This window comes from Nipponia nippon, unplaced genomic scaffold (genome assembly GCF_047370975.1).
Source record: "Nipponia nippon isolate SJK-2023a ecotype South Korea unplaced genomic scaffold, ASM4737097v1 scaffold_9, whole genome shotgun sequence".
NCBI lineage: Eukaryota > Metazoa > Chordata > Aves > Pelecaniformes > Threskiornithidae > Nipponia > Nipponia nippon.
This window is the reverse complement of record NW_028262413.1, coordinates 37,553,949-37,698,127: the sequence shown is the minus strand read 5'-3', so window position 1 is coordinate 37,698,127 and position 144,179 is coordinate 37,553,949. Positions and strand designations below refer to the sequence as shown.

Sequence of the window (144,179 nt, the reverse complement as noted above, 5' to 3'; positions counted from 1 at the left end):
AAACTATCAATGGAGGTCTTTAAAATGTTTTTGTTGATACTATTTTTTGCATAAGCTGTCATCCCTTTAGACTGTTTATGTCCACAGTTTATCACCCTCTTCCATATTGTCTATATTTTGCCACCTGTACTAGATATGGGGTTATTTGACCAGGTGCACCTCTATTTGATGTTTAAAATACAAGTAGTAATTTGACAATAACAACATTGTGACAGGTGTGAAAGTGGTCCCAGCATCAGGTGACAAGCCTTTAAAGAGGCTTCTTAAGGATTCCTATTTTTTTGATTGCTTTCACTGTACTATCCATAGCTTAAGCAATGAATTATCTAGGAGCTGGGGATTTATGGGTAATGTTTTTTGCTGACACTATAACTTTCTTGCTCTGATTCCTGCTATCCTGAGAGTGTGATGAGTGGATATAGTACAGAAATTACTGGAGATCTCTTTGGCAGAACAATGTGTTTGAGATGTAGAGGGTGAAAGACCATCTCACCTGCTAGTGCTAAACACAATCAAGTATAAAGAAGACATAGTAGTCAAGGATATTTTTCTTTGTTCATATTTAAAGACATAGACTAATAATATCAAGCTCAATAAGATCTGCTTATGCTTTTTCTTATCAAGAGGGCTATGGGAAACATATCTGGAAGGAATATGTGCGTCAGTAACTCACATTTGTCATCAGGGTTATTGAGGACCATGCATAATAACACCAGTCGATTTGATAATTTACTTAAGGGAACAACAGAGACAGAAGTTTTAATAGTGACAGAAATCTGAAACTTTGGGTCTAACAGGAAAAACATTTTTTTTTCTAAGCTTCAACTATTTACTGAAGTTATTGCTGTATCTTCACACTGTTTGCTATTTTGACAGCACTGGGCTCAGCATTAGTTTGCAAAAGACTGGGATCAGGTGACTAACCATCTACTTTTTTGAGGCATGTTCAGTAGTACTGTGAACATGGTTATTCCAGAGGCTACTCTTTAATTTTATTTCTGTGAAAGTAATTTACCTCAGTAAAATAACATACATTGCTCGTTAAAGAGGTGAAGCATTGAATGGATAATTTTCCATTTTAAAAGATGAAAGCGGTATTCATATATTTGTATTAGATATCTAACCTGAGATCTTTATTTAATTCTGTATATAATTACATTCAATAGAGACATTCATTTGCATTCAAATGCATTGTTAGGACAAATTGAAATTTAATTATTATTTTGCATTATTAGAAAATGCATATATGGATTAAAGTCTTCAACATGTTTAAAAATTTAAGTCAACTGTTTTCAAAAGGTACTGCGTTTTTAAGGACAAAATTTATAGGTACTGGTGATATATTTTGTTAAATTAGCGTAGCTGCAAAGTGAATTTTAGGGTACACAAACCCTTTCTCAGGATTTGAGTTTGCATTCTGAAAATTTTTTCTCCCCAAAATATATCAGATAATCTCTGCATGTAATTCAGTAATCATCTGTTATCAATGGTTCATCTAAAGTGCTTGTCTATATTAAATTAACAACATAATAGTACTATGAAGTTGAGCTTTTATACACTAGTTCTCACTTAGACTTTCAAAAAATTTTTTCAAAGCTGAGGTATATTGGAGGGAAAGAAGCAATCTAAGCTGCACATGTAAGTATGTACCAATAGTTTTGCAGAGCATGCTGCAATTTTATCTTGAAGTGCTTCTGAACCAAACATCTGAGTGTCAATTTTTTCCACCAAAGAACATTCATCAATATCCTTTTTTGACACTTATTCTTTTGGTCTAATAAATTCCTGTTTCTTGGTTATTAACGGAGACATTTTCATTTAAGGGAGACCAAAAGGTGCCCTTGATAATGTTCAGTTGTGCCTCTGAGACACTTTTCCTGTTCTGTTCCATGGATGTGTGCCATTGTGCCTTTGCAGTTTGCTTTCTCATAGCCCTCAAAGACTGTTTTATATTTGCTTCATTCACATGAGTTTGTTTTCTAATGCACTGCCTTAAATAGTGGCCTTTTAAGAAGAGACACAGTAATGTATCTGGTACATTATTTGATTCAATTAGGTGATTTATTAATCTGTTTTGGATCTATTAATATTTTTTGAATGATTACATTGCAATACTATTGACCTTTGCAATATGAGACTTAGATAAATAACATCTCATGCATAACCTTTTCTGCTGAGATGCTGTTTGGAAGTTTCTAAATCCACAACTTTAAGCTTTGCAGCTCATTTTCAGGACATTGTAATTTATTTTACAAATTTGCATTTGTAAAACATAATATTGCATATTCTTTCACGGTAAGGATTAATACATCTAATGTAATCAATCTGTGCTGAACAAGATACATTGCTTCATCTAGCAGCTGCCTTTTAGTGGCTGTATTCTTTCTCTAAAGTTCTAAGTTGGATGTCCTACTCCCTTATTTAGCATATTTTCTGAACATGCTGTCTAATAAAATCAGAATTTCAACTGGACTTTTCAATGTCAAACAATAGTTAATAATTCCTAAATAGGGTTATATGGGGGATACAGCTATCTTCTGTAGCTGTCGTAATTATGTATTAGTAACCTTATCCTGTATAGCTCACAACTTAGGTTCCTTCTGCACTATTTGAAGCCTTGTTAGACTTAATGCTGTACAGCTTCAGTTGTCCATGTTCCATGAGAAATGAAGTCAGATAAATAATTCGGCACTTTCTGCAGTTTAAATTTTTCATCAAAATTAATGTGACTGTCGGAAAAGAATTCAAGCATTTCGTAAAGCTTTTGTTAGATTATACATTTGCTTATTAATTGGCTACTTGCACTTCTAAAATGGCTCTCCATAACAAATTCCTTTTGTTGTATAAAGCAGCTGCTCAGGATTAATGTCACATCAATGTTTCAGGCTCCAGCAAAAGGATAGATGAGTAAAGCTCAACCTCAAATGTCAGTGAGCTCTTCATTTTACAGCAAATCTTTTCTAAGTGATCAAAAGGCTAGGTGAAAAAGAAAATCAATGACTTGAATACTATAGTGCTTTACCAGTGGCTTCTTTTTTTTTTAAATATAACTCAGTTAATGTTAATGTGTCATTATAATGAATAAGAACTACTTGCAGTTGATTGCGATAGCAAGAATTGATCATTTTCTGCATTATATGCTGAGCACCTTTTTCTGACACAATCCAGCTTGTTGACAGTCAATTTAATTTTTTTTACTCTAGGCTGCCATATGCAAGAGACGTGCAAGCAATCCATTCGACAGCAAAATAACACACCCAATGTATCTGTATTGAAGTTTTATATTACTGCCTGTTAATGACTTATTCAGGACTTCCACATTATCCGTTGGAATTTTTTTAGAAGGCTAGTTAAAGCATTGAAAGAATGCAGGAAGGAAAAATCAGTGCCCGTCTTTGAGAAGGGAGAGAAATCAGGTACAATATTATACACAAGTCCAACTTTGGTTTGGTTCCCATAAAAAGAAATGTTATCACAAATGACTGAAGCATTTGTAAAAACCTGAAAAATGAGATGATTAACAGAACAAATTTGTCATGGGGAAATTGTACCAAACTAGATTAATTTCTGTCTGCCAGAGCATTAGCAGGCCTTGTGGCTAGAGGAGAAGGAGGTTGACATGTATCTTGACTTTGAGGTTCTTGTTGCATTCTTATAAGCAGAAAATAAAATTTAGTCTTGATGCATCTACTGTAAGGTGGGTACTGGTCTGTTTTGTGGAAGTATTTGGAGTTAGGTATCAATGCTTTTCTCACAAAATGGAAAGTTAAATGTTGAGTAGGGTTTGGCAGGAATCAGTCTTGGGTCAGATGGTACTTAATATTTTCATTAATGATCTGAATGGTGGAATAGAAGACTTATTCATTGAATTAGCATTTAAGATGAAGCTGGAGGGCACTGAGGTTTTATTCTAGGACAGGATTTAAATTGAAAATTATCTTTGCAAGCTGGGAGGTACTCTGAGGAGGAAAAAAAAAGTAGTTAGAATTTAGGAGAGATTTGTTGCCTAAATACCATGATGGCAACAACTGGATAAGTAACAGTTTTGTAAAAAAGATTTTAATGTTATAGTATGCAAAGATTCAATGTGAGTTGACAGTGCTACAAAGCTATAAGAGAGCGAGCTATCTTACAGGGTGCATAATGAGATTGACAGCCTGCATGCCATGTGAAGTAATCAGTCTGGTCTGTTTAGGATTGGTATGGCGTCAACTTCAGCATGACAGATTTTGGTTGTCACATGTAAGGGAAGATGCAGACCAGTTGAAGAGAGTACCAAGGTGAAGAATAAGAATGATTAAGTGTTTAGGAAACACGACTTACAAGGAAAGAGAAGTTGAATTGGGCTTTCTTTGCTTAGAAAGGTGAGCTTTTATATTGGCCCCTGGATATGTAAAAAGCTGTTGCAAAACCAAAATTGATTTATGTCTCTTATAAATAAGATGTATAAATATAGCTAAATTAAACTAGATACTTGGTAAATTAAGATAGTAGGGAACAGAATACATTTCCTGAGGTGGTGGAATATCCATAATGCTTGATACTTCCAGCAACTTCTTAGGTAGGCTTCATACTATTTGGAGGCAGAAGGTGGTTTAGATGTCTTGAGTCCTTTCAGGTCCTAAGATTCCATGAAATCAGTTTTATTTATTTAGTTATTGATTTTATTGGTTAACATTTAGTTTCAATCTTGAGTGCGATTTTGTTGGAAAAGCTGTTTCATGTGGAAATGTTTCATTTTTCCATATCTTGGGGCAAGAACCACCTGTAGCAATGATGACTTAAAGCAACTTAGCTCACCAGGTCAGTGAAAGTATATTTAAATTGGAGTGGTATACACACATAGCTGTATGATGTTGTAGTATATACCTGGATAAGATGTGGAGTGCCTGCTAAAATGAAATAAAGATGAACTGTCATGTTATTCACTACTTCCAGATAATAAAATATTTGCATCAAAAGCTGGAAATACTGCAAATAAACTGAGAATGAGGGAAAAAATAATGTTACTTAGAGAAATATGGAGAAGTAGAGCTTCTTAATGTATTACCATTCATAATCCTGTAATCTTGCTATATCTCAAACTGCTTCTGGGTGTTGAGATAAACAGCTTTTTGCTAAAGATGTTACAGATCAGGGTACTTTAAAAAATAATTGTAATCTGTGTCATTTGCATACTGGATCAAATAATGCATTGGAAGATAATTAATCTTATGCACTACTTTGTCATTTTGATTTATATTAAAATTCTTTGTTGAATTTGTAATGGGTAAGAAAGCAAGTTAATATTTTTGGGTTTAGCATAGCTGTTTCATCCCACTACTGACAGGAAACGTGACACTAACTTTACCATTTGCTATGAAGTCTGTATACTTTAATTTGTATACATAATCTGTGTACTTAGAATATTTTGAAAGGCTAAATTATTCATGGAATAAACAAAACTAAATTTCTACAGTTAATTTTCATGAAATACATGAATGACAACTCAAAAGTTAGATTGTACAATAACATACAGGATGTGGTGATGTTGTAATAAGGTATTATTCATTTGTCTTGGGAAAGTCTGAGAACAAGTCTTACTCAATGTAATAATTTTTTAAAGAAACCCAAACCCAAAACACAACCCTGTCTTCTACTTCATAGGTCAAGAGTTCCATTTTTTTGCTGCGAAGCAGATTGATTTCAGTAGATTTCATTTTTAAATGCCTGAGTAATGTTCTGTAAGGATGAATGCTTAAGAATTTCCCCTCAGAATCATTCCGTTCATGTGGTTTTTGTAGTCCTTATGAAAAGATATTGTTCTATAAAGCAATTGCTTTCACAATACTGTTGATATGCTCATATTTTTTTTGGGGGGGTGGGAAACAAGGGTGCACTAAGGATGCCATGTTAACATTTCAAAAAGTTATGATATTACATCTTTAATGTCTGGACATTTGTATTATAATGGTATTGTATTTGCATATTTGTTCTTTCAAATGAACAATGCTCATAGAATACTGTGTTCTCTCCTGTTCAGTGTGCAGTTCCCTTTTTTGCAGACATTTATTCTCACTGTGTCCTTCCAGATGATAATTGACCTCTTACTTAAAAAAAAGTCTGAGACAGGGCAACTGAAACACCTTGTGAAAATGTTTCTTCCTGACTCTGAAGGAAGTGATTGAACTAGTTCAGGCTACATATCTAAAAGTTAGATGTCCAGAATTAGTTAAAATAAATCCCAGTCTTGAGTGCCTCAGGCTGGGCACCTAGAAAATGAGAAACTTGTACACTGTGAGAAGGTAATTCTTTTCAGTCTTTAATGTAAGTAAATGATTTAATAGTAATAAAATGGGGAGATAATTTGCCTCCTGACTAATGATGCAGACTTACAAACAGGCCAAAGAGCTGCTGCAGCAGTAGTAGTAACATGATGGTAAGACAATTTGACAGAACACTCCTAACCAGAAATATGACACTTAAAGCATGCGTGAAAGGGCAAGGATAGCACTGATGTTAGAAAGGAAATAGTACCAGCAATGCAGAAAAGTTTTTCTTTGCTTAACTTTGTCTATAACTTTCATGTAACTTAGAGTAATAGCATAAAAATAATTCTTCCAGTATGAGGACCCAGCCAAATCTTGGTGTAAGTAGTTCATGATACTGGCTGAATTTTGTTTGTCTAGATTGTCTTATTTGTTGCCTAAAATCTGAATGAAAGGAGGAAATCAGTCTTATAGGTTTTGTAATCAGCCTGTAAAGGTCTTTGCTCTTTAACTTTATTTGAAGGGTGCTGCCTATATAAAAATTTGGTAGTGTCTGGCTGTGCTACAAAGAAAATTCACAAGTGTGCTGAAAGAACTCAGGCTATTTGTGCATCTCTTCAGAAGGAAAATGTGGGTAGGGTTTAGGTGAAAGCTGCTGCTTGTTTCACTAGACCAGTTAGGAGAGAAATTGGCTGATAACATATGATCACAGTTTTCAGGAAAAAAAGGGTTACATAAGCTTATTTAAAAGTACCGTAGAACTGTGCATTCAGAGAATGAGTTAAAGGCTTCTAGTATAAGGGAGCTCAATCCAAAGGAAAAGAAAACAATTAGCTGCATTTTTGACAGAGAACACTCTTACGATTTCTGTAGGTTGTCAGCCCTGAAGCTCGTTCAGATGGTATGGTATGCAATGGAACACACAATAAATAGCAAAACTGACATAAAAGGAAAAATTAATAAGAGTGTAGGAAATTTGTGATCAATTTTTTCCACTATCAGTTAATATACCAGTAGTGGTTAAGAAACTACCTGAAGAAACAAAGATGACATTTCAGAGTAAATTCTGTTAAAGCTCCAGGCAAATGTAGACAGCAGGCAGAACTGTAAGGATTTGGTGCCACAGTTGAGTTGGTGTTTTGTGACAAACATAAGATGAATACATTGTGTGCTATTCTGTAAGCATTTATAAGAGCTTATTTGTTTACTTAAAGCCCAGTTGGATTGGATGCTTATTGTATGTCAGCTCCTAATAAGGACAAGATGAGGTCATGAATCTCTCTGATAAACATGGGTATATACATATGCTTTGAAGGAACACTGCTGATGTACAGAGCCTTTTTTCTTGGCTAATGAATCATAGAATGGTTTGGATTGGAAGGGATCTTTAGAGATCATCTAGTCCAACCCCCTGCCATGGGCAGGGACATCTTTCACTAGATCAGTTTATTCAAAGCCTTATCCAGTTTGGCCTTGAACACTTCTAATGCTAGGGCCATCCATAGCTTCTCTGGGCAACCTGTTCCAGTGACTCACCACCCTCATTGTAAAAAAATTTCTTGTTTATATACAATGTAAATCTACTCCCTTTCAGTTTAAAACTGTTGCCCCTTGTCCTGTCACTACAGGCCCTGGTAAAAGTCTCTCTCCATCTTTCTTAGAAGCCTCTTTAAACATTGAAAGGTCTCCCCAGAGCCTTCTCTTCCCCAGGCTAAACCCTAACTCTTGGTCTGTCTTCATAGGAGAGGTGTTCCAGCCCTGATCACTTTTGTGACCCTCCTCTGGACCTGCTCTAACAGGTCTGTGTCTGTCTTGTGCTGGGAACCCCAGAGCTGGATACAGTACTCCAGGTGGAGTCTCAGAAGAGCACAGTAGAGGGGGCAGAATTACCTCCCTTGGACTGCTGGCTACACTACTTTTTATGCAGCCCAAAATATAAAATTGGCTTTCCAGGCTGCAAGCATACATTGCCAGCTCAGATCTAATTTTTCATCCATGAGTATCCCCAAGTCCTTTTCCACAGAGGTGCTCTCAATCAATTAATTCCCTAGCCTGTATTGATATTGGGGTTTGCACCAATGTGGTGCAGGACCTTGTGCTTGGTCTTGTTGAATTTCAGGAGGTTCATATGGGCCCACTCCTCAAGCCTGTCAAGGTCCCTCTGGATGGCATCGCTTCTCTCAAGAAATCAATAACACCATTGAACTTTGTCATATGCAAACCTGCTGAGGGTGCACTCAATCCCACTGTCTGTGATTGATGAAGATATTAAATAGTATTGGTCCCAGTATGGACCCTTGAGGAACACCACTCATTACTGGTTTCTATGTGGACATTGACCTGTTGCATGTAAGTCTTCATATGTGGCCATTGAGCGAACTCCTTATCTAACAGTCCATCCATCAAGTCCGTATCTCCAACTTAAAGACAATACTGTTGTGGGGGACTCTCAAAAAAGTCCAGGGAGATGACATCAGTTGCTCTTCCCTTGGCCACAGATGCAGTTGCTCCATCATAGAAGGTCACTAGATTAGTCAGGCATGATTTGCCCTTGGTGAACCCATGTTGGCTGTCTCTAATCACCTCCCTGTGTTCCATATACTTCAACATAACTTCCAGGAGTATCTGTTCCATGATCTTACTGGGCACTGAGGTGAGACTGACTAGTTGGTAGTTCCCAGGGCCCTCATTATCCTTTTTTTAAAAATGGGCATGATATTCCCATTTTTTTCAGTCACTGGGGACTTTGCCTGACTGCTATGACTTTTCAAATATGATGGAGAATGGCTTGGCAACTACATCAGCCAATTCCTTCAGGACCCTGGGTTGCATCTCATCAGGTCTGATAGACTTGTTTGTGTAGTGAAATTGTCAGCTGAATGAATTGAGATGCATGGTCATTCATGCAGTTTTATATAGAACAAAAATTTTAGAGGATATCCCTTCTCAGCCTGTCTTCATCAGTCCCGTCTTCTTGCCTGCCTTCTGGTTTCATGTGGAGCCTTTCAATGTCTATAAATAGGAATGCCAATAGATATACTGTTCTTGAAATTTTTTTAAGGAAACAGAACCCCACAATCTTTCCCCGAAATCTACCTGTGATAGCAAGGGTTTACTTTATGTGGTGCTGAACAACTTATAGCTCCTGGGCTGCACTCTTCCAGTGGTCTGAGACTGATTTACCTGTATCTAATTCTATGAACATAGGGGTCTGAATTCTAAAGTGACTAGACCCTACTTTGTACATTAATAGTGATGCAGGCTGCCTTTAAGACTTGTGTATGTGGTTCCAGAAGATCATCTTAAGGTATGTTGGGCTGAAATAATGATTCTGATGCTGCAATGCCAATAACGAGAGGATAAGAGCATGAATGTCTGTTTCCCAAATGTCATACTACCTCCTGCGGTATAAGGGTCTGGATATAAGTTAAAACAGCCATTTGGCCACTGTAATAGTTGTATCTGGGAAACAATCTTGTGCATAATAAGACCAAGATCAAGAATCCTCTACAGTGATATTACACTACCTTTTTACATCCTTTCTTCTATTGCATTATTTACTTTTTGGCTAAAGCTTTTTTCTGCATTACGTAGTTATCACTGTGATATTGTGATAATTTTCCCTGCGCTGTGAACAGCGTGATTGGGTATTTCTCAACTACAAATGCATCATTACAAAGTTCCAAGCAATGTTTTTTTGTAATTAAATTGTTTCCAGTTTACTTTGCTTACATTATCTGGTTAGGCAATTGTCTGGAACATAATAAAATAATCTAAACTACTGTTCTTGTAAGGATAAACCAAATAATAATTACTATGCTATTGTTTCCTTAGGGACATTCTTCAAACATTCCAATAAAAGTTGAGTAAAATATGAACAGAAACCAATAGAATATGGAAATCATGTTGCCATAAAAGAGTATTTGAGCAGTATATTTCATTCAAAGTGCTTAGAGAATGTTAAAGAATTAAATAAAATGTAAACCCTAAAATTTCCTATGGCAGGAAGCCTTAAAGGTGTAACTTAAAAGTGTAACAAATCATGTGAGGAATATTGCTCAAGTGCAGTTCCTGTTCTTAAAATCAAATGAGCTAGACCTTTACAAAATTGTGGTATTAAGGGTGTGTGCTTCTGTGTACACATATGTGTGTGCAACTCTTTTATTCAGTCTGTTGTAGGTGTAGTTAAACTAGATTAACATACAAATGTACTGCAAACAATGTAACAGCAGCATCTTTTTTACTGTAACCAGTGGTAGACTTTTGAAAGGCAGAGTAAATACACAAACAAGATGGCTGCAATAAGGCTCATTGCCACAGATAGAAATCCACTACTAGCTGATTGGGAGCTAGCTGCTTTAAAGCTAATTGTGTGAGCAGCTGAAATTAAACTTCTAAATGTTTTTCATAATGTCTATTGCATTAATTTCTGTTCCCAAGTGAGGCCTTTAATCTCTCACCATACAAATAATGACAACTCCCGCTCAAACCAAATAAAAAAAAAAACCAAACCCACAACAGCAAGAGATATGCTAACCCTTCTCTAAAGCAGACTGAAAAAAGCATTTCATACTATTAATGCTTCTGTGTTTAGAATAGACTTCATAGATTAAGTCATGGTTGAAAAGACGGTACTTTCTCTTGCTGGATAGTCTACCTGTATGCAAATAAGTTATAAATGTTTTGTGCCTTACTATATATACCTTAAATATATTTGCCTTCCCACTGAAAGTCTTTGGGGTTTTGCCATTGCTATCTTGGTAAATTGTTGGGTGTCACTGTTCAGCTAGAATGAAAATATGTTTTAAAAATACTTTTTTTTTCCTTCACAAATATTTAATTAATTGACTTTCCTGTTTTTTTGACTATGAACTTCTCAATGAAGGGCTACTTTCCCCTGAATTCCTGGAAAACTTAGTATATTCTGTGAACAGCTATGGACAAATAACACAATAAGTGGCTAACCCTGAATAGCCGCTATTTTTCAGCAGATCTTAAAGCATATTGCAAAAAAATATTGCTTTACCCAATCAGCTTGGGCCTGGAGTGGGGTATGTGTGTATTATATAATTTATTTTTTGCCCTAAACTAAGATGTTAGAGTTTCTTTAGAATGTAAGATGACATAAGGATGTGGTTTAGGTTGCTGCCAACTATATCCAGACTGAGAAGCGCTGCAGAAAATTTTAATTTTCTGGAGGAGGTTTGACTTGGATGCACCAAATGCTTGTTGCAAAGGGATTTTAAACCTTTGTGTCTGACAGATGAATTATGTCAGAAAGAACGAACTATAAATGATCAGAATTAATGCATGATCTATGTGGAATGAAATAAAACTCATGATCTTATTACCAGGAGAATGAATGCAAATGTAGAAAGCAAAATCTACCAAAAAAAAAAAAAAGTCCAAGGTCAACAGTGTGTTGAATTATATAGGAGGCCTACTACATACGAGACAGCTAAAGAAGATTTTAAAACAAAAGAATTGCACAAATGATTTTCAGTAACTTACAATTATCTGTCTTTTCTTTCCAATGGAAGGATGTAACACTTGGGTGTACAGCAAAGATACACGACTGATGAATTTACTGACCTGCAGAAAGGAGCATGATTGTAACTAATATTGTACATGTACACTGGCTCATAGTCTTAATGAGGCTGTAAATTTGCTTTAGGGCATCTCATGCATGATTATTCAAAACTATTTACATTACTAGAAGGTCCCAGGAGCATGAAATTCAGAAATATTCCCGTGGTTTTGCTTATGGCACCTAAAAAAAAATAATTCATTAACCAACTTCATATGCATCCTAGTTAAAATGATAAAATAAAGGAAATTACCTGAATTCTTCAAATGCAGTGGTGAAGTTTCCCGTAATTATTCTTTCTGCTGTACAAGTGGAGGACTTAAAGTTTACCCTATGCTAATATTAATTATTCTTAGGCAAGCATTCTATATTAGTGCGTGTTATTTTCTATAAGCTCATTCATTGATGCCCTGTCTGTAGTAATACACAACGTACCTTGGGCCATTTGGTAAAATGTGCTCTGAGGAGGGTCAGGCCTGAAATAGGTATGATTTGCAAGTGAAGACATTATTCGTTTGAGCTCGTGCAGCTCCAGATTTATGACAGTGCTGTGTTTCATTAGCACAAATTGGAAATGAATCACCAGCTTGGCAAAAGAAATGAAGTAGTATATAAGGGAAAGGAGGAACACTCAGCTCCAGGTCCCATTCTAGCTTGATTACAGCCTGTCCTTAGTATTAGAACTATGCGGTCTGGTTGTTTTTGTTGTTGGTTCATGGTGCTGAAGAACTTTTTTTTTTCCCTTTGGGGGACAGTTACAGTAGTGAGCTTTGAAATGTATAAAAGTTCAGGCTGAGAATACAGGTGTTCCAATGACTACCAGAGGGGAGAAGTATGAGCCTGAACATATCTGCTTTACAGGCTCGCTCTCAAGCTAAACTCTGCCAATTTTCAGAAAAATCTTAGAGATTTGGATCCTGTTGATTCTAGGGCTGCCAGAGCTTTTACTGCTTTTGCATATATAGAGATAACAAAAAGATGACTTTTTCTTTCCACCAAAAGTGGCTATGGGAAGAATTGTATTAACAGAAAGAGCAGGTTTAGAACACTTTTTATCAATGCAGTCTGTACTGCACAAACTTTTAGAACAGTATTTCACTTTAAGGTAATAGTCGTAGTTGCTTGCATGATACTGAAGCAGTGATAGGTCATGCAAGAGATTTGAGGCTTCAGGCTCTTCAAATTTTGTGTATAACTGAAAATACCATTTCCAATATAAAACTCAAATCTAAATCTCAAAGACCAGATGCTGGTCTGTAGTGCTGTCACAACATCAAAGAATGGAAGTTGATATAGATGACCTATAGAATTGACTACAGGTTGAAGGCTAGTGCTGAAAACCAATTTCTCCTATATTGTGCAACCAGTTTGCAAAGTATTGGAATCTTCTTACAGATAAAAAAAATTAATTCTGTGCTTATTTCCTTTCTTCCTAGAGTGGATGGACAGGGATTAGAGGGAGATTTTGCTTTACTTTACCTGCTACTCATTAACCAAGCAACGGAGATACTGCAAGTGCATTGTGTATAGTAATTGCTGACTAGTGATGAATTACTGTCTTCCTCCCAAAGGACAGGGAAGAGCTATTAATTTGAGGAGTGTATCTGGACCATGTTTTCTTTCTTTAACAGTTGGTTGCGTGTCTTCCCAGGATTGTAACAAAAAGCTTCTATTTTCTGTAGCGCTTTACGTGTAAAAGTTTTCCTTTCTAATAAAGTATTTTGTTTTAGTTTTATCTTAATGGCCTGAAAATATCATGCACACATGTGCAGGATGGAACTGAGATTTTTCCAGTTAACTTGTTATGACACTTTTCTTTGTAGAATTATAAATACTGGTGGTTATTTCCTTAGTGTCAATTCAAGTTCTTATAGTTGTTCCCAGCTTTGCTCTAATGCCATGTGTATATCTTTTAAGCAAAATGTGCTCTGTACTAAATGGCTTTGTTTAAAGTGTTTCTAATAGAAATGTCCCTGCCACATGTATCTGCTTGGTCTGTGTAATCTCTTGTAGAATGTTTTCTGGCATTGAACTGACAGTGTATGTTTAAGCAAGCATGCTTTAGTTTTTGTATCTGTGCTAGTAATTAATGTATAGCTTAGGGTACCCCAGTTAATTGTGGGGACAACCAAGTTTTAATGAGGTGTATGCAATCAGGCATTTGATTGTGTGTAATATTAAAGAAAAATAGTATTTGCAGAAAAAAAACCTTCTGTGAAATGGTGTGGGTATAGGTGTGGTGAGACATTTGGTTCCCTCTTTTAACTGGTCCATTCTGGGGCTAAATATCAGGGTTCCTGTTGAATTGGACAGGAACAGTACTTGGATGAAACTGATTCATCTTTCAAGGCATCTCCCTGGTTCCCTGTGCATACTACTTTAACAGACAGCATTGGGTTTTGACAGTGTTCTGGAGGATCAAGCCATAAAGGTAAATCTAAATAGTTCAGGGAAGCAGTATATAGTCTTTCTATTGCTTAAAATCTGTTTTAAAAGCAAAGGCAGGATTTGGGTGATATGTAGCCCTCGAACCAGTGCTCAGCACAGGGGGAGCATAATGCTTAAAAATCCAGCTTCCCTGAAGTTAGTGAAAATCTTCCACTGTCTGCAAGGTATAGTGAGCGAGGAGAATAATAATCTAGGACTTCATCCTTCTGTGGATCATCATATTTAGCATGGATATATGTGTACAATCAGGCATATATATTGATTTATTTCTTTTATGAAAATGTTTATACGCATATATGTACTAAGGGGGAAGAGAGATGTTCCTTAGTCTGCTTCACAAAATGACTTCATTTCTTTATTAACAAAACATGGCTTACTCACACATAAGCCAGGAAAAAAGTGTCCTTTCCTGATCCTGCAGTTTTGTTATTGGTTTTCCCACCTCATGTGTGAGTGGAATTGAGGTTGTCACCTCATTGTGGTCAGTTCCACACCTTTTTCAGGGGAAACAGCATGCAGACTTGTATAAGCAGCATCTGAGCCAAGGCACTTTTATAAACCAAACTTTAATTTGTTATTGTTTTGGCATCTATGAATGTGTGTGTGAGACCATGTGGGCTGGCTGTGGAAGACACTATAAAAACTAACAGTGGAATGTTCATCTGGAGATGTTCTGTGTTATTTATGAAAACTTGGGGCCCAATCCTGCCACCTTCTCTCACGCTAACCATCCCACTAAGGTCAGCCAGTGATTATACTTATTTAAGGATGACTTACGCACATAAAAATTTACTGGATTTGATATATGGATGGAATTTTCAAACTTCATGAGGGAATTAGATAAACTGTGTCTGCAGACATCCATTGGATGTTGAAATGCAATCTGTAACTTTGGAATTAAATAAAAACTAAGTTGATATGAACTAGGGGGGAAAGTCTTTGCATTTAGTTGTATCTTTTATTTTATAGGTGTTCACTATAAGGACCTGGTTGTGGGAGTTAAAGAAATGTAGAAGGTGAGAAGTGAATTGCAGACTCTCCTACTGGTGTCCAGTCCTTGGTAAAACAAGGACTAAAAGCGTAAGTGGAACATAAAGCTGGCAAAGAAGAAAAATTCTCTGCTGAGCAACACAAAGAAGCCAGAGCAGTAATTAATGTAGTGAAAACTATATTTGGTTCAGATATTGTTTCAAAGGTAAGTTTGTCATTTGATGTGAATAATGTAACCGTATTTATTCTGAAGACCTGAAGTTTCTTTTCATATTTGTACCACATTAGTTGAATTATCTATAGTATGAAATCATTCAGCAAGCAGATGTATCTTCATATATTTGCAGTAAATGAATGGATATTTTGTGTGCCAGCACTGTAGACTTCTATTAAATTTCTTTCGCATTAGAGATCTTGTTTTATGTATGTCCCAGACCATTCTGTTAGTGATCTCTTAGCTTGTGTAACCTTTAGCCAGATAAGTCACCTGCCCGACTGGTGGAACTCTGGTCACTTAATGCAAATGAATTTAGTCTACTTTTGTTTACTATTGCTGGTCCTAGAGCCTCAATCCTGTACCAGGCCCTGTTACATCTATACTTAGTATAGTGAACATATTGAGAGCATAGTAGAGGGCAGCACAAGGGGAAAGATTCTATATGATTATTTAAAGCTAAATCTTAAATTAGACAATAGTAGCTTAAATTATTATTTTTATTATGTTAAATTAGACAAGCATGATGTGTTTTGTGTCTGAGGTTAAATGAGGATCTAGGAGTGCACGAAGCAACTTTTGCTCAAGGAAAATGCAACACTTGTCAGCCTTATCTATCTACCTCAGAACCCAATCCTCCGGACAAACTTACTGAATGCAAAGCTACAGTTCTAGCAATGGACCAAGTTGCTCAAGGATATGATGCCTTTAGCATGATAGCCAACATCTGCAGAGTACTACCAGACAATAGCATTAGTGCACTACTGTTATTCTTGCATGCCAGATCATACTGGATTATTGTTTGTCCTGCTGTGGGCTTTACCACACAGGTAGAACTATCTCAGAAGGGAAGCTAGAGTAATGCTGGCAGTTTCCAGAACTTGCTTTCCAGATGGGCACTGGGAGAGGAGGAGCCAGCTGAAATATTGTGTGCATGAAGCAAAACCAGAGCTAGCAAAGGATGGTTTTCCTCACCAGTCGGGGCACCCAGCACAACCCAAAGGAGGGAGTGAAAAAACCTGAATTAACCTCATCTGTCTCAGCTAAATGTGATCGTCAGTTTAGAAACTAGAGCAATCTAAGCTTTAGGAATACTCCAGAATACTCCATGTTTTCTGGCTTCTGCTTTACATAAGCAGTCCAAAAGAAATGCTTTTGACCGCTTTACCAAAAGGTTCAATTTTTTTTAGGGCTCATGTATCATGTTGTTTTTTTTTTCTGCTGCTTAAGCATCACTCTTTCTTTTTGTAAAATGTTATAAATGCCCTTTCTAAGAATGATAGCTATTATAGGTATAAAACAAAACTGATTTTAGTAAATCCATTGAGACATATGGTAAGAAATTCCATCGACAGCATGATAAACATGTCTTTTACTTGGCATAGCTTTAACATACCACTTTTTATTATTTTTCCATGATAATCTCTCACATAAGTAGGAGTGTGATATAAGATTGTTTGCAAAAGAAAGTGTGAACTAATCACAACATGCAAACAGGATTGTCTTCAGGTTGGAGTGGAACCTATAATACTGTCTTTGAAGTTGCTGTGGTTATTTTGAGGCCTGGTCCTGGGACAGTATGAGCTGGTTAAAAGAATTTGTTGCCCTTCTTAAACTTGCAGCCTCTGACAACTAAAGGTGCTAAATTCTCCCTGCTAGTTTTGAGCTCTGGTTCCCCATGCAATATCACATTGCATTACTGGCAAAACAGTCAAGACCAGTTGTCATTCAGTATAAGACACATTTTGAAACAATTCAGATCTGGAGCTGATTTCAAAGCCATTTAGATTTCTATAAGGAACTCGTTTAAAAAACCCCCCACAAACAAGTATTTTAAATACTGAACCAATTATTTATGTACATAGGCTGCATATTGAAATGGTTTAAAATTTGAACTAGTTCATCTCAAGCAGAATCAATTTGGTAAAGATATCACAAGTGCTTCATTGAACAAGGCATTTTCCCTGCCACTTGCTGCCTTGCCACTGGTGTTTTATTCAGAAATCATCTGAAAACAGTTTTTCGTATCACTGCTTATGATATTATTGCATTCCACTGTGGAGGTACAGAGTGAATGTAGCCCTCTGTTTTCCGTATCATGCTTAACATGCTGTAGCAAAGTAATTTTATGTTTCTTTTCTGCTCTCTGTATATCCAAAAAAGTTAAGTGCTCTTTCACAGCAAGAAGGGTGTTCGGGCCCATCCCTGGGCCACTCCTGCTTAGCTGTTAACATCCTATATGCAAAAGAAACAACTCTTTCCTGGGATTTTTATTTCCCCCAAACCTGTCCAGGACTCAGATATCTAAGTGTCTTGAGAATTAGTAAACAATAAGGTTAACTTTTAGTGTTAAATTGTAAAAAAATCTATATTTTTATGCAAGACTTTTTGTTTAAATCTTGAGTAACTTTAAGAATAAGGTACAGCTGGCCTGATGTACTCAGAGGCTAATGCTTTTATCATAGTATGTCTAACAAAACAGCAATGGGACATGTAGGGAGTTAAGCTGTATCAAACTGTAAGTAGTTTGCTTTCTTTACACCTGAAGAACAGTTCAAACCAAAATTCATGTTGCTTTGTAGGAGACCTGTTTAGCAAAAAGACTTGGCGCTTAGTGCAGTTTGCAGAACAGCAATTTGTTGTCCCTTCTTTTCCCTACTAGAAGTGAACACTAAGCTGCTATTGAAGGGAGAGAACTGGTTCACTCTTGGATACCTGTATTCTCATGCTGTTACTCCTTGGAGTGCCCTGTAAGTGCTTGAGGTCACATCAGCTTTCACCCAAACCCTGCCTCAATTCTATTATAACTCTGTGTCATCATGTGCGTGTTTATGCTCTGTGCTATGTACATGCAGGCTTAGATTTGCCAAGGAGAAAGGAGCCAAGAGAAATTCAGTCCTCTTCACCGTATTCTCCTATTTCCCACTTTACTGTCACAGCGCTGTTGCCACTGGTTTCCAGTGAACTTCAGTTTCCAGCATTTCTCTCGATCTTCAGCCTCACATCCTACACTGAGGGAGCTGGAACTATATTGGGATGCTGTTTTAAGAATGTGGCAGCTAAGAAAAGAAAGGGTTAATATCTTGTGTTTTAAGTTTCCGATGTCAAGGTTTCTCACATCATTCCAGTGAGAAACCTCACTCTGGTTCTGATGGAACTAGCTCTAGACAGATGGTGACACCTTTGTGCAAGTACCAACCCTGACTCTGGTTGGCAGGGTCAGCACAATGATGCAAAGCAGTTGTTTTCTGTGACCCCTGTCTACTTGCAGGTGGATGGAAAGAGGTTGCTTTATCATGTGTCCCTCCTGGTTTGGCCCTCAATGCTTTCAGGAAATCATCTACCAATAATTTTTCCCTCTTGGAATAAGACTGACGCAGTAGAGAGATCAATTTCCTAGTATTTCTTATTTCCATATCTTCTGAATCCATACAGTCTATGGACCTTTTAATACACTATTAAATATCTTATAAAATACCAGTGTTCAAATTTCTTCGTCTTCCCTTCTGGCAAGAGTAGTGAGTGGGTCTAGGATGAATTAACTGATCAGTATGGTGGGAGCAAGTGAAAATTAAATGAATGAGAAACTCCTGTTTATGATTAAAAAAAAGGCAGATTCTGCTACTGCTTTAGTCCTTCCAGACCCCTTGGACTAAAACTTTATTATTCTTGCAAGATATAAATTATCAAGGTCTTTTATGTCTTTGAGAGAAAACACAAAGAAGTGCCTAATGAACAAAACTGTTCAGAAGTAAGCAGTTAATTTCAGTATGATCTGAATTAGTGTCTGGCTATCTAAACCAAGATAGTCGGAGATGAATAAACTATCCATTAGCAAACATCATAGCACAGGAAAAGGGTAAGCTTATGGCCCTGTTACTCTCTCAATAGCAAAGAATCCACAGAATAGGATTCAGTAATGATTACTAAAGAAGGAAAAGAGAACTAAAAACTCATATATCTTGGTATCTGGAGAGCTTTGATGTGGCATTTTCATTCCCTGGTGTTTTCAAACCAGACTTTTGTAGTCAGACTAAACTGAAGCATAGTATACAAGCCAGAAATTATTTTTTCATTTTCTGTTTGTATTTGAGAATGAAAAAAGCAAGGTGAGATAAGTTGGTGAGCAGTAAGGTGTGTTGATGAAGATAAGCTGGGAGTTAGCTTGACAGCAAGTGGGGATTAGCAATTTTTTTTTCCCCAGAGGAAAGTGATGTTAGTTCAGTGCCATCAGGAGTAACAGTATTGGAGAGCTAGAAAAATCCTTTAACTGTATCACATCTGGGCTGAAGAACAAAATAAAACTTCTAGAGATCTAATAGATGTCTGATGCATTTCTATGCAAACAATAACCTAAATGACAGGATTTCTTGTGATGAATATATCTATATCTAATATATATATCTATAGCCTTCCCACATCTCTAGGGACACAAAACAAGACCTTGTCCTGTATCTGTGGGGAAAAAAAAAAATAAATGGTCTGCTTTTCTTTCCAATTTGGTGCAGTTTTTTTTATATGACTTCAGTAAGGTTTGAATTGGATCAGATATGAAGAAAGGCCTTCCTCCACAGCATAACAGTTTGGTTCAGTAGATTTGCTCCTTCATTTGTATCTCTGTAAGGAAATTGTGACTATGACCTCATGCTTCAAATTGTCTTTAATAGGAAACATTTCCTACTTACCTATTTCCAAAGCCAAATTATGTTTATGATGGGGATTATGTGTGGTGTTTGCAATTGAAGGAGACTGGACCTCATGGCTTAGACTGGCCCCTTCAGTTGCATCTTATCTTAATAAAAGGGGTATTTTTCTCTTTTGTTGCAGAAGGAGATGAAGCTAAACAAATCACTTTTCATGTAGTCAGCCACAGTGAAGTTAAGGGGGAAAAAATTACAAGCCATGATAATGTCAGCAGTCAATATTGCTTCTCTTCACAGAACCATAAACAAAATCATGAAACTAGACTCTGAAAGGTCTTGATGACAGTGCTGGTAAACTTAAGCAATCTGGCTACAAAGATGAATGGTATTTTCCTGTTGCACATTCTCTTTCTCTCTGAAGCTATTTAAATCTAATTAACCTCGTGTCAAACTCTCTGATTTCCCTCCAATGTTCTAACACAGGGCCCTAAATGTTGATTATTTTTTTATACCAATGCTTCTTGAAATATTTGTTTTTAACCTTTATCCTTTTATTTGCCTGTAGACCAAAATAAATAAATAAATTATAACCTCAGGATTGTGTGGCTATGATAATGAAGCAGATCATACCCACAGAAAAAAACAGTTTTTTTGAGTAATACAGAAAGCATGTGTATACAATGACTATCTTGCCCTGGCTCAACTTAGGTATTAGCAATTCTCATTTTTGCCAGTCTCTCATTTCCTTCCACTGGGTGAAATTTCACTTCAGTGAAGCCAATAGAAATTTTTCCATTAACTCCAGTAGGAAAAATTATCACTCACCATTAGCTACAAAATACTAATATTGTGGAGTTGTATAGGACTTCCCAAAGTAACTGCCTATCTTAACCTGCAGTACTGACAACGGAGCAACTTCTCTATCTGTATCCAAGGAATCAGGAGAGTTGCACTGGATGCACCCTGCTTCAACACTTAGATCACTGATGTTAAACTGGTTTTATATCTGTTACCCTTTTAGGATAAGGAGGATTTTACTCCATGCCCAGCTTAGTTTTATTTTAAACTTTGAAAGACAGAGCAAAAGGTTGTAAGTGAGAAAGTGATAATGATGGAAAAAGTTTTCCAAGTGTTCATTTTTTCTAAGCAAAATCTTGAAGTTGCTTGGCCTTTTGGCCAAATACTATAAAGCACTAAGAAACCCATAGTTAACTGGCCTGAAAAATCTTTCTTTAACAAAACAAGCCCAAAACAACAGCAACCCCCTTTCAAATTGTGACCTACCTGCAGCACTTTTGAAGAAATGGGTGATTCTTTCCTTAATTTCCCAATAAGTAAAAAAACAAAAAACAAACCCCAAAACCAAACAAACAAAAACAAAACCCCAAAACCCAAATCACTCATCCACGAAAAACTCCCCAAGTAGAAGTATTAATGTTGCTAACAAAAAAGCCTGCTGTAACAAAGATATATTCTTTATTCTAGTGTGGTCCCTATAGCTACAAAATGTTGACACAGGACAGCATTTTAGTGAATATTTTCTGGGCCACCTCCTGTTCTCTGAACAAAGAACAATAAACTGAAAAGACTTTTGGGCAATAGCTTATTGGGAGAGATAAATTGTACAGGAATGCTTAAGCAGCACATAGCTATGAATGCAGCTTATGGTTTAAACATACTTCCTTTTGAAGGTAACTGAAAGGCTTGCCCTATTTTCCAGTTCAAAGTTTGTATAATCAACTTGTTACTTTAGCAGGGAATCTGTGCTGTAAATTCCTAGAATAGCTATGAGCAGCCCTGTGTACTGTCCACGTTCTGTGCAAGCGGGATGACAGTCAAGTATAGGCATGTCAGCTGATCCACAGAATTAAAAATAAAGAATTCAAATATTGCAGTTGCAAGAAGCACTTTACGCTGTGAGTCACCACCTCTGGTACGCATTCTTTTCCCAGCATTTGTCCTCCATCAAACATTTAATTTTCAAGCCACTGGTATAAATTGGAATGACATTTCAATATATTATTTCAAAATTTATTGCTTTAGGATGTCAGTTATGCTATTGTTGTTATAAGGCTTCTATTAATTATCTAATTAATATGTCTTGAGGTTTCGGCTCCGCTTCTGTAATTTATATACTGACATCTGGACTCTAGGGAGTGTAATATTGCATGGTGCAGTTTTGGTGTGAATACTTGAATGTTTTCTCATCTGAGGGTGTCACTATCTATGTACAATGTTATCTGTTTACATGTTACAGGTATGAATCGGTAGCGCTGGCATCTAATCCTTTTGGCAGGGATTTTACTGGTCAGATAATGGCAGCAGGACAAGATTCCCCTGTGAAGGTACAGTTGCTACCACTGATATTTACAGAGTAAAATTTTGCACTGGAAAGCTAGACTACTGGTGTAACAAGGCAGTTCAGCTCTCCCACATGACCCTTCTAAGAGATAACTGATAGTGTTTGATTTCTTGTGATTTTGTTTGGGTTTGCTGGATGGTACTGGCTTAAGACATTTAAGCCACCCTGTAAAAGTTGATTTAACTGCATTTGAACATTTCTGAATGCAGAATTTTCTTGATCAGAACCTTTTAAGATTTCTCCAGGGAGTCAGGATAGGATTGTTCACAGGATGGTCCCAGAAAGGATGTTGTACTAGGTCTGCTTCTGCTTGGCAGGACACTAACATCAAGGACTCCTCCTGTCTGTTCTCACCTGCCTTAATGCAGTACAGCTAAGGGCAATTGAAGTTTGTAGGTGAATGTATTACATATGTTTTAGTTCTGCCTTGGGTTTTTCATTTATTTTTGGCAAATGCTCAATCAACTGCAATTACTTTAAGTGTAAAAGTACCTTAAATCATGTCATACCTCAGAAGGACACTCGCTGTTTTTTTCTAACGATCTTAGAACAGCCTATTTTCTCATTCCGAGACTCAGCTCTGCCTTCAAATACCCATTTCAGCATACCTGTCAGAATTCATATCTGAGAAGAGCTATAGTAAAGGAAAACATTTGCATAGCTGGACAAATAGGGTTAGCATCCTTTGTTATCAAAGTTTGAGTTAAGGTATATGTCCTGCAGAATGGAAAAAGTGGCCCTAGTCATGTTTTGTTTAACTTAATGTTTTTTGAACTTATTTCTATCTTATTTTCTACATATGGCACCTTCTGTACAGATGACCACCTGCTCTTATAGCCTAAACCAGCTGTTTAACTATGTTGTATTGTCGAGAAAACATTTTTTTCTTCTTCCCTGAAGTACTTGTAGGTTTTAGCCTCTGATGCTCTTTAAAGTTCAAGTGCTTTTGAAGATAAGGCATACTGCAGACACAGCATGTGACGGAATAAGCAAACATAGAATGCACTTTACTATCTTTTTGATCTCTCTAGATGCTGATAATTGGTGGTGGTGTTGCTGGGCTGGCTGCAGCAGGAGCTGCCAAAGCAATGGGAGTTACTGTCAGGGGATTTGATGCCAGGTAGATAAGAAAATATGGCTTAGAATCTAGAATGCTGCTTAACACTTTATAAAATGTTCTGGTTGAAGTTCCACTTTCCTTTGTGCTGAAGGATGTTCTTCAAAAAACAATCTGCCAGGTTTCTCTGTGTCACAGAGAAAAAAAAAAAGAGTCTTAACTTGCAGAATTTTTACTTAATTTATTGCTAATTAACACAAACTTCAAATTACTGCTTTGAGTATTCAGAAAAAGAGAACATAATTTAAAAAAAAAAAAAAAACAACAAATATGCTTCTTCCCTGCTTCCTAGGCCCAACTTAAGCCAAGCATCATCATCTTCCTTCCCTCTTCCTAGTCTCAATTTTCCTCATTTTCCCTGCTTGTTACACTCAGTCCACCCCAATTCCTTTGTGTGGGGTTGTGTGCAACTGTTTCTGACCCACCCCTCACGGCTGCCCCTACCCCAGCATGGGTCATTCCTGGGACGTGACCCCTCAGGTTTGGAATTACTTTTGGTATGGAATGCTTGCTTCCAAGAGTGTCTCACCAGGTGTCTGTCTCCTTAGCACTCCATGTGTCTTTACATATATCTTCACATCTCCTACCCTAGCAGATACTACTCACATGTGTAAGCAGGGGTGCCATGTGCTGCTCTTGCAGCTTTTGGTGTGTGAGAGGGTGTTTACATGGGTTTCAGAGCCAGCTGGAACTGGATGGCACAGGACAGTTCATGGCTGCCTCCTGCTCAGGTCACCTCTGCAGCCCCTGCCACCAAACATTGCAATCTATGCCCACTGCAGCACTCACACGTGAACTGATTAGGCACTTGTGCATGTAACAATTTGGTGTTCAAGGATAACTTAATTGTGTGCTCATGCGTTAACACTGCAATTTATGGCCAGGATGCTGGTGGCTTTCTTTGCGACAAGGGCACATTGCTGGTTCATGGTCAACATGGTGTGCACAAAGACTCCAGGTCTTTTTCTACAAAGCTGCTTTCCAGTCATTAGTCCCAAGCCTGTATTGGTACATGATGTTATTCCTCCCCAGGTTTTTAGCTGATGTTCTGCTATAGATCCTGTACTCCTGCCAGTCAAATTGCTTCATATTCAAATTTTCAAAAACTGAAAAACCAATAATAATAATTTTGGATAGAAAACCCTGTTATGTCATTCAGTCCATTCCTCTGCCAGTGTAATCCATTAATTACAGTCCCTTTTTATTTGCATAGTCAAGTTTGTGTCCCAAGCAACTGAACTTCTGCGGTTCCTCTCACATCCTTTGGGAATCTGTTTACTTGTAGTCAGGAAATGCCTTTTTTCCATTTTATTCAGACAGTTCTGTAGAAGTGATTGGGCTCTGATTCTATATTGAAGTCCGGGACTGTTCACCTGGCCACCAGCAAAATGAAATGGGAACCTGCACAAGAACAGCTGTTCCTCTGCATGTATGAGACTGAGTTGGCACCTTGGTATTGTAGCAGTGATGAGCAGTACTGCAATTCTAAACATAGGTCAGTAATGAATGTAATAGAATTATTATGGACTAACTGCCTCAATATCTACAGCAAAAAATGAAAGCAATACAAAACCACTTAGTAACCCATATAGATTAAATATACTTTAACCCACAACAGAGAAAATGTGCCATTTAACTGCTGCGGAACTTACTGTAAGTGGTTTATCCAAGAGAACAGCAACTCTCATTACTTAAGAAGGCAGGTAGGTTTTTTCTAATGAAGTTATTAAATCGTGTGCTTAAACATGTGTTAGGCACAGACTCTTTGAGCAGTGACTACTTAGCAAAACCAGCCTTTTTTTAGTTTGGACAAAGTAACTTCAGTTTTTCTTTAGGAAAATAAACACCCAGGTAAGTATTTTCGCATGTATGAAACTAATTTTAGTGATGAGTTGTTTTTTTTTTTTTAATTTTTGTTTGAAATAAAGTTCAGAAGCTGCTGAGGTAAAGCTGATAAATAAGTTAGCACAGCCTGATTTGCCTAGTGCTTATTAAAAGCTGACTCTTGTCCCTTTTCTTTTAACATCTAGTTATGGTGAGAGAGTCTGTTGACTACTGCTGTCTTGCCTCTGTTAACAAAGCAATGATTGTTTTTATAAAAATAGAAAAAAATATAATCCTGTATCTGCCATCTCCATTATTTTTGCTTGGGCCTCCAGCACTGGAACAGCTTAAATTCCTTGGAGCAGAATCTCTAGAAGGAGATAACTGCTGAAAAAGGAAAGGGTGTTAGAGGCTATGCAAAAGAAATGTCCTAAGAATATATTGAAACAAACCTGATATTATTTGCCAAACAGAGTGAAGTGGATATTGATATTAGTACAGCTCTTATTCCAGGTAAGCTACTACTCATAACTATTGCAGAGCCTAAACATATGGCCTTATTAGTATAACATGCTTAGTGAAATATGCTTCTATCTAGATATGTAGTAAAAACTATTAATGAGTAAAGGCTTCAGGATTAGGTTTTATTTCATTTTTATTCAGTGGTTTACGGTATTTCCTTCTCTTTGCTAATGATTTCCTAGTCATTTTCAATTCAGACTCAATGTGAATTAATATTTTATATTTACTTCTGAAAGCACTCACGTGTATTACATACCTCCCCATTTACCCTCTTTATTTCTAGTAAGAATTATTAAACTTGTTGGTTTGCTTTCTTAAACATGAAATTGGGGAAGAAAGCTACAATTCTAATCACTAAGAATATGATGGAGTCAATGAAAGAATGATCAGCAATTATGGAGCTGAGCCTGGAGGTAAAGTAGAAATCACTCATCCTGCAGAACTTTACATTTGTAAGGTGTGTAGATTATACATCAGCATTTAGAAATAATTGATGTGTGGAGAAAATAGAAATAATGTCAGTGTTGCTCTAACAAATGAAAAAGTAATAGATGTTATAGTAATAAAGACTGTCTTTCCTTGAAGCCACTGCAAGTCTGTCATGGAATTCTTACCAATGTGTTGTGGGGTAATAAAGCAGAGTCTTTCATAAGTAATGAAACCGCAAATTGGAATACTATCCAGACACCAATCCATCTTTGAATGTTTTATGCGTAGTGACTTTTATAAGTGTGGTAACATGATTTTTAACAATGATATCCATAAATGCCCTTAAAATCATTCCTAGAGCTTTATTAACAAGTATTTTGAGTGTCCAATTCCAAATATAGAAAGAGAGAAAAAATCAATTTAGATATTTGTTTAATTTCAATATTATAAAAGTATTCTGTGTCACTATTTTACAATATGAATGGTAGATTTTAACAGATTGCCATTCAGAGGATTACTATTTTTAGATGAAGACTAAGTTCAGGTGTGATCTGGAAAAGAAAAGTCATGTAGTATATAATGGTAAAATGATATAAAGGTGCAATTATTTGTCTGCTGCCAGAACACATAGAATTGTAGAATGGTTTGGGTTGGGAAGGGACCTTAAAGATCATCTGGTTCCAACCCCTCTGCCATGGGCAGAGACACCTGCCACTAGACCAGGTTGCTCAAAGCCCCATCCAACCTGGCCTTGAAAACTTCCAGGGAGGGGGCATCCACAACTTCTCTGGGCAACCTGTTCCAGTGCCTCACCACCCTCATGGTAAAGAACTTCTTCCTCATATCTAATCTACATCTTCCCTCTTTCAGTTTAGAACCATTACCCCTTGTACTATCACTATGCTCCCTTGTAAAAAGTCCATCTCCAGCTTTCTTGTAGGCCCCCTTCAGGTACTGGAAGGCTGCTATAAGGTCTCCCTGGAGCCTACTCTTCTCCAGGCTGAACAACTCCAACTCTCTCAGCCTGTCCTCACAGGAGAGATGCTCCAGCCCACTGATCATCTTTGTGGCCCTCCTCTAGACTTGCTCCAACAGGTCCATGTCTTTCTTATGTTGGGGGCCCCAGAGCTGAACACAGTACTTCAGGTGGGGCGTCACAGAGCAGAGTAGAGGGGGAGAATCACCTCCCTCGACCTGCTGGTCATGCTTCTTTTGATGCAGCCCAGGATACGGTTGGCTTTCTGGGCTGCAAGCGCACATTGCTGGGTCATGTTGAGTTTCTCCATCAACCAACACCCCGAAGTTCTCAGGGCTGCTCTCAATCCATTCTCCACCCAGCCTGTATTTGTGCTTGGGATTGCCCCGACCTGTGTGTAGGACACTTAGCTTTGTTGAACTTCATGAGGTTTGCATGGGCCCACCTCTCCAGCCTGTCAACGTCCCTCTAGATGGCATCCCTTCCCTCCAGCGTGTTGACCTTGCCACACAGCTTGGTGTCATCAGCAAACTTGCTGAGGGTGCACTCAATCCCACTGTCCATGTCGCTGACAAAGACGTTAAACAGCGCTGGTCCCAATACCAACCCATGAGGAACGCCACTTGTCACAGGTCTCCACTTGGACATCACACTGTTGACCACAACTCTTTGAGTGTGACCATATGTTAGAGTATTGTCTAAACAGTTTAAGTTTTACCATTTTTTTTTTTTTTCGGAACAGTGCAGTCCAAAGTGGTGATATACCTAAGAAGATGGGAGACGGTCTTCAAAATGTGTGAAGATGTAATCAATCTTAAACTTTTTCTTTCATTATCTCTTCAGGGGTCCCATTTCCAACTTATTTCTTTAGTTACAAGGATGTTTTTCTTTTTGAATGGAAGATTATCTTTCTGTAATGATCTGGTTCTAGCAGTTAAAACTTGAAGAATGACAAAGATCATAAAACTGATGATATCAAGTGTTCATAGACTTGCTGGCCTACGCTGATGTTCTAGGAGGGCCTAGCTTTGTCTCTTGTGTGGTTTTTGGTTTTTTTTTTTCCTTTCCAGCTTTGTGCTAAATTGGTTGTCAAAACTATTTTAAATTTGTAATATTGAGGCCTGATTAAAGATAGCCAAGTTTGCATAATTCCCAACTCTACATTTAGCAGAGCTGAGAAGAAATTTGCTATCATCTTCTCTTAATGGGAAAAGTCCAGTTCTGTCCTTTTCTCTGAGGAGGAAGAAATATTTCTTCTAATTTTATCTTGAAAATTTGAATTTAAATATTTAGATTTTATGTAGATCTTGCAAATTTAAATACTCCTATTATTGAACCATTTCCAAGTATTTTGTTATGGGTCCAGTTGTATGTGCCTGAGCTGATCTAACATCACACAGTTTGGATATTGATTGCCTCTTCTCCACACGTGTGCTACCTAGACTGCATGTCCCATGTTGTGCTATGTTTGTGTTGGTGTAGTGGTGGGCTTTAGGCACATAGGAGGCATGCATGTATGCTGTGGGGCTCAAAGGTTTGTTCAATCTATTAATTTAAAAGCCCAGCTTACATAGTGAAAAACTTACTCAAGTTGTGAGAGTCCTGTAGCATGAAAACACTTCAAATACTCTTGTGCATGAGAAAAATCATCTATGCACCTACTGTTCTCTACCTTACTCTCTTCAGTAATAACTATAATGCTAATTAGAGCACAAGTCTTACGAGGAGGGGCTGAGGGAGCTGGGGTTGTTTAGTTTGGAGAGGAGGAGGCTCAGGGAAGACGTTATCACTCTCTACAACTACCTGAAAGGAGGCTGTAGCGAGGTGGGGGTCGGTCTCTTCTCCCAAGTAACAAGTGATAGGACAAGAGGAAATGGTTTCAAGCTGCACCAGGGGAAGTTTAGGTTGGATATTAGGAAAAAGTTCTTCACCGAAAGGGTGGTCAGGCACTGGAAAAGGCTGCCTAGGGAAGTGGTTGAGTCTCCATTCCTGGAGGTATTTAAAAGAAGGGCAGACGTGGTGCTTAGGGACATGGTTTAGTGGTGGACTTGGCAGTGTTAGGTTAACGGTTGGACTCGATGATCTTAAGGGTCTTTTCCAACCTTAACAATTCTATGATTCTATGAATTTTTCCCCTCTTTCTGTATCATTTGTTTTCCTTTGTGAAGACGGATTATTTGAAGCAATTAAAAATGCTATAATTTCAGTATGTGGGAATTTACCTGAGGAGGAAAAGTCTTTCATCAGGAACCAACTTGGGAAGTGGACTATAAAGCAATAGCAGAATACTTGCAGCCTTCACTGTCCTCCAGGTAGTAGATGCATGCATTGGCCTGTTCTGGAAAGCTAGGTGAATGGTCCAGCTAAAAGTATTTCAATTTTACCTTGTATTGACTACTTCTGTGGCTGCCATAGTTGACTATCATGTCATGACTTACTCCAGGATGCGTATTGAAGCAAACAAACGTGTGGCTGCATATGGGATGAACTGGCAACTGCAATGTCCAGATGGCTATCCTGGAATGATGCAATGAAAGAAAGAAACAATAATTTAGGGTACAGTGTTCAAGATCAGAATTCAATATAAGTTGTTTTCTGAGCATGGCATTAGAATTCTTTTGTGGTTTTTTGAATGTTCTGCATTCATAATAATATGAAGGGATGTTAAAGAAACATGATCTTAATCCAGATGTACTTGCAAAGAATTTAAGTTTTGAAGGCATCTCTATCTTCTTCCTTGGGACTGACTAGAGTGCAATTAATCTGTGAAACACATTGTGCAATGTGATTCTTATCAGACAATCATGAGGTGTTTTCGAATTTGAAGAAGTAGTTGATTTCTTACTCTCAAAAATAAGCACCATATGGTTTTGTAACCAGTTCCCTGACTGGCCTCCCGGCTCATTTAGTCTCTGGCTTCCTGACAAAATTGCTGACTTTCTTTGGTCATGCATCAGAGTAAGCTATTAGTTTTAAACAGAATCCTTAACTTGTAAAAGAAAGCTTTAGTAACTCATGTCTGCAGTAATATGCAAATTTGATTTACTAGCATGTATAAAACAGGCATCGGATCTGCAGAGAACATGTGAAAAGTTTCCAATACAAGAAAGCTTTGACAACTATTTATTTTTCTTTCTCATCAGGGTGTGGTGAACACTGGTTACAAGGACTTGCCAAGCAGAATGGCTACTCAAGCCAGTAGCCTTTATTCCAATAACATCTTGAAATTATTAAAGCTGTTTCTCCTGAGAAAGAATATTTTCACTTTGAACAAAAGGACGATTTAGATTATGCGGCTATTGATCATGTCATTAGAAGAATTTTGGTAATGAAAGGTGAGTTTCAACACCACTTAAACATTTTTGATAAAAATATATAAAATATGTTGTATGAAAGCAGTGATTTTGTTAGTGAGTTTAGTCATTCCAAGAAAACATTATCATTCAATGTCTACATGATAACATGGTGAAGGGAATTTCTTGCGTGTTTCAAGCCCTAAAATACAGGGCAAAAAGATTTATAAATTTTGATACTGTAAAATTACTGTTGTACTTTAAAAAACATGTTTTTAAAGAATTTGTTACTGAGAATTGGCCCATCTCCTGAGCTACTGAACTGTGCCTTAAGCAATATGACTTCAAGTGCAAGATAGTTTATGGACTCAAATCAGTATGTATTGAACAAAGGTGCTGACAAGTAGGAATAGGTGAGCTGTGTGTGATACTGAAAAGGACTTCAAGTAGTGCAAGTACTTCAAAGGCCAAATGGTTTGATAACACTTACTACATCTTTGTGCCAAGGTCAGGAGAGGTAGAGCATTGTTGCTTATAAAGATACAGTGGTTTTCTATTGAACTAAGCAGGGGTTTAGCCTCAGAATATGACATGTATTTCAACCCTGATATGACATCATTAGGCTATATCCTGCGTAGTCTCTGTTGTAATAGCAGTAGCCCTCATACATTCCTACATCCTTTGGCCTCTTACTCTGGGAGGAGAAATGGAACTAGATATACAGTTAAATCAGGAGGCAGCCTTAAGATCTGTGAAAACTGGTATTACTTCTATATTGGATGCAATTTTCTGTATGCAAGATGTTTCTTGAGATAGACTGATTCTTTTTCAGTTAAGTTTATTTTGGATATAGTAAAGAGGAAGGCTTAATTTCTGTAGTCACAGTGAGTTGAAGATTGATAGGAATCCATATTTGCCTGCAGGTAGCATTAAACCAAAGTACAGTCATGCTAAACATTTAAATATTGGCAGACTGGAATTACTGTTTGGCTAAGAAAGTGTTTGTAAAGAGAAGCATATTCATGTTCAGCTTTTAAGGAATGTAGTCTAGGATTTAGGTAGGTTTTCTTGTTTAATGTCTGTTTTCTGGGCTTTTTGTGTGTGTGTTTTTTTGAGTTTTTTGCTTCTTTTTTTTCCCTTCCAGTGTCATGTGTATTACATCTGAAATACATCAGGCCAAATTTGGTGCAGTAAGAACACAAAGACAGTTTTTACAACTGACTGAATTCAACGATTGGTGCTATTTTACAGACCAAGGGTTATCATAATCTGTAGAAGGTAAAAGCCAAATCCTGTTCTATTTACTCATGTGAGTAATCCCACTAATTTCAGGACAAATAAGTAACCATGACAGGACTTTGCCTGAAGGGTCACTCCATGATATAATGAAAGGCAAGATACAGTAGGAATCCATCATAATGATTGTTTTGTTCTGCAACAGGAAAGTGTAAAGTGTTATTTCAGTAACCTTTCCCAAGAACAGCACCCCTTTGTATTTAAAAAAAAAAAAAGCACAAAACAGGAAGAGCCATACTCTTATAATCTAGGAAAATGATGACCACAGCTGGAATTTATATAAAAGGTACAAGGGAATTAATTTATCTATATTTCTTGTTGCCATTTTGCATTTAAATGATGAGCCATGCTAGGAATAATTATGTAAAAATAAAATGAGCTCTTGAAAGGTAGTGTGGATTAATATTGAAAAGCAGCAGGCAGTGGTAAGTCAGGGTTGCTAACATAAGTTGCTTTCCAATTGAATAAAAGGCTAAAAATTTAACTTTTCAGGATCCTTGGTGAATCACTGTATACCTTCTGTTACCAAGAAACTTCTTCTGATATTAATTATGTATGAAATAGAGCCAATACGGTATAGGTTAGGGACCCAATCCAGGGCCAATTAAAATTAACATAGACTGTTCTCAAAAGCTTTTGGATCAGGGCCTGTATATACTGCATAACTCCAGATGTCATTATCTGTGTTGAAATATATGTATGAAATGGAAAATGAATCATATAGCAAGGTTTTGATTATGTTGAATAATATTTTCCTCATAAACAAGATTGTTATGCTCTTTGCATTAACTGCCTTTAAAAATAATGAGAGAATGAAAAAAAGAATAATGCAAATGATAACAGAAAAGGATACATATAGCGCACCTTTTCGATGGTTCACTACCTTCAAAGCTCCTGTTCAAGGTAAATGAGTAACAGTAGAAATATCTATTAGTTCAAGGAAAGCAATTTTTGGTGGTACAGAAAGTTGATTTTAAAGGAAGAAAAAAGAGAAGGAAGTCTGTTTCACTTAGTGAACCATTCTATAACCAAGCTTTGTACAGCATCTGAAAGACCTTTCTTACTGCCTCCTCCCAGGGTCACTGACTTAAAATGTTTTGTCCAAAGTATCATCCTTGTTTGAAGATCTCTTTTCTTTCATTAATGTTGGGCAATTTGTATACAACTTTTAAAGTTTTTAATAAAAACTTCCTAAAATGATAATCCAACTGAAAAATAAACTCCTGTGATGTCCGATAGTGAGACTGTGATATCTTTCTACATTGGGCTTTGAATGGATTGGAGAAATTCGTACTGTACATTGACTTGCTCAGACCCTACTTAGGTATATTTAACAAAACATTGTGCAAGTGATGACAAAATATGTCTCCAAGTAAAAAAAAAAATCTTATTATCTTGGATTAATGAAATGATTTAGTCTTTTCCTAAAGAGGGAAAAACATTTCCTTAAACCACCAACACATATGGTCAAAGAGACTAGTACTGGGAGCAATAATATTTTCTCCCATGGAAGTATTGTTGAACTCTTTGTGTGGTCTGCATCTTTTAACAATGTTCAGATGCTACACTGTGGTCTGTATTCCTACTAAAGCAGTAAAGGTTGTGAGAAGTCACTGGGGAATTTATGACATTTAATTTTGGGTTTTTTTGTAAACTATTTCTCCATATTTGCCCAAGTGGAATATTTGTTGTTTAAGAAATTTAGTTTGGCAGTCCCACATGCATCTGCTGGATCCTGGGGTCCCCACTTCATCCTCAGGTTGACAAAGATTCTATTATTCCAAAATTAGCTTTCTAGCAAAACCAATGTATACAATTCATGCATGTAAAAATATGCAGGAAATGCATTCTGCTGCCATGGGTGTCAGTGACACAACTGCAGTAGAAGTAGGGTTTGGGTTCTATGCCTGTTTTTATTTTATGATTAATAAAGAAAAGTGCTTTTTTATTCTTCTGAGTGCATAGTTTTTTCTTTATAGATTTGGCAGGTATTTTGGAACTGACGCTTGTTTCTCCTAATCTTCTTTTACTCAAATGGTGGCCAGATTTGTTCTTGCTTGGAATAGTGGTTATGACACCACCCAGGGAGTCACCTGGCCTCCATTTGCCTCTCATACCAGAAATTGTATTTATTATTGCTAAGTGTACTGTCTGTTGCTTTCTTCTCTTGTATGCTTCATTATGTCAGATTTGAGTTCAATTTCACTAGGAGGGGCCTACACAAAGTCAAAGCAAGGTTAATGACTTACCCAAAGTGAATTACAAATGAGATTAGAATTTATGAGTTCCTGCCTCAAAACTTTTACTCCAGGCACTAAACAATACCGTTTTCATCTTTACTTAGATCCATGATGCATATTCATGCACAGAAATTTTACTGGCAACCAAAGGATTGTATAATGATCATTGCTTGTAAATATAGGCATGCCAATATAAGCATTGGCTTTATGTTTATACCCATTGTCTCTATAGTAAATATACATATTTCTGTGATAAGATGACCAGAGCAGAAAATGTTTAACAGACTTAATGGGAATAGTGAGAAGATGCGATGAGAAAACTTTGATGTCACCTCAGGTATGTGTGTCTATATCCTTGCTTTTTCATCTGCGTAGGACCAACTTCTTTCTGCAAGGTCTTGTCCAAAAAGCAGAATGTTTCTTCCGTTGATGAAATTGTTAGGTTAAATTTTCAAAGATCATTGATACACTGGTAGTTAGGTTACTTTGCCTAATTGAGATGCTACATGCATTTGCCATGATGTAGAAGTACAAAGCTGCATGTGCGAATTTTCAATCTGAGCAGCATCCTTACGGAGTCAACTGTCAATTTCTTGGAGTAGAGCATTTTGCAGAGCAGACTTTTCCTGATGTTTTCAGCTTTAAATTTCCCTTTATGATGGAAAAAGTATTTAAAAATTGGATTCTGTTCTAAGCAAAGCTGAATGCAAGTGGACCTCAGTTTGGCTTCAGAAGCATTTTAATTCCAATTTAATTTTTTATAGAACTTTAGACAGAAGAACCTACTCTTTTAATACAACTGTTTATGTAAGTTTTGTGTGAGTAGTCTAATTGTTTTGGTAGTAGAAGTCAGTTGTCACTATTCAAGACCTTTGCTCTGAAAAAGCATTTTCCAGGATAACTGGCTAATTTTTTTCCATATAGCATACCTATCTCTGATGTTCATTATGTCTGATGTTAGGTTTCTATGTTACTAATGGGATGTCAAAATCAATAACCTGTTTTTTTTTTTTTTAAGTATTAAACCCCTATGACAGCCCCTGAAATCTCTCAATGCTCACCAGTTTTGTGAAAGAGGTGAAAAAGTTATGGACTTTTGGTCCATGTGATTGAGTACTCAGGTGTGCAAAACGAGATTACAAAATATCTGTGTCAGCAACTGAATGTCCAGAAGGAAACCTGTAACAAAAATGTTTGCACAGACATGCACAATGGAGAGGGATAAAGCTAATTGATTCAAAGGGCTCATTGTAAATAGCCACAATCAAAACATACTTTCATATTTTAGTTTGATCACACTCGCACTGAGACTACCCCTCCACACACAGGATTTCCTGCTGGAAACTTCTCTTAAATCACAGAATGGTTTGGGTTGGAAGGGACCTTTAAAGGCCATCTAGTCCGACCCCCCCCTGCAGTAAGCAGGGATATCTTCAACCAGATCAGGTTGCTAAGAGCCCAGTCCAGCCTGATCTTGAGTGCTTCCAGGGATGGGGCATCTACCACCTCTCTGGACAACCTATTCCAGTGTTTTACCACCCTCATCATAAAAAAATTTCTTCCTTATATCTAGTCTGAATCTATCCTCTTTTAGTTTAAAACCATTACCCCTTGTCCTATCACTACAGGCCCTACTAAAAAGTCTGTCCCCATCTTTTGTATAAGCCCCGTTTAAGTACTGAAAGGACGCAATACTGTCTCCCTGCAGCCTTCTCTTCTCCAGGCTGAACAACCCCAACTCTCTCAGCCTTTCTTCATAGCAGAGGTGTTCCATCCCTCTGATCATTTTTGTGGCCCTCCTCTGGACCCGCTCCAACAGGTCCATGTGTCTCCTGCGCTGAGGGCCCCAGAGCTGGACGCAGTGCTCCAGGTGGGGTCTCACCAAAGCAGAGCAGAGGGGCAGAATCACCTCGCTTGACCTGCTGGCCACGTGTCTCTTGATGCAGCCCAGGATATGGTTGGCTTTCTGGGCTGCGAGTGCACACTGCCAGCTCATGTCCCGTTTTTCATCCACCCGTACCTCCAAGCCCTTCTCTGCAGGGCTGCTCCCAATCCCTTCATCCCCCAGCCTGTATTGATACCAGGGGTTGCACCGACCCAGGTGCAGGACCTTGTGCTGGGGCATTTGTTTAGCAGATGTTTCAATCAGTGGGATTGTCATGCTAATTAGAACCTCATAGTAATTTGCCTGTGGGTGCAGATGTAGCAGATCTCATAAGCTATCTAGCCAGATTCTGAGTTCTGAGTAGTAATCTGTGGTCAACCAGTGGTGTGATAAAGGTGGAAAAGAGACACTAGAAACACAATTCAATTTCTTCAGTGATTAAAGACAAGAACCTTCATGCTAGCATTTTTCTAAAATGCTCACCAAAACCACATATAGAGACAAAGTCTGCATTAATAGGAAAGAAAGATGTGTTTAGATTTTTTTTTAGGAACTGGGAAACCTATGGAATGGGTAGCGCTTACAACAGAAGGATGGGTTCTATCTAATGGAAGATGAAAGGCTATTGGCAGTTATTAAAAAGATTATAGGGTAGTTTTTAAAACTCAAGACAGGGAAAAGCAGACAAATAAGATAACATAATGTAGAATGAAGTTCTGTAACTCTCAAGGAAAAACAAAGGTAGAATTTGATAAACTTAATTTCAAAAAATAGCATAAACAGTCAATACAAAGTCCCTCCTAAGTAGAAAATGAAAAAACTAAGCAAACATACCATATATAGTACTATAGCCATGCTAGAATTTTAGGAAATAAGATGGATCAGGAAGGCCTGACTCCGAGAGAGAGAGAAAAAAGAATTCATTTAAAAAGAGCACAAATAGTTAATAAAATTGAAAATGCTCCTACTAAAAGGAAAACACAGTAAAGTCCAACACCATATGGGAGCTGAATTTGCAACTGAAATAAGCTGCAGGATACAAAATGACAGTTACACCAGTTTTAACATTAAGGGATGCGCAGAGAAAGAAAGTGTACTCATGGGAGTTTTTACTTGCTAACTATTACAGGTAAAATTTATATTTCTGAACAGGTGGTTGCTTAATTACACAGAATGCTGGATATGTTCAAATGACCTACTCCAGAATATGATTATCTCTGTCTTCTCCCTAAAGCAGTGTTTATAGGAGGATATGGTGCCTCTCTATGCCATCAGACATAACATTGAACAGGTTACTCAATGTTAAATTTTCTTCTGTTCAAAGTTAAGTAATTCAAAACTAGGAGGGTGGTCTTGGCTAGCAAAGCTAGTCATAGGAGAAAGCAAAGAGCCTGATTCTGCCTGAAATATCAATGCTACAAGCAGCGAGGAATGAGGGGTATGTGCAGAATCAGGCCCTCCAGGAAAACTATTCACTTATATGGGCAAATATTTGCCATCCCTCTTCATTAGATCATGGAATCTGTTATCCCTAGGGCCAGGGAAACAATTTTATAGCCTTTTTGTTTTCTACTGTCCTTATTTGAGCATATTGCTTTGACTGGTCTATGTTTCATTCAAGAGAAAACAGCTTTGCATTTCCAGTTCCATAATATTCCGTTACAAAGCAGCAACACATTCATCAAAGAACTTAATTCATTTGCAGGAGTACCAATTTGTATCTAGTTTAGAGTGTAAGTACATCAGGAGAGATACCATATTTACTTTTATTTGCTATTTTTTAATCCACCTTCAGATGCATATGTTGTTCAAAACTTATTAAAACTAAGCTATTTCTTATTAGAGGTAGAATCTAATTGGCAGTTATCTTTACTAAAGACAGAGAAAGGAAGCATTTTGGGAAGAGAACAATCTAATAGTAATCAGACCTGAACTGGTTCTCTTACCTGCCCTTAAGGCTTCCTACACCCTAGAAAAGTGTTCAGCACTAAATCTGGAATAAATGAGGTATCAGATTTCATTAATTCTTTAAAGGTGTTTTGTTGCTGGTTTTTTTGGTGGTTGGTGTTGGTGTTGTTGTTGTTTTTTAAAAAACAATACCATCACTGGAGAGAAATCTGATGGATGTCCTGGAACTTATGAGAAGGTCGCATGGCAGTCAATATACATAGTAACAAAGCTTATTTTCCAAACGGTTGTTTCACAGTTAGTTTTACATTGGAACCCCATTCTTTGAAATGATGTTGTGTTACCAGACTAGAATAACTCATATGTGTATTAAAAGAATAAAGTAAAACATTTCCCTCTGTGCTACAATACGTGGAAGGAATGGATCAATAAAATCTTACACGTAATAAACGCCTGAAAGACTGAGAGGGATCAGACTGAACTGGAAGCAGTAGCAGATATTTTCAGTTTACATTCTGCATACAAATAAAGGAGACTATAATTCTTACACTTAGATTTTGACCTGATTCATTGTGAGGATGAGGTTAATAATTAGATAAATACTGGATAAAAATTATATGCTGCATTGTTGCTTCTTAAAGATAGGTGTAAAATCACTGAAGCCAATATTTTTTTCTAGTTGTCTTACACATGAGTACTTGAATATTTGAGATGTGTTCTGGGAAGCTTGTTATGTTGCATCTTTTCCACAGATCATAGTGCAAGCCATATCAATGCAGTCATACAGCTATTTTGTTTAACGCCAAATCTCAGGATACAGTATCTATAAATTCGCTCCATCTCAGCATTGTTAATACCCTCATATGACAGTTTCCCTTCTGTTAGACTTAACGCTTTGGACATAGACTTCTGAAAAGCCAATAAATATTTCTTGAAGATACCAGCCAACACATGGTCCTTGGCCTTTCCAAATGTTCTAAGAATGTTGTCGAATGGCTATATGTGTTTGTTATGATTTGAGTATCATGGATTTTATTGACTGTATTATTTTGGGTCATACTTTCAACTCATTCAGTGATGCAGGTTAAAAGACAATTTATTATTTAAAATGAAGTCACCATGTCCTCTTTAAATATCAGAAGGCAGACTAGATGTTTAGTAAATCAGGTCATTAGGAATTTCAGAGCATTTTTTATATCAAAACATCTAAAATAAAAATGAGAGAATCAGACCTTTATATTTAGCTTGATAAAATACACTACTTTTACCTATAAAGACTATAATGGCTAAAACAGTTCTAAATTTGTCTAGTGCAGGGCAAATCTAACAAAGGTGTAATGTCTTTCAGCTTGAACTAATGCGATAAGTATTTTTCTTTTGGGACAGAGCATTAAGAAATAAGCCTGAAAACAATAAAGAATAAGGCAGTAATTGAGGCATTGTAGACTAATATTAGGAAACAATACGTCAGTGTTGATGATAATTGAAAACATGTACTCAAATATATGTCAATGGATCTTGGAACTGAGTTGCTGGGATGCTAATGAGTTTCATGGATGCTTGGTAGGTTGGTGTCATAAAGAAATACAGAAACCAGGAAATGTGAAGGGAGGAATATGCAGAAGTCTTATAATCAGAAATGGATATTCATTTACATTAATAAACAGAAGAAATCTTTCTCATCTTTAAAGATAAACTATTGGTTCTCAGTCCTCCTGGAGATTTTAAAAGCCTTCCAATGCCTTTATATTCCTTTACAAAGAGTAAAGCTTGAAGTACAGCGATGCTACATGTTCATTTTTTTTTTTGTATTTCAGATAATGTATTTCGGCTCAGTTGTGTGCTGTGCAGGAGTGCTGGCAGGGTTGTCTAGTCAGAACACTTCTGGATTTGGGAATGCCCTTGGTATGATTGAGGTGTCAGAGATTTAGGAGCAAGCAGCAGTAGGAGCACAGAAATCTTCACAAGAAGTGCTTGTGCAGATATCTGTAGCCATGGATCTGGGTGGCACAATGGGTATATACACTTCTACACACTATATGTGCTCAATTCACAGCATCCTTGTTAAGTGTTATTAATTAATTTACTATTCTTTGAGAGGATAGGAAAATATATTATGAAAGTATATGAATTCCTAAAGGTGGCACTCTTAACTAAGGGGGGGGGAGTATAAGTTGGGATGAAAGATCTTAATTGCTAATACAAAGCTTAAGTTTTGTCAAAGTCGAATGTTGTTCTGAAATGAAAACAATTGATGTTTCAAAAAGCACTGAAATCATTAGACAGTTTTTGGAACTTTCCATTTATTTTCTGAACTGAAACAATTTTCTTGTTATGAATCTAGCAACTGCCTCAGTTGATTGGAATTAGAATTTATTAATTTGTGGGAAAAGAAATATTTGAAAAATTTAGTTTTAATGCTGATTCTCTAAGGAGGATTTTGTATCTGATACTATGGAGGCCAATAGAAATTCTCAAAGGTTGAGGTTGAAACTTGGTAAGAGAGAAGAGGGGAAGGTACTACTTCTTTGCCAGTTTGTCACTTAGATTGTGGTAGTCTTCTAATGCACCCAGAGGCATTTGGCCTGTCTTGATTCTCTGTAGGCAAAATGTGTTTGGAAAGTCTGGCGGGTGCATTCACATTACTCTCTCCCATACATAAGAAACAGTGGCTTCAAAAGAGCTGTTCTGGCTCTGTTTCTTACAAGCTGTCATCCCAAAATGTTCTAGCAATGTATTTTTGGAAAAAACTTAAATTAGGTTAAAATTTCCTATAACTATTATATTTCTATTTCATTGTACGAAAAGGAAAACATTAAAAAGTAAACAGTCCTTTCTTGCTCAACGGTCTGTTTATGCTTTGAGTATGAAACACAGTGTAATATTTTATTTTGGATCTAAATAATTTAATTTTGCAGGTCTTACCATTGCAGAAAGAATTGAAATCTCTGACTTTCCTCAGCTTGTAGCTGCATTTCACAGTCTGGTTGGTTTGGTAGCAGCAGCTCTTACATGTATTGCCGAGTACATGGTGGAATATCCACACCTTGATGTTCACCCTTCTGCCAAGGTTCTCAAAATTATGGCATATCTGGGCACTATATTGGGGTGTAGCTTTCAGTGCTTCTTTAGTGGCTTATGGAAAAATGCTGGGTATTCTTTACTTTAGTCTGTCATATGAAATTTAGGATGAAGTTCACTAGAGGCCCCCTCCCCCCCCTTTTTTTTTTTTCCTCAAAATACAGTTGAATCCTAGGAGGAGCTGGGGGCTACTGCTCTTAGCTCTTTTGTGAGGGGAGGGAAGTACCCTTATACAACTTAGCTTAACAAATTCAATAGGACTGGAACATGAGGAGGAGGTTAGTGGCTTTGGCTTGTCTGTTCATTAGGAGAGATGTTGATGTTGGTCTCAAGGATTTCTTTTGCTGGATTTGCTAGAGAATGTTTAATTAGGAGTCTGACTTAGATTCCATAAAGCATTACTCCTAAGATTCTGATGTGAACAACTAGTGGCTAAAGGAATTTTAGTAAGAGATCTTTTAGGTCCCTATGTATCAATTATTTCCTACTGCAATGATATACAGCTATTGAAGCTTTGTGTTCTGAATAATTAGTGTCCTATTTGCTACTACAAAGCAATCATATATCAAACTGCTTTTGTTTTCCCATAATTAACAAGGCTGAAATAGAAGGAGTCATGGAGTACGACAGGAGCTGGAGCACTTCCATTTCTGAGAATTCCTTCCAAAAAAATTCTAAAGTTTTTGTCTTGTATCTGCAATAGGTGGACCTTTCTTCCAGCTAAACTAATTTCCAAGGAGACCAGTGCCTTGGTATTTTTATTCTGTATCTGTAGCCTGTCTTAATTTCTAGTGCTTTAGCATTAAGAATATTTTAGCGCGGAAGTCAATGCAGTGTTAGAGCAACATGCTTGCTTCCAGATTTGCTGGACTCGGCACCATTTCTACTTGGGTACCACTAGTTGAATGCTGGCTTGCTGACAGCATCCATGGCTAGTATGATAACTTTTTATATTGGACCCTAGCTACACCCCTAGATTAGTGTGCATTCTTGGTGTTACGGGACTCTCTTCAATTACGGTAATAGTATCAAGAGAGCAATTCTTGAACCTCTTCATTGCAAATAAATGTAAGGTTTTTGCACGCACATCCAGCACTTGCTGGTTGCTAGCCACAATGCAGTCTTGTATGTTAGCTGAAAAATTTGGCATAAATTATGAGGAATCAACAAAGTGCTCTGCAGAATGTTTATCTAGCCCTATAGAAATTGCATAACAAGTCTGCAAGACCCTGCAGGATCCCACAAACCACAGTGCAGAGATCCAAAACTTTTTTAGCCAGCAGCAGTGCTGTAGAATAAGCTGTGGATGTTTATCTAGTCAGATGTATATGTAATCCTAGCCATTGCTGTAACTATGGACCAGTTTTGGAAAGAAATAAGAGAGTAAGGGTCTTGTTCTACAAACAACAAATGATTTCAGCTCCTATTATGCCTGTATAATCTTTCAGCAAAAATTCTAAAGGCATATCTGCTTACACGACCAATCCCAATAATGATCGTAGGTAACAATCTTCTGCTAACTGGGTGCTTGAATGAACTTTTATTTGCTTTTGTTTCACTTATTTAATATTTTAGGAATTATATAATTTCTTGAACTATGAATTTAATTTTTCTTTCCCTTATGTGGTATTTACTAAATTGCAGGGACTGACACTGACAGCTGTAGGTGGAGCAGATATGCCTGTTACTAAAATACCAAACAGTTACTCTGGCTGAGCCTTGTATGCAGAAGGATTTCTTTTTGACAACAGTCTTGACAATTGTGGGTGCCTTGATTGTTTGCTCTGGATGGAGCTATCCTGTCATGCGTTGTGTGTGTGGTAAGGAAATACCACTAGTTTGTCCCCTTTTCTGTGTGAAATAAGACTAGGCCGTCTACTTTGGTAACTTTTAGAAATAAGATGTTGCAGGAGATTGGATGACTGCACTGGCTCCCTGACAGAATTTTGCTTATAATGGTAGTAAATAATGAAAAGTTACAGCAATTGGATAGATGTCTGGTGGGTTTCCTAGAATTAGGATTTGGCAAATGAACTCCTTAAATGCCAAGGACAGCAAAGAAATCAGAATATGTCTGGGTTGCATGATGCAGAGCTGTATAGAGATATCCAGCCAACTCAAACAGTGTATATATGCTAGGAGAGCCCTTCCTCATTTTTACCTCGCTTTTTAGTAGCTCCTTTACCCATAGTTCAAGCACTTCCATGTGGCACTTCACTGAACGGTGTAAACATACTAAAAATTTATTTCCTGTTGGTTACAGGCATGATGGACTGGGCATCGACTGGCACTCACACGTCGGCAGGGGGATTAAACTACTGGCCTTGAGAGAGTTGATTCCTTCAGGTCAGAGTGGTGGTCTTATACCATAAGAGAACTTGCATAGCTTTGCCTGAGTTCTAGCTATTCAGTATGGAAACAGTTCCTAGTGTGCTAAATCTGGCAACTGAACTTTAAAAACAACTAGGAAAAGTAATAACAGCAATGTGATTTACTCGTAAAACCAACAATGTAAGTTAATATTTTATAAAACGCTGAATGGCCTTTACTGAGGGATCTCACCCAGCAACTGACTTTGAGGAAATGGGAAATGTGCTGTTTCATAACAAGCAAGAGGGGAGATATTATTTAAACAAAGAACATCTTTGTTTTGCTAGGGAAAAATGTTAAGGTAGTTTAGGGAGAAGAAAAATGTTTAAAAATGGCTGAAAAACAAGTTTTTCTCAAAGGCGTATCTGAAAATCTGTTTGAAATGTGTGATTTTTATGCCAAGTGGGATGCTGAAGCTTTCAAAAAAAAAACCAAAACCAAAACAAAACAACAAATCAACAATGCAATACTGAACTGTTGAACCATTGCTGTATCAGCTTCACAGCTTGTTAAAGTTAACTTTAATGAGCTGAAGAATAATGCAGTCTGCCTTCCCAAACAAACTACATGGGAATTTACAGCAAATGAACTATTTATTTTGGGATTCTTTTAATGGACTTGGAACTGTTGTTTTGACCAGTATACTCATTTCATGTGTTCACGTTTAGGCCGTGATCAGATCTTTGCCAAATGTCAGTTTTGGGTGGATATGGCACAGCATCTACAGCAGGAAGGAAACCTATGGAAATTGTTGGAACTTGCACTGAAGCTGGATTAGACCAAACTATTTGAAATGATAAAGGAGCCTAATTCTGCTGTTACCCCAGGTGAGAGTTCAGATGTTTGTTCAATTACTCAATAATAGGCTTTTCAAGCTACCTGGGGTCTTGCATTACATTCTGCATATTTCACCGTTCACTGTCACTTTAATCATGTCAGACTCTTGTTTCCACTTCCTTTAAATCTATCCAATTCATGCTTGTTATTCAAATATTAAAATTGTTAAATACCTCTTCTCTCCTTATATGCCACCTGTGTCTCATCTGATTTTAGCAGTCATTCTTCCCTGGGCTTTGCATGTAAATACAGACCTCTACAATCATTAGTCAACTTCATCCCTAATCATCTCTGTTCCTATGTATATGCTAAGCTTCCTCAGAAGCTGGAGTGTCCCAAGCTTTCCAACAGAGTACCATTTTTCTTTATCTTGAAATCTGTTTTGAAAGCCTAAGCCTGCTGACTCATTTACTTGCAGACTCCCTGAGTGCACACTATTAAAGCGTTGCCTAGCTTCACCTTGACAAGTCTACTCTTCTGTCTTTGCTAACTTTTATCCTTGATTTTTAAGTGTTTCAGGGCACAGGTTTTGCTTTCTTGTCTGTTACAGACTAGTGCTAAGTATTAACTGTTATTTTAGTGATGTACAAATATGCAAGAGACTTGAAAATCTGCATTAGAAATATTAAAAATACAGTATAAACTAAGAAGGGAGTTATAACAAATGTTTGGTCACAAACTACAAGGCTGTATTTCTTCTTTCCTATGTTTGCAGTGAAACCTTTTGTTCAGATGTATTCAAAAAGTATAACATTTTTGGGACTTGGTGCCTGCTTGTCACCAGTAAACCCATTTAATACAGTGTCCTGGATGTAGGTGACATTAGTGAAAGCTGAATGCTTCCTGATGTAGTGAATTAAATGTTATAGTTCTAATGAAAAATGTTGGTTAACTAGAAGTATCACACTTGATAATACACATACATCTTGGTAGTACTATAGTCCGCATCCTTTTGTAATGATACAGCATAGGGTAAAAGGGTTCATCGAGGCCCTAGATCTAAGACTACGCTAATCTTAATTTCATCAGGTTTATGCTATTTGTCATATCCTGGAATTCTGAGGTTTTACTGTTGATATGTATTCCAGCTACGATGGAAGTCAGACCTGTTCTTTATGGTTAGACCTTAATGAACAATGCCTCACTTTACATTTGTGAACTCTGGGAGTTTTTCTCATCTTACAAAATAATGAAGGCCTTCAGCGTAGAGCTGGACATAGTGGAAATACAAAGAATTTGGGCACAAACCTTAAATGGATTTTTTTTTTTTTAACCTTTGAATGGTACTGGTTTATAGCGAAGAAATATGAGATGAAGTTACTGAAGTTACTTCATTGGGCCTCCCTCTTTGTGTTAATTCTCATAAAATAAAAAATCACTGCCAAGATTTATGCAGGGTAATCAGCTGTTCAGTCTGAGACTTCTCAAAGAATGGCAAGCTTTGGCCAACATTCATTTTCAATTTGCAACAATAACAAAAAAGTTTGTGTCATGATATTCAAGGAGAGTTTCATTTCTGTAGGATAACTATACATGGAAAATATTAACGGAGATCGGGAAACATTCAGTTTTCATACGTCTCATCTACAGGACAGCATAGCCACTGAGTTGAAATGTGCCAGTTAATCATTCTTCTTTCATTATAACAAATCGCAAAAAGTTATAGTATTTTATGAATGCATGTGAACAAAAGACTATAGTTCCAAATATGTAGGAGAAAATCCTTAAATAAAATATTTTAGGCACTGGATTGCCTGAAGCTATTAAGCACTTGCTATGTAGCTGGCTGATCTGTTTTGCACCTCCGCTGAAACCTGAGGTGAGGCCTAGGTCTTCTCTCCCCTAAGTTACAGGCATTAGAAGCACTGTACATACCTACAGTTGTAATCACGCCAGCTTCTCCAGCTGACCCAAGAATAAAGTTGGCTTCTTTCGGATGCAGCTGCATGTAGCCCTTAGCCAAATGGATGGGTCATCATGATGAGGGGCCTCTGAAAGGAGAGGGATGTGGAAAAAAAGGAAGAGAACTGCCAAAGTGCCTCCCCCAGCAAAGCAGGCTGCTGTAGAGAGTAATGTTAAGTGCTGTTGTTTTTGTATAGACACATTAAAAAATCCAACAGAAAACACTCAAAGCCCTAGAAATTTGTTATTAGCCAAGATGTTTATATACTCTTCCCCTGAAGATTAAAGAAATTATTTTTAAAAGGGTCAGAGGCTTTATTTGCAATAAAATAGTGAATTCCAAATGGAATGCTGCAGTGTTAAAAACACACACACAAAAAATCAATGTTCAGGGTGTTAATGATTTGTGGGTTTAATTTTCATTCACTTAATTGTCTCTTTTGGATTTTTTTTCTAAGTCCTAAGTTTGTGAGGATGGCAAATCTTTCCTAATGTATTCCACACTGCATAAGTAAGGAAGGCCATAACAGCTGCAATCATTTCTCTGGAGATGCATATGATCTGTAGCATCAGGAAGGAACGCAAAAATGGCTCAAAAATGGCTCTATACTGCCTCTAGGCCTTCCCCCTCCTTTTGAGGCTGCCAACTATTAAACCAGAGACTACGTAGGCCACTGATGACAGGTGGAGATCTGGTAATTTCAGCAGCACCTTTTCAGATCTTTGTATCACCTTGCACTGGCCATATTTCCTTCACATAAGAATTCGTCACTGCTTTATCTGTTTTAGAGCTGCTTTGCATCACTGGACCCAGCTTAATGGGTGGGAGTCAAACTATATGATTTTGTTCCAAGCAAATATGCAGGTGATAGCTTATAAAGGAAGGTTTACGAGCTAAATTTAGTACCATGGAATCTTGAATTTACTGCCTCTGAGAAGACTCCACATCAAATCTTTTCAGCTGACAATCTTAAAATGTTTCTGACTCTGTCCATCCTATAAACTCAGTCTGGAAAGGCAAGATGATGTATCTACTTTTCACAAACGTCTGAAATAGGTGTAGCTTTATTGCTGTAAATGAGGCTAATCTACTTCCATTCTTGTATCTGATGTTGTTAAGTTTGTTGACATATATTTGCATGCATTTTAAGAACTTAGAAAGAGCAGGGAAAACAGACATTTCTGTATTAGACTGCTTTTCTTCCCATCTTTGCTCAAAGTAGACCTATGGTTGTCTTACACCTGGAGGCTGTTCTCCATGTAACAGTACGCTAAATTCCTTTGGCTCGTGCATCTCAGTCACTTGGAGGGCTGTTGCAGAAGGTATAAAAATGGTACATCCAGAACATCCTTGCTGTCTCTGGTTGCCAGGCTTCTGGGAGGCCTAGCCAGCCCTATGGCTAAAAAGGTTAAGAGGAATGGAAGCTGGAATGTGATGCTGATTTTAATAAGGACTCTAGGAGACTGAACAGATGTACAGACTATTAAGCTTGACTTTACTGGGCAAACTGTGAACAACTTTAAAAAAAAAAAAAAAAAAGAAAGAAAGAATTGGTGGGCACATGGGTAAGTATGTTTGGCGGAGGAATCACTGCTTTTGCAGATGTCACATTTCACAAACCCATTAAGAGTTCCTTGAAGGATTCAATGAGCATGAGGATAAGGGTGATCTAGTTGATACTGCTGGTGTTACAGCTCTAAACTAAGCCCCATTTTCTTATCAGTAGAGTTACTCTAGAAATACACCATTCATGAACACTGGGGCTAGAGGTTTTAGGAATTATTAGCAATTTTTAGAGCTGTATTCTATCGTCTTAACCCAAGCTGTGGAATCTCTTGGACTACTAAAATATTAATTTCTGGACCTACGATGGATTGTGTGTAAATGGAGTGCTTCTTGCATGCAGAGCCATGGAACTGAAGAACTGAACAGAAGAGAGACTGTAGATTTGGACCATAAGTGAGTAGTGTTGAAATAAACTACGCAGTATAACATAATGGACGTCATCCTCAGATTCCACATATGCGCCCTATTTAGCAACCTCACAAGGGCCTTGTGTAAGACTGCCTCTTAAATCTTAGTATTTATTTTCATGATATCTTACACAGAGAATGCACAAAACTTTTAAAAATAGTTTTCATTAGCACATGTAACTGCCAAGACTCAATTCTAGGTTTGAACACCAACAGATGGACCTAATTTTTTCATTCAGATGAAACAACAAACTGTCATCATTTATTGTATGCTTGATTAATGTGCTTTGGTGTTGTCTTGATAACTTGAAGCAGTGGCTTTTCCTTTCATAATAACACATTTTGTAATATTTCCTTTTTGTCTCAGATAGACTTGGCTCTGGTCATTGGCACAAATGACAGAGCAAACTCAGCAGCACAGGAAGATCCCAATTCTATGATCACTGGCATTCCAATACTGGAACCCTGGAAAGCAAAAAAAAAAAGGTAATGAAAACCAATGACAGTTCAGTACAGTGTTAGTTATAATATGTTAATTTCTCACAAGAAAAGTGCCAACACATAGAGGGATAAACAAGAAATGTCTTTTCTAAATTGATGCCTTACAAGATGAATATACATAGGCACATGTTTAACTGAAAGTGGCCACTGCCTATACAGAGGGCAGAACTTTGTAGGGGCCTAGAAAAAGAAATCCTGGCCATTTCCATAGGACCATCCATATGTTGGAACAGCTACAGTATTGTATGTTACCTTGCTTGAATCTACTGTGTTAGTTTTCATGGACTTCAAAAGATTCAAGATGTCTTGTTTCTTACCCCATTATATTTTTCAATGGATTCTCCTTTTAAAATGAGCAAAATCAGTTAGGATATACCTATGTTGGAGATTATGCTGCATTTAAGAGTTTGGCAGTACAGTTTGGCTGGCAAATTCCCTGGCAGCTGCTTCAGGCATTGATTTTAAAACCAGTTCCCCAGATAAAGTAAGCCTTATCAGGGAAAAGAGGAAGCTTTTGGCAATGTAAAAGTTTCTATGTTGTATTTTTTGCCAACACAGTCATGATAGAAAATATTACAATCATTTTTGTACTCTTAACTGACATAGGTATGTAGATTGACACCAATATTCTAACCACACGTAGACATGTGTGAGGTTGAAAGAGGAAGTAGCATGAACCAAGTACTTCAAGTAGACTGAGGTGCTTTACATGTTTCTGAAAATTGAAGCTGTATCAAGTTGCTTCCTTGTCTGCTGTAAATATGAAAAAAATTGACGCTGCAGCATTGATTTGGCCCAAAGGAAGCCTGTGAACAGAGAAAGCAAGCTAGATAGAATGTTTCAGTTGCACAGACTGATCACTAGAAAATGCAGGTTCAGGTCAGCTGGAATTCATGCTGCATTTGGCACACAATTTAGTCATGAAACTGAAGCCCCAAAAATAACTTGTAAAAGAAATAAAGCACTTATGTTCTTGAAATACAGAATTTTTATTTAGCATTAGCAGCAACATTTGAAAGTAAGTCTATAGTTTCAGCTTGAGCAAATTTTTTTGCTGGAACCCAAAGTATTGTTTTTCTGTAGAAAAGTTGCTAAGGATAGGGTTGGTTGTTTTTTTTTTAGACTTAAAAAGAGTCTGTTCAATTCATTAGCATCTGTCTCCAAAGCAAACAGTTTCAGAAATTGTACTAAAGCAGACCTTTAGGCCGTGAAGGTGGCATTCAAGTATGGTTTAAAAAAAAGACTCACTGATTATACAAGACACTTCAAAATGGAGCGCATCCTAGGAATGTTTTTTTATAATTTAATTTTAACTGAGTAGAAGTTAGGTTTTCCATATGGAAACCAGCCTATCTCATTATGATGAAACCTCAAGAGTCCTAAAGTATGTTTAAAACCAGGACGCGTAGACATTAAGAGATACAGACATTAATATGACTAGAGATCGTATCCAATCACTGTTGATAGCATGTCTGTTGAAGATGATACTGAGACACAAAATGTTGCAAAAAATGAAGTCCATGTTATTTACCTCACAGACAACTTGTTTTATTAAAGTTACATGTTATTCCAGATCATATGCACCAAAATGTATTCTCACAGAGTAAAGGCCAGGTCTTATCTCAGTTTGGTAGGACAGAATTTTTATAATATAAAAATTTGCAGTTACATTAATAGGTTTACATGCTGTTGTTTGTAATAAAATTACATTGAAATAGAGTAAATACTAGCATAGACTGAGGAATTTATAAACTAATTGCATGTTATTAATAAAACCCCAAAACATCAGAGAAATACTGTGGTTTGATTATTTTATTCTCCAGTAAGTAATCAAAAGACAGCAAAGCAAGCATCACGTTGCATTACATGAATTTTCCATCAAGGGTCATATATGTGCACGTTCACTGTAGGTGTTCATGCACGCAATTACTTGAGGCACACGCATTTCCCTCAGGACCAGGGTGGGTGCGCTCTTCCTCCTTTCTCCTCTTCTCTGCTAAACAAACGGCGGAGCATGACCCATGGCATTTCCTCTGTGCAGGTGAGTCAGAATTTCTGTGTAGTTCAACGCTCTCTAAATTTTTCTTTGCAGTTTTACTCTTTGAATTGTTTTGGAATAACCTGTTTACCCCTTTGGCCTCCTTTGGCATGCCCTGTTAAGCCTGGATGGATGTGCTTAACTTTTTTTTTTTTTTTTTTTTTACACATCTAATATTTCAGCGCTGCTTGGAGATGCAAAGAAAACATGATACTTTAAGAGATGAGTAGGGAACTACACTACACTCAGAACAGTGAACAGGTATGAAGTATTATTTGTTTTTCCAGTGTATTGTTTGGAGGCATAATATGCCACTTGTGCTGGATAGTGCATCCAAACGTAACAAATTAATTGCTAGTCAAACTACACATCTGTGTACATTAACAGGCTCAGCTATATGTCTGTATCTAAAGTATACACTTGCTCTGTACATATAGTAGTTTATTCTTTATTTTTATGAACTCTGATACCACACTTTGATTTTTCTTTGTCTTTATGTTCCCTAAGACAGAAACAGCATAGGAGAAAATCTTTGGCTTGTGTCCTAATGCATTTATCGCTAGGAGTGAGGTATATATTTATTCGTATTTGCACATGTACACATAATTCTGTATAGCTCTTCTGTCCCTGTTTTTGGACAAGCAGAAATTTTACAATCAGAACCTTTGAAGTAATAATACTCAGCCTTTAGATTTCATGCTAAGTTCAACTGGCCTGTGGGCGCAGCTTCATATGTAGAGACATGTTACTCAGAGGCAGAAATTAACTTTACAGGTAAGGGAAGCAAAGTGCACAGGATCATATGTTGAGTAGGACTCAATCTTGGGTATACTGATGTGGAGCATTCTCTTCTGTTTACTCTTCTGTGGTATGTTTCTAAACATCCTATTGCAACACCAGTGGTCTGAAAAGCCAGCAGGAAAATCATAGTTGATTTGAATGTGATAACAGCACCAGTATTGCTAAAGTTAGACAAAAATTTCCATTTTCAGTGAGGTGAAAATACAAAGTATGTTTTGCATTAGAGAAGTAGTTCCCACCCCTTGCAGTGGGACTCAAGAACTATTTGAATTTTTTTTTTTTTTCTGGCAGGTAGTGGTAAAGAAACCACATCACTAGAAGCGTTTTTAAAGTTTAATGTGATATACTACTTCCAAAATTCTACAGCATCTGATTTCTCTTCAGAATCCATAAAATGGCAGCAATGCGTTATCTTTCCCAACAAGCAAACAGGAAGAATGTTGTACATTTTTCATATAAACACTTACTTTGAATGTTGGTATTACTAGGTGTCACCAGGAACAAAATCAACATTCTTACTAATGACAGCATTGGAATTTTACTAAAATAATGTCTCTCAAGACCAGGGCTAACAGTTCAGGAATTATGTTGAGTTGTTCAGTGCCTCAATGGGTGACCTCATATTCTGGTATCAATAGATCAGCATCTTACTGCCACACGATCTTTTCATCTTAGTGGGAAAATTTTCCTGTTCTAAAATTGCTGCAGTTACTGTTGAGTTTTGTGTCACAAAACAAGTTTGATGAATTCAGCTGATGCGCAGCTTTTTGGAAGTTTGAGACAGAAGTTGGTGGTACCTGGGAGTGTTGTAACTGCATTATAGTAAGTGATGCGAAACTAATAGGAAGTTTTCCCCCCCCCCTCTTTATTTTGGTATTTTCAAAGATAGGGGTAGGTGGAATGGATTTTCACTTCACATTACATTTCATATAAGTATGCTGAGACCATCATTTATGAAGACACAATGATTTTTAAAGCATTCAGGCAAAATACTGAAACTCGGTGCAAGAGAAAAGCAAGAACGGATCACTACATTACTCTGCAATTGGGGCTGAAGAAGCTTATGTGGAAAACCAGATGGACTCAAACTGGAAAAAAAAATTGCAAGAAGCAGTAGCAAAGGATTTAAATCAGGTGAGATTACAAGTGCTTTGGAAAGTTCTGCTGTAGATTCCAAGTTGCCATCTCTTTTCAATTTCAGTGTGTCTTTACCCCATGCACTGACATGACCCTTTATTCAACCTAGGCTTGGATGACTTTTGCGCTACCTTCCAGGAAAGGAACTGGTTTTTTGCAGCTCCCTCTCTTATTAATTTTGAGAAAAGGATTAAATCCTCCCTCTGACCAAGCATTCAGGCATGCTAAAGTGAAGCCACTTCATGCTCCTGGCCAAACAAAGAACAAAAATACCCACAATAAGCAAAAGCAGATGGCTTCAGTGGCAGGAAATGAATGAGCCAGACTGCAGGTAAAATGGTTCTCTGAACACATCTCGGAGGTTTGTAGTGACAGGTTCTTTGTTATCTGGGGCCTCCCCACAGGAGGCCAGATGTCTTCCGTTGTGAAAGGAGATAGATAGAGATGGTCTTCCTTTTCCTCCCCCTTTAACTTATGGCTGTTTAAGTTACTGCTAATGGAAGTAGAAGCCTGTTTTCCCCTGTGCTCTCTGATGTTTTTGGAAACAGAAGAGATAGTCAGTGAAGGGGTATTCTGATATGAAAGAAAAGGCCCAGAACTGGTCTTTACCTCCCCATGACCCTCATTTTAAAGAACAGGGAGGTCAGTGCTGCTAATTGCACTTGAAAGGATTAACCACTTGATCGCTTTCATTTGGTGGAACAAAACTATTCTTTAGTCTCAAAGCTGGAAAAGTGTATCAGCGGTATTGAGACATTTTCAGTGTGAGGTGGATGACTTGGTTTGGCTTCTTATACCAGTACTGAAATTAAATAGAGGATTTAAATCTTTTTACAGAGGGGACAGCAGAAGATGGGAGAGAAGGGGGAACTACATCTGCTGCTCAGATAAAACAGATTTGCAGCAGAAGTGACAATAACCTCCCTCCTGCCCTCATAAAAGGTTATCACAGGAATACCAACAGACCATGATTAATTATGGATATTAGATGTGCCTCTGTCACTTGGTATAAGAATGACTCTAGCATTACACTGAGGTTGCACTGGAAGAAAAAGAATCTGAACCCAATTCCTGGACACAGTGTTCCAGATTTAAAATCTTTTCTGTACATTGATTTCACCTGAGAATTAAAATTAATTTACTTTTGGAATAGATTCTTAATTCCCATTGTTCAAATAAAGTGAGGTACACAAAACTTAAATTTGGAAACCATTTTTAACCTTATGAAACTATTTTCCAAAAGTAACAAAGAACAGCTTATATAAGCTTTTATCTGACCTCTGCTTCTTAAATAAAAAAACATGTTTTCAGGGAAATGTGTCTTGGAAGTAACTCCCCTTCCCCCCTCCCCCCTGACTTTTCTCTCTGGTTCTTGTAAAACATTAGGTCAGTGGGTTCATTTTATTTTTGTTTGTTTAAAGTGGGTGAAAGTTTCCTTCTCAAGCTATTACACGTGTGATTTTTTTTTTTTAAATATTACAGCAATCTTTGTTTAAGAAATACAAGAACAGATGGAAATGTCAGAAGACTATCAAAATTCATACCAAAGGAAATAGCATTAATCATTGTAAAAAGCCAAAATAACCTCTCAATAGCAATAAGAACCAAATGAATAAGAAATGTGTTGTTTCAATAGCACTGAGACATGACTGCTGATTTTTCTCGTTGCCTGGCACTTGAACTCACAATATACTTAACAGCTGTGCCATTATATATGTATATTTAAAAACAATCTTTCTCATTCTGCCTGTGTTTCTCATGGTGCTGTTATAGTTCATGCACACTTCATATGCACTCATGTAACTTAACTAGCATTTCTTTTTGCAAACGGACATATGTTTTGATTGTCCACTGAAATGCATTTTTATATGCGTTCACTTGTGCAGATAAGCACACAAATCTGAAGATAAGTATGACTTGCAGAGAGAGTATATTTGTACCTTGTGTTTTAAACAATATTAACTTTGATTTTGATAGCTTGAAGCATTAAAAGACATAGTACAAATCAGTTGTTTGAGCCTGTATAGACTGCTGTGTAAGCATAAAAAGATTTTCTTGGAAGTATTTTTCAAGGCACTGTTTCTGTGTTCACAGGGTGTGAGGGCGCCCTCCTGGAGAGTATGCTACAGGTGATAATTTGAGACTTGTTGAGGAAAATATACAACAAAAACTTCAGAATTTTTGTTTAAAAAACAATCTATTGTATTTTTCAATCTGTATCACTTCAACAAGCTTTAGTTTTTTCTTAAGTAACACACTTCTGAGAGCATTGAGAAATATTTATTCATCTTACGTCATACCTCTAATGAACCATTTTTTCCACCTTAAGACTATAATTTTTACCAACATGAATTTTTCTGGCAGAACATCCTAGTATGATAAAAATATATTTGTACAGCTCTGCTTGTAAAGATATAGCCTAGGTCCATTATCTCTGCCAGCATTAGCTGTATGGTATAGCTTGGCAAAGACACTTGTATAATTACATTCACATGTGATGACTCTGCCAGCAGTGCTACACATACCAGCAAAAATTTCATCAGCATAGACAAAGTCTTATTTGTGCTGTTCAAATTTGCACTGTTACTGAAAAAGAAAAAACACCACAGATTCATAGTCTGCCTAATTTAAGGAAGTCTTGTCAGAAATGTTGTGGTCGGAACCACCATCTTCCCTACTTCTTGTCTCTGCAAATTACTTTGTCTTAGGTCCTGCAAAAAGATCGACATTTTCAGACAACTCCTACAGTGCAATGTGCCCCTTCTGCTGCTTAGAATACAAGTACGTGGCATCTACAAAATTGTACTATGATATGCCATAGTGACATTTGTAATGTTAGTGTTCCCCAAAATAATAATGCTATTGTATAATAATAATAAACACTCAACTAAACTAATTTATTTGAAGAAGTCTAGCATTATCCAAGAAGTTGAGAATAATCTTAATAGTATGTGAATGGTACTATAGAAATCATGCACTGTATAATGATGTTAAAAGACCGTTCTTTTCTATTACTAGGACAATTTTCCAGAATTAATCTTTAAAGTACATAATTTATATTCTATTCACCTAATTAATGTGGTCCTTCATTTTGTATTGGCACCCCCATCCCCCCAAATTAAATACCATCCTAATAATTTCAGTAAGTTTTTGATGTCATGAAAGTGAAATCAGTATTACTGGGTAAAACACAAAGAAAACACCTGAAACAAAGTATTAATAATAAAAAGCTATCACGCTAATTCCTTTTTACAGTTAGAGAGATCATTCCTTATGGCAAGAGGGGCCAAGTTGTCCTATCCCCACCTTAGGAAATAATCTCACTGTGATGAGCATATCAGGTCTATAGGTTCAAACACAGCAATATTTAGCAAAGCATAACTTTTCAAGTAAGTAATTCTAATCGGACTGCTCATCTGAGTAGTTCTACAACCTCAAATGTGCAGGATATGAGGTCTGCAGCTTACTTTTGGACAAACACTGTAGCCATTAAGAATACAATCTATTTCCAGATTTCAGTTAGACAAAAATAGTTACATTTGTGTGGCTTATTGTTACAAAAGAAACAAAATAAAATGTAGCGTTACTTACCTATAGACAGACATCTTACTCTTTTCCTGCACAACACTTAGCATTTTTAATCAATGTGTACATAAATGAAAAGAAAAAAAGCAGATTATCATATTGTCCTTTGTAGTTCTCTTTCAAAATCTCCTGATGATAGTCCACAAGGAAATAATAAATTGCTTCTATTGTGGAAAGGTATGTATCTGGCTTTCCCTTCTGATGACGCCAAAAGCAAGTTTTCCTTGTCTTCAACTCAATTTGCAGCAACCCTGTCAAGAAAAAAAGTTGATAGATTAGACAATGTGGATTGGTGGATGGGATGCCGAACACATCGTTAGTGTTGTTTTCTGACTTTGCTGCTAGCCTGCTAGATGCCTGCACACAAATAATTTCTCTTCCTGTAACTCCATTTTTCATCTGTAAAACGGAGGCAATAATTTTATCCTCCTTTGTGGACCACTCTGAAATTCGATGAAAAAGTGCTGTAAGTTCTAGGTTACAATCCTCATATTTGCAATTAAAACTAACAGGTTATCCCGTCATTCATACAGCCTCACAGCCCTCGGTAAACCGCAGGGTCTCTTCAGCTGGGAAGAGTGAAACCCACACCTACAAAGACTCATCAGTGTTCATAAAATGATTAATCAAACTTCATCTTTTGCAAAGCTAATACCTTTTCAAGTGTAAAACAGAATCCCTCAGACTGTTACTTGTACTGACTGAGGAGTATTTGCTAAGAGCCAGACACTTTTCATTTATGCTTATTAAGTAACTGAAATCTCACCGGGATTACTCAGAAGTAAGTATGACAGAATCTGGTCATTAATTTTATTAGAAAGTAAAAGCGGTCCCACTTGTGATGAAAGAAAGAAATTTGGTCTCTGTATGGCATATGAAAATCTTTTATCCACTATAATCTCTGTAATTGTTTTATTATTCAGGCGAATTTTAAACGTGTATCTTGATTTTTATGTTCCTTAAGATGCACAAAATACTCAAAACCACCTTAATGTGTAAGCACTTTGTAAACAGGATGGACAGTTGGATTATAAAGAATAGCATATACCAGTCAATACCAGGATCAGGTTGTAAAATTATCTTCTTCTAAATGTTAAAATCAGACACTAACTGTGTGTCATGGAATGGTTTAGTACAAGTAATAGTATAAACAACAATATGGTTTAAGAATTGCTTGGAAATTATGGACAGAGGAGTTTCTGTAAGGTCCAAATTCAGGAGCGCCAACTGGCCTATAGCCCAGCCCTTGTAATTCTATACTTTTAACCTTCAAACTACGTTCAATTCTTTCTAGTGTAATCGCAAGATGGATTTAGTTGTTTGCTTTGCCAGTTAGTAACGTATGATATCTCGCATAGTAAAAGAAATCTCCCCTACAGCATTTTTTTTAAAAAAAATGAACAACAGGAGATTCCATCACTGAATTTAAATCTTATTGTTGGCATTTTGGAACTAATTCAAAATAATGTAGTCTAATTATTACCTCTAATAATCCTATACATGTGTATTCAAAATAGTAATAGGAAACTGCATTAAGCTACTTTCCCTCCAGGTTTCAATACTTGAATTCTCAGCCCTAACCAAAGTGAAAACTTTCATCAGATTCAGCGATGTTTCCACCTTAACAGCAGTGAACTAAATTTAGGGGATGATTCCTCCAGTGTAAACTCCCACCTATTTGTGGTTTGAATACAAACAAAAGTTCATTGAAGGCAAGACCACTGACACTACTGAGCTTACCACAAATGCAAGATCAGTTAATTTCAAACATAGAATTTTAGGAGTCTTCTAACAAAAAAAATTAGAGGGGGTTAAGGGTTACAGTTTACTGAGCATGTTTCTATCATCTGTACTGTATTTGTATCTGTGCAGCCAAAGGCAATGTTTTACTACAAATACTGGTTGTTCATATGAAAGCTTACAATACTAAGGAAACCAACATGGTGGTTTTGCTTTTTTAGCATCCACGTACTTTGAGCTCATTAGAAATAAATGTTTCTATGAATCTGAGATCAAGAGAAATGGAAATACAGCTACCTTTAAATCTACCTAGGTAATGTAACCAAATTTCCCTTACAAAAGTTTTATTCTCCTGTGTATGTGTCTTATGGTAGACAATACCTTCCAGAGAAATCTCCCACCTTTCCTTAAGCCTCCACTTTTTCCTGATATGCTATATCCTATTATCACAGCATAGTTCCTGTGCTCCCTCCACTATAACAACTGAATGCTCAAATCTGTAGGATCCTATATTAATCATGTTTGATCACTGATGTTACATCTAAGAGAGATTCTAAGTTCTTATCAACAAGACATAAGTTGTAAAGTTTACACACATGCTGAAGCCTGTTGCTTACTCTGAGCCTTCCATTACCTCTTCATCCCTGCAGTTTGTATAGTGAACTGGGAGATTGACTAGTTCAAGAAATACTAGTACTGAAAACTTTAAGTAATGGATAATTATGGTTTGTACCTATGGTAGCTAGTAAGAGTCTAAGCTCTTACTAATGTGTCTATTGTTATTTGAATTATACTGTTAATTTCCTAAAGAGGTAACGGCTTGAAAATGCTCTTTTAGGCAGGAATTCTGCTCCTTTCCTCATCTTTTAGATTCCCCAGGTTTATGAGTAACTTAAGGCTCTAGGCTGAGGAAGAAGGGGTTTACATACCTTGGATTCACCTTGCCTCTGCTATGGCCCCCTGCATCACCATGTCAGCATATTTTATTTTAGAATGTGGAAACTCATGACAGAACTCCCACTTTTTCTTTGCATCACACCCCTGCGTGTGATTTTGAGGGAAGGAGAAAGATGAAAATGTGAGAAGAGGACAAGAGGTTTGTCAGAAAAAGAGGATGAGGGGAGTTTGCATCACAGAACATCAACTTACTGCTCTCAAATATCCTAGCTGTGCATATGTAAAGGCTACCATTTTCTTGCAGAAATGAAAGCAAGCACAGAAACTTAAAAAAAACCCAACCAACCAAAAAAAACCCCAAACTACTGAAGCAGATGCATGATTCAGCCTTGTACGAGAGAATGTATAAGCTAATAAAATAAGACATTTGACTAATACAAAGTGGATCAAACTTACAGGAAAAAATACCAAAGTAATCTGTTTCTTTAACAACCATGTTGACGTTGCCAATAAGCTGTTTCACTCATATGAGAAAGTAATCGTTAACATTAAGATGCAACTGTTTCCTTTCTGATCTGGTGATCACTTTTAATGAAGTCATCAATCTTAGCCGTTACCAACTTTCAAATATTTCCTGCCTTTAACACAACTGATTTAGTTTTGCTTTCTAAAGATATATTACACTACTTTTCCAAGATACAGAAGTATTTTTTTGTCCAAGTTTTGTAGGCTGTTTAAGACTGATGTACTCATTTGCTTTCTCTTGCAGTACAATTAGCTAGATTTACTCTCTACATAAATGCAGTCTTACAAAACATAAGGCTTTTCTTTACATTTTCTTGGCTTTGTTAATGTTTCCACCCAGTACTTCTTGTAACTTCATCTTTCTGAATAAGTACGGCAATTACTTTTTATTTGGAATTATGAACACTCCTTTTTGAACTTTAATATATGAGGAATATTTTGTTGGATGACTTCATTTGTAGTTGAACTGAAAAATGACAACACTAGTTCTCTGTTTTTCATGTGGGTATGTTGTGGTTTAACCTGGCAAGCAGCTATACACCACACAGCCGTTCGCTCGCTCCCTCCTGTGGGATGTGGGAGAGAATCAGAAAAAAGGTAAAACTTGTGGGTCAAGATAAAGACAATTTAATAGGACAGAAAAGGAAGGGAAAATAATAATAATAACGATAAAAGAATATACAAAACAAGTGATGCACAATGCAATTGCTCACCACCCACTGACTGATGCCCAGCCAGCTCCCAAGCAGCAGCCTCAGCCAACCTCCCCAGTTTTTTTGTTCAGCATGATGTCATATGGTATGGAATAGGTGTCTGGCCAGTTTGGGTCAGCTGTCCTGGCTGTGCCCCCTCCCAGCTTCCTGTGGACCTCCAGCCTCCTTGCTGGCAGGTCAGCATGAGAAGCTGGAAAGTCCTTGCCTTAGTGTAAGCACTGCTCAGCAACAACTAAAACATCAGTGTGTTATCAACATTATTCTCATTCTAAATCCAAAACGCAGCACTATACCAGCTACTAGGAAGAAAATTTAACTCTGTCCCAGCCGAAAACAGGACAGTGTACAACATAAACTTCATGAGTCTATGCCTAAAGAAAGTCTGCCCTGTTCATCTTGGAAGGCAAAACTGCAATCTCTGAAAGAAGCATTAATGCAGCTTATGTCCTTTATGACAGTCACTAAGGAAAGCAATGAATGCACATGTGCACACTGTTGTACCTGCTGTATGGAGGGTAAAATTCTCCCCTTGATGTGGATAAAAGAGATTGACTTGCATGATACTAATCACACCTTACAGCAATCCTGAAAGGTGCTCAGAGAAAGAGGACTGGAATACAGCTGGAAGAGAGATGAAGTTCTAGAAAGCAGGGAAGAGTCCACCAGATCAGCATTCACGAGGTAACTGGAAACCATTCTTCAAGAGCTCCAAAGTAACAACAGTCATGAATTTTTCACTGATAGACTGCATAAGCTTCCATGGAAATCTTCAGTTCCCCTGGCTGCCTGTTACTTTTCTTAAACTCATGCTTTTAAAATAAGTTCCAAATGCTTTACAGTAACTTACAACGTGCAATTACTCTAATCTTTACAGTAATGCTTCAATTTATTTGATAGAGTATGTTTTGTGATAAACTAAATACTTAGTAACAGGATTTTAATTAGCCAATACATTATACTAACATGTGGGATTCTTTAATAAACTGACTAGACAGCAAGGCAACATTAATTTTGCATTAATCTTGTAAGAAGTCTGTGAAATTCCTTGTAGGGCCCACTGCAAAGGACGCACTAGTAAGCAGTTATATATATTATGTATAAATTTGATAGCCTGCCTCCCAGCTAAGTGCACCTTTTTCACCAATGAAAGTATTTTCAAACTCCTATTTATCTCAAAGGAAATGGAATGCTATTTCTAAATTGTCTTCTCTTTTGTGGTTCTATTTAAAATGCTTAACTGTAAACTTCTTGTAACGAACCTAAGACAAAAAACCTTCGCAGAATTACAAGTTTTTGCTTTCAGAGACGGGAGGGTATGGAGGGCAAGCAGGCTCTCCCTTTTTGTCTGGAAAGCAGTGAGGTCATTGAAATGACCATGAAACAAAGAACTTTACTAGAAAAAGAAACCAAGCCGCGACATACTTGCGCTATATCCTAGATTGCTCTTTCACCTTCTAGAGGCCTGTTTGCCACTAGCGTGTACAAAAATTCTCCCCTGGGTCTCCTGAAAAAGCAGACAGCCACCTGCAAAGGAAATCTTTCTGGCTTCCTTCAGAGGTCATTCAAACTACTGTTCTTCTGTTGTCTAAGATGACAGCTTCCATTCTGTGAGACTGAGAAAATTTGTTCTAATAGAGAAGCAGGAGAAATAAATGCAAATGCTTTCTTAATACTAGCCTTAAAATTTTGCAAAACAAATTATATGATGTGAAAAGTAATGCAGTCTTTTGCTCAGGAAGTCTTCTACAGCACTGAAGGAGGCTGTTGAATCTTCCACATATACTTAGATATAGGGTTAGGTATATACTTACATCATGCTCAGGTCTGTTATATAGACATATAGTTCCCTTAGTCATTTCTATAGCAATAACATCTCAATATCAACTTTTTTTTTTTTTTACCTTGAAGTCGTTCATCAGTTATGATTTTGTTAGTTTGATTCCAGGTACTGTCAATAAATATTATTTTCTTCAGTCCAGTGCCTTCACTCCTGTTGCTTGAGATGCATTCATTTAGATTTTTTTCTTCTTTAGGTTCTATTTTTGCTTGCTTAAGAAATGGCTCTCCACAACAGTCATCGTCATAAACACCTTTCTTAGTGAATTTTTGGAGATGGAAAGCAATATCTTTTAGTGAAACTGAATTGGGACCAGGAAATATAAGTGCTATCTGAATGAAGAAAAGAAAGAAATCAAGTGTCAACAAAATCTAATAAACCACCAGGAATTGCTTCATTAAAGAACAGAAATTTTCTATCCCCACTCACAAACGTTTAAGTCAGAGGAAGATGAAAGAGTATCTCTTAAAAAGTATTGTCTGAAAGGATGAAAGATTATGTTAAAATAATGAATAAAGATACTTATTAGAGATCTTTAATTAAATGTCACCTCCATGCCTCTACTACCAACTCCAATACTTGTGTAAAAAAAAGGGTTTTTTTCAGCCAAGGCAATGGTGCCAGCCCTGAGGAAGTTCAAATTTCACTTGTCATTGCAGTATATGGGGCATGAAGCCCATGAAGAATAGTTTCTAATTTCATTCACAAATTTTAGATCAGAATAAACAATCTCTTCTTCCCTTGTGTCTATTGCAGGTCCCACAAATATCTTACATGAAGAAGACCAGTGACGGCCTGACTTAGTGTTTTTTCAGTAGCTTATTGCAGTATTCAGAATCTGTGACTTGGAAAGCCTGGACAATACAAAGTCACTGCAATCTCTTCCCACTTTTGCCTGCCTTCCCCATTCCTCTTTCTGCTTTTTTCAGCTTCCTCCCTCTTTGCCACCTATGCTTTCCTTGATGGCTCATTCCTTGAAGAAAATAACATCTCTGAGATACATATTATCATCTTCTTCACGTAGTCAAACAATAATGAAAGTGTTAACTGTGACGTCAAATGAGTAAATATTAGATTTCAGATTAATCACACCATTTAAATGAGCATATAAATCCAAGTTCATAGCTCACTTTTTTCAGGTTCTGTGATGACTGTGACAGACAATAGTTCCATTTCAGGTTTTCTCTGTAATAGTCAATGTTAAAAATTTTAAAGACGTTTAAACACTGCAGTTGCTGAATATGATGAGCACAACACCTAACTGCTGTTTAACTTGCTGTAAGTTGAATACTCGCATGTGTTTCAGCAAAATACTTATGGTACACAATGAATCAAATTATCCATTATGTAAGGTGGTGAACATAGGAAATTCAAAGTAGTTAGATAGCGCTACAGTTTTTCCAAGCTTTGGTGGACAGTCCATAACCACTGTATGTTTGTAGGCCCAAGCTTTGAGAGAGCTCAACATGGAGTGGACTGGATTAATAGCATAGCGCTTTCCTCCCGCTCCCTCCCAGCAGAGTGCAGTACCACCGCAGGAGGAAGTACAGAAAATACCTCTGCATCTCCCCAGCGTAAAGCCCTGCTATCTACATAGAATTTCTTACTTCATGTCTTTTTTCTGCGTATTCTGGAATGCAAGGGTATTTATAAATTGTAACATCATCGGGTGCCAGGAGCTTAGCATGCACAGCAGTGCTTTTGCCATCCGTTTCGTTTGGGTGTTTAATAATGTCAATCTTCAAAGGTAACTACAGTAAGAAAGAAAAAAAAAAAGAAATAAGCAATATTTATGATCATATATACAGGTAAAAAATTCATGCAAAATCCAAGAGCAATCCCTACAGGCATCTAATTAAGACATATTTGACAATTTTTGACAATGTTTTTGTTTTAATTGGTTTAGAACTAAACTAGACAAGTGACAAGAAGCACCTGTTACATTCTCTCAGTTCATGTAAATCCCGAAGTATGCAATGAACGCAATTTGGAATGCTGCAGTAGTAGAGTGGTAAAACCTCTAGAAACAGTATAAATAAGGTAAATAAGATGTGGTCCTAATTCGAGCAATATAACGGTCCTAAATATGAATAGTTATCTGTATTACATATCCACCTTATTGCAAAAATGGCCATTTTGATGAAAATACACCCAAATGCACTAGGTCAAATTTCCAAAGTACTTCTAAAGTATTTTCATGATGCTTTCAAAGTACAGAGTGTCTTCAAAATGCATTTTGGTTCCTAGGTGATTTTGCAAAAATGTGTCTCAGTCCTCTTTGATGGTTTTTCCGAGTATTTTAGCTAAAGGGTGTTACACCTATTATTCTTTATTTATATTTTAAGAGTGGTTACCTGAATTATACAACCATGACATTTAGGAATGCCTTTTGGCTCACATTTTATGTAAAATTCACTCTCGATTACGGACAAATCATATTTTTCATTCTGGCCGTATTCTGTTCTGGCCAGAGTTCTTAGAAACTGAAGAATGAAAGTAAGAGCACTGTAAAGAAACTTTTAAGAACTAACTTAAAACATTGTCATTTGCATGAGAAGCTAAGTGACTTCAGCTTATCTTCTCATCTAGTAGATGCATAAATGTTTATGTGAAGACTGGAACATTGTCAGTGTTTGTACATGTAATTCCTCAAATAAGAACAATAATTTTATCTAACTGTAGTTTATTCATACTTATAGCTGTGTTAAAGGTGAATGTCCACAAAGAATGAATCAGAAAAGAAACAGTCACAGACAGTCTGTTCTCTGTCCCCAGTAACCAAACGGCACAAGAATATTATAAAAAATCCGTAAGAAATATTAACCTTCACAGTTGGAATTTCTTTGGTAGGGACAGTTTCAACAGGAACAAAGCATGTATAACAATAAAACATCCTTGAACTCCTGCATCGGGGGCATTTTGATCTCCCACTCTTTTTTGCCTTTTCAAGTACTTCCTGCGATGCTAACTGCAATTGTTGAAGTGGGTTATCTTGAAACGATGATGGAGTCTGCAATTCTAGACTTCCCAAACATTCAGTATTTCTTTTTGGTCCTGGAGAGTTTTCTTCATTGAAAAGTACAGATGAATTTAAAGACATGGTTAGCTGAAACAGACAATATGTTGTAGCTGTTAAATAAAAATCCAATATCCTATGAACTCATTTATTTGAAATGACTCTGTATGACCCTATTTAGAAAAAACTACTCATCAAAGAAGGTATTTCCTATAACAGAAAGGATAATAAAATAATCTGATTCAGTTGTTATAGCACCAAGAATTCCAAACAGATTTCAGGAAAGCATGAGACAAATAGCTAGAAAGAACCTGATATCCGTATCCTTAATGCACATATATGCACATTCATAATTTTACTAAGATAAGTTATCCCACTCAACTCATGCAGAATTGTAGTTTTTTCTATTGGTAGGATCACTGTCTAAAAGCTTGTGAAAACACTGGTAGACAGTATTTAGTCCCATTAGTCTTCAGCATGACTACTGACAATGAATTAAATGCCTGCAGGACAGAAATCCGTAAGAGAAAAGTTAATTGTACAAATTTAGATCTCTATCCTGAAATTTATTGTGTATGGGCAAACCAAACTACCTGAATGAAATCCCTGTTGACAGAACTTTGTGAGATAAAAGAAATCTTCCATGAGCAAGGCTTGAGGCTGAAAAATTAGTCTCAAGAGCTAAAACGTGGCTTTGGTGCTCCATATACCAGATACTAAGTGCTGACCCAGTCTAGACTCATTCTGCAAGTTTGTTTTTATTTAGTAACATTGATGGATTTTTTTCAGGCTCTCTTAAGGACAGGTGTTGTCTCACCCTCTGCAGCTGGCATAATAAAGTTTTCACTGCGTACTCTTAGTAATGTAGCAGAAACATAACTGTATGCCCATACCCGATCCAGACAGAATTAGTACTGCTGTGTGCAGAGGTCCATAGTCACAGCTTTAGTGAAACCCTTCTGACCAGATCACTCAGGATCCTCTCTGGTCTTCAAAGCAGCCCACGGTCAGGAGCCTGCACAGCCTGCAGTAGTTATCAACTGCCTTTTGCACTCTGTGCTGCATCACTTAAAAGGATTCATTTATTTATTTATTTATTTATGTTCAGCTAATTTAGGTTTACTTTTTCATGTCAGGGATCACACTTGTGAAATGATGTAATGGTTAACAAAAACAAACAATAATTCCTGAGATGTGATCCAAAATTAAGTGTTTAAATAAAACCAAGTGTAATTTAATTGAAAAATAACAAAACCAAAACACTCTACTAACTTTCCAATAAAAATTTAAAATCAATCCCAGAAAAATTAGTTGTTATTTTCTGGTAAATTTAAATACTCGCGCATGCTATGATACCTTCCTCTCCCCCGCCAACAAGCTCTAACTTTTGAGAGGTCAGGGATGTCCATTCAAATAAACACAAAATCTAATATGCATACAAATTTTATAGTGCAGTTTGCTTTTAAACATCTCTGAGATAAAGCAAAGATACCCTACATCCCGGACTAACCCCTGCTATGATCAAGTTTCCTCAAAGAGGGCGAGAGGCCCTGTGATTTGACATGCATTCCCAGCCTGCACACTGATTCTGTTCAGTATAATGTCTTATGGCACTGTGGTGCTCAACTGACACCCCGAAGCACTTTCGTTATTGATACTGACAGGAGATATGCTGCTCTAAAGCAACAGGAAAACCTTTGTGGTCTCAAAATAATAACTGTCCATGAAGTTACAGCAGTATACACACAGTATACTTTTCAAAAAAAGACAGTAATAGAGTTTCATAGAATTATTAAATGGCTTGGGCTGGAAGGGACCTTACAGACCTTAACTCCAGCCCCCCTGCCAGGGGCAGGGACGCCACCCACTAGACCAGGTTGCTCAGGGCCCCGTCCAACCTGGCCTTGAACACTGCCAGGGACCGGGTGTCCACAGCCTCTCTGGGCAACCTGTTCCAGTGCCTCACCACCCTCTCAGTAAAGCATTTTTTCCTAACATCATCTAAATCTCCCCTCTTTCAGTTTGAAACCGTTCCCCCTTTGTCCTATCGCTATCTGCCCTTATAAAGAGTCTCTCTCCCTCTTTAAGTTTACACAACTTGTAAGGTCCAAATCTGGACTCAGACACAAAATTTTAAGACTGTAAATAACAACTCCGTCTACACCCGATCTCCAAAACCCAGATAAATCACTGCCGCTGGAGGGTACCCGCCACGCTCCCACTGCAATTCTAAGACAGCTGAAAACCCCAGTCGGGACGCCGGGGTCGCGGGAAGCTGCGGCGGTGCCGGGACGCTGAGGCGGCTGCGGGGCGATGCGGGAGCGGCAGGGGCAGGGGCAGCGGCAGGGGCACGGGCAGGGGCGGGGGCAGGGGCAGCGCCGGGCCTCGGCTCCTAGCGGAGCGGCTGCCGAGGGCGCAGCGCAGAGCCCCGACCGCGGCGGAGCGAGTGCGCGGCCTGGCCGTTCCCCGCGACGTCCTGTGGCGAGCAGGGCCCAGGGCGGCGTGAAGCGGGCGGCAGACGCTCTGAGGGCACGGACCTTTGCCGCCGTGATGTCGCACGGGAAATAACAGAGCAGTGCTCCTGCCTGGGCATGGCTGGATGGCCCCCGTCACCGCAGGGACACCGGGGCCCCCGAGGGCGGAAAGCCGCCTCCTGTCGCGGGCCGGCCTAGCCGGCGGCTACGGCGGCGGTCTGGGGCCGCCCCCCACCGCGGAGAGCTGCCAGGCCGCCCCCCGCGCGGCCCCCAGGCCCCGCCACCCCCTCACGGGCCGCGGGGCTGCCAGAGACGCGCTGCCTCCGCGCCGTGCTCCCTCCTCTCTCCTTTCCCCCGCCCCCGGTGGCCTCGACGCCGTCGCCGTGGGGCGGGGAGCTCCGCATCGCACCGCACCGCGCCGCTCCTCACCCGCTCCCTCGGCTCCAGCCCCTCCGCGGGCCGGCGCTCGCCGCAGGGGCTGCCCGGCTCTTCTGCGGCCCTCACAAGCCCCGGAACGAAAGTGTCGGGCTCGGCCGCCGCGGGGAGGAGGGGGCCGGAAGAGTGTGCGCAGGAGAGTGCTTTTCGGCGGGGAACGGTTGCTAGGGCAGGGCCGCGTGACAGCCCCACGCGACAGACAGACAGACTGACTGACTGACTGACTGACTGACTGACAGACTGACAGGCCCGAGGGCGCTTCTCCGTGGCGGGGTGTCCTCCTCTCCGCATCCCTCCGCGGCCAGCTACCTGGCTGCGGCTCGGGGTCGACCCCCGGTAGAGGAGGACGGCTCCTAACGGGTCGTCTCTAGCATTGGGTTTTGTGTTTATTTGAGGGCCTCCCGCCCCGAACCGGCTTTTCCACGTTTTGTGTCACAAAAGCCTGAACAGAAACCACGGCCCGTTACCCGCGGGGGAGGAATGCGCCCTGCCCAGCTGGTGTTTGTTCCGGGTGTCCCCGGCCGTGTGAGAGGTCCTCTCCTCTCCCCTCCCCTCGCCCTGAGGCCCTTCCGCCGTGGGAGGCAGTACGGCCCCGCGGGCCCTGTCCGCTCGGCGGCAGCGCCTGGAAGCCGTTGTGACGGGCGGCTGCAGGTTGTGTTTCGCTCCCTCGCGAGCTCCAGGAAAGCTAGGCCACTTCGGTTTTTTACCTATATTTTTTCCCCCACCTAGTAGTATATTTACTGCATACTTACTGTTGACACCAAGAGCTGGAAGAATTGTGTTGCCGTATTCCTTTCTTGTTGTTTTGCATCTCTCTTTAAATAGGACATGGGATCTTTTCTGTGAATTCCTTGGCTTGGCTGAGGATGCTGCTCTACAGTAGCATTTACCCAATATTCAGTGCTCAGTAACTGCATTTTTAGGTTGAAGTGACTAAACTAAAACAGTAATTTTGGTATAGAGAATGTTTCTCTTGATTCGGTGAAATAAAGTCTGTGACATATTAGTTGCAATAGCCTTAGGGGAAAAAGTTGACACTGTAGGCAGATTTTATGCCAAACTTTGATCTCAGTTACACCCCAAAAACCTCACTGATTTCAGTGGTATTACATTCAGTGGCAGAGGATTTCTACCAGGATTCTGTTGTTATTTGTTTTGCTCTGACTTGATCCGTTTTTCATGCTAGCAGTATGTAATACATTGCAGTAGTAAGAAAAAAGGGCTACATCTCGCCATCCATATTTTTTTATCTCCTTATGCTCTGACAATATGTCTTGATGTGCAGTAGTTAATTACATCGAAATAACAAAATGTTTATTGGACGCAAAGAAGACTTTTACAATAGTTTCTAAAATTCTTTCTTGCCAAACTTAATTATAGCAGGTTTTACTAAGTGTACCATCTCTTACTTCATGTGAATGTAAATATTGAGAATGGAGTTTGAGCATAGATTGTATTTCCAAGACCCTCAGGCAGTGGAAACTAAGATGTTGGTAGAAATGGCAAACCTTTAAGAGAACAGCCTCTCGGTTGTTAACTTCCCTTTTTCTCAAAGCTAAACCATGGAGGAAAATTTTTGTCTGCTGTACAGCACTTTTCTATTGTTGGAAGCATGCTTGAGTGATGACACTGGATCAAGCTTTGTTTAAAATATTTGATCAGTCCACAGCATTGCTAACATAACAGGGGTCCTGAACCCCGAGGTGAAAAGTTCTGATGAGTATGAAAAGGGGAATAGCTAGTTTTGCTTTCTAATGAGGTTTCTTTTCTTGTACTGATAAGACTGCTAAGGAAATCTTTGAATATGCCTTTTATATTTTGTTAAGGAGTTCAATATAATGTGGTTACCAGTGATTCATTGAAATTACATTCTTTTTGGAGGAAACAGAACATTCCTTTTGACCTGCCTACATTATTTGCAAGTATTGATTCGCTCAAAGCCTTTAACTACAGAGCTATGAGAAAAATTGCTCTTTTGCTTTGAACCGGGACTTTTTCTCTCACAGGAACAAAGAAACAAAAAATGTTTAAAAGTATTTTGATGGGCAGAACATTTCATTATAAAATTTAGTGTTTTCTTTAAAAGGAATATTTTTAAGAGGAGCAATCTGACATAAAAATGGAAACATTTTAATTTGGGGTAATGTCAAAGCAAAATATTAATATGTTTTGATTTTCTAATTGGTTTTACTCACCTTTTTCCTTTTTACCCTAAAATGAACTTATGTGGCTTAATAGTTTGCATTTCATTTGATTTTTTTTTTTTATAAGAAATAATTTGTCTTGCTGTCCTGCTATTAAGATAGGACATGTCATTGTCTTTCAGCTAGACTAGAGGGTTTAAAAACACGTTGTTTACTCTGTATTAACACTTACTAAGTTCTTTCAGGGAAGTCACCAATTTGATGATTAACTTCAAATGACTACCGTTGTTTTCAATAATTTTCTCAAATATTTAAGCTGCTAGTTTAATGTCTTTGCTAGATCAAGGAACAGAGTTTCTTTCTGTGCTTCCAAGGCTGTTCTCAACAGATGGAAGGCATTACTGTCCTTTCCGAGAACTTAAATTGCACATGATTTTATTTGTCTCTTTAGAAACATAATAACCCTTTTTTTCTTGAGTTATCTCCTTTTCTAACTAAAAAATTATAGTCTTTTTAATTACTCTGTGTATGCTATAATGCGCCTCCCTGGCCTATTTCTGTTTTTCTGTCTTTTTGAGATGATGTAATCATCTCTGAATGCAGTACATGGGAGAGGAGAAAATCGCAGTCTATGTTAACAATGTTGCCAAAATTAGAGCTTCTTGGAAGGTATATGTAAAACACATTTATACTGGTATTACAATTCTTTATGCAAAATAAAGTTCACAGATTACCTAATTTAATCTTTTCATTTGCATAATTTTCAAAAATAACTATTTTTGCTATGTCCTGATTGCAGAAAGAGTGGCCAAGTTGTATCTCTCTCGATGGCGCTTATTCTTTGGTGGATAAGTTACAAAAAGATTACCCCTTCAATGCTACATGCAAATATCTGTATGAATGTGTTCCATTGAACATCAGTCCACTTTCAGATTTGGAGAAGAGAATAAGCAAATGTATCACTGAACTAGAGACACATGCTGAAAAAATATTTTCATTACAATGTGGACCAGCATATCTAGAGGAACATCTTACTGCCCGTGAACAGAGTAACCAACAGACGTTGGCCCAGATAAGTGTTTACAGCTTTTCCTCAGTTTGCAAGTGTGAAGTGTCAAGTTCATAATTCCAAAAAAATCTAATAAGCTAAGTCCCAATTCTGCCTGGGTTTTAGGAACATTTTGTTTCAGGCCTAAACAAAGTGCAGGCAAAACCATGTTGTTCTCCACAGATCTTGGTGCTATAAAGGAAAGATGAGACATGTAGAAAGGCCAAAATGGTGATTCTTAAGCCTTCCAGTCATTCCAGTGAGGCAGTAGGACTATACAGTGTGCTAAGTTTTGTGCACATACACATCTAGGTGTAGTTCTAGTTATACAAAAAGTCTTTTCCAGATTAGAGCTTTTAATCAATAAAATCATCAATCCAGGCTCTATTTCTAGCTAAACCTTGCTAGTATTTTTAAGACAGTGCTACTGAGCAAGTTGGCGCAGAGGAAGTTCTGACTCAGACAAGTGAGATGGGGAAAGCAAAGCTATATTAAATATTTTTAGTTCTTTTTAGGGATTAGACCAGAAAGACCAAGTTTTCAAGTTTTTTCCCTGGATCCAGAAGTGCGATTACACCTATCTCTGCATGTTTGTTGGGGGGGAGGGGGAAAAAACCAACTTGAAAAAGTACTTTTTTTTCTTTATATCTCCAAATATATTTTGTAGTTACCTAAAGTCTCAATTTTAGACTGTTGCTCCTTATCTGAAGTATATTCACAGTTCATAGTATGAATTGTCTTAGCTGAAAATATTGTTTACATTATTGTGTGAAATAACATTAATTACGAATTAAGTATTTAAACATTTTTCAGGTTGCCAGATGCATTGTTGAGGAGTCAAAGGCTAGAAATGTAGAGGTGAGCTTTTTTACGCTACATGTAAAAAAGTACACAGCATTCTGTCTTATGAATATGCTTTGAATTGGAAGTCAAAGAAATACCTCTGATACCAAACCAAGAGAAAGAAAAGTTTTGAGATTCACCCATTCAAGAGCCTGTCAATTTTTCTGAGACTACATGAATTTAAATATATTGGACAATGGAAATTCCAAATACAGTGTAAATACGATGATTAGTTTTATTCATTTGGCATATTATGGTTAAATCTTTGGACACTAGTGTCTGGGCCTTTACCATGTGCTAGATGAGGGACTTGAAGGAGAACAAATGTGTCTCTGGTAGTTTGGAATGTCTTGATCCTGGTATTTCTTGGATGTTGGTTAGACTTCAGGCATAATCAGGCATGAACAGGTTCTTTATTTGAAATAGTAATGTGAATACTAACAAAACTGGGTCCTAAATTAGTAATAGCCCATTGAGTTAATATGTTAAGTGATTCAAATTTTTTTACATAAGGCCATATCATATTTGTAATTTGGCTTATTGAAGCTCAATTAAAGTTTCTATTGAAGAAGATATTGAGATATGCAAAACCAGAAAATCCTTTGTTAGATTCTTTTGAGACATATCAGAAATTCAGCATGGGTTTAGTAATTTTCTGATAGAAAAGAAATTTTTGAGAAAGAAGAAACTCACAAGAAACAAACCTCATCAAAGACTGAAGTGGTCATTTCAGGTAGTTTGACAGACTCTTAAGGGTAACACAAGAAAGCGACTGCTAAAGACAGTATTTTTAGAAAATGGGGTCACCAGCAAGTGAACACCTCTATTGTAGAATATTTTTTTAAATTTTACTTTAGAAAAAAATTGGTTATATGTTTGAAACAGGATTTTCTCATTGGAGCAGCTGTTTAACACAAAGGGAACATAATAATTAGCTTTAATTACTAAATATTTTTCTTTTCTTTTTAGAGCTATAACTACCCTGGTTTCAAGGTAAAACAACTTTCAGAATTACCAAGACATTTGGAAGCTCTAAAACTTTGGGACTTAGTTGTAAAAGCCCAGCATTTCCAAGTACATACTCTTTCTTTCAGTATCCTGAACAGAAGCTGCTGATAAAGAGTATTGAAAATATTTGGACACATTTACCTTTGTGTTCCATTTTCATACTCCTTTTAGTATCACTGTTAGCATTTCTTGAAGCTACAAAATTGACAAATCTAGTGGTCATTTATTATTAGGAGCCATTATTGTTGAAGGATTCTTTTTGCTGCCCTGTCCTTGTGTCCCAGAGTTGACCAATAATTAAAGTACTGAAATAAATAATGTTAAACTAGTATTAAACTTGAAAAGATTTTCGAAAGTGAGGTAAACCCAGAATTAGAATGTAGAATATGTAATTTTATTGCAGTCCCCTTTGGCATATATGTTACACATAATCTTAAATTACATGATAATTTTTTTTTTTAGTGTATCATTGAGTACACAGACCTGACAATGCTCAGGGTGTGATTTATGCAGGGAGGTGATTGTAACATCTGATTTGCTTCAGGAATTGTAGGATCAGTAAAGCAGGAGTTTGCAGCAAGTATGTAAAACACTTGAATGCTATTAGGCAACTGAATTTCAGATTAATTTCTTCTCTGGGTGATCATTCACTTTTACTCCACAGCTGGTGGGCATGAACCTCAAGGTTGTGAAACTGATCTTGTAGCAGCAGTGTCAGACAGGGCCTCACAACATACCGAAGTACATACTCATGCTTCCCACCTGAAGGTGTAAAAAGTGAAGACATTCCTTATTTCTTTCATATGACCAACAGCAGCAAAAAGCAGCTGGTCACTATAAGGGCTTCAGTGCGCACTGTTAATGCTAGTTCACAGCTCTTTTTTTGACAGCTAAGGCAAGATTTGATGTGCTAATTCCCCCAGTGTGCATGCACCCATCTTTTACATGACTGATGTGGGGTACTAATTATATGTAAAGATAAAGCTTTTGCACCTGCCCCTTGATTGAATTAGCCACAAAAATTGAAAATGACAATGTAGAGTATTATTGCAACCCTAATCTTTCTGTTTTCATTTTTTACTCTCTTCAGTGAGAATAAAGTATGGCTCTTAATACTTTAGTTACTTTAGTAGCAGACAAATGAGAAGTCATAATCTTTCCTTGCAAATTGAGTATTTTAAGTAACAGTTGAAAAAACAGGGCTGATTTAGAGCTATGTCTTTGCTCTCTTTGTGATCTGCTTCAGGCAGTGATCCCTGTTCCTGTGGCCAGTTAGTTGACTGGTAGGTCAGGGTAGCTTTCTCCTTGAGGAAGTCAGTTTGGGGCAGAGTCAGAATTCACGGCACTGTGAAAGGCCAACATACAGTACGTTAGATTTTTTTTATAACTTCCGCTGGAAGTGGAAATGTGTAAGCTTTCATTAGTATTTATTTTTAAAATGTAAATGCTTAATGTAACAAGGTACAGATTAGATAAGCGTACATACCTAGAGTATAAATTAGACCATAAGGAAAAAATAATTTATTTTATGAACAAATTTGAATTCTCGCTATAGAAACATTTTAAAGATTTGATACGTAGCTGTCCAAAATTACTTCCTTTATCCTGTAGGATCAGTAGGATTGCACTGGTACAGAAATATATATAAACAAGAGGAACAGATTCCTAATAGTCATGTGATCATAGTTATCACCAACATAAAACAATCATTAATTTGTTACTGGTATCAGATACTCTGAAATCCTGACTTTTGATCCATTTTGGATATTAAGTTGTTATTATTAAAATAAAAATTATTTTTACGACTTTTTTGCAAATTAACCTGCGTTAAATAGTATTACATGAATTTCACAATCTATGTTAAAATAGTTACTAACTGATCAGACTGAAGAATACTCTAAATGTTATGTCACTTACACACTGCATTTTTCTGAATTAATTTTGACTGCTTCAGATTTATAAATGAAGGAAACTGTTAATTCTGTCATTTGTCCAAGTCCAAATACTGTCAAGCTGATAAAAACAAGTTGTACAGAGTGAAGGATAGGTTTAATCACATTGTTGAGCAGCCTTGACAAAGTCTATGTCAAATAGTCCTGTTGATAGTACTTGCTGCAAAACACATGTGTGCATGAATGTAATATTTTTAAGAAAAAGTGTTTAAATACAAACAGAAGCATGCTTGTTGAAGTTGACAGTGAAATATCAATATACAGAAGTAATCACTAGTCCTACAAAGTATAAAATGTCATAATTTTTTTGCATAAAACCTAATGTCTTGGCACTCAAAGAATGGCTGTAGACCTTACTGCTTGCACTGGATAAAAATCTTATGTGAGTTTATAATCTACAGCTATTCCTGTTAGAGGCATTTGTAATATGCTGCCAGAACCTGATGTAGCTTTCTGAAATGCCACATCTGTGTTTTAAAAAAAAAACTTTGGAGGACTGATTTTAAAATTTTGTTTATTTGTGCTTAAATGTATGCAAATGTACCCAGATAAGCAAGACGCACGGAGTATGGAAACCCTGTTAGCACTTCGGCACACAGTTCTGGCACAGTTTAGAATCAATGTTTGCCTCCTAATGTAAAAGGAAATAAGGTAACCCCGTGTCTTCATCTGCTTTGTTGTTGCAGTTATTTACAATATTTCTGTTCTTACATACTTTTAAATTATGTAATAAATTTAATGCAGCAAGTGTGACTTGCTGTCTTACTAATTTTGTATACTTTCATTTTCGTGTTTTAAACTTTAGATGTTTAGACTTTTAGTCTTAGGTTTACTGAAAATTTAAAAAAAAAAAACAACAGTAAAAAATTGAGAGAGTTGCAGGTATCTGGCAAATCCAGATCAGTCCCCGTATTTTGACAACCTGATGTTGAGGTACCCAAAGAAACTGCTTTTGTTCTTCTCGGTAAAAGCTAAGCATTTCCCCTGCAAGTTTTTTTCAGTATTTCTGCAAACTGAAAGAAGTTCCTATTTGCTTGTGGATTGTGTTCCAAATGAAAATCCTTGTACTTTTTACCTTTGTCTAGTTTTGGTTTGTTTTGTGGTTTTAGAATTTTTTAAATGTCTGCATTCAGTGTAATGAATATTTTATTGTTGTTTTGACAGAAAAATGCTCTCAAAGTTTGGAGAAGTTTGTTTCTCTCAAAATCATCTATTGCAGTGTTTCAGGATTCTTTTTGGTGGTGATTTCTCTGAAAGTTTAAGGTATAAGATAATTTGAAGCATTCTTAGATCTGTTATTATCAAACAAATAAGCTGCACATTCTGCAAGTACAAAAATGCAAGTGTTTTGATTAAGCTCGACTGCATCAAGTGTAGGCCCAAGACTAACTTTTCACATGACTTTAAAGAGCAGTAGTTGAACACATGAAGAACTAATTTAGTTACCAGGTTTGTCATTTATCATCATCACCATCATTTATCAGCAGTCCTGGTCAACCGGGGAGGTCCCAGATGACTGGAAGTTAGCAAATGTGACGTGCCTATACAAGAAGCGTCGGAAGGAGGATCCGGGGACCTACAGGCCTGTCAGCCTGACCTCAGTGCCGGGGAAGGTCATGGAGCAGGTCATCTTGAGTGCCATTACGCAGCACGTGTGGGACAACCGGGGGATCAGGCCCAGTCAGCATGGGTTTATGAAAGGGAGGTCCTGATTCACTAACCTGGTCTCCTTCTGTGACAAGGTGACCCGCTTAGTGGATGAGGGGAAGGCTGTGAATGTTGTCTGCTTGGACTTTAGTAAGGCCTTTGACACTGTCTCCCACAGCATTCTCCTGGAGAAGCTGGCTGTTCATGGCTTGGATAAGTGCACTCTGCGCTGGGTTAAAAACTGGCTGGACAGCTGAGCCCAGAGAGTGGTGGGGAATGGAGTCAAATCCAGTTGGTGGCCGGTCACGAGTGGTGTTCCCCAGGGCTCAGTGTTGGGGCCGGTCCTGTTCAATATCTTTATCGATGATCTGGATGAGGGGATTGAGTGCACCCTCAGTAAGTTTGCAGGTGACACCAAGCTGGGTGGAAGTGTCGATCTGCTGGAGGGTAGGAAGGCCCTACAGAGGGACCTGGACAGGCTGGATCGTTGGGCCGGGGCCAACTGTATGAGATTCAACAAGGCTCAGTGTCGGGTCCTGCACTTGGGTCACAACAACCCCATGCAATGCTACGGGCTGGGGGAGGAGTGGCTGGAGAGCTGCCCCGTGGAAAAGGACCTGGGGGTGTTGGTTGACAGCCACCTGAACATGAGCTAGCAGTGTGCCCAGGTGGCCAAGAAGGCCGATGGCATCCTGGCTTGTATCAGGAATAGTGTGGCCAGCAGGACCAGGGAGGTGATAGTGCCCCTGTACTCGGCACTGGTGAGGCCGCACCTCGAGTACTGTGTTCAGTTTTGGGCCCCTCACTACAAGAAGGACATCGAGGTGCTGAAGCGTGCCCAGAGAAGGGCAATGAAGCTGGTGAAGGGTCTAGAGCACAAGTCTTACGAGGAGTGGCTGAGGGAGCTGGGGTTGTTTAGTTTGGAGAGGAGGAGGCTGAGGGAAGACCTTATTGCTCTCTACAACTACCTGAAAGGAGGCTGTAGCGAGGTGGGGGTCGGTCTCTTCCCCTAGTAACAAGTGATAGGACGAGAGGAAACGGCCTCAAGCTGCGCCAGGGGAGGTTTAGGTTGGATATTAGGAAAAAGTTCTTCACTGAAAAGGTAGTCAGGCACTGGAACAGGCTGCCCAGGGAAGTGGTTGAGTCTCCATCCCTGGAGGTATTTAAAAGATGGGTAGACATGGTGCTTATGGACATGGTTTAGTGGTGGACTTGGCAATGCTGGGTTAACGTTTGGACTTGATGATCTTAAGGGTCTTTTCCAACCTTAACGATTCTATGATTCTATGATTTATACCATGGAGCTTAAAATAAACCTTTAGATCAAATTGACTGTTTATTTTACTTTGCTTACTTTGTATAATGGTGCTAGGATTTATAAAATGTATGAGTTTGTAATATTTAGGTTAAGAACATAAATCAAAAGTGTATGGATTCTGTTACCTCAGGTGATCACTATGTTCTTTATTAAGAAGAGAAGGAAAATATTCATGTGGCAGGAGACTGATTATGTACACTGGCTTTGGTTCAGTACAGCACTTAGATTCCATCTTAATTGTTGGCTGATAGATTTAACATATGCTTCAAATAATGCGTGTTCTTAAGTGCTATTCTGAATCAGAAACTACTGCAATATACTAAAAAAAATATGTTAATACATTTAGAAGAACAACATATTGGAGTAAGAGGTGGAACTCATTTAAGAATATGTGTTTTGGTGGTATTCCTTTGTGTTGTCAATGCCTCACATCATAAGATAGATAAACATGAGTTTTAATAATGTCATGCATCAGTATATTAGCACACAACTATATCTGATTTATGCTGATTGATACCTTTTTCCTGATTTTTTTCCCCTTTGAAGCCTAACCAAGAAGATCAAGACCACTTGTTTGACAAAATTGCAGATTTTGTGGCACATTTTCTTCTTGTTCCCAGGGATGCTAAAGATGATGGTTTTTTTCAGGTAACAGTACAATTAGCAGTTTCAGTGATATATGGGTAGATGCTGTATTTCAGCTCATAGAAGTATTAACATGTCAGATAAACTGATTCACATGTCTCCAGGTTGGCAGCATTTGGCTCTAAAAGGGAGCTGGAAGCACATGCATTTAAGTACCAGACACATGCATTTAAGTACCAGAGAGAAAACAATCAGAAATGGTGAGAAAAAGCTAGAAATGATCATAGGCAATCAGAAGTGAATTTTTTTTGGCTTGTATAATGCGTGAATAGCAAAATCTAATGATAATATAAAAGATGTGATTTTTTTAAAATGTCTTGGTTTTCATTAAATATAATGATTAGTTAAATATTAACAAAGAATACCTTATTCTGCATCCCAATTTTAACCCTAAGTGACTTGTTCAAAGTACGTAATTTGTTGAAATCCGTATCTTCCAATTCAGGCTTAACTGGACTTATACACTGATTAAGCAAATTTTTGAGAAGTGAATTTCCCTATTGTTGATACAGTTGCCTAATGTTTCACACAAATAATAAAAGGTTGTACTATTTTTTTAGCAGAATGGCTTTGCAATTACTACAGTTCACTTGAATATTTTTACATTAACTAAAACAAATTGTAATAATAGATCTCTTCTGTAGTCTTTTTAGATACAGTGTTAATCTTGTTTTGGCAGGTATATCCTGATTGTTTGTCACAAGTCATTTATGTCACTTTCTATGAAGCGTTTCCTGAATTTATTAATTTTTTTGATGATGATTTTAAGGATGGATTGGTAGACTTAATTTTTCAGTGGATATCAGGTACTGGTAGGTTTTTTCCTTCTCCCTGATGCCTGTTTTGTCTACACCACCATGTCTGCATTTCAGTAAGAATCTATTGCTTTTTCCCTTAGTAATGATATACATACATAGAAAATTCAGTACTAGGAATACTATTGTCAAAGCTGGCTTTCTCTGCTCGGTAATAGTAATGATGATGATGACGACATCTTAATTCTCATTGTTGCTATATAAATATGGATAGTTTAAAACACTGGCCTGGAAAGGAGACAAAGAATCTGAGCTGACTATCCATGGCATTATTTCTCTTTAAGGAAAAATAAAACTGGATCTGACATTTCAGAAGTTTTTTGGCAAAAGCATGTCAAACAATGTAGCCTGTTTTAATTGTTAAACTGTGCTGTCTAGATCTGTCCTGACAAACCTGTTTAGTATCCCACAGCTGACACAGTGGAGGCATACTGCATTCTAATTTTTTATTTGTGTAGCAAGATTAGCTGGACTGGACCTCCCAGTGTTCAGTAATGATAAAGTCTTACTGCAAATATGAGACATTTCTGACAACCTGCCTGCGTTTCTGTCTTTCTATCATGACACATGTTAGATCCAGTTTTGGAACTGTTCCTCCGTAAGATGAGTGAGGATGAAGCTAGATTGGCATTTTTCAGTTGGATTTAATGATATATTTTTCCCCATTAAATTAAGCTCTGATGTCACTCGGTGTTTAAAAGCCTCAAAGTTTGAGTGGATGGGAACTGATAATCTCTTTAGAGTTGGTATCAGGATGATACTGAAAAGAAAGTATTGTATTTTTAAGGTTATGTATAGGCTCTAATCCAGTCCAGTCATCGCCTTATTGCAGTGACTCTGTTCTGTAGTAGCTCTTTTAGCTGTAAAAGTACTTAACTATTGCAGAATTAGCCAGCAAGGATATAATCATACCCAGAGACACAACTTATAATTGAACTGATGAATGCAGATTTAATTTCACTGGTTTCTTTGTGATACTGTATAGGAGAAGTATTCTGGAAGAATCTATGGTAAGCACATAAATGCAGCCAGGAAGAAAGCCTTAAAATTCAAGCCCTAAGCAAAACTGTACTAATTCCTGGAAAAGCTGCTGAACATAGTGAGGATTTTTTTTTTTGTTGTTGAAACAGAGGACTAGGAGATCTTCCCCAGTAACTATTTGTAGGTGGCCTTGAAGGTATCTCTATAAAAACAGTCACTTTGTAGAAATATTCTTAAAAGATTCAGACTGTACCTGTCCTAGAAGTTTCTAGTGGAAGTAGTATCATATTACCATTAAATATCTGCATGTTTTAACAGTAACAGTTTATGGTTTTTAGATTGTATATGTCACTTAATATCCATTCCAAAACTTAGATTTAGAGCAGATTTCTATCTTTAGTGCTCATTTATTTAGATTTCATGACAATGTGGGTTTCATTATCTTGTATGTTGCAGCTGATGGACAAATACAATAGAAATATGTTCTTGAAGTAGATATAAAATACAGAAATATTTTCTCAAAACCTTTCTCTGTGTCAGTCACTGTTTGTTGGACAGAATTTTCTTTTTAGTTACAGACAGAGAAAATTGTGTGTAGAAAAAGATCACCCTGAAAGATTTAATTTAGAGAAGGTTTACATACTTCAAAGTTATATATGCACCAAACTCCAAATGGGCCTTTAACTTGGAAGAGCTGGGTAAACCCACAGTATACTCCGTAATGTGTAACAACTATAAATAGATAATGGATAGAATTAACTGAAATTTAGTCAGACCAGAAAAAAATCCCAAGAAACTAGGAGACCACTGTATGGCATAGATTCTGTATCTGCGTGAAACTTACGGTGTGGGAGCTGTGCAAAATTCTACTGGAATGAATGTTGAAAACCACTGAATAAAGTAAATTATGTATTGCTGCCAGAATAATTCACAACCTCAAGAAAACATATGCAAATGTATTAAATTACCAGAATTGGAACAACCACAAAGTAAGGATATTCACTCATGTGCAAAACCAAGCAGAAGCAGACGGGAAATAGCAAAAACTGTCCTGGTTGACTTTAAGTATATGAATATAATTATTTCAGTTAACAGGCTTGGATCCCAAGCCTGAAGTTGACCATGGGCATAAAAGTTTGCACATTGGAAACAGGAAAGAAAGCAATTTTAATTTCATTTGGGAAGATTCATAAGGTGATTTTCAAAATTAGCATAAACATTTTTCTAAATTAAATTTTTGATTTTCAGGTCTAAAACCAGGGAAATGTGTATGGAAGAAATGGAATCTTGAAAGCTTTAAGGCTGCCACAGTAAATCATACCAATAGAGATGCTACTGCTAGCATACAAGCTAGCGCATCTGCCAGTTCTACAGCAGCCAGTAAGTCTTGCAAATATTTTTAAACACATAATGCACATCACTTTATGCATTTTGGAATGAAACTTACAGTACATTACAAAATCTAATTGTCAACATAAAATATTAGTAATATTTTAAGTTTGTCTTGCACAAAATCAGAATGTTATAGCAATTAAAATGAATTGTGGATTTTGATCAACTCTAAACATATATCTTCCCAATATACTGATACTTTCATTTACTTAAGATGCAAACAATATTACAAGGTATTTAAAGAAGCTGCTGATACTCCATCTAGTAAAATCTGATGGTTTCAGTTTGTCAGTTTCTCTAATACTAACGACAGCTAGTCTTTTTTCTACTCCTTTCTCTGGCACCTGGCTCCCATTTTCAGTTTGTCTTGCATTCTACCCTCTAACTTCTACCCCTTTGTCTTCCCTGTCCTGGTGGATCACATCTTTGACTGTTATTCTTTCATACTAGCCTGCTGTTCTTTGTCATTGCTGCTATTTTGACTTCTTTTCTCAAGCTTTTTATGCTGATGCTGCTTCTAGCTTGCTCCCTTTCTGAATGTTATCCAACGTTTTGTTTCTTCAAGCTAGCCAGCTTCTTCTCTCTTCCCATCGCCTGAAATTACTGTTCTCCTTTTAGCAACTACAGCCATCATTTTATGCTACCAGTCTTCTCTTACTCCTTTTTATCTTCCTTCTGCCCCAACTGTAACCAAACAACTTTTCCCATCCTTGCCGTTTTTTTCCCCATCCTTTTTTCCATGGGCTCATATGCTTTTTCTGGATTTAGATCATTCCCCAGTCACCAAGGTAGGAAAACCTTATTTTTGGTGCAATATAATTCAGAGGAAAATGTCTGTGAGAAAACTCATAAATTTGCATCATAAGTATAAATTAAGGCAGGGAAGTCTGTGATTCTTTGATTTTCAATTTTCTAGCTTATAATTGGCTATATAAAATAGGGATATTCATTGCCAGTCTTAAAGATAAGCTGAAGAATGATTTTAGAAATTCTTTAGTGATGGAATCTACCTGAATGGGAAAAGATATGTCTGTGCAAATTTTCAAGGCTACTCACCCCGCTTTGTTGATAACACTCTTCCCACTCCCAGCCCTTACCGTTTTCAGTGATATCACTCTGACACATTTTCTGTATGGTTATGTTAAATGCTTAGGAAAAGATAGAGGGTTGTCTCTTGTATCTGTTAATGTTAACGAGAGGAGGTTTGGAACATGCTGTACTCAGGAAATCCCAGTGCAGTACTGCAGATATGTCAGAGGAAGGGAAGTGTTCTGGCGTGTGCCATGATTCCCACAAAGCTTTCTCTTGTAATGTAGATATGAGAGAACTGTGTGGGTTTTTCCCAGTGGAACAGGCTATCTAAGCAAAGAGGAGAGTTGCTCTTGAGACCTAGCTGAAGGATTTGGTCTCTACAAATGAATACAGCTTTGTAGAATCTTTGTATGGATTGGCTCTGCACATCTGTGGCTTAATAAAGTGAGCTATCTTACTGTCGTTATGTATTGCCTGTTAGCTTTCCTGAATAATTTTCCTTTTCTTACTTTAGTATTCCTTTTCAAGTACAATTAAAAAAAAAGAAATGTGGTTTCTTTGAAGTTGAAAGTCAGTGTTACTCTTATCAAGTTACAGTCTTGAAAGGAAATTCTTGTTTACAGAATCCATTTTTTGTGTGTTGCTCAGTTTGCAGTACAGTTTTTAGAAACAGAAATGTGTCTATGTTTTTGAAGAGAGGAACATTTGGATTTAAAAAATAAGATGCTTTTACAAAACCTAAACCCAGTGGAAACATTTGCATGATTTTTATAAATTCCAAGGGTTTTGTTCTGGTAAAATCATATTTCCTTTTGGATCTTGGTCATTGCAGTGCTTTACTAGTATACGAAAACAAGAATATGAAACCGAGTAGGAAGTGATTATTTGTGAAGCAAGTTCAGTAAATCACCTTAGCTGTTGATTATAATAACACTTCTAACCTAACTGAATCTGCTTTAATGACAGTAATTTCTGAAGTCACTGAAGCTAATGTTATATAATGACTTGGTTTTTTCTGTGACAAGAAAATAAAAGGGAGAAGCCTTACTATTTTAGCTCTTCCTGTTAATGTCCTATTCTGTGATCTACCTTATTGCTTTAGGCTTGGAGGACGCTCACAGTTTTGTTCAATAATCACTTGTTCTCTTTTATCACCACTGAGAAGTTACTTGCTTGTCCTGATCCACTTTGGTGCCTAGTTTCTGGTGAAATCAGTAGGAATAGGGTATATAGGCAAGTTACCTGTCATATTAACATGCTGTGTCTCACACAAGAATTGAGTGTCCATGGTTTCCGAGTGTTCCCTTTCCTCTAAAGGTGTCATTCGGTGTTTCTGTACTGTGCAATAATATCGCAGCAACTCATATAGACATACACAAGCTAACCTTGTTAGCTGGCTTGAACAGAGGTAACAATCTAACTATGACAGTATGGTGTCCTGTGTAGCAACAGAAGTCACTATGAGTGTGGGTAGAAACAGCTACATCTCCCCTGCTGACCTGTGCCCTGTGGTGATTAGTCTGATAATTTAAAACTAGCGTGGGTGTATGTTTAATGTTTTAGCAGCACGTACCAGACTCGAACTTCTTTTTCTTACTTATCGAATAGGACATTGAAAGTGGCCTGCTTAAAGTTATATAATACATCTGTAGCAGAACCAGGTTTCAAAGGCCAGTAGATGAACCATGAAAACTCAGCAGTCACTAGCCAATGCCTTGATTCTCGTCCATCACAACTGGTGCTGTCCAAGGTAATAGTAAATTGTGTTTATGCTTAGACAGCCAGTTGTAACTGTAAAGGGAGCCAGTCCTGAATTCTGATTAAAATTATACCACATAGCATTATTATTATAAAAACATTTCTAGTGATAATAAAGATATTACTGAATTAGTTGGAAGAATGGGGGGGTGATTCTTCCCCTCTACTCAGCACTGGTGATGACACACCTGGAGTGCTGTGTTCAATTCTGGGCTCTTCAGTACAAGAGAGACATAGACATATTGGAGAGAGTCCAATTAAGGGCCACAAAGATGATTAAGGGACTGGTGCATCTCTCCCATGAGGAAAGGCTAAGAGAGCTGGGACTGTTCAGCCTGGAGAAGAGAAGGCTCAGGGGGGATCTTATCAATGTATATAAATACCTGAAGGGAGGGTGCAAAGAGGACTGAGCCAGGCTCTTTTCAATGGTGCCCAGTGACAGGACCAGAGGCAATGGGCACAAACTGAAAGACAGGATGTTCCATCTGAACATCAGGAAACACTTTTTTACTGTGAGGGTGACTGAGCACTGGCACAGGTTGCGCAGAGAGGTTGTGGAGTCTCTCTCCTTGGAGATATTAAAAAAACATCTGGACATGGTCTTGGGCAACTGGCTCCAGGTGGCCCTGCTTGAGCAAGGGGCTTGGACCTGCAGAGGTCCCTTCCAACCTCAACCATTCTGTGATTCTGTGAATAAAGTGAGACAGAGATTCTTTTAAATAAAGGTGGGACAAAGAAACACCTTCGGTTTGGGTTCTTCCTTTCGGGAAGCGGGATATAGGCTCGAAGTAGTGCCTCTGCTGCTGTATGAAACCAGAAATATATAAATAAGGCATTACATAAGGATTTGCACGAGTTGTTCAGTTAACATCACACCATAGATATGTCAGTCCATTGTTGGCACATGGTCAGAAAACAGAGGTGCAAGCCAATGAAGACTGGTCTGTAGAATCAGTTGTTTTCAGTGTTTACTTTGCAAAGCTAGAAAAAGATTTTTTTGTGTTTTAGTCTTACAAAATTCTGAATATCCAAGTGACACAAATGCTTCTTAATTTCACAGGCTATTAGCTCCAGAAAGAGCTTAGCCTGCAGAGGACTGAGCCCTTAAAACTGACCAGCCTAACTCCTCAAAGATGGGGAAGCTGTTGATACATGCAAAGTAAACTTGTAATGAGTTTCACAAAGCTATCTGGGTACTACGTAAGGCAAATACCTACTTTCATAATGTAGGTGAGCACACTAGGTATCTGCTTCCTATTGAGATCCATTGAACTCTGGCACCCTATTTAACCTGACACCTTCAAGTTCTCACTAGGTACAATATCCACCTTTTAGGTACCTGGTATCCTTTAAGATCTGTACTTCACTGAAGACTGCTCAGTGTTCAGAGCTTTAACCATCTTTGCTAAAACACTGTTTTAGAAATGATCTTAAAAGTAAGGATTCCTGTTTGCTATTGGACTTCAGTCTGAAAACACTGTAACTATTATGTGACAAGTTTATGCACCTTCATTTGAATTCCTCTGCTTTTCTGGTTAGCACTGAAGGAAAATAGTTTATTCTCATGAGGAAGTAATTTCCTCTGAAATGAGTTCTTTTTTTTCCCCTCTGTGTTAAGAGTCAATCTTTTCAAGTGCGAGGCCTCTAAGTAAAAGAGTTTTCTTAATGAAACAAGCAATCTTCGTAAGCTAGGATCTGCCTTCCAAACAGAATTGATGAAAAACTCCATTTCAGTTCTGGAATGTAACCAGTTATAAAATTTCAGCGTCTGGAATGCTCGAGATTTACAAGCTAGCTTTCCTCAGCCAGGTATTGTGAAGTTATTTACAGAGCTCAAGTTTTGACACTTCGTACTTTTAATAATATATGATTGTTTTTCAATTTTTTATAATTAAATTCTGCAGTTGTATTTTATGTAAGACTATGAATTTAAATGTATGGTGTTAAAAAGCTTTTTTAGAAATTTTGATATGTGAATATCATTAAAGTTAATATAAATGTCATGTTAACAACCTCATGCAACTCCTTGAATATTTTCCCATCTGAGTTTCTGCTTTAAAGACAGGCCTAATCTTCACAATTATTCTACTAACAGCACAGAGGAGTTAGTATTTTTTCTACTAATAAATTCACCTTCTCCCTTGTTTTAAGTAAACTTGTGATTTAAATAACTATTACCTTTTAAAACCCATCCAGTGATGTAAACAGTTGAATTCCTTTTTTTTGTTGTTATTAAATGTTAGTTAAAAAAAGTATTAGTTCTAATTATGGATCTCAACTCTGATGATGACTGTTTCCCTAACCTGGGGAAAATCACCTAGCCTGTCACTTTCATTTTCTACATATGTTAAATGTTATGAAATTATTATGTTTTTCAAAAAGTTAGTATTGAGGAGTTCAGTTGCATAAGCTTATGAAGTATTTAGACAACTCAGATACTTGTTGTTGAGTGCAGTGAAATACTGTTGTTCTCTTATTACTTTATTGATTTAACGTTAACTTACATTTTGCTTCAGCTCGTTAAAAAAGAGTATACATCTTTTCTTCAAAAAGTGATTTAAAACACAGACAAATGTATTCTAATAATTACTCAAGTGATTAATCATTTGGTAACCTGATTATTACAGATGCTAAGCACAGTGGTGTTTTAAACTACTTGCAATGGAACTAAAAGAGAGACCATATTGTACCATATCGTGTCTTTTAAACGTCATGCAAATTGTCCAATTGTCATTTTTTATTGTGTTATGGAATGTATTTACACCATTTTACATACCTTTAATGACATACATATTATAGATAAACTGTGAGGCAAACGTGTAATTATCCCCCTAACATGGAAAATGTGTTTTGTGTAGTTGTTCAAAGAGGTTGAACTGCACTCCAAATGGCTGTTTTAAAAATAACTTCCATATGGAATCATAGACTCATTCGGGTTGGAAGGGTGCTGCAGGTGTCTTGCCCAATCTCCTCCTCAAAGTAGGGCCCGCACTGATTTTAGACTGATTTGCTTAGGGCTTTGTCCAGTCAGGTCTTGAAAACCTCCAAGAATGGAGACTCTGGAGTCTTCTATGAGATTCCCCAGATGAGATTATCTCACTTCTGTGTCACAGAGTATTTATCAGCACTAATACAAAAGATAAGTAAGTAAGTAGAACCTTGTTAGTTAAATTTAAAGAGCCCGCGTAATGGAGCAGTTTCTGGGAAATGTGAATGGTTATTGAAGGTGGCTAAATAGAATGGCTATTTAAACCACAGGAGCTTATATTTCTGTTCTAAACCACAGTCTGTTTACACTTTGTAGTATCTGTGGTAAACAAAGCAAAAAGCTAGACGAAAGCCAATGCATCTGAAGGAAAAACAAAGAAATTACAATTGAGTGTGGCTTTTATAGCCCACTTTGTTTGGATTTTCTTGAACCTTTAGTATTATAAAGGTTAGTAATGAGCCATATCCAGACAGGTCTATCTGTTTCTTTTCATACGAACCTGTTTTCCTCCCACGTGGTATATTGCATGGTTGATGTTAAGATGGGATTGTGATGTAATTGGTATAAAAGGCTTTTGTGAGGACTTCTGACATCTATTTGAATAATACCTGTTAAAATCTAATAGATTCTTTTTTTTTTTATCCTTCTCTTTTAATAATTTGCTACTGTAGGTCATCACTATAAATTTTCTGATTATTATTCTCTGTTTTTAGCATTACGCTGATATTTTTGAGACAGATGAAAAGAAACATTTTATTTTGGAAGAGATTTTCTAAGTTAAAGATATTTTGAAAATTGCTCAACTGGGTTGATCTGATCTTGCTTTTCTGTTCACCTTTTCCATTATGTACTGGAATAGAACAACCCAGTATATGTTCTAACCTTTAAGTCTGTTTGACTATTAAAATGCCAGAAGAAATGAACGAGAAAGCATAAAAAACCATACAGCCCCTCCTCTGCTAAGTCAACATAAGGAAAGTATTACAACATGTAAGGCCATATGACTGTGCTACTGAAGGATTGTGTCATTTGCACTCAGGTGGCTTTTTGTGAACCATTCACTCGTAGGATGCATTTGAGATGACAGCTGTAAAACATAAAGCAGCCTTGGCTTACCTGATAATGATGGTAATACAGTGATCCATTAGATAAAGCACGTAGCAGTAGGGGCTAATTACCTTTGGGGTTCAGGAATTGTTTGACTGTATTGCTATATTTTTGAATTATGTAATCAAAAGATCTTTAGAAGAGCTTGTCTGTATCTGGATTTAAGTTTAAGCTTTTTTGGCATATATATTCATATATTAATGTGCATATTCACCTTTTAATTCAAACTTCAGTAAAGCTTTTAAGCACAAACAATCTTAATGAGATTTTGTTCTTTTAATTTTTATTTCAAAGCTTCAACTAACCTAGTTTAGATCTAGAAACTTTTGCTAGTATGTTAATGTTGATCATGAGCGTGAACTTTGTTTCAGTGTTTATATATTCACAGAAAGTAGTGCAGACAGTTATCAGCAAAAAAGCTTCTTGGGTAGTACAGTCTATTGTATTCAGTGAACAACAGATAAACTAGCAAAAGCACAACGAAGGTTTACTGATATAGCTGTATTGACAATTTTTTCTGCATCGACCCATTTATATCTACACTTTGATGTTTGATATTAGCAAGTCAAAAATGATAAATTATTTTCAAATTATAGTATTTGTTAAACAAGTATTTTTTAAAAAAAGAAATATTTGTTAAAGAGAATTGTTGCTGTTTTCTGAGAGTGCTGTTACAAAGAAAGTGTCTCATGTAGGAAAAAATGGTTGACTCTAGACACTTCTAATGAAATGTAGAGCATTTAAGACCATTAGTAATTAACTTGACTCCATCCCAGTCATCTGGCAGCTGTTTTGGCGGATTTTTTGGTGATCTTTATCTAAGCACAATTATCACAATACCGAGAAAACTTGTAGGCAAACTGAACAGGATCAAATGATATAATGCATTAGTCATGCAGGGCTTAGTTGAACACTTTAATAGCTTGAAAATTAAGATGTCTTTTCTTCATCAGCTCACACTGATTTTGGCTGAGGTTTCAAACTAGTCATATAGGCTCTTACATACTTCTGTATCGGTAAGTATAGGTTCTACGATTTGAGGATTAATTCCAGTACCTGCCGGAACTGTAACCTTCTTTTACCTGGTGTAACTCTGAGCATGCTATTAAATTCAATTAGTAAGAGTATGTGTCAAAGATTTTTTACATTTTTGCATTGTTTCTTTTGAGATGTCCATTGTGCGATTTGCTGCAGGCTGTCATTTTTGTCTGCCATCCAATGTATGTTGGCAAGAAGGTTGTGTGCTAGTCTTTGTGTCTGGTCACAGAAAAAAATTCATGCATCTCAGCCAGACCATTTTGTTATTCTTTTAGAATTAAAAGCATATGAAACAGATGCAGCTTAATAAGTATTTTTTTTTATAAATAACATTTAAATAACTTAGAACAATAAAGTTCAAATACAACTTAAAATAATGTTTAATGCTGTAACAACAGAAAAAGCATGTATAAGGATGGAAAAACAATACTGAAAGCTGTATACCCTAACAGGAATTATACAAAAGATAGGATATGTTACATAAAAAACCTTAATATGTCTGAATTTTTGCTTCATCGTTATATAAAATGTTATTTTGTGAAAAGTGAGATGAAGTACATTTTTTATTCCTATTATTTTACATACACTATTTGAAACATCTTTTAGAGCAGCATTAGGTATTTGTTTCATTAATAGATAGGAACATTTTGTAGTACAGTAAACTTAATTTTTCCAAACTAACTCTTTTATCTGAATACAACAATAAACATTTACAAGATTATATATTTTTTTTTCTGATCATATAGTTTATGTATAGGATATCAGTTTCTTGGGGGAAGTATTTAAAATACTGCTCAGCCTCCACATTTACTATTGACTTGATAATCTGACAACTCATTCCAGCAGCCTTAAAGTCTGACATATTTTACACAACATTATCATCTGCTTATTATTATTATAGCAGCCATATTTAAGAAGCAGATAGGTTTTTTTAAATAAAATATTATCAGATAATCAAGTAATGACTTATTCTTCAGGGTAAATTAATTTAAGAAACTACCCAGTTACAATGACTAAGATAATGATTGTACAACTCTTTAGAATTTTTTACAACTTTTAGTTAGTAAATCTGTTTTTGTGTATATTTTCAAATCTTTTTCATGTAGTCTCTTAAAAATAAACATAAATGCGCAAGTCCAGCTTGTTCAGTTTCTCAGTAGTATTCCAGCCTCTCTTGATATCTTGTCAAATAGTCGTCTTAAAAATAATCTTCCTGCTGGAACTAGTTCTTTATAGATCATTTGTGATTAGGATATTGCCAGAGGGAGAAAGTGGGATGCTCTGTGTTCTTTCTTTGTTTTTTTACCTTTCATGGGGACCCCTTTGTGGTTTAATGTAACAAACATCTCCTTTCCTTTGTGTGTCCATTTTGCAGAAGCATATGTATTATAATGGTTTTCTTCAATCAGTTCGATGAAGTTGCAGTCCTCGTTGCATACTTTCTGTTGAGAGTAAATAATAGAGTAAAATAGGTACAAGTGTTTTTTTAAGTACTTAGATTAGGGACGATGGGAGAAGAATATGTGTTATAAACCCCACATATTATTAATATTTATAATAAATAAATTGGACTTCTGAAATCTGAGTATTGAATATTTTAGCTTTGTCTATTCCCCCATAGTATTCCACATTTTAAAAAGTATATAAACTGTAATCACTGAATTTATTAAATGGACATAAAAGTCTACTATGGGATGTATGGGATAAGTACAGGATACATTTTCATTTGTTAGGAATCTATTTTATACAAACTATACAGATGCTACATCTAGAAATACGTATCTTTAAGATTGTACGTGGTGATGGTACACACAAGAGAAGTTTGCATCCATACCTTTCCATAGAGTCTTCCTGACTTGTTCATTGCCAGAAAGTATTCACTTTCCACTCCTTTGATTGCCACTATTCCAACTGCCACCGTTCGGATTTCTAGAATGCCTGCAAAGACACACAGTAAGGGCTGTAAAATGGTTGTTTGTTCTCCAGACAACTTAGAAGGTTCAGTTGAGCTAATATACTGTAACACTTCTGTGTTTATTGAAAATCTGCAGCAATCGTTCTTAGATAACAGAAAAAATTATGTATTTGTTCATGTGAAGAAAGGGCTAGACTTTAAAAATCATCTGTATGTGATCATGGCTGCACACAGCCACTGAAAAAATGGTATCGTGGTATTTTTAAGTATATACTGAAGTCGCGATGTTAGTATAAGTAATTTTTCTGTTTTCAAAGAATCAGCGTATCTTAGAATTTATCAGGAAGAATTATATACATAGCCATCAAGGTTCACAGAATTTGTGTAAAGCCTTTATTTTGAAGACTTGTGTAGCAGTATCATCTCCTTGAAAGAGTGTAAACCTTAGAACTTGCAAGTGATAGAAAACAGACCACAGTGTCTTAAATAAGATATAGTATTTGCTTGACCTCTGTATGCTTTTATGACTGGAGCTGTAAAGATACGTGTATTTGAAAATCATTAAAAGCTGTTCTGAGAACTTATTTATTCGAAACCAGAAAACATTTAGACTTGTTTTCTAGAAATCACTTTATTTTCATCTCATGTACATATACATCATTCATGATGTATATCTGCAATAGCTTTCTGTAGTCACTATGATACATTTAAGTTACCTGCAACATAAAAAATATGTTAACTAAAAAACAAAAAACCAACTGAGCAAAGGCAGGAGGATGGCGGAAGTTATTAAGGAACACGAGGTTGTTTTCAAACTTAAATATTATTATTGTTGTTTCAAGTAATAGTTTAGAGTTATACTTCTGAGTTTGAGCCGTTTTCTTCCATAGAGTCACCTACAGAACTGCGTGCAGTAGCATCTGTACTGTGACTCGTTCTCCAAAATGAGGTGTTTCAAAGCCAGCCAGCTCTAGGCAAATTCCAATAGCTAAGCATGGGGGAGACAAGTGAGGGAGGGGGAGAGAGAGGCTTGTGTTAGATTGTCGCCTGAAAGATAACCTTCCCCTTGAACAAAACATTTCCTTTTTTTCTCTTTCAAGTTTGTATTGACTCTTGACAGCCACCGCACATGATAATAATTTTTCATTAATTAGTTTTTTTAGAAAGGGATTAAATATCTATGATATTTCTCTTTCCCTATACTTTTTTGCTATCCTGATATCCTTTGCTTTCTGTACTGTTCTGTTTTGCTTTCTTCCTTGATATTACTGATGTACCAGTCCTAGCCTGTATTGCTCACTTTTTTCATCCTATTTTCCTTACCAGTAGATCAGTTACCTCTTCTCATGGTGTGTGCCCTGCTGGGCGTTCATCTCTGAACACTTATACTCCTGTACTTCTCTATAATGCTAAGCCAACTTTAAGTAAAGCTTTTAGAATTCTTTGACAAGTTCCACTCTGCTGCAGGCCTAGCAACAATTCTTACAAAGGGTAATTTCTAACTGAAACTTACAAAAATTATATTAACTTTCATTTAAATTTCACTTTAGAAAAACCACAGTGAGGCTGAAAAACAGATGAACATCTGCATCTAGCCAAACAAAGAACATAACAGTGGAAGGGATCTCTGGGTCATCAAGTCCAGTGCTCTGCTAGCCTGGGAATTGCATCAGATAATTCCCTTTTCATAAACTTTGCCAATACTAAATTGGAGTTATTACTTCTTTGCCCCCAGTGTTTCCGCTGAAGGCTGTTCCAGAGTTTGATTTATTTTAATGGCTAGAGACTCTGTAGTAATTTGCAATCTGCATTTTTTCAGCGACAGCTTATATCCATTTGTTCTTTTGCCTGTGCTGGCGATTAGCTTAAGGAGAGGTTTTTTTTTTTTTAAATCTATGTTTGAGTTTTATATTTATACAGAATTAAAAAAATGAAAGATTCAAAATGACTTTTTAAAACAAGTCATGCTAATAGGATTTGAGATTTCCTTGAGTAAGCTGATGTTGGCTGAAGTCATGGTAGTAAGAAATACTACTACTTTTAAAAAGGAAATACCAAAAGCTTTTGTCCAAGGCAATATTATTATTCAAAATTTCACGTTATCTTTTAGCTTTGCTTTTTTTTTCTTAGTAGATGGTGACATTCATACTAACTTGTAGGAATTATTTTATTTTGGTTTTGGGTACTTGTTTTTCTACTTTATTCTCAGTTGAGTTATAAATGTCTTTCATGTGGAAACTTTACACTATCCATATAGAATTTGGTATAGGATAGAAATTGGGGATGTAAAAATATTTTATAAAGCCTCCTGTATAGCAAATCTGAATGGCAAAATAAAATGTTATCTATCAAAGTTATATTCTACTTACAATTTACAAGGGCACTACATGTGGTAGATTTATTGTATTCAGATCTCTACACGTTTTTTCATCCTATTTGTTAAAATTCCATTGTGCATAAAAAGCAATGCATTTTAATTAAAGACATAATTTGAGGTTCATAAATTGTTATGCATATTCAGTACCATTTCCTCTATTATTATGTACATTTCACAATTTTAAGCAATTGTGTACCCCCAGAATTAGGGCTAGCTCTCACATAAGTGACATTTGACACCCTGACTCAGAGGTGGTATGAAATCCAGAGAATGTTTTAGGTCTTTGAATGGCGCTTTTCTAAAGATCCTCTATCTGTGCATCTCTCCATAAAGTTTAGTGAGGGAACACCACGTGAACTCTCCAATAACTGTCACATTAAAAATGTTGTAATATTAGCAGTGTTAAAGAGAAAGAAAAAAAGACCACAGAGAGTTCAGTGGAAACAGAGCTTGTGTATTCTTGATTCTTTGCTCGGAACATGTCCATCTCAGAATTAAATGGCCTATCATAAACTGCATGTGCTTGTTTTCGTGTTCCCAGTTCTAGATCATGTCTCACCTGTTCTGATGTGTCTTAACATATCCCTGAAGGAGAAACAAAGCATGAATTTTTCCCTTGTCAGCAAAGCATTTATGTGAGTTAATTCTCTGAGGCAGTATCTCACGTGCACTTTTGTATTTGATGGGCAAGTGATTCATCACTGAGTTCCTCTCTCCATTTGAAGGCATATGACGCAAGTTCCTTAAGCAATAAGACAGCATACTGTAAGCTCCCTTTTCTTCTTCTGGAGGCTGTGCCTCAGTAATTCTTCTGGTCATTTCAGAAATGTAGTATTGCTGAAATTCATTGCACATGTTTTTCTTTAAATTAAATAAATTATATAGGAAATGGAAACTCAATTTTTAGCAAACTGGGAAAAGTAAGACTTTACTGTGTAGTTAGAACTCTGATAGCTGATTTTAGCTGAAAATTTGATTTATGATCTTTCAGTATATAGTCTTTTGTATGGAACTTGTTTTGTGAATTACAAAATGTCATGTACATACATGAATTCAAAACTTCTTTCTTTACGTACAGAAACTATGGAAAGAGACTATTAAGGTTGAGAAGTCATACACTGAAAGTTTATTAGTTTATCAGTGTCAACGTTGCAGTTGTGACACATGCTTAAATTTAGTATCCAATATCAGAGGTCTCTCACAGACCAGGAAGAAGGATTTTGGAGTAATATTCAAGTTAATACAGAGATTTCAGTACTTGAACTGTTTTACAAAGTGCTTCTGAACATACAAGATTTATAAGGTGACCAGCTTTTCCCTGCACACCTATTATGCGCTGCATAATTCTCAAAGCATAAGTTCTTTGATGAACTAGTTAATGGAATCTTTAACACTTATAAATGACATAATCTCACTGTGAAAACATCTAAACTACTTTTCTATTTTTTTAATACTCATCTTGATATATAAACACTCAAGACAAACTTTGAAGTTAAAGAGATGTGTGGATAATGGAAATCACTGTCTCTTCCAATTATAATTTTATAACTTATATTTAAATATAAAAATGAGCTTTTATATTGTATCATAATTATAGCACCAAAGCAGGAGATTCCTAAAGGATATACCAAAGAATAAAATAATAAATCCATAAAATAAAGTTGTATTTTTCCCAGTTTATTTCATTTCCTTTCAGTATCTCTATTAAGTCAAGATATCGCATTACATTACACTTTATGAGATTATATTCATATTGATCTGTCTTTATTTTGTATGTGTTCCTGGTACTCAATCACTGTAAGAGAAATTACATAATGGTAAATAGACACTAGGATGTGTCGTTGCAGATAGGAACCTAGTCCATCAGTGGGTGTCAAGAGGTAATAAAACGGTTCAACCAGAATTTAGGCCAACTGCAGATATTTCCTGTTTCTTCTATACTCTCTGTAATCGTCTGCTACTGGCGATTCTTGCCAACAGGATGCTGGGCTAAATTAAATTTGGATCAGAGCTGATATGGTTATCCTTATGCTCTTAGTGTATATGGCTTGTTATACAGTTGTGACTTACATTCAGCCAAGTCTGTGAATGTGATCTTTTTAGTTAGTTAGGTCTTTTTTAAAAAAAACCTCCTCTCTTTTCTCTTCTCTTTTGTTTTGAAATTCTGCATCATTGCAATATCTTTGATAAGACTAGCCAGGAACAACATTTGGTGTACTGGAAAGTAACCCAATAATCTCATTTTTCTATAAATGCAGGAAGAGCTTTCCTTCTGAGTAACTGATGGTATTAAAATCAACAACAAAACAGTAATAAACTCTAAAGATTAGCTTTATAAGGATGGTAACCTGAGTTAAAGAAAACTCACCAAAGCTGAAGAGTGTCTTTTCTAGTATACCATTTTTGACTGCCTTTAAGACATGAACTGAATTAAAATGTATTCGTTTCATTGCTTCTCTACTGTGAACCTAAGTGTAGCTGAGCTTCAGTGTTCATGCTAATTCTTCTTAGCTGATTCATTGGAAGGAGGTAAATCTCTATATCTGTAGAAAAATGGTAATAGAAGTTGTGCTATGCTTGTAGGCTATTTTATACACAAAGGCTATTTTATACACAAATTCTGTCCTTATTAAAATGAATGGTAAGATTTCAGCTAACTCAGTAGAGCCAGGATTTTATCCCTAAGATAGTTCCTTCAGTGGGGCAGGAGAGGTACAGTAAGCTAAAATCTTTTCAGAAAAAAACCCACACAGAAACAGAGAATAATGCTGGAGATGTGTCTGTGCCAGTTTGTAAGTGTTAGTTTTTATAGCACCAGATACTTCAGAGATATGATAAAGAACTAAAATCTACAGTCAGAAATTCTACTAAGGAAAGCCTCTTCTCAGTCTAAGAGTATACCGCTCCTTGTCTTGTATTAGGAAGTCCATTCTTATGGAAGTCCATTCACTTCCTTTTGAAGTGAAAAGTTCTAATCCTTTCAATCTCTATTCATGAAAAGGAAAAAGTCACCAAGCTAGGATGGGAAAGAGAAAATTCTTGTATGTAGAATGTTTCATTTAAATACTCTTTTAATACTCTAATAACCAAAATTACTTTAAAGACATGCTTAAATTGATAAGATGCTGATGATAAGTTCCAAAGGCTGAACTTCAACAAGGTCTTAAATAGCCTCGGTTTAAAAATGAAAATGTAAACTATGTTTTTCAGTTACTTTATCTAAAGCATCCACATAAAAGTTCAGAAGAGGTTTAAGAGAAGACTTGAATATACCACATAGTAACTGGGAAAGAAATCAGATTAAAGCCAGAAAGAAAAAAAAAAAAAACAAACAAAACTGAAAATGGGCATACAAAATTGAAAACAACTGTAATTTCTGTAAAATCAGCATGAAATTCCAAACAATTTTATATGGTTGCATGGTCAGTGTATCAAATGTAGCTTAAAATTCCTGTAGTGAATGCAGTTTCCTACAGAGCTGAAATTCTGTCTGGTGTACGTAAAAGACACTCAGCTGAGATGGGCTATAGTTTCTCTTTAGAAGAAGATGACTATGGATGCTGGCAGCAGTCTTTTTAACCACTTGGTGCAAATTAAATAACAGACAGTTGATACAAAATGCAGTAGAAAAAACCCAAAGAAACAAAACAGCCTTTTAGGGTGACACAAAGGTTTAGTGGGTGAAATATATATCGGTTTTTGAGACAATTTACATAAGAAATTAGGTGAGTTTCCTGGCATTCTGGTCTAGAATGACAGTTGCTCAGTACTTAACAAGTAGACACTTTTATGTCTGGACTTATTCCATGACTGTGCCCTGGAAGACAGGACAGTACCTCAGACTGGAAATTTATGTAGAAAAATTGGCATTTAGCTACAGCATTGATACAAAATTGAGCATTCTCATGTGAGATAATTCTTTCCTGGCAAGTGGTATTTGATAATTTTGTTTTTAATCACCTGATATTAAGTATCTTTTCCTGATTTAATTAATATTTTCACATTAACGTTTTCATCTTCTTTGTTAAACTTTTTTAGTTTTTACAACACAATAGTACTGTGACATTTTATTTGTTTTAATAGATCTTTATTTTTATTGCTACAGAATCTGTTTACAGATCATATTAACTAATTTCTAGCTGTATGCAGCCATAGCTGAATAGGCAGAGTTTCTTCGTGTTTGCCCATAACATCCTCAAATAACAATATCCTATCTAAAACAAAGTAGTGAGAACCTTGTGATTTAGCAAAATTGGAGCATTTTGTCTTTAATCATTTTGCAGCCAAGAGGCTGAAAGAGCAATTGCAATTCTTGCTTCTGAGAGCTGTAAGGAAACCACTAAGTGCAGCACGTTGCTGAAGATCCCACAGGTGGTAACAACCTGTCCAATGGGTTTTTGGAAAGAAGAGAGAGCAGAACCACCGAGCTGGATATCTTTACACACGCTAGGGAACTGCCCCAGTATGTCGGGTGATAAGATTCAGGAAGATTTCAGAAGAGGTTTTAAAGTACACATTGAGTTCAGTCACTCATCAGCTGGCTCTTTTTCCAAACATTTCATATGTTGCCGATATCCCCTCAATATCTACCACATAATGTTTCTCGTCACTGCTCCTCGATTTGTTAGTATTGGAGTTTCTGTAGACATTAATTCAAAGAGAAATTTTGGCATCCATTACGTTTTTCAGCAAGGCCGACAGCAATTTCACCCCAGTATTGTTCTGTTCTGTCAGGTACATACGTTATGAGAAAATATTTAAGGGTAAGATGGAAACTGCTAAGAAGACTTCTGTAGTCTTCTAAATGCTGGAAGGAAGGGAAGAAGAAAAAAAAGAAAAGTATGGTTTTTAAGGAGAGAAAAGCAAATGCAAATGTCCAGAAGCTGGTTGTTATTTTATATTCTTACTTCCTTTTCAAAAAAAGCTAACATAATATATCAAATGCTGATGCTTTACAATACCAATTTTTGTGTGATATTTACAGCCCTTTATTTCTTGCGGCCTCTCTGTGCGCTGAAGTTGAAAAAAACAGCCTGTTGCTGATTTTTGGGGTAGGGAGGCTTGCACTGACAGTTAAGCACTTGTGAAGAACATGTTTGTGCCCTTTCCTAGGCAGAACTGTCTTAAGATAAATATGTGGAATCTCAAATAGGGAAAGAGGGGGCAGAAAAGACTTGGATGGAGAATAAGTCAAAACAAAATGAAACTTCTAAATTTCACTAACTTGTGTTTCTAATTAATTAAATTTGGAGCACATATTTATGAAATCAAGAGACCTTTGCAGATGATTCAAGGCCAAGAAAAATGCTCTCATCATTGCGTACAAGTTTAATGGTACTTAATGTAATTTGGTCTTTTGTTCTGGGATTTAATGAGTTAATGTTTGTGCCTCTTAAAGCAAGAAAATACAAATCACGAAGGTCAATCATGCAGTATTTTGGAAAACGTTCATGGTGTTACTAGCACGTGTGTGCATTTGGTGAACCAGCACAGTAAATACATTCATTAGCTGGCTTATTACACTTGAAATGGTTTTCCAGAAGAGTCTATCAGTATTTGTTTTCTGAAAGTAGATGAATACTTTCACTGGATAGTTTTGTAAGTCATTGGTTTCAGGAAACTTTACCCGTTTCTATCTCTTTTTAAAAAATAGTGTGTATATTGTGAAGTATTTGTTTGTGCCTAAGTTATTTTGATTCTTAATAATATTTTTCAATGGATGCATCTTAAAGTTCATTTTTAGGTAATTTGTGTGCTCATTCTCTCTCAAATATAAAATCTAATGGTAAAAAATTTACTGCAAATAAAGGTATTAATTTAAGAGATATTGTAATATGATTTAATTATTTTTTTACCTTTCCCCATTATTAAATTACAATTGATAGTAGAATTTGCATTTGTATTTTGTACTTTTCTTAGCAAGAGAGTGAAAGAGTTTCCCAGATGGTACTTCATAGAACTTATGTTCATAAGCTTTGTAGGTAGAAATAGATATACAAGTATATGTTACAATGGTTTTCAAAGCAGACATGCAATTGTCTCCACCCCAGGAATTTTCTGACTATGGATATGATTTTAATAAACAATTAATTGTGGTAACAGAAAACAAGCTGGTACATACATTCACTATCACTTTCTTTTTTTAACTGTCATGTATTTGCTTCTCCTTGTGATACTCAGAATTTGGATTTATGGCAAAAACACCTATAAAATATGTTATTTACAGCATGGACCAATATGAAAGGCTAAAAAAGCTTTTATTTAGAGGCTTTGTGCTGTATCCGTGCATGCGTTTGCTGTGCATGTGTAGCCTGTCTGAAGCACTCTATATATGAATATGACTGTAAAAATGATCTGCACATAAACAATGGATCTGTCAAGGATTTTCAGTAGAACAGTCGAAGCTTCAGTGAGGTGCCAGACATCTGGATATCATGGACATATATTCAAAGCACTCAAAACTCCTGGTTTTGTCCCATGTGTAATTTCCAAGCAGGAAAAATTGTAGCTGCTGAGGAAACATGATTAACGATAGAGAGATATTCCTTGAGGATTTGGTGCAGCATATTGTTCGAGCAACCTCAAGGAGCAGAATTTGCTTATAAGATTTAGTTTGTGTGCAGAACATGTTTGATTTAAGCATAAGTAGCAGATGTTTAATTAACTTTTTGCAATTTGTTGAGCACAAAAACGGTAGGCATACTGTATTAAAAAAATCAACTAATTGTTAAACAGAAGTCCATCCAAGTATTTTTTATACTTCAGTGGATTTTCATTTATTCATGATTTTAAAGATTCCTTACTTGACATTCCATTATCCATAAATTTCTCCACTGTTTGCCAGTCCTACAGACTGATTAATACATGCATTGCTAGATAGAACAACTTTATAATAAACCGTTGCCGTGGTGGTTTTCAACAGCTGACAGATAAGTTAGTTACGGAATTTGAGCCATGTCAAGGTTTCTGAAAGAAACTGCTAACTTGATAACTATGTGAAGATAGTATAAAAAACGCAAGATGAGAACCAAACAGGAGAGGGAAGATACCACAAGGAACTAAAGTGACTGTTTAGAAATGCTGTTATTTTATTTAGAAGATCTGTTCTTTGCATGTGTACTTGGACTTGTAGGTGTTTACCTTTATGACAGAAGAGGAAGGAGGAAGCCGTGTTCCCCTCTTAAAGCCTGCATTGTTCAAAGTATTTACACAGTTTCACATGCATCATCAAATGTATAATCTGGCCTTCTGTATGTATTACTGGTACCACAGCATGAAGAGAAGAATTTGGTTTCAACTTCCAGATTGATGTTTAGAAAATACACCTTCCTTTTTACTTACAAACTTACCGCATTTGATCTGCCATGGGAAATATTGAAAGCCATAATATCTTTTCCAGTTATTTTTCAAAGTGAATAAATGTAAAGCAGTGCTCATCGGTTTACAACACTCAGTAAATCCTACCTCCGCTAATTACTGTAGTGAGGATTTCAGTGGCCATATTGCAAAGAATTCTTGCTGAAGAGAAATAGCTTAGGATTTCTGAGTATTTTTCCTTACTGTACAACCTGTTTGGCCTCAGTTATATATTAACTCTCTGCTCATGTTGGTGAGTTAGACAGATAGGTTTGTAAATCAAATGCTTCATTCTTCATTGAAAATGGTAGCATAATAAGAATTGGTCTAGGATATTCTGACTCTAGATTGTCTTCTCTACTTCTGTGTATGTCTCTTTGGAACATTAACACTGGACCACTGTCTTTCCAATATTTCTCTTGATTTGATCTCCAAAACCAAGAGAGTGTGACGTTTTTCACTGAAGTAGATTGTAAAACTATGGAACTTTTCAATTTAGAGGTCTGACTTGTGAAAAGCAGTATATAGTAACGACTGAATAACATGCTGCCCCAGGCAGTCATTCACTTGGGAATTTCTCATTAAACTTATTAGAACCCTTCACTTTGCTGATCTCCACTGTGCATTTCACATAAATATTTTCTTGATCAGCCTCTTGTACAGCACGTAGTCATTTCTCATTTTTGCAGGAAACTACATTTCCCTCCAATAAAAATTGCCTTGGAGCTAAACATATGGTTATAATGAAAAACAATGTTATTTCTTAGAATTAATAGTGTCATGTAAAATCCAAGGCTTAATCCTCAGTCTGAAAAAGTACTCTCTTATTACAGCATTAATAATTTACTGATATTAAAAATGGAAAAAAAGGGTGGAATGACTGTTTACAAAATATAATTGTTTCCAAGCAGTAAGAAAATTAATGATTTCATAGTTTAGAGCTAAACTTGTACAACAAATACTTTCCCTGCAGCTCAGATGAAGGGTATTCCTAGTATTTAAATCTTTTGTGCCAATTTCACTTGAGTAAATGATCTTTTCAAGCTTTGCAGACTTTTAGAATCTAGCTTCAAAATAGCAAAAGTAAATGTAAAACACTGCTAATGAACCTTTTCACAACAAAATGAGATACACCCATTTAGTGGTGCAAAAACTTCCCAAATTTAGAGTTTCAGTGCCTACAGCAATTTTGATTATCTGAAACTTGGAAAATTCCACAGAGGACCAGAGCCTCCCTTCTCTCCAAATTCTTCCAGAATGCAAAAGTCTTTAAATACATTAATATGTGTTCTTTGTTATTTGCTACTATGCTATTTTGTGTTTTCATCTAGTAAAGAGGTGGTGTTTTGGTGTCTTGCCCCAGCATCATTGCTGATTAAATTTCCTTCCCTGGGTAGAATTAGTGATCACAGTTAACATAAAATTAGTCATGTCATTTCTATGGAGGACTTTTTCTTCTGTTTTTCTAAGGAAAACAGGAATGCATATTCACACACCTTTTACTGCGTATGAGAAATGGAGTGATTCATTATCTGAATTGTGTTCTGGAGAACTGTCTGCAGGCAGTTGCAAAGATGACATAAATATACCATGGCACTCTGTGCTGGACTTACTCAGCTAACGAGGGCAAAAATACATCTGAGACAGAACCTGCTCTTTTTTATATGAAGTATTCCCTCGCCCTCAAGGTGTAGCTGTTTTGTTCTGCATATTGTACTGTCGCCAACCGTTCCTGTGGCAGCTTTTCTGGTTCCTGAAACAGGCTCGACAGAAGGAATAGCGGGACCTGTATTCTGGGGACAAACTGAATCTAAGAACGGCCTTCCTGTTCTTTCAGGATCATTTAGGATTATACATTGTTGACAAACATGACTAAAAGCTATTATTAAATGCTCATAGAATGATCATAATGACATTCTCGGTGCTGAAAACTGTATTGTCAGTTTAAATATAAAGTAAAATGCATTTTTAATAGTGAAAATGTTCCCAGAAGTAGCTAACAACAGAATTATTTAAAATAAGTAAAATCCAGAAAGTGAATGCATAAGAAAGAGGGTAGCAGCAGTATTCCAGAGCTTGAATGTATACTTAGGGGCCTCTAGCATAGGAGCAAACAATTTTAAATGGTTTGATATTTTGGACAGTAAAATTTTGTTTCACACAGTTAAGAGAGCATTTCATTCATAAACACTGCAATCCCTATTGCAAGAGAGAGACATCTTTTCCCACTCTAAGTAGTCATGTAAAATGTAGGGCAAGCACTACCCAACTGAATACGTTTTAGTTCAATTTCCAAATCAGATCTGCTACTTGGTGCAGGAACAGCTGAAGCCAGACATCTAAATATATCAATTACAGCGTTTACAGGAACACAAGCAGGCAGTACGTAATTCCTTTCAAGGTACAAAATGCAAGAAGCTGCTAAGAAAATCATACTAACCCCTTGCTGCACCACAGAGTGGGAATTGATAGAAACCATCTGGCTCACTCTTTCTGCCTTCAAAACACAACTGGACATATATTTATATGATATGATCTCTCTAATTGTTCTGGTTTGCTGCTGACAAATAATTTAGATTTAGTTGAACTTTCAAAATTTATATTAGGCCAAACACTGAAATATAAACTAATAGAAGGAGAAAATTAAAAAACCCTAAAAATGAAAACCAAGCTAATAATTTAATCCAATTCTGATAAATAAATTAGGATTTTTGTACCCGATGTTTCTCCTGTCTTGCTCAGTCTATGGATCAAAATGTGTGTCAATTACCCAACAATCTTTTTTTTTTTTTTTCAAATAGCTTAATAATTCCTTGTCTTAGTTTTGCCTAATGTTATTAATTTACTTCTAGTTACACACTGGTTTTACCAGTCTAAAAAATTTATCTAAGATGAAAGCCTGGCTTTAGGGAAATCAATAGAATATTTACCATTACACACAGGCAGCAGTTTGCAACCCCTCTCTCTTTGTTTACCTGATCAGATATTTATAAATGTGTTACTGTCATCCAGTTAATCTTTAGTTGTCTTCTAGCTTTACAATACCATACCAAAACTGAGAAAAACAGCAGAATCAGCAGCAGTGGAGAAAATGGTTCCTCTGATTCAAGACCAATTGCTATTATCAGAGCAAATATTCTATGGGAGCTGTAGCCAAATGTCCCTTTTATTTTGTATTTTTTTGTGTGATTTTTAATCTGCCTTTTTAAATTCAGCTGAATTATTATTAGTTTGAAAAATTGGCGGGGGGCGGTGGTGTCAGTTTTGACTTCAAACACTAGGATGTAGAGGAAGTCAGGTGTTCATGATTTTGAGTTTGATGATACAAACATTCATGCACACAGTTTTGCCCATGTGCATAATATCCAGAAGTCAATGAGAAAGCTGTTGCAACTAGCGTCATGTAAATATTTTGTAGAGTCCACAGCCTTTCTGTGCTTTGCTTTTCTCAAGTGTTAGATAGAAATAGTGTCCCAGCTTTTTAGTGAAAGTTGCTTGTACTCTATAAGTAGAAAGAAGGACTCTAGAACGAAGGGCTGCACACATTCCAGTGTGTTGTGATGGAACAGTATGATGTTATCTTCTGAAAAGAAGTTATCAGTCATAGCTAAAAAGTAAAAAGTCATGGAATAAAGGTAACAGTACTGAACAGTTAACAGAGCATAGGATTAGCCAAATTATATGAAAAGTTTCTTTACACTTTTTTATTAACTTTAACACATTTTTATTATTTGTTATTGGTTTGTACACAACCCAGTTTCCCATTGCTTTTGTTCTAATTTTTATATCCCCATGTGTGAATCAGTGCAGCTATGTTTATTTCAGTTAAATTATCATTGTTTATATCAGCTAAAGATAGCTAAAAGGGGCATATAAAAGGGAAACTGTGAAGTTAGAAAGCTGCCTTGGGTTGTTATCCACTGTTCCTTTGCATTATCACCAATAACTCCACCTACATACTGGTTTAAGAGGAGGATTTTCATATATACCTAATGCTGCTTATCTCCACCTCTATTTACTGAAACATTCTTAAAAACCTAGCCCTTAGTGACTTAGAAGATCAATTCTCTTAAAAAGATTCTTTAAACATTTTGACAGAAATTGCCCTAAAACAATTAAATTAAATTTTAAAAAGTTAGTAAAATCAGTATGCCATAACAGTCGTCTCTCAAATAACCAGAGGAAAGTATTTAAAATGTGATAGAAACTACTTCACTTTCTTTACCGACTAAGGAAAGTTTGTTGTGGCCCTGAACTGCATAAGGAAGGATGCGAGCTCTCCTGTGCCCGTAAACTGCAGAAGTTAGTTTTCTTGGCTCTGAGAGCACACAGGTACTACTATATCACTATATGGTGACTGTTCATAATAAAGTTATCTGTGACCGGTCTGTTATAGGATTTAGTATCTTAAATTCAGATCCATCCTGGCAGCCATATTATTATATTGGCAGAATTCCAAATTTCCATCTCTGACAATAATCGAACAACCTGTTTGATAGACTGCAGTGCCGTGCACTGGCATAAGCATGAAAACATACTTTTCTCTTCATCTTGAGACAAATGGAAGATTTCATACCACTCAGACATTTGATAACAGCTTCAGACAGGGACCTTTGGGAATGCTTCACTTCTCAATTTCTCTGCTACAATTCGCATAATTCTTATTTTGCTTTTATATGTTTTGGTGTCATGAAGTTTTGATGAGCTCCATAGAAGTAATACATAAGCAATCTGTAGCAGAATATATGTAACAGAATATATTTCCCTTTAAAATCTGGAAAACAGCTGGTCTATGATTTGTAGGTGTTTGAAAACATATATTTCAGCTAATGGGCTTAAACAAGGACCTTGTTCAAGCAGGGAAGAGTAAAATGTTCTCTGTAGGGAAGCAGAGTAACATGGTAGAGATTTCTTCCATAGGTTCATAGAGCTAGAGGACTCAGATAAAGGTTAGTGGGTTTTTAATATTAGACTATGGGCTGGGTAGCAGAAGCTATATGTACAATTAAAGAGTTTGCAGCTCTTATGTTTTTATTTTGTGAAGGATTTGCATTAAGCCTGTATAATTTTGTGATTGGCAGACTCGGTTTACAGGCCTTTTTTGATTCTGCGTTGTATTTATGATCATTTCTACTCCGTATGGTACTGTTCTCTCCTAGTGTTTGTAACATAAAAGTAAAAGAAAAGTTACTGTGTAACATTGAACTCAGCAGGAAATTTTAGAACTGCCTTGAAGACCATGAAGTTACAACAGCACAGAGCTTGACTGTACTCATAGTGGCATGTTCTAAAATATATACAAAAAGCCTGTTCTTGGTAAAGAATTTGCTATGTTTTTTGCTCTGACTGAAACAATTATGGCTATTCCAGGCTCTTAAAGTGGTGAAGAAACCTTTTCTTTCTTTACATAAAATATTCGTGACTTCAGCTGTATTGCAACAAGGAGCTGGAGAAAAAGTACCAAAGTTGACTGAGAAGACGATTGTTTCTTACCACACAAAACGAAGCAAAGCGCTTCTGCTGTTCTTAACTTGGGCTTTTTGTGCCACATCAATTCCTCCATGACTATCAATGTATTTTTGATTCATATGTGAATGCAAATGTTACATGGTAGAAAAAATTTCACAAGAATAGATTATATTTCTACTATTAAATAAATATTCACTATAAGTAATGAAATCAGTTTCTACTCAGTATAGAAATATGGATCTGTGGTTTTAACATAGCTCTTAAAAACTTAGAGTAAACTTCTGTTTATATCTTTCATACAGAAATATAAATTTGCACATATATTTGAAAAATAATAGCTAACTGTTTTTCAAGTTGAACATCTTAAATTGGGTATATTCACGTGTATTGCACTTTTAAGCCCGTATCTTGAGTAGAATAAATAGAGATAGCAACATTACTCCTAGATAGATGTTGGTAAGATACAGATAATTCATTCTGACTTGAAAGTCAGGAAGAGATTAATGGTGGAACAGGAATTTCATTTTTCTTTTTGCCTAGTCTGTATTACCAATGTTATGAAACCATATCTTAAAGTAAAAGCACATGAATTTGCAGAAGCAATGGTTATTATTTGGCATCTTTTTAAATTAACTCCTCAAGCCATTGATAGGCATCAGGAACAAAACACTTACTGATTTCAGTAGAGCCAGGCTTTTACAAATGGCATATATTTGTCTCTTTCCTAATATGGGTCTTTCAACTCTTGAGCAAACTTTTCCTAATGAATCACAGGGTTAGATAGCTTTTCCACTAGTCAGTAACTTAACTCCTCCACAGCTGTGCAATATCTTTTATTTTCAACACCAACTGTTTAGGCTATTAATGATAGTTCTCTATAGTTCATCAGTAAGTCAATATGAATAGAACAGCCATATTTTGACTGTATTTTGAAAAGAGAGCTAATGCTGTACTTCTCAGCGATTACTTTCTCATGTTGATTACATCCCTCTGTTGTTGAGAATGTATTTCAGTCAAATACCATGCACACAGAGAAGGAAATATTTTTTCATATAGAGATCTATGTTAATGAAATAAATATGTCACAGTCTGACAGGGCTTAAATCAGGCTTTTTTGTACAATACCACCTGTGAGATAAATTGCAGCACATGTGATTACAATAGATGAATATATAATTCTGTAGGGATCCACTAACAGCGGCTAGTTTGGGATGCAGCTACCAGAGAGGTGTTAAGAGGAAAACAAAGAAAGAAACCATCCCACTATGGGGTTTCTGGAGCCGGAAAAGCGTGAACTCATGAAACGGGAGCTATAACTAGCAATTCTACTTTGCTAAGTTGAGTTCAACTGAAAGTACGCATAACTGCATTGTTGAAGTATGAACGAGAAGTCAATATAATAGGTTGTGATCCAAAATCTTCAATATTTGCAGCACTGTATATAGGCAGAAATATCCTGCATTTGCCTGCATCACCTACAGTGGGGTTAGGATACATTCTAGTTTTGGAATTCACGTAGTTAATTGTTTGGGGAAATAAGCATGATTACTTTAATGTGCAATTTGTACAAAACTAATGTTTGTTAAATATTCTCATATACGGATAAGGATACCCCAAACAAAATGGTATCACAGACAGAAAAAAGAGAAAAGCTGATGTGAAGAGGGAGAAAGGGAAAGAGGTTTTTGTAATGGCAGTCATACATTTTAGTTCAGCCCTAGCAGGAAAAAATTGTGTATCTTATGGATACAAGATGATCACTGGCAACTGGTTAGGAGAAAGCCAGGAAATTTGGGTTCTGTTATTTATTTTGTCTCACACAGTTGCATAACAGTGGCTACTTGCATGTTTTTGAAAATATCATCTGAAGTGATTTAGAAATTTAAGTACCATATATATGTTATGGAGTTTAGGCTTAAGTGTTGCTTTCTGAAATGTAAGTTGAAATGTCCCTTCAACCAGCACTTTTAGAAAATTGTCTCTGGGATGTCTACAGATCCTATCTGAAAAGGACAATGTACAGAACACCTACTTGTGTTTATTTTGTTAGGTAAGCAGAAAAAGTGGGATTCGTATTTAGTCTTGTTTTGGCAAAGATAGGTATTTATTGTATTCCAAATGTTAAACCAATAATTTCTCACAATAATTATGATAAATATATCTTCTATCACTAGATCATTTTCTGATTAAATGCTATAACCATTGGAACTCATCACATTCTCTTAAACAATCTGGTTGGATCAAAGCTAGGCAGTTCACCACCTTACTAAATTAGGGGGTTTGTGCCTCATATGTTATGAATCATCTGAAGAATTCTGCTTTTGGTCTAGTTTGGTCTAATGCTAGTTTTATGATTTTGGTATAGACCGGTTTTGTTTCCAGTGTTCCTTCTGGATGAAAGTGCCATTTCAGAATTTCTCATTAAATCATTCAGAACGTGTCCTAGAACAATATGATTAAAACAGATGAATTCAAATTCAAAACACTGGATTACTTAGCTAAAAAAAATTAACAGAGCATGATTTCCTTGAAAGATGTGGTAACAGTTTCCTAGAAAGAAGTGGTAATCTTTTTTTTTTCCCCCTTTAATTTTGTTGCATGCCAGTTATGTTCAGTAATGTAGACTGAATTTCCCAAGTAACACAAAGATGCAGTCAGAAATGAAGGCATATTAAGTAATTTTAGGTTGGTATTTATAATCAAGTAGCCTCAACACAAGTTTGCTAAATTGAACATTCTGATTGAAACTGGTATATAATAATTTAAAAGAATTATTTTATTAATAGGTGTATTGTTTTCATTGCTCAACTTAAGAGGCATTTAAAGGGACAAGTATAAGTGGCCGAGGAGTCTGGCCATTTGCTTTATAATATGAGCAGGCTACTAAGGCTACTAAGGCTACTCTCAAAAATCATGTAGCATTTAATTTCCTTTGAACTAATAAATATTAAGTACAAACTTCACTACCAGTTCACCCAAGTATATGGCTGTTTGTTACACTGTTAGTAAGGTAGGAAAACACACCAGACTGTCTTTTACAGCCTCAATAAGAAAACTTCCTTCCTGACTGCTGAAACAGAGGCTCAGACAGAACGCTCAGTGCTCTAAAACATAGTACCAGTACTGTAGAGGTGGCAGGGCATAAAAGAGAGCAAGAGGCTCAAAACACCTGTGTAGTTGATTACATTAGTATGTGGGAGGAAGGAGGGCACAGCCAGCCCCTTGTAGCTGGCCAGCAGTGAGAAAGGAGGGTTCCTTACAGGGAAGCGGCTCTCCATGTGTTTCCCACTGTGCTTTTCTCCGTGTTTCTTATGTTGTCTCTTACCTGATGAGGTAGGTGGTAGTATTTGTTTCCTGAGTGGATGAATGGTCTTTTTGGAATCATAATTTGGGCATAAGGTATAAGAAAGTTTCTTTCTTTTTTTTCTGACTTGTATACAGTGTTTTAGAGTGCTCTGAAGAGCTTGCTTATCCTGGAAACTGTGTATCTTTTTAGTTGGTTTTAGTTTTCAGTCTTTGTTGGAAATATTGACCAGGATCTCCATGGTCAGTAAAAAATGTAAATGGTTCAGTTAGAAGAGCTTACTTTAGTTGGAAGAATGGCTTTTTGTCACCAGTTAGTTTGAAAGTAGCCTCTTGAAGTTGTATCCAATTTAGTTTTTGATTAGTAACAACATTTGTAGGTGGAGTACTGTTTGAGTATTTGTCACGCTTGCAGTTCATATATTGTCAGAGATGTGCTTAGTACACGGCAGAGATTTCTTTTTGTACTGTGTTATAGCATAGTATTGATAAGATGGTGCTAAACTAATACCAACAACAGCGCTGGGTGGGGAATTCAATTGGGATAAATCTCACTTTGGGCACAGGTATTTGTCCCTATCCTTATGTAGAGGTAGTATTACATTTTTTTTTGCTGTAGCATTGGAAAGCAATACGGCTGCGATGACTTCAAGGCTTCTCAGGTGCAGTGTCCCCACATAAGCAAACATGAAGGACCACTGCTGAGGAAGATCTTGTACTGGCCTTTCCCACAGCGTAAATCTGTCTCTTGTTGCAAGGTGGACCTAACAAGCAAGTCTTGTTACTTGAATCATTGTGTGCTGGATTTACATAGCTAGTTCCCTAAATCCTTGTAAAATCTTACCAATAAGCACTCAAGAACTGCTTGGGTTTCTTTGTATCGTCTTGCACATTATGTGCAGTCTATAAGCTGCATAGGCTATTCCAAAGGAAATAAATTAGCATGGTGGAAGTGAAGTTGCTTTTGCTGGTGAAAGTTGCACTTTCCAATTGTGCTAGTACTAGCTGCACTCTCTAGGATTCAGTTATCCTTTCTGTTTTACTTCAGAGTTTTTGTTAGGGAGTACAACTCTTGTTTTCACAAGGTCTTTGCTGCAGAAGCTACACAAACTGGATGGAAGCAGTCTATTCCCCACTCTGTGCTGCCTTCTTCCCTTGACTTAGCTAGATCCAGGTTTCTCCCAAATCTATCTGCTTAGTGGGCTACCCTGAACATTGCCACCCTTAGAGTTCATGTAGACCACTCAAAGGGCAAATCTGTCATTGTAATGCAATGTTGTGCATGTGTTATGCAAGAAGCCAGAAAGCTCTTGTAGTGAGCATTTCCACACACCTGACAAGCATCTAAAACTTCACCTTTGCCACTACATTGCTTACAGCTGTGTGTACAAACAGCCCACTAGTTCACCTGAGCAGCTCTGGGACTTCAGCACAGATTCACGTGCAACCTTTTCAAAATTTGATGTTGTCTGTGATGATTTTTTTTCCCCCCCTATCTTCAGCTCTAGATAATATGTATGTTCATCTATGATGACTTATGTCTTTAACAATCAGAAAGTTCTCTATTTACATTTTTTTTTGCTGTAAACAGTTTCTTCTGATTGAAATATCAAATCCCGCTTGATATTTAAAGGTCATAATAAAAACTTACAAAATTAGCCCAGGTTATTAATGAAAATATGCTTCTTGTTAGCAGGTGGGTTTTTTTCGTTTTGAAATAGGTTACCTTCTAGTTAGACAAATATCAAAATTCCAAGGTATCAAAATGGCCAAGGACAAGTCTGACCAGCTTCTTTTTATAGTCTATAGCACCTCCCAGTGTCTATTAACACGCTTAAAAGCAAGCAAGCCAGCTTACCAAAAATGGAAGTAAGGTAAGGCATGTATGCTATTGAAGGCTGAAGTACTAACGCTAGGAAACTCCTTCAAAAAAACCCACGGGTAATGGGGGTATTCAAAAAGTGTTTCAATTGAAGTGATGGAGATGAGTAGTGTTTGTTACTCCTTTTGAAGTTACTGTGGTTATAAATGCTATGAAATAGTCATGTTTTCTGTGTTTTTGTTTATAGTTTTGCATTGATCTATCAATGCTCTGACTGTGCTTAATTTTGGAAGGTTGCATACTGAAGGAAAATGTCAGTGTTTTTAACAGAATATCTAGACTTTTTAATCATGTCATCCTGTTTTTGAATTGTCAGATTCCCACTATAACTTTTAAAGAGCAAATGCTCAGTTGGAATAAATTGATATAGCTTTTCTGATGTTAACTGGGATTTACCTGTCTGATCGTCTGATTCAGCCTGTTTAGAATATTGTAGTCTTCTGTTGACAAACTGTGAAGGTACTAGATTCGTGTCGTAGGCAGTGTGTGAGTACTGTAAAAAAAAAATCCTATTACGATTTAATCCTAATTTTGTTCTTTGTTTCAAAAGCTAAATAATAGTCAAGAGAGCGTATTGATTGCATTGGTATTTTTATTGCTTTTTTGGTGTGTTTGCATGAAGTTGTGGGCCACATCTGTGAATATCCACTTCCAACTTTTCAGCACCAATTGTTACAAAGAATTTTTTCCATTTATATAAATGATGTCATGTGTTATGAACGTTTTAAAGTGTGACAATTCAGTGCTATGATTGTTAACCTCTATTATGTTATTGCCATAGGAATTTTTACTGTTAACTTTTTCTTAATAATGTTTCCAAATTACATGCACCAGAAAGCTAGCTTGACCTTTCCGTCAGCTCATATCCAGAATTAAATGTTAAAAATAAAGTCAAAGGTCAAAAAAGACAATTGAAATACAGTTGCCAAATATAGTCATAGACAGTCAATTATGCAATGAAAGCAGCGTGCCACCCAAGAAGAGTAACAGCCTTCATTTGCCTAAACTTATCCTGTTTTGATGAGGAATGTGTTCCAAAATATACTACTAGGTGATACATCTTGTAGTATGGAACAGTATAACTGTCTGCTTTAGGATGTCTTGGTCTTCCTGAGCTTTGAGGAAGACGGAGGCGAAAATAAACTTTGTTCTGTGCTCCAGGATCCTAGAAATCTAAAAAAAATCACTTTCAGATACTCAAACAATACAGAAAGCTGGAAGCTGTGAAGGGAGAGATCTGGATTTTGGTTTTGTTTTACAAGACTTGACTGTATAAGGAATTAAATTTTCTACTAAATTCTATTTGCCTTTATGGAAAATTGCTTCCTTAAGATTCATCTGAGCTCTGTGTTTTTTTCTGTCTAGCTACTGACTTCAGTTAGTTAGTTAGTATCTTATTAGTCAATTAATATTCTATAATAAAATTCTATAACATTAACACGCAATTCTTTTTTGTAGATATAGACTTTTTTTCACTAATAATTTTTAAAGCTCTTTACACAGAGGCGAATAATTCTTTTTCATAGAGGCACACAGAGTTTGGAGAATTTTCCCGAAGTCTGTAAGCAAATTGCTTAAAAGTTTGGATTAGCCTGAAGTCTCTTGAGTCTCAGGTCAGGGCCACTTCAGCACATTTTCTTCAGGATGGAGCAATAACATGCTCAATGATACAATACTGAATGTTTTTGTACGTTCAGAAATTGTAAACAATGGGGGAAAAAAAGCTGTGGGGGAGAAGGGGCTGCAATTTATCTTTTTCAGTGTATCCTGTAACTGCTTCTGCAGTTGGCTGATAAACTTGGTTGATGGTTCCATAAAAATGTAACATTTCTCACTTCTGATATATCTCAATACTGAGAGATTCAGAAAAACTGCAAAGTCACAGCTGAATTACAAAGGTGTGTCAAGGTCAAATAAAGCAGTTTAAGCACAATGTGTATAGATTCAGCTTAGATGTTTTTCACTGCTCATACTGATTTTAGCTCGTACCCCAGTCTTGAAGCACACAGAGGCAGACATAGCCCCATTGGTCTATGTTAGCCTGTCAAGCTGCTGCCTGTGCCTCAGCCCAGAGGTTTGATTCACCCCTCACAGAGCTTATGCAATCACTTTGTGTTCAGAGTGAGAAGAAAGTGAGTATAAACTGCTGCTGTTCTGACTTTGCCCATATTTTTCAAGCTGGTAAACACCACAGAACAGACAAGGTGATGAAGATTCAGGAGGTAAATTCAGAAGTCATGAACAGTTTTAATTGTGTTTTGTGGCCCCCCTGTCATACTGTGTCAGTTGAGCACTGATCTGGACATTGATACATGAGATCTGAAGAATCTTGCTGCAATGGTTCCAGACTTTACTCGCTCCTTTCTTCTCCTCACTTTCCCCAAAGGGTACACTTATCCAGAAAGTCAATAGAAGCTGTAAGACAGGCATAACTCAGCTGCTGCTGTTATCTGCATCTTTGCTAAAACCCATCTTCATCAGCATTGATGGTGAAAAGCTGGGATTTGTGATAAGGTATAGGCTAAGGTACAGGCATAGAGTCTCTTCTGCTGGTTGAAACTTGAGGGGTGGTATCTAACACCAGTGCTAGACAAAGAGCTAGAGAGGGAGCAGGGAAATCTGATGTATTTAGATCTGATTAATCACTGTAGGAGAGAAAGCAATCCTTGGCACTGTAGGCTAAGTTTTGAGAGGGTACTTATATATTGCCATTTGAATGAAATATCTTTCTGTTAGAATTGAAAAGATTAGCAGAGTACTAATGTGAAGCAAAAGCACTTTCACATTAGTGAAGGTTTGTCTTCTCCTGATGCCAGTGCATTGGTTGAACCAACAACCTCTTGAAAAATCAAGAATGCAGGTGCAAAGACAGACTTTCTGTTTGGTTGGAACACACACAAACCTTAACTGAACCTGGTATGTCAATACCTGCCTTGAAATATCTGTTTTTCAGATACTGAATCTTCTTGCTCTTCTATGTAATATATATTTAAGCAACAGAAATAAAATTTGTATAGTGGCACAGCATATGTAGTCCAACATTTGTTTGACCCTAAGAAGCATGTATAAAATGCTATTGGAAATAATTTTGATTTCTAAGCAAGTTTGAGTATTTAACCACTAAGATGTGTATAATTTTTGTCATCAGTTAGGGTTAAGGTTTGAACAAAACTGAGTTAGAGTTCATTTAATATTGCTGAAAACTATGACTTGTTGGATTTTGATCAAAATAGAAGTAGTTTTCCAAGATAAAAATTTTAATCGATATTTCAGCCATTTTGTGCCAAGATCTCACTAGTTTTTTTTTTTTTACTTTTTTTTTTTTTATTATTGGCTTTATCCACTGAAAAGAGGAAATAGGCACTTTCTGGGCTTAGAGCACACATGGAATATGATAGGATCAGACATCTTAGGATTCAGGTTCCGGGAAGGCTTTTCTAGCAACTAAGAGACCCTTTGAAGTCTTTAAAATGAGATTCCAAAGGCAACAGAGCGTGGAAAGTCCTAAAGCATCATCTAGTCGTAGTTGTAAATCCTCTTGGATAGAGTCAAAATAAACGCTAATTTTTTTGCTGCCTTTTTTTCTGAACATAATCAAATAAAATCTGGCAAAATTCGTAAACATAAACTGAAATAAAAGAAGGAGTAAGCAGGAGTAAGGAGAGATTTATTTTCTATCAAAGATAAAGAGTTAACAATTGCCTTGTTATCTCCAAGATGTGTTCAGTCACTCTCACTTTTTACAATCATGAATTCAAAAAGTCTGTTTTGTTTGCCCACTTAGATTATTTTACGTTAACAAGATACAAAAATTATTTTTTAATAAAAAGCATATAGTTTAGGCTTGGACAAGGTATAATAAGTGATTGTCAAAGAGAACAATTTTTATGAATAATGACAGATTTTTCTGGGTGACCTCATCTCTTGGCTGCTTCCTAATTCTTGCTGTAGTTTTTCAGTATGTGACTCTCGATTCTCACTCTGCCTTTTAGTTTTCAGAATGAAAGCAAAGCTGTCAGGTGCAAAGTGGTTTCCTCTGCTTAGTGGAGATCACTGTCCTCTGATTTGTTTAGTTTATTCTTGAGTTATCACCTTTATGTCCACCAGAAGGCTCTACTGCTTTCTGATATGTGCACAGAATAATATTCTTTGGGAACCTAACAAGGTCATCACTGTTGTAAACAGGATTCAACAATTTGCTTTCAGTGAAACAGTACACACATATTTCTTGGACTAAGCAGTTAACTTCTAAGGCATTCTGAAACAAATGAGTGATAAATATAGACTAATTACAATTGGTGAGTGAGGATTGGGTTTGGTATTTAATTTTGTCATGGAATTACAATCCACGTACATTTAATACAGTGGCTTTTGAATTAAAATCTTAGGAAATTTTCGCACTTTCATTATTTTTGCCGTTACTTTCATAGGATGTGTATATATATTTTTTTTTTTTATTCTGTAACTTACTAGAGAAGTTTGAAATACAAAGACCCTAATTCCTCGCTGTCTTGGCATCCTTACATTTATAGTCTTGACTGATGAGAGAAGCTCTGTGAATTTTGGCACTTGCCAAAGTTATGATGAAGTTATCATTCTACAGACATTTCTCAATGTGAAGATTGTGCTTCACATTATTCACGCTTCACAGTTCATGGGCTGAAAACAAGTAGTTGACTCTGTCTGTAAAACTGTCAATGCAGCTTCCTTTATGAAGCTAAGTTATGATATCTAAAAATATGAATGTTTTCTTGTTTTTATTTAGTAGCACATGTCAGTGATTCAAAAGGGAAAAGGATTCCTTTTATTTATTATGGAAGTGGAAAATTAGGATAAAATAAGAAGATACTTCTCGGAGCAACACTTTTTGTACCCATTGATTAATTTGACTGTAACTGTTCTGGGATTCCATCCTGAGAAACAGGTTTGATTTACCTTTCACTAAGTTTCAGAGCTGGAAATCACGGAACAAGAATATTTGAACATCCAGATTAATACATCTTTGTAATGTGTATGATTTTAGAATTATGCTTTTCAGACACCCCAGGTAAAAATAGCCTTTTTAGACTTCTAATGTTAAAAACCTTGCTTTGGGGAAGTGTATTAGTCCAGGCGTTTTTTTTTTTTTTTTGTTGGTTGGTTGGTTGTGTGTCATTGTTTTGCCCCCCCCCCCCCCCCCCGCCCCTAATTATTTTCTTTATGGGTATTTTAGTATAGAGCCATAAACACGTCTTCAAAAAGGCTTCTTACACAGTCTGTCAAATAGAGGGTATGACAAAAAAGAAGTTTTCCATAATACTAATTTTTTTTAGTTTCTCAGAAAATCCAAGTTATCAGTGTTAACATTTTTCCAGTCTCTTTGTCTATATTTTCCTATTCTATTTGTCCAACGAAAGCATTTAGATATTATTTCCTAGCACATAATAGATAAATTACAGCAAGAGACTTCCCACATACTTTAGTTAAATTTAGTGGAGACAGTTCATCATAGTGCACATCAGTTACCTGGTAAACCATTCAAGTATTGATTGTTTTTCCTCCTGATACTTGTTGCATTTACCAGAAAAAGAATTCAAAATTTTTCACTGCAATATAAATGTAAGGGTTTAACAACTCAAGGTTGCCTTTCTGTAATTTGTAATAGTTAGTTACGATCACTAAATATTCATAAAGTGTTCAGAAAACTACAAGAAAATGGATTGCCTTTAGCACAAGATAACCTGATATTCTCTCATGGTTTCACTACAGAATGTTTCAGGGTGTCATTAGTGTGCCTCAGCAGCATGGGATCTTGCACAGAATTGAGAACCTTTACTTGAATTTGAAATAATGCTAAATTACTAACAAAGTTTTTACTTAAGCAGTGTGGAATGAAAAAAAGCAAATTTATATAATTATTCAGCTCTATATGCTGTCATAATCTCTTTAAAGTGTTTGTAAATAACAGAAAAAAAAGGGTACAGTGGATATTCACTTATCTGCAAAAATTTAGAAGAAACTATTTCAACAGTCAGTAACATTTTTTCCCAGTGATTTTTATGGGAGCAACATTTCACTTTGAAACTAGCCCTATGGATCTCTATTGTAGCAATGTCCTCCTGAAACTCAATGGGAGTCATCTTGAATATGGACCAAATAATTTATTTGGCTGCTGGCCATGTGTTGTCTTTCAGAGGAATATGGTTGTTCACTACGTAATAGCGTAGGAAGAAAGGAGACATATGGAAACACATTTTAAAAGAAACAGTAACATTAGTGAGTGAAGTTTTAACCATGCGAGTTGCCAAGCACTTAATGCAGTAATGAAGTAAAGAAATATATTATGAAGCCTGCTGGCCAGGCACTTAGCATGCAAAAGTGCTGTTCTTATAGAAAATAAGCAGTCAACTTCAGTTGAAAGCTGAATCACACTAACAGTTCTTGAAGTTTGATTTATTGATTTCTTCTGCTGCTGTTATAAAAAGCACAATAATCTGTACAACCTACATTAAAACTGTGTTTAATAGCATCCTTGGAAATGTATTTCCTCTTTCAGTCGACTATAAATACTACACCAGCACACCTCTGGCCCCTTTTCCTTATAATTTTGTTTTGAAATATGCAATATAATCCTTTGTATTTTCCTGTTGTATCTTAATAAAGTAACGTCTTTTCAAGTAGATGTCATATTTCTCTAAATAAACACTATATTTGTAATAACATGAACACCAAAGTGGCAAAAATAGTGACTGTAAAGTTGATGCCTTCAAGTGTAAATGGAAGATATATAGGTATTTGTGTGAAAAATAAGAGTAGTACAACAGTTCTTATGCCAGTTCAAAAATTGTATTTGGTACAGCTTTGCAAAATATTATATGTCCATTCCCTGTAGATGAGTCATGGTTTTGGAAGAAAGGGGAGAGAATATTTTTTCAGCATCATGATCATTGTAATAATGAACTGCAGAAACTATAATAGATTTTGTTCCTGGCTTGGCAAACTATCTAAAAGATTTTGCAAGAGAGTTTACATAATTCTTTCCATTGAACTTTCTAGTATTGCATATGTTTTAATTGTTAACTCAAACACACCAAACTTTTAGGTAGTTTGTGGACTACATAAGTATGGTTTAATGTTTCATAAGTATTTTATGAGCAGAGTTTGTGGTTATACGTTTTCATACTTACAACCTTAATTCACTTGTTAAAATATGCTCTCTGTTTGCTAATAGTTACCAGCTGTAGCTAATACATTAGCAGATCTACAATGTAGTATTTAAAATGACGCATTTCAAAATCAATAACAAATGTCCTGCTGTAGGATTAATTGGAAAACTTGTCTTATACAATGGTCAGTACACTACACAAAATTCTTTTGAAATTACTATAAATCAAGGAATAGGAAACAAGGATGTGTAAATTTCTGGAAGCTTAGAAAGAGGAAAAGCAAAAGTATTACTTACTGTAGTTGTTGTTTGCTTCTCTTGTCCCTTTTACTTTGCCTCGCTTATCAATCCTCATATACCACTGAGTTCGACAGAAAAGTCTTCTCACTCTTACATCCCCCCCTTCCATATAATCATAGCTTCTGGTATGTCGCTCAGGGCTGGAACAGTTCACATTTGTAGCCATTTGCTCTGGAGTCATGTCATTGCAAGCTAAAGATATAGTGCCCATTAGAAAGATAATGTAAAAGTATGATCTGTAGAGCAAAATTGGCAGGATCCATGTCAGTATCCATTTGTGCATTATAGTGCAGTGTTCTGGGTGTTCATGAACAACATAATGAAAACTAAATCTCAAGTAGACTGTTGCTCTTAGGTCACCGACCTGCCTTCTGTCTTTACGAGTTACAGATTCATTTAAATGAGATTGTTCCCTCTTCTAGAATTCTGATCGTTATTCCTTAATAGTTAATGGCGAAACAGAAGAGCTTCTTAAATATCTCTTCAGTCAGAATATCCTTTAAAGACACAAGTTATAAAAACCTTTGTTGTCGTGACCTTCTGTACTACTTGAATTTGCTGCTTGCACTGAAAGTAAAAGATCTGTGAGAAAAGGTGCATGTGTAAGTCTTTATGCTCAATTGTTACAAACGTGCAAGGATACATTATGCTACTGAAAAGTACTATACATAAATGTATGACATGCTAAGCCGATTTTTAAAAATATGCAAATATACATACAATAGATATCTTGCACAACTTTTTACATAAACAGACATTTAAACTGATTGTAAACATAGTTCTGTCTTCATTTTTAAGTCCTTCCAAAAATCCTATTGATTCAGTTGAACTACTTTCTCATGCATGGTAAAATTCTGCTGATTACTTCATTCCTATATATTCACTATTAGCACAATCTATCAGATAACTTTTCCGTAGTTCAAATTTCAAAACAGACCTCACAGCCTTAGCCTTGTATTTTTATTCCTACCCTTTTCAGTTTATTAATAGAAATAGTTTTCTTAATGCTTTTTAGTATCTAGCATATACAAATGAAGATAAAAGTTATAGCTATTAGAAACTGTTGACTGTTCTTGTAAAGGACAGATAACTTACTTGTTCTTGTTGATAAGAGCTGGATACCCAAGTATTCCATTTCTGTTGTCTGCTTTTTGCAACATGAGACACTCTACTGTAGCTACAGACTTTCTCAGCTCAGAAAGACTCCACCAGAATTGTAATTGTTTCCATAAATCAACACGCCGGAGAGATGGTGTGTATGTGCTTATGCGTGCGCGTGCATGTGTGTGTTGAGCCTGTTGTTCAGTCCTTTTCGATAAATACCTTTGCTGACCTCACTTGGAAGCAATTAGAATTTAACCAGTCAGCTGTCAGTTGAATGCACGAACAAAAATAAAGGAGACTTGCATTGTATCGTGTCCAATGGTCATCAGAGGGAGCTATGTACATAGTTTATCCTTTAAATCTCCAAGAATCTACTTTCTAAAAACATATATTCCGTGGTGTGTGGATAGAATTGCTTCACATGCTAGCTAGTGTTTCTGTGCTTTGATTTAGGTCAGTATTTTTCTGCCTTTAAAAAATTCCTCCTTCTGTCTTTTGTACTCACACGCTTATCTCAGTTTGCTTTCAAATCTCTTCTGCAGTTTGGTGGATTTGTAGTCTCCTTAGTGCCTTTCTGATGGATATATGAAACATGTGGGTCCATTATGTACTGTGGAGAAGGGTGTGCTGTGGCCATTGTAGATCATGCAGTACATTGTTATATCACGGACTTGAAAAGGGGAACAACTGCACAGAAAATCACTGAGATTTTTATTTGATCAGCCACTAGGTGACAATGAGAATGTATATTTGGGTGGTTCGAGGTCTGACATTCAAACACAACCTTTATCAGCATGAAGGAAAAATTACTACTAGGGAACAACCTTTCTTAGCTTATGTAGTTATTAGTTCTTGAAACTCACAACACAAGAATGAAAAGTGGCAGCAATGCAAGAAAAGCCCTTATGCTGCATACCAACCAATGGGTGACCAGCAGGCTTAAAATAGCATCAAAATAATGGGTAGATATGCCTGGTTTTCTGTTTCTGTATGCTTATTTCCACCTTTGGCACCAGTCTGCTATCCAAAGTCTGTGTTCCATTTCACCCTTAAATTCTGTTGAGTTTCTGGTGAATGCATTTGTAAAATATACTGAAGCTAAGTTTTCACTAGCTCCTTATCCTGTTTAATTTCCACACTGTTGATGTGACTATACCTCAGACCCTTTATTAAATAATAGTAACAAGGAAAGTTTGGAATTAATCCACATATTAAGAATAGTTTACCTGCCTTTAGTTGTCTATACTTGATAATATAATGCAGTTTATCATTCCCTGCTTTTATCCCACCCCCGCTCCTTCCTCTCTGTAGGAATGGATAACCGTTACTTCTTAAAAATGAAGTAAACTATAGAGGCACTTAAAAATCATAGGGAGTACATATGTGCCACCTTGTGGTGCGGGGGCCATAAGTAAATTGGGGTTTTTCATTGGAGTGATCTAAAATGAGCATAAAAGTGTATGGCACGGGGCAACCTTATATTACTCAGCCTTTCCTATACACAAACACTGAGAATGAGTCATTTCTTTCCTTAACATCCTCAGCTTCCTTCTCAGCGGTCGCGTGGATTAATCCCATTTGTCACTCACTTTGCATTCTTTTTTTAACCATTTTCACTCGAAGTCCAAAGTTGATTGACTTTTCTTGCCATTATCTCCATTTCAGCGTATTGGGCTGTTCCCCATATTCTGTGGCTCTGCCTACTTTTCCTAATTCAGTAAAAGGCTCAATATATGCACCTTTAGGATGTGAAAAGTATGGCGCTTAGGGCTTTCAAAGACTGGATGCCTGCAGTAGATACACAAAGAAGTGGCTTTCATTAAGTTAACCATTGTAAAGTGTGATTACAGCTATTTCCAGTTTGACTTGTATCTTGTCAACCCATGAACATCATTCTGACAAGAAGTGAGGACTGAAGAGATTTATCCCAGTTGTGGTTTTTGCCAGTACGCTTGCTGGATTTATATCAGTATGTTCTCTGATCCATTCCACAGTCTGAATTCAGAATGATAGCAATGAAAAAAATTTGTGGCATTCAAAAGGCTTATCTGTTGTGTATTATAAAGAAAGCAGTCGAGGATAAAAGGTAATCTGTGTTTTGCTCAGCAAAGTAGGATGCAAGTAGAAATGTTTTTGTAAATATTCTGGGTCTTTTATGTGCGATACCAACTTTCACTTTTGGATCCATACTGTTTTTAATTTTTCTTTTTCCTTGCTAACTTATTGTTTCTGACAGTTAGTAACAGGAGAAAAAATTACATACCTGAGGTTTTGGTTCCAGAAAGCTGGAGCTACTCATCGTCCGGGCATAGGCATGCATTTCTCTTGGCTCTGAAAAAGTAAATCACTTGCTGTATGTGTGTTTTTTAAGGGGTGCTTCAGTTCAGATCTTTATGACATTTTGTATTTAGAATAAATGAAAAGCAGTTTAAATAAGGCACTAGCTGTAAGTTGAGTCAGTGAACAATGCAGTTAATCTTTAATTACTGCTGGTAACATTCATATCCTCACGTTTTCTAATTATAGAAGAACTTTTTTCCACAATGCTTTAACTGCAGTTTTATTTAATCACACAGTTTTATGTCTTGCTATACAACAAGTACAACTGCATATTTTTTAATGAAAGGATGCCATCTTGATCTGCATATGCAAGTCAGGATTCTTTGCATAAATTTCTGATCCCTTGAATGATCCAACCCACTTCTGTTTAAACCAAGCATATAACTAATATGTCTCTCAAATTGAAGTGGTTTAGTTTTATGGAAGATTTAGCTTGACTGGCACTTCTTGCTCTATCTTCTTACAAACATGCATGCCCAGGGCTTTGCAAATCCAATCCCAAACGAGTCCTTAATGATCTACAGAAATTGTCCACCTAAAATGCTAGTGATTTTGCGTTTCGTTGGTGAGATTGTGTTTGAAGAAATATATTAAGGTATCAGGACCACAGAAAACATGAAAATATGCAAAATGCACATGCTGTAAGCCATACTTTAAACCTGCCTGCTTTACGTTAACCCATGCATTGGTTCCTGCTTCCTAATTGATAGACAGTTGTGCACAGCATTGCTACAGTGCACATACTGAAAAGCAAAAAGTGGAATTGAATTGCAAGCACTTGCTTCCAATTATGAAGATTGTGCATAGGCCTCCAGTTCAAATAGAAACAGCTTAATAAAATCTATTCCCTTTTCCCTCACATAGGAAATTACTTTTTGTCCTTTTAGATGAAAACATGACTACAGGGATCCACGCTTTCCTAATCTCCAGGCTGGCCTGTTGTAATATGTACCGCCCAGGTTTGGCATTGGGTCATGAATGCGACTTTTTGAAAAAACCTCCATTTTGTCCAGCTTGCCCTCAGGGCAACACATACCTGCTAGGAAACTATCATTCTGCTGCTCCTTGTTCCCTGATCCATTTCAAATTTGCTTTAGAACGTCTTCCAGAACTTCCAGAATTTATGACAGTAGGAAGAGAAAAATCTCTGTATCAGACTTTAAGCCTAAGCTGTTGGGCTTTAATGCCCTGCCGCAATAGCTAAAATGGGATTGGAAGGTCCTACGGAAAAAATTCCACAGATGTGAAGGTGCTAAATGTTCTCATGGTTAAATCCTTATCCTTAGTTCCTTGATCTCAGAAATCAGGATTAGATCAAAGTTGACTTTTGCTACATGCAAAAGATACAAGAAAAGTGCTACTGTTTGTGAGAATCTTCCATCAACATCGATATCTGAAAAAGACTGCAACATGCATGCAAAATAAATTTGTTTAACAAGGCGGTAAAAACTAAAGAGAGATGAGGAATATGGCACTTCAGTTTGGATTTATCTTTTCAGGTTGTAAACCTAAGTGTAAACTTAAGATTAAAAACCATAATTGTGAATCCTTTGTCTGCCTGACTATAAGAATGTCTTTTTGTTTTTGGTAACTGGTATGGGTTATTAAAGTCTTACTGAAAAGGCAACAATAAATTTTTCCTAGCAATTTTCAAAACAGATCCCTTAAGCATCATTCATTTCTCTGTTTCCTCCTATTCATCCAGATCATATTGAGCTGATTTAAATCTACAGGAAAATTGGAACGGGATGCAGTAGATACTTAAACAAACAACACACACAAAACACCAACAAAGAAAAAAAAAAAAAACCAAACCAAACTATCAAATAGTTGACAACTATATAACTTCCTTTTTTTGTTAATTAGCTGCAGCAAATGTTTTTTATGTAGCTTATTTTGGGGAAAACAAAGGCTGGGAATACCTTAGCTCAGTCAGTAATAAACTTAAAAGGTAAAGCCATCCAGGCCTTTTTTTCACTAGGACAATGGAGTATCACGGTACTGACTTTTGAAGGCGATAAAAAAAAAAAAAGAATGTGATGGCAGTCAGATGAATCCTTCCTTTATGAATGGAGTTCGCACAGTATATGGTTATGATAGGTCGTCTTGTTATTCATAGCTTGATAACCCTCAACTTCAGGGAATCCTACTTGTGATGACATCAGGGTGCTCAGACCTAAGATGTTGTCGCAGAATTGAATTTTAACAGTATGTTTTTGGTGGAGGTACAAAAAATGTAGAACTGATATGAGAAAATACTGAGAACAATTTGGTTTATCTGATTATTACCAGGTATGAAGTTCAGAGCTCTCTTTCTGAAGTGATCTATATGTTTGTATTCAGATTTTACTTTTACCAAAATACTTACCATGTAGTGATTTATTCTGCCTGATTTTAGATATGTTCTTAAAAAAAAAAAAAGGTAGCATCTTTTTATATGCACAGATGGTTGGATAAGGATCAGCTTTAAGACTTAGATTTGTGGAACTTTGCTGAAGTATCTTCTTAAAAACTTGCAAAAAAACTATTGTTCCTATGACTTTACATGTAATTATTAAATTTTACATTAGCAATAAATAAAAATAAGGTATTCATGTTTAGCTTTTAACTCAGATTGTAGCTATACATAGGTATGAACATTGCATATAATTCAAGGCTGGATTATGCAAATTACTTCTGTGGTTTTTTCTTTTCTTTTTAAGTGGTCAGACAAGCTAGCCATTTTTAACTCTTCACGTAGGTTCATATATGGCATAACTATTATTGTAATTTACTTGGTGGTTAAACGTTTTATGGACCATATAAAAATAATTTATGAGTAATATCTAAAGCAAGAATAAAGCTTTGTTGCCATGATAATATATATACATTATTACCCTGTCTATCCGCTGCCCTTTTAATCTTAGGAAACATTTTTACTTCCTTCTAATTGGAGCCCGCTTGAAGGCAGATTTTGGAGGACAGTTTTCAGCCTTTTTTTTTTTTTTTTTATAGTTCTGAAACTGTGGCTTCATTGATCTGCTAATACTACCTACATACCTCATTGAACAAAGGTTGATTGAAAATGAGAATGGAAAATTATCCTCTCATTCAAATATTTCTTTATATTTCTAATTAAAATCTAGTTATGAAAAAGAACTAGATTGTGAAAATTATGTGGTCCTCTCTTTGATTTGCACCACAAGTTGCACTCCTTGACTAAACCACAATAAAGCTGAAATTATTAGTAGACTTCTAGTAACTACCTGTTGGCATCTAGTTAGATGGCAGTGCACTAAGCACTGCGTTCTCTGATGTAAAGATGCTACTAGTTAAAGTCAGAAAGAAAAAATCGTTACAAGGATTAGTAAAAATGTACAGCAAGTATAATGGCACATGACATCTTACATAGATATATACCTGTACATAATGAAAGAACCTGCAATATCACTTTGTCGTAGGTAATCTTACACATATATGTGTAAGGTAGTCTATAACCCATCTGAAAATGAGCTGGCTGTGCAAACAGAAGAGAATGATTGGTCAGAATTTGGGGAAAAATGCTTTGGGTGGAAGAGCACTAGGATTTAATTAGGAGATTGGGACTGGACGCTTCCAGGAATGTGCCGGGGAAGAGAGAGGCTGGCACTGTGCTGGCACTGAAGAGGGAAAGTTCAGAAAAGGAACTGGGGAAATTTGAGGAAAGGACAGGGACCTAAGCATGGAGGTTGTGAGTCAGTAGACAAGAAAAATGAAACAGGAACATTTCCAAAATCCTAAAGTGAACTGAAGCTTTACAGAGAAGCAATTTCTTCAGCTGCCCATGGGCCTACATTGCAAATCTTTTGGCATGGCCCAAAATATTATGTCCCTCTGTGTGCTTACAGCCGCCTTCTACAGCTGTGAGTTTCTCAGATTAGATAGGCATGATAGACCCAATACGTACTGTCCCTATTGCATACTGTAGGTGTAAAAATGCTGCTGTGATGGAATGTTAAAAAGCTAGGCTCACAAATATACACACTTTACATTGAAACATTATTAATATTGTGAAGTAAAATACTCAAAAGGCACAAAATGCTAGTTATCCATCTTGTGCATTAAATCAGGGAGGGGACTTGTAAAGAAAAGAATGATGATAAAAATTAAAGTCTGTATCATAGTACATACAGTCACAACCAAACCAATGTTATTGAAGTAAGCTCTTGGCATCTCCATATACTTCAGCAAGTCCAGGATTTCACCTGAGGTTTAACACGGATTCCTTCTTTATGATGCTATGATTCTATGTTATTTGCAAACGTCTTAAGTCTTGAGATTTAACTAGACGTTTTTTCAGTGGCTTGCTCTTTTCTGTACAAAGTAGTCAATAAAGCAGGTTGGTATAATCCATACAAACAAATGCAAAATAACAAAATGTGAGACTGTATATGGCAGAAATGCTACTGCATTACTAATGTGTATTTAATATTTGATTTTAGGAAACAGCTAGAGTAAGACCTTTCCTAACCTTCGGTGAATTATATGGCCTCTTATTACACGTGCTCTAAAAGCAAAATAATGTAGGGAAAAAGTGCCTTTTTCCCTGCAAAGCTGTGCTGTTTGCAGAAAGTTAAAAGCTCACCAGTAGATTCAGAACAAGAGCAATTCTCTGTAATGATTGCATTATTTATTACCCATCTGTCAGAGACAGGGACACCACTTAGTCACAAAAATGTAAGGTTTTCCAGCTGTTCACCATTTGAATGGTAGATGAGCATTTGCTGAACTAAGGGATTCTAATAAAAGGGTGTCTTTACTAGAGAATCTGTATTAAAAATTGGTTTACAGCGAGAGCTCCACCGCATTTCCTCACTTTTTCCATTCCCTCACTTACTGATAATGAAGTCCATGATATCCTACTAAATCTGTGTAAATTCAGGCCAGAATAGTCATTTGATAATCTAGTAAGGGTGTGAAAGGAGGATGTAAAGTGCTAAGGATCTGAGTGCAGTTCACCGTATTGAGTGCAGGGTTAGAACAAGCGTGTCAGCATCATTCCTGAGGCATCTAGTGTGGGCACGGACTGGTGAGCCAGTTTTTCTAATTATAAAAAGAAGAAAATATCAAAATGCCTTTGCGTTCAAAGTAGCAGGGCAAATGGAGACTATGTCAGAACTGCAGACTTTCTTTCAGAGCTCCTGCAGGAGAGTTAGGCAAGATGGGACACTATTGATTTCAAACTGACTATGATTTAAAGAGGCCTAGACTGAGGATTACCAGATAGTTTATATTGCAAGTAAATAGCACCATCCTGCTCCTCTGTACATGTAGTTCTGTAGATTGAAGGAGTGATCCTTTATATCTGTGAACAGCTGTACTTTCAAGAGTTTAAATGTCTCCCGCTGCAGCTGTTGCTCTGTTAGATGGTTATTTGCCTGGCTTGTGGCATCAGCAAGGATTGAATTTTGTCAGCAACTGATGAAGATCAGGCTTTGAAACAGATCTTAATCAGAATTGATATTGTTAGGATCTGGCTCTTTACTCCTAGCTTACTTTGCTTATCATAACTATCACGTTACTAAAATAATTTCTACCCTTTTAATGTTAATTCCAGCTGCTAGTTTTTCACACTTACTTTTGACAAACATTGCAACTAAAATATTCTCCACCCAAACCTAAACGTTACTGTTATGTGAAGCTGGAATACAGAACATTTGGGAGGTGATAGAGAGAAAGAGAGAGGAAAAAAAGCTAGAACTAGGGGATCTGTGTATTCCCTTCTCCCCCATGGCAGACAACTTTTTAATCCTGTAAAAGAGGAGGGAAAACTTGATTCCCTGATGGGAATTTGCCTAGTGTAGTGGTAACTTCTCCTTATCAGCTTTTTATGATATTGGCTTGAGTGCATCTGCAGCATCTGTCTAGTTTGTACCTCTTGCATCTCTGTTGGCTCTTGACAGCGTGTTACTGCAACAGAGATCTCTTCTGTAGTAGGAAACTTTTGTTGACTTGACTTTGTCAGCAGACTGTATGGATACAACCCTTCTGCTTCAAGGACTTAAATGATACAGATTGCCTTGCCCTGTACATCATGGGTGAAAAACTGTGGCGTATGGGTGAAAAACAAGTTTGAGGAATAGCTGTTCCAAAGAATACTAGTTATTCACTCAGACAGTAGAAATAATGTGATTTTGGAGGCTCTTGACTGCAAATAAAGTCCATAAAACAATTCATAAATAACCAATACCCTGAAAATTGCTTTTCCTATCTGTTCCATAAATATACATACACCAGGTTGAATTTTTCAGATACTTTCTAAATAAAAAAAAAAAAACAAACCAACAACAAAACCACCAAAACAAGACCCAACCCCCTTTTATTCCACAGAAACAAAAGGGTTTGCAAAAACTCTTTTCACAGCGAGTAGGTGTATCTGCTCCAGCACTGAAGTTACTGTGCTGAACTGTGTCATGCTGAGGTATAGAATGTGGCAGTCCCTTGACATGGCAGCCAGCTGAACAAGTATTTTTTTTTTTAACCCAGTTGACTGAAAACCACAGAATAAGAAGATATAAATATTTAAGAAAAGGTACTGAAAAGCTTTTTTTTTTTTTTAAGAATTTTGACAAGCAGTTTTCTGCTAGTTAGCCACATTTCAATAAAATTTCTCTCTGAAGATCATGCCATTGTTTATTTGTTTGTTTCATAGCATTGTTAGACATGAACAATACATTGGCAGTGCCTGGTATGAATTCTTGGTCTCTAAAAAGTCTCTGGTGAATAGTTTATCAAATTTAACATGTATTCTATAATCCTGAGCTACAGATTAGTTTTTCTGCTCGAGTAAATGGGCTGTGCCCTTCCTGATTGTTCTTCTTGGCGACTAAAACTTTTTGTATCTTTTCTTGATTGAGCAGCCCGTGGAAGGGAAGACGGCTCTCTTAAAATGTCCTAGAATCTAGGGGCTTGCTACAATTCTTACTCTTCTATGAGGATTGTGAGGTTTTATCAGTCATCCCCAATACCAACATGATTTTAATAGCCATTACTTCAACAGCAATAAGAAGATCTCTTTTATAGGAGTCTCTGTTTGTACAGCTGTGGAAAAAAAAATGTGATAATGCAAGGAAAGATCACCTCTGTACACACAAAAGCTGACGTAAGGTTATATGAACAATGGTAATTCTGATATTTCCCAGATTCAGAGTGCTGGACTTTGCGATCTTAATTTTCTTCTGATATTGGGGTAGTTGATAGTTATGATTGTTGATTTACCCAGTTTGTAGTGTGAGAAGGAGGAAGTGTAGGATCACAAAATTTACAAAAACCCCAAAGCTGCCATTTATTCCGTTGCAAATATTTTTGCTCTGTGGAAATATTGTTTCTTATGCTTCCAGGTGGGTGTTTGCAATGTCAAGTCAAGGTACTTCTGCCTCTTTCTTCAATGCAAGGGGCAAAGAATTTTAATTATTTAATACTCTTCTAACAATCTCTGTAATAGTTACAGGCACCAGTATCTCAAACATAGCAGATGCCTCAAAGAATGGAACTTTGATCCAATACCACTCTTTCAACATCCACAAACACTGCTTCTCATGCAGGTTATTGTCCAAGTACGCAAGCTTGGTAAACTTTTGCATGAGGGCAGTGATGGGTATCCTCAGGTATCCCAAGGGGCCTGTTAATGTACAAGCAGGTGCTGGCATGTGGAAGAGAATGGAGAACCAGCCATGGGAAAAGGGAAATTAGGAGCCTTAAAAACAGTGGAAAAGAGGAAATAAAGGAAAAAAAATGTAGGGAACTCCCAGAAAGAGGGAGAGAGATCTGAGGCCTGGGGAGGAACAGAGGAAAGTAATGAAGTCCTAATGTATGCAGTATGTCAGAAGAAATAGGAGCTAGAAAATAGGGGACCCCTGGAGGTAAACTCTAGTATCCTGGGGTCATTTTAAGAAGGTGCAGGAAGGGATCAAGGAATTTCTCATATAAATCCCCTCTTCTTCTGTCTGATGCGTTTTCAAAACATATCTAAGAGAAATAACAGGCTGTACTGCATGGAATCTATCATTTCTAAGTTTTGTGTAAATATATTTAATGTTCAATGTATTTTGGCTTTGGTAATCTGCAGTGAAGGACTTCTAGGGGTGGAGTAATTACTGTACCACACGGTGACAAAGCTTTGTTCACACAAAAAATAAGATACTGATACTCAAAAGTGTTTGTTCATGAAAACTAGAAATAAGTTATCTCTTCTACCTTTATATGGTGTGCTGTTTCAAGCCAAGTTTTGCAGGCCTGATTGTGTGGCCTATGCTTTTCCCGCTGGAAGTGCCTCCATAGCAAAATGACCTGGTGTAACTGGGACGGTAGTCATCAGAGTTGGTGCTGAGCAGGACCAACCCAGTCTCTCTCCTAGCTCTTCTGAAATTAAGGAAGATAAGTGAGAAAGACATCCTTTTTTTTTTTTTTTTTAAATTATTATTATTTTTTTCTACCCAAGTGAAGAAATCCGTTCGTCTCTATGCTCGTCAAAGGAGACTGCCACTCTCTTCAGTGGTCTCCAGTTCCTGGCCTAGATGTAAAGGTGCAGGGGAAAAAAAATACGGCTTCAGTAGGGCCACACTGATATCTGCAGTAGAAGCTGTGGCATTGAGGATTGGTGCTGTAATTCGCTTTGTGATTTGTGATCCCTGTTCCTTTGTGAATGGAAATGTTGCTCTTTTCTAATGCATGCGAAGGAACAGCTGGTCTGCTCTGGAAACAGTACCATTAAGTCATACTCAGTCTTCAAGATTGCAGATACTGGCCTGCATTTAGCACAAAAAGAGCTCCCATCAGGATTGGCATGAAGATAAGGCTTCAATTTAGTGGCTCTCTGGAGTTGAAGATAGATAATTTTTTGGAACCTTCATATCATACTTACAGGCCAGTAAAGCAAAGTGGTATTCCTGTAAAACGCTGAGGTCTAAATGTAAATTAGTCTTTTTTTTTTTTTCCTATGAGCTTTATATCTTGTGGATTTATGAGCAAACGTGAAAATACTGATTTTTCTTTGTTTTAGTGTTGGCTGGTGCACCCAATTTTAAGATAATAGTGCATTGGAGTATAGTCAAAATAGGTGTCTGAAGAACTAGATTGTTTGATGTTTCTTAGGGATTTTTTGCTGAAAGAGGAGAGTTCTGTTTTTGAGTGTTTTTCAGTTCCCGCCCCACCCTTCTAAAAGATACATATGCTCTCCCTCCTCAGTTTTGAGAAACACCCCCGGGGCATCCTTTTTATTTGAATTGATTTTCTGGTTGTTTATCTTTTTCAATCTGGTCATGAAAAGCACATCTGGTTCCTATTTTAATCAGTATTCCAGTGGGAGCAACATCATGTTATAGAAGGCTAACAATGCTAAAATAATAATCCATAATGATGCAACTTCTGGTAATTTAAAACTGTTTTATCCACTGTTTGTAGAAGTGTGCTAATGATGTAGGCCAACTGATCTCTTTGTAGATTAAACTCATCCTGGGCCCTAATAACAGAGAAAAATCTGACATCCACATAGGCGAACCTTTTGAACTGTCAGAAATTCCTGTTTTTTCCTAAAGTGTCTGAGCATTTTAATACTTAGGGAAAGTGCAAAACCGACAGTTGTGGAAACTAAATCAATTGGTTGACAAAGAGATTGGGTAAAGCAGCCTTGGTGCTAGTTTACACGTAAACTTGTTCTGCCTTTTATTTGATGCAGTTCTGTATCTAGAGGTGATACAGCTGGAGGTCTTTGTCTTGTTTTAGTTTGCTTTGTTCGTTGATTCAGTACTTGGCCTATATGGTAAGACTGCTAGAAAGTGACGGTGGTTATTTTATTACAAAACTGTGTGCTAGCAGTTATACGGAGACCTATCATTTCAAATAGGTTACCAAACAACCTTCAAGTGGTAGGACTTGGTTTCTATATTTCTTGTCTTGATTTGAGCCAGCAACAGAGAGGCGAGACTGCTATGGTTTCTCCGACTAATGCATACATTCGTACTTTAGCAATTACGTAAAACTGAAACATGATACCTCTGCAATTTTCACATGAGTTTGCAATAGTCCCGCAAAGCAGCAGACTCCAATACCTCATGTGACAAGGCAAGGCTTTGTTGAAGTGTGGACCTACCTCAGTTATATTCATATTTGCATTGTCACTTACTTGAAAGTATATCCGTTCTGATACCGTCTCCAGACCAGGCTTCCACAATATTGCAGAATAATCTGAAGAAGTTCTCCTTTAGAAATAACTTTGAGGGGTGGGGAGAACATACTGTTATTTATTGAGAAAGCTGTGATGACAGAGTACTCTGTCTAAACCTTTCATTCAGCCTTCAAATTATTTCTTGGAACTGTCACTTTAAGATATACCTGCTTCTCCCTTGACTCTGGTTCAGCAAAGTTTCGCACTGAAGCAGAATGTAGCATATTTTAAATTGGAAGGTCAAATTTAATAGCACTATGATCAAATCAGGAGTGACGTTCTTGGCAGGATGACAGTGTTGTACATTAATTATTTTAGAGACTAAACTTCCAAGTGAAAGTTGGAGTTCATGACCTCTACTTCTTTCTGCTCTAACCTGGTTTTAGGAAAGCTAAAGCCTGAAATAAAAAGAAAAACTAAAATTTTGTGAATTCAGTTTTTAGACAGGAATGGTTATGTTTTAGAGTGCTGTGACTGCAGTCACCATTAGTGGAATTCTCCTAAAGGTCTGTTCTCCTAAGGGAGCATGAAGGAGGTACAGAAATTAAACTCAGCAGTAGGTTTCTCTAGTTCTTTTAAGAAGCACTGCTCTTCATTTGTTTTATCAGCTCACTTTCCCATCTTGAGACAACCGATTAATGGATAATTATCTTAGCACTTCCATGATTTCATTCTGTGGAGCAAAATAAGCTATTTTTCTCACAGTTCTAAAAGAGCAAATTATATAAAATGTCAAAGCAAAGCAATGCGAATTTTAGAGGAGCTAAGCTTTCGAAATGCTGTGTCTGAACTTCTGTAGGTAATCTGTGCTTGAGGTTAGAATATCAGGTCAGGGATATCCAATGACTACACATTAAAGCAGGGGAGCCACAATATCTCTCATCACTAAAGTTTTTCGTTTGCCTTTTTAAATAAACCAGGAACAAGTGCAGGGTATATATAGTATCACAGCCCTATGTTGGCAGAGGAAATGTCTTGAATAGCTTTGTTCCATCATCTTGAAACACGGAGTTAGTTAAACTGGTGAAATGTTTTATTTTCAACTACCCATTTACAAGAGAGAATCTCCATAAGATTGTCAAGTGCTATTCATTGCTCTCATTTGAACTGATGCTACATTCCTGGTAGACAGGGCCGCATTTCAACGGTATGTAAATGGAAATACGACTACCTACTATGTGCAGAAGTACTTTGGAAGCCTCATCATATTCTGGAGCTATTATATTTCTCTGGCAGATATTATAAAAAAACTTTAAGAAATACTTTGCTTAGGGGGGAATTATAGAATTGAAAAGAATAGAAAGGTGGAAGATTCTCTTAAATGTTACTTTGGTGAACTGGATTTTATTATTTGTTTGGCTTTTATTCCTATTTTGACACTATATAATTTCAAAATTTCAGCTGTATTTTATAAACCATTCTCATCTGCAGAATGTTTCATTTTGAAAGGACTTCATGAGTCAAAAAATATTTTTGTTTCTACCGAAGAAGGGGCTGCAGGATCACTCTACTGTCCATCTGGCACTTTTGGAGTTCCCTAGTAGCCAATTTCAAGCTGTGGGTACTGAAACAAGTTTCCAACCTGGGATGCTTTTCAAGTCATAGATGGTGTGCATTGGCTAACATTTCTGATGTTGAAATTATACCCTGAATAAAAACCAAATTTGTGGTTCCAGATCCGTGGTTTAATTTCTATATCCTTGTGGTCTAACTTCAAGTGCTTTCATCCAGTATTTTTCTCATATGTATCACAATTCAACCTCTATGTGAGCTGCATAAATGCTTTCAGGATACTTGGGCATAACTGTGTAAATAATAAAAAGGAAAAAAGGCTTCCCAATATGTGAATGTATGGTTTCTGAAACCTGGCAGTTTTCTTCAGAAAAAAGTTTATGAACTCAATACCAAGAGGCATGTGGAAGCAGCAGTCATTCTGAAGAAATAACAAAGAAAGTCCTTGTTACTTGGGATCATAGCTGGGGAAAGTCAGATATAAAGAAGAGATGTACATTTTCCAAGGCTATGAAATGAGGTAGCCATAATCTTGGAGTTAAGTTCAGGTGGCCTCACTGCAGGAGCTTTCAGAACGAGAGCAACCACTTAGGCTGTATCTTGGAGTGTGCGTTTTGCTTTCTAGTTTTCCGCTCATCATCATATTTTTCCTTTTTTTGTACTACTTACAAAAGAACATACATGTTCACGGTTTTCTGTGTACATGTATTTAGGAACAGTATATATGTTGTCAAATAAAACACGTTCCCAGAATGGGATAAAGGCTCAGTAAATGATGAGAAGCCATGGAAATTCTGTGACTTTTGCGAACTACTTCTCCCCCCCACCCCCGCCAACATATTGCTCAGCTAGTTGCAGCTCAAGCATGTAGTTTTTTCACAACTCTCTCCTTGACTTCAGTACCAGAACAGATGCTCTTTTTGCCAGATTTTATCAGAACACTTGCCTCCCTCTCTCCCCACTAAAAATCATTAGCTCCACCTTCTATTTTGGAAGATGCTACTGTCTTGTTTACAGAAGCCAGCTCAATTTTTCCTTCGGCTCAAGAAACAGCTGGTTTGCTGAAATTATTCTTTCTGTCTGCATAGTGCCAATTTGGAATTTTGCTGAATAAATGAGTAAATAAGATGCAGGGTGGGTAGGAGAGAGGCTGAAAGAAATCTTTGGCATGAACTCACTTTCTCAGAGTAGTTAGTCAAGCAAGTTAATAAATTTTAATAAATCTATGATAGAGCGAAACATAAATTTAGGTATAGTTTATAAAGTAAAATTTACTCATTTTTTTCAATGGGCAAACTATTTATAAATTAGTGGCATAATACGGCATTTTCTGTTTCATTTTATACAGTTATATATCATTAGTTTTCTTTCACTTTCGCACTACAAGTAAGATGATACCGGATCATTTAATTTCTCTGTTCTGGAACAGAAAACCCACCTGACTTCAATGATTTTGCTTAAAAACTGATGGCATGATAAAGTCACTCTATTTAACATCCAGTATTATAAGATAAGAATATTCAGAGCAGCTTTATTGTACAAAATGAAAGCAGATAAATTATCTCTGTTTTATCAAAGCTTTACAGATTCTAGAAACAGATGCCTTTTTCAAACCAATACTAAATTCCTAGATATTAACTTTTCAAACAATAACAGCTGTCAGAAATCAATCCCTTTTGATTAACTACTCTTGGAGTAGGCCAGATTTGTTTTAAAATTAAACACTATCACAGAGTGAGTTTCTAAAATCAATGTATTATTTTCATACTTAGTCCAAGGAAATTCATGTTAATTCAGAATTCATTGTATGTTTCATCCCATATTTCATAATATGGGAAATCTTTTGTAACCTAAGTTAAAATGTTACTTTTGTCTTTGCTCACAGTTTAATGAACATGTAACGCAGCTTTTCTATTTCATTTTTTTCTGCTTGTTTTAATGTAGTCACAAGAGTGACGAACGAATTGGGGCTGGTATGGATTCGGTCAGTTGGGTTGCTTGCTGGGAGAAATTATTCTGGCACCTTCTTGAAAAGATGAGTCAGTTTGGGAGTTTGACCTAGTCACTTTTTTTTAATTGCAAACAGATAAACATGTAAATTAAATATTTGGAGATAAAGTTGTAGGAGAGTGCCTGATGTCATAGAGCTGGGCTCCTGCTAGATCCGCTCCCACATGCCTGTGTACGCGTGCGATTCCCTGCCCAACTGCACCTGTTCAAGCTTTTTGCTATTCTGAGCCTACATTTGTGTGTGTGGCAACTAGTCTGCTTTTTAAATGGCGACACATTTCTAGTGCCTTCTGGGCAACAGTGAGCAGTGTATTCAGAGACTCAGATAGCATGGTGCTTTTCCAGTCATGATTTTTAAAAAAAAAAAAAAAAAAAAAAAAAAGAGAGAGATCAATCATTCTTTCCTTTGCTGCTGTTACTGCAATTTGAGACTAAAAGGTTTTGGGAATTCAGATGTTCTAATCTATAAATTGATGGTACAGTTTAGTGAGAAGTAGTAGAGATAAGGAGCAAAGCTCAAATGATTTCTCATTCATAACTGTCATTTTAGGCCGTAATTTTTTTTAACCAAAACCAGCTTTCTTATTTCAGGTGATTAAAAGCAAGATGCAGTTTTACATGAAAAAAAGGATGATCTGTTGTTTATTGTCCATTTTTGGAAGGGTTGCAGTTCTAACTTTCCACTCAACCTAGAAGCAGCAATAACTGCATCACTGCACTAATGAAGCCGCTAATTGTCATAGCCAGAGATACTGTCATTTGCAGGAATGTAAATCTTAACTTATTAACTTTATCACAATGCTTTTCCTGAACTTTGACACCGAATACAAGTACAATCAATATTTTATTTAACACCTAATGCTGTTTTCAAGCATGAGACCCAGTAATATAGATACAGAAGTACAAGTTATCTTTGCTCAAATGATGTCTGTATTCAAAAAATAATTACATATGAATTTAAGTGTCAGATGCTCAAATGAGTAAATTTGTAGTGTTCAACTTGGATGCATCCTAAGGGTGCATATTTTTAATAAACTCTTCCTCTGATGGTGATCTTCTAAAAGCACTCAGATTGCTGTATAAGTGACAAAAACTAATTAATGAAGGATTAGGAATTATAAGCTATCTTCTGGTATTCAAGCAGACAGGGACAAAAAAAAAAGCAGCCTTTCCATTACTGTGAAAGAGAAAATTATATATAAGACCAAATTTTCCAGACTTATATAAACAGTTTCAGGAAAGAAACCATTTTAGGTAGTTTTAGGTATTTACACTGACTATGAAAACTAGACCTCAGAAATATCCGAGTTCTACATACAGCACCAGTTCTTTTCTGCTTCCATCTTTGAAAATCAGGGAATGTATTAAAGTGCTACCAGGTCCTCGTCACCTGATAGCTGTTCATTCAAAATTACAGTAATAATTAGAACCAGAATCTTAGCTCCTTCCTCTTTCTAAGCCTCAAATAGCCTCAGAGAATAGAAAGGCCTTGCAGTGTTTAATCATTTGTTGAAAAAATGGAAGCAAGCTGAATTCCTAAAGCCTCTTGGAAGTTGCTCTTTCAATGAAAAGTATCTTGAAATCTGAACGGCATTAATGGGGAACAGAATTTCCATACCTGTTTTTTGGGGTGGGGTTTTTTGCATGCATGCATATTTGAATGACCAAGATATCGCTAACCATTTTTCAAGACTCATGTATAAAAAAGCTTACCACCATGTAAAAATGCATCAGCTTTTTTCTGCCAATACTGCTCCTGCTGTTAGTCACAGGGTTACATGCAGTATTTAATCAGAAAGACAGAATAAACATATTTTCTACTCCTCCTCTTCTTCTATCATGCAAAATTATGCAAAACACTTTATATAGATTTTTTGGTGGCCAATAGAAAAAAGACAGTGAATTTATTTTCATTGTGGACTGAGGCCACTTCCGTGCCCTAAAATCTGCTGCTCTAGATTGTTGAAATATTTTCCTAGTAACTCCCTAGCTGAAAATAAAGAGAGATTTTTCTCTTTCATCATGCAAATACTGCTCAGAAAGGTTCTGGAAGCATTCATCCACCATGTAATCTCTCTGACAGTGCACACACTAGTAGTGGAATTTCCTAGATATGTGTGTAACAGTCATTTGCCTCATCTCCTAAAAGGAGGGGGAGGGAATGGGACCCATCGAAGTTGTGTCATACTTTTTTGACTAGGTAATTAGAAATAAAACCTCACTTTCAGTTGTTAGTAATTCTTCATTTCTTACTCTCATTTGCGAGTATTTCATGGCATGCTAGAATAAGTATAGAATCATAGAATTGTTAAGGTTGGAAAAGACCCTTAAGATCATCAAGTCCAAACGTTAACCTAGCATTGCCAAGTCCACCACTAAACCATGTCCATAAGCACCAACGTCTACCCATCTTTTAAATACCTCCAGGGATGGAGACTCAACCACTTCCCTGGGCAGCCTGTTCCAATGCCTGACCACCCTTTTGGTGAAGAAGTTTTTCCTAATATCCAATCTAAACTTCCCCTGGCACAACTTGAGGCCGTTTCCTCTCGTCCTATCACTTGTTACTAGGGAGAAGAGACCGACCCCCACCTCGCTACAACCTCCTTTCAGGTAGTTGTAGAGAGCAATAAGGTCTCCCCTCAGCCTCCTCTTCTCCAGGCTAAACAACCCCAGCCCTCTCAGTCGCTCCTCATAAGACTTGTGCTCTAGATCCTTCACCAACTTTGTTGCCCTTCTCTGGACACGCTCCAGCACCTCGACGTCCTTCTTGTAGTGAGGGGCCCAAAACTGAACACAGTACTCGAGGTGCAGCCTCACCAGTGCCGAGTACAGGGGCACTATCACCTCCCTGGTCCTGCTGGCCACACTATTCCTGATACAAGCCAGGATGCCATCGGCCCTCTTGGCCACCTGGGCACACTGCTGGCTCATATTCAGGCGGCTGTCAACCAACACCCCCAGGGCCTTTTCCGCCAGACAGCTCTCCAGCCACTCCTCCCCCAGCCCGTAGCGTTGCATGGGGTTGTTGTGACCCAAGTGCAGGATCCAGCACTGAGCCTTGTTGAATCTCATACAGTTGGCCCCGGCCCAACGATCCAGCCTGTCCAGGTCCCTCTGTAGGGCCTTCCTACCCTCCAGCAGATCGACACTTCCACCATGTAATGTAATGACAGTCTAGATACTCTGGTTTTTAAATCAAAATAATCAAAAACATTTTTTTAAGAGTTAAATGCTTTCATTTAAGCTGGAAAAAACCCAGCAGAGTAAAAGCTTAAATACTACAATTTGTGCACGGTACTAGAGCAGGCTCAGAGTTCATTCTAAGTTTCTTTGTGCTAAGTATCTACTGAAATCAATGGCAGCTGCATGTGAAGAGGTATTGCAGAACCCATTCACAGCTTAATGATTACTAAATAGTAAATATGAGATAATCTGACTCTACTTCATTTTAATTGAGGAAATTTGGATTCAGTGTTTGGGATAAAATTGTACCTAGACTTCCATATGAGTTTATAAGGTGTCAATTTACTTCAAAATATGTCCTGTATAACCTGATTGGGTACTCATCTTGAGCAGTTTGCTCGTGTGACTTTTCCTCTACACACCTTCAATTATAAGTCTATTTTCTAAATCATCTCTTTGTAGATATGGGATATTTTCAACAAATTCCTCTGAAAATTTATTGTAGCAAATGTGATATTGTTTCCAGCTGTTTCTACCCAGAACTGATATTAAATACTGGAAGATAATGCAACCAGATCACTTTCTTTATCAGACTTTGACACTAGGTCATGGGAATTAATAATGTTCAAAATGTATCTCAGATTGAAGCTGGAAAAGCCAGTCAGAGATCTCAACCAGCAGCAGATGTTAAAGCCAAACTCTGATCCAATTATTACCTTGCACTGCAAAAGAGGAAAAATATTCTGGAGGCCAGTCATGATGTTTGGTCTTTCTGGGTGGCCTGCTTATCTTCTCTTCAACTGTTCTGTTCTGAATACTACTCGAGACACTTTCAGATCATTCAGCTAGCAACACAACATTTCATTCCTTCCCACTGCACATTAAGTTATTGGTGAGGTAAGATGTGGGTAAGATATCGAGAAATAAGGTATCTGAGGTAATACAATCAGATTTGTTTTAAGTTCTTACCGTTACTGCTGTATTTTGTTAGGACATAATATAGCTGTTTGGCAAGTTTCCATACTATTTCCTAATTGTGTATGGGAGATAACACTAAAGGTGATACAAAAGTAGTAATAGTGAAAGCACATGAACTCCCAATCGCTTGTTCACCAGAAGCAGCTGATTCAAAGTACTGGATGCTAACTACAAACTTGGTATGCGCTTCTGGTTATTGCTGATATTTCTGGTGTGATGAAAGGATCTACAGCCACTAATATGTGGCTACTCAGACATTCATTCGCGAGGTAAGAAGTATATCTTGATCATGTGATTTTAATTTGCTCCTATGCAGTGTATCATTTGCAGCGGTCTCTGAAGACTTTGGACTTATAGAACCCTGTTCCTGAAGCCACTCTCCACTTGGGAGCATTGCAGTAGCTGTGCCGCTATGATGTGGCATATCTAAAATCACCCAGTGTGAAAGATTTCCCATACTTGCTGGGAGGCAGAATTTTTTTCAAGGATCAAGATGATCACTTAACTCCAAGTGTTTTTTATGAATTTATTATGTCTTGTACAATAAAATTTGGCTTCTAAGAAGCAAAATAATCAAGGGGAGAAAAAAAAAAAGGGAATAAATCATTCTATTGATAGCAACAATATTGGTTCTGTAGAAGCAGAAGTCTGGGCAGTAGTGCTAGCAGCAAGAAGGTATCATATTGTGGTAGTTGGCTTGCACCAGAACATTCTAATGTTGTTTGATTACTAGTTGATTGATCCTACCTGCATGCCAGGTAACACATTGCTCACCTCTGTACACCTTGGGCAACAGACTAGGTTGTCACTTCATTAATTGGCCTTTGTTTTCAGGATGATGCATTTCTCTATAATTTATTCTCTCATTTTCCTAGATAAAATTGTGAATGTCCAACGTTTGGTTGAAAGAATATCTGCATAAAGCTGAGAATCCCAATAAAGCAATAGTTCTGCTAGGAACTGGTCTAGGTGAATCCTGAAAAATGGTCGTGGATCAGAGCTGCTCTGCTCTTCTGATCCAATTTATTTGCTCTTTCTGCCTCTTCTCCTCCTAGTAGGGCTACTGAGAAGGGTAGAACTTAAATTGCTATGTACTGACAGTGCCTTAGGGTGAACCGCTACTGAGAAAAGCTATTTATTTTAACCTCTAAGCTATTTGTTTTGCTTAAGGACTGAGTTAAATGAGGTGTGATTGCTTTATTTAAGGACCGACGTAAGTGAGATGCACTTCAAAAATTGTGCATCTTGGTCTGCAGACAAGCTCATTTTTACAGTGATTTACAAAAAAGGTAGGGAGAACAGCTGATCTTCATCTGGCCTAAATAGTGTTGTAAAATCATCTCTCAGAAAAATATAGTCTAAAATATTTGACAAAACTGCTATTCGAAGTTTTGGTTATTCTATAAGAACTTTAAAATATTGAATCCAAAAAATAGAAATTCTTATCCAGTAATTTGGGAATATTACATGAGCAGAATCAGGAAAAGGAGCCTCAGTGCCTTCTGCCAGAGGATATTTTGGGAGAAGAGCTTTCTGTTTGCAAGATGTCTTAATATACAAAAGTCTTCAGCTGCCTATTGCAAGATTTTATATGTTACGAGAAGTTCTCGGATTATTTCCTAATTTTAAAGCAAATGAGACTAGCAGATTATCAGATTAAAATAAAATAGAAATGGCTCTTTGTACAATATTGTTAAGCACCAAAGAACACTGTAGATACTAAATTTTAAAAAGTTTCAAAGATTACTGAACTAGTTAGAAAAAACTCATACAAGTTATTAAATAGAGTTGACTACCTCTGGTTCCCGAGCCACAAAATGCTTGTGGCCAGGAGAGATTTCTGTGGAAATATCACTATGTGCTTGCCACGTTCTTAGTCTTCCTTAGGCATCTGATGTTGGTTAGAGCTGGAAATGGGATACTGCGCTCGATGTACCTTTGGTTTGACCAAGTACAGCTATTCTTGTATTCTTCTGTTATAACAGGAAACAATCCAGATATGCCTTATTTTTTGTCTACTGAGAGAAGTCAGATTTTCAAGTATAGTGAAGCAGATGCAGTATTTAGCTCTCTGGTGGCTTTTATTATGCAAGCTCTCAGTATGTTCGTTTTGATTTTTAAAGTTTTCTCATCCAGTGATGAGCAGAAAACCTAATCTATAGATTCTATATTTAAATAAGAAGTAACCGATAGCAAACCTTCTTAAATCATCCAATTCCACTCTTATTCAGAGCCTGCATACCTTGGCTCCACAGGCTTGCTTAGAAAACCATCTTCTCATTTTTTTTTCTCAAGATTTTGAGAAGATTCAGAGGAATTAAGTGGTATCTGATGGTTGTCAAAGTTGTTCTTTTGCATTGGTGTTAAAATTGGTCACGTTTTGAAATATCCTTCTATCATTGACCTCTTCTTGAACATACAATTTTGAATGTCCAGCCTCTGTCTGACATCTTGTTTTGTGGTTTACTTATCCTGCGCTTAGTCCCTTCAGTACTGAATGTCTTTCCCTTTAATCTTCCTTGGGTCACCAATCCTTACTTCTTTTAACAAATGCATTTTTCTCCGAGGTTTGTAGGAGTAGTAATGGAGGTAATTTCAAATCGGAGAAGCAGGTGACATGATGTTTGCACCATGTCTAATTTTGAGTCCCTTACACAGTGACGAAAGAGGGTAAGCTGTTCATCTCTCTTTGACGACAGAATAAAAGCTCATGGATCTTGATGTGGTTAAAGAGATTCTCCTCCACAGAAACCTTGCCTCACGTCTCTGGACCAGGATGGCAATAGCACTACTCCTATAAAGATCTCCCGTTTCTTTCTTTTTAAATTGGGGTCATATTTTGAAAAGCATTTTCATAATTCTTGTATATCTGGAAAACTTAAAAAGTTAGAAGTTACAGCACTTCATACAGCAATGCTGCTCTCTGTTCAGATAATCAGAGGCACTGTTTCTCATTTTAATGACAAAGGTTGGTCTAGTTTTTCCCATGTTGCTGTGGCTGTAAAGAACTTGCACAAATTTGAGACATTAAATTAGATTTCTTGCAGTGGTTAACAGTATAATTATTTTTAATTATATATTTTTAAATTGTAATTGTATTTATAGAATATATTTAATTAGGCCACTAATGCTACTGTTTTCAAATTTGTTATTTTTATATTTGGAAAGCAAGGAGTAAAAAAGGTGCATCTCCAAGCCTAGACTGATGATAGTAGGCTGTGGCCAGTCATGATGCAGAAAAACCTATTACAACTTAGTTTACAAGGCTGTCATGCAAAATAAACCAGTTGCTTTTGAACGCTAAAAGGATGCAGATACTTCACATGACAAGAATAGTTTAAAATCTCCAAAGCTGCTTTTAAAGATTTCTTTAAGAAATGGTCTCATGAGAAGCAGTGGCTGGTCTCTTTGCTTATCGTTGAGTCTATTAGATAACGGGCTAGGTACATTAGGGGTCTGTTTGAGGCAGATTGTTGCAGCACACTTTAAAGTTGACCTGCTGTAATTCTTTGTTTTCTTTTCAGAATGGCTGAAGAGAATTTAGTAACATGTTTCACT

The 144,179-nt window shown here is 36.8% G+C and overlaps 2 protein-coding genes and 1 pseudogene across 10 annotated transcripts; 1 reads left to right on the top strand and 2 right to left on the bottom strand.

Moving 5' to 3' along the window:
• The first annotated feature begins 19,302 nt into the window (after nt 1–19,302).
• Nucleotides 19,303–43,391, top strand: LOC104017264 (NAD(P) transhydrogenase, mitochondrial-like; annotated as a pseudogene).
• Nucleotides 43,392–47,683: 4,292 nt separating this feature from the next.
• DTWD1 (DTW motif tRNA-uridine aminocarboxypropyltransferase 1) lies at nt 47,684–67,973 on the bottom strand. Of its 5 annotated transcripts, none has more exons than XM_087744382.1 (6): nt 67,840–67,973; nt 64,745–65,026; nt 63,528–63,671; nt 61,985–62,252; nt 56,215–56,459; nt 47,684–48,611 (listed from the first exon to the last, which is right to left on the bottom strand). In XM_087744382.1, the coding sequence occupies exons 2-5, from the start codon at nt 65,018–65,020 to the stop codon at nt 56,230–56,232; spliced, it is 918 nt and encodes a 305-aa protein (XP_087600508.1). In that variant the 5' UTR covers nt 65,021–65,026; nt 67,840–67,973; the 3' UTR covers nt 47,684–48,611; nt 56,215–56,229. The 5 variants fall into 5 exon arrangements, with proteins under 5 accessions (XP_087600508.1, XP_087600509.1, XP_087600511.1 ...); XM_087744383.1 differs by lacking the exon at nt 47,684–48,611 and adding an exon at nt 48,667–55,334; XM_087744384.1 differs by lacking the exon at nt 47,684–48,611 and adding an exon at nt 48,678–51,589.
• A 19,280-nt stretch (nt 67,974–87,253) lies between these two features.
• Nucleotides 87,254–122,749, bottom strand: FGF7 (fibroblast growth factor 7). 5 transcript variants are annotated; one of them, XM_087744735.1, is made up of 4 exons: nt 122,676–122,749; nt 119,306–119,500; nt 91,397–91,500; nt 87,254–91,004 (listed from the first exon to the last, which is right to left on the bottom strand). In XM_087744735.1, exons 2-4 carry the CDS (start codon nt 119,487–119,489, stop codon nt 90,810–90,812), a joined length of 483 nt encoding a protein of 160 aa, XP_087600861.1. In that variant the 5' UTR covers nt 119,490–119,500; nt 122,676–122,749; the 3' UTR covers nt 87,254–90,809. The 5 variants fall into 5 exon arrangements, with proteins under 5 accessions (XP_087600861.1, XP_087600859.1, XP_009468397.1 ...); XM_087744733.1 differs by lacking the exon at nt 122,676–122,749 and adding an exon at nt 120,404–120,581 and having other exon boundaries at nt 119,306–119,544; XM_009470122.2 differs by lacking the exon at nt 122,676–122,749 and adding an exon at nt 120,404–120,537 and having other exon boundaries at nt 119,306–119,890.
• Between the last annotated feature and the right edge of the window lie 21,430 nt (nt 122,750–144,179).

Bases quoted from the DNA above. Each gene is read 5' to 3' on its own strand.
- DTWD1 (XM_087744382.1), bottom strand. From the start codon at position 65,020: ATGTCTTTAAATTCATCTGTACTTTTCAATGAAGAAAACTCTCCAGGA. The intron at 62,253-63,527 runs GTAAGAAATTCT...TTCTTCATTCAG, and splicing joins ACGCAGAAAAAAGACATGAA to ATAGCACTTATATTTCCTGG. The intron at 56,460-61,984 runs GTAAAAAAAAAA...TTTTCTTGACAG, and splicing joins AACTGATGAACGACTTCAAG to GGTTGCTGCAAATTGAGTTG.
- FGF7 (XM_087744733.1), bottom strand. From the start codon at position 120,468: ATGTTGCAAAAAGCAGACAACAGAAATGGAATACTTGGGTATCCAGCT. The intron at 119,545-120,403 runs GTAAGTTATCTG...TTTGCTCTACAG, and splicing joins GCTCTTATCAACAAGAACAA to ATCATACTTTTACATTATCT. The intron at 91,501-119,305 runs GTAAGTAATACT...GTGTCTTTGCAG, and splicing joins AGAAGCAAACAACAACTACA to GCATTCTAGAAATCCGAACG.